Raw genomic sequence first — 144,179 nt, forward strand, 5'->3', positions numbered from 1 at the left:
CAAAACAGATTTGCAGTGAAGTGAGGAGCTAAACTTTTGTAGGATGCAAGAACTATTCAGATTTTCCATTTTTGCAAGGTTTATTGTATAGATTTGCCTTTATAATAGAAGACATTTCTTAGTACTCATATAGTTTAAGTCAGGTTCATACAATCTTGCCTTAAGTGCTCACTCTTCAGTATTGTAAGTGTTTTTTTAGATTTAGCTGCAGTTTATCTGACATCAGGGAGTCTTGCTGTACAACTCACAATATACAAATATCCTTATAAGCCAACACTGCTACTGCTAAATATATATTCATTTTCATCATCAAATACCAAATAGCAAAAAATTAATAATATGTGATTATCAAAAGCAAAGTACTTTTTAATCTATAAATACACATATAAATTATAAAATCATCAATTGACTTCAACGGCTGCTTACTCTGGTCTAAAGCCTAAGGTCAAGGTAACAAAACATTAACCAGCAGTGCCAATGACTACTCTATGAAGTCTTATTGACCAGCAGTGCCAATAACTACTCTATGAAGTTGTATCAACCAGCAGTATTCAACCGCTGCTACAAACTCTGGTCTGAAGGCTAAGGTCAAGGTAACAAAACATTGCATGGACAGCGGCAAGATGCAGCATAAGGACAACTGCTTAATTATATAACTGTATTTTAAATTACAACCTCTATCTTATTTAATTTGTTATGTGAAAAGAATTGATAGTCACCTCCGACAGCACTTTACATAATTGTCAGTCGTGAACTTATGATTAACACTACGTCAGGTCATCAGCGCATGGCCACTGAGAACAGATTGTCTCTCTAAATCTTAATTCTTAGGATCTCTATCAAGGAACAGATACTTAGATGTGAGAATATGCAATAGTTGATACCAGATGAGGTCAACTATTATGATTCATATATATGACTCATCTCAGAACATATGAAACATTGAAGAACTCTACTTGCATCGAATTGTCAGATTTCTACTTTAAAGCCTCGCAAATAAAACTCTTTTATAAGTATAAGGTAGATATAAGTATAATAAAATATTGCTTTAATAACCATAACTGTTACATAATGTCAGCACATTAAATTGCTGCCTTCTGACATGTTTAATATTTAATTTATAAAGATGTTAAAAAACCAGGTTGAACATTCCAAACTTATTTATAATGCAAGTAATGATACTACGAAAGAGGTTAAATACACAAATTCAATTTCAAATAAGAATACTTAGAGCCAGATGTGAAAGACCTGCAAAAATATTCAGAACTGGATTAAGACCGGTTGTGTCATGGCTGGTCTGTAGATGGAAGAGATGCTGACATATATTTATAGAAACTCTCGTAACAACTTAAAAAAGTCTGAGTTTTACTGTGTATTCATACCGCAAGCAGTTTCTTTGACAATGGTTTTGTATATATTTTACCAACTAAAGATACATATGATGAACAGAGGCCAGCTTTCTTCTTAAGAGTTGTGTTGTCATATTATATGAGCAAGCAACTACATTATTTTAATTAGAACCTTTTAGCGATGTATGAATTGCATCTTATTCATTCTTGAAAATGTAAGTTGGTAATCTGAACTCAAGGTAATGGTATCAATTTGTAGTCATCGAAAATATAAAGAATCCTATAAAATAATTATATTATAAAATATAAAGCTGATACAGTATTGATAAAAACTTTGGAACCAATGTCGGGTACATAAACCACAATAGTGAAGATTTGGATGACAACAGAAAACTGATACTTGAAATAATTGTTATTTGTATGACAAATCATTATGTTTGTTATAGTGGCACTAGCAATACTTGTCAGCTATGGTGATTTGTTAATAAATGCAGTTGCTAACTTGTCAAGGTAAAGGCATCTTTGCATGCAACTCCTGATTTTATGGAGCACCAGCTGGAGGGTACCTGTATCATAACAAATTAGTTTTATTTTTCAGTTTATGCTAACACAATACAAATAGACAAATAAGCTTAGGCGTAGACTATATCCACATTCACAGTGTCATAAAATAAAGCAAATCAAAGGCAGATCATCTAAACCCTAAAATCTGAAAAAGTATTTTCAAATATGGAAGGTTGTCTTCTCAATAAAAATAATTCTAACCCCAGGAGTTAATCATAGCTTTTAGTAAACATCTTACGAGTTCAAACGCCTCTATTTGTATCCTGATGGTGACATCAGGCTTTAATGCACAAACAATATAGGGTGAATATGTTTTACATCACATATATTAAAAAGTATTGCAGCGCTGGTTTCTCAAAGCAAAACCTTCAACAGCTGTACTTGAAGCGTTAGTTAAGAGCGGACAACTCCTTTGTAACACTAATCATAATTAAAGTTAACACATATATCTAATCATCAGCTTGCTGCATCATGTCCGTACTGGGATTACTGATCACTCAGAATTTGACTTAGTACAAACACTGTACAGCTATGAAGCACATTCTGCAATGTTCCAAAATGTACACTGTATAGCTACAGACCATACACACATAAGTTATGGTATATACACTGTACAGCTACAGAGCAAATACTGTAATGTTACAGTACGTACAATGTACAGCTACAGAACACATGATGTACAACTACAAAAACATACACTGTAAAGCTACAGAACACACACTGTGAAGCTACAGAACACACACTATTAAGCTACAGGACACACACTGTGAAGCTACAGACCACACAGTATGAAGCTACAGAACACTCACTGTGAAGCTACAGAATACATGATGTACAGTTACAGAACACACAATGTGGAGCTACAGAACACACACTGTGGAGCTACAGAACACACACTGTGGAGCTACAGAAAATACACTGTGAAGCTACAGAACACACATGCCGTGCCGCTATAGCAAATACAGGAAAGCATCAATACAGTCACAACTAGTGTTTTCTCTTGAAGGTCTGTTAACGGTCTTAAAAATTAGCACTCGGCTTAACTTGGAAACCTATACTCACACGATATTGTTCGGAGGAGGATATTGGTTGGCACCTGCAGGTGGATAGCTTTGTGGGTTAACAGGTGTATATGCGGGTGGTGGAGCGCTAGCTTGGCTTCCTACATACAAATTTGATAATTCAGATAAGTCATAGCCCTGAGACTCTGGAGTAATATAAGGATAATAAACTTTGCTTTTCAAAACCAACCTTAGTTGCAATCTCATCACAGATCTACACATCTATATCAATAAACAACAGCAAAAGTTTTTATAAGTCTGACCATCAACTGGAAAAGCAATGACAGGGATGGAGTACTGACCATTAACTGGAACAGCAATGACAGGGAGGAAGAAGTGATCATCAAATGGAACAGCAATGACAGGGAGGGAGTACTGAATATTAACTGGAACAGCAATGACCGGGAGAAAGTACTGATTATCATATGGTACAGCAATGACAAGGAGGAAGTACTGACCATCAACTGGAACAGTAATGACAGGCTGGAAGTACTGACCATCAAATGGAACAGCAATGACAGGGAGGAAGTACTGACCATCAAATGAAACAGCAATGACAGAGAGGAAGTACTGATCATCGAGTGGAACAGCAATGACAGGGAGGATAGTACTGACCATCAACTGGAACAGCAATGACAGGTAGAAAATACTGACTATCAACGGGAACCGCAATGACAGGCAGAAAGTACTGACCGTCAACTAGAACAGCAATGACAGGCAGGAAGTACTGACCATCAAATGGAACAGCAATGACAGGGAAGAAGTACTGATTATCAAGTGGAACACCAATGACAGGGAGGATAGGACTGACCATCAAATGGAACAGCAATGACAGGGAGGAAGTACTGACCATCAACTGGAACAGCAATGACAGGGAGGAAGTACTGATCATCAAAGGGAACACCAATGACAGGGAGGATAGCACTGACCACCAACTGGAGCAGCAATGACAGGGAGGGAGTACTGATCATCAAATGGAGCAGCAATGAGAGAGAGGAAGTACTGACCATCAAGTGGAACAGCAATGACAGAGAGGAAGTACTGACCATCAACTGGAACAGCAATGACAGGGAGGAAGTACTGACCATCAAATGGAGCAGCAGGATAAAGAGAAGGCTGAGCAGATGTCACAGGTGGACCTTGTATCCTTGGCTGACCAAATCCTGCTGGTGGCTGTGGCATCTGGAAAGGCTGGTTGCTTTGAGGATAACCAAACTGTGGCTGTGGAGGACCGGCTTGGTACCCGACTGTTGTCTGAACTCCTGGCCTTACTTCCGGAACATTCTGCATTAAAAGTTGAGAAACTGTAACAGCCCAAACCCATTTTTAAAAGCTATGTTATCGCTAATAATAGTACTCTTTACGGATAATTTGAAATAGAATTGTGATGCATAATAAATAAATGCAATGATTTAATAAAGTGCATCAATAACACCAAATGTACTATATCTTAAGGTCTCCTTATTTTAAGATTTTAGATTTTTAACTTTATTAACTAATTTTACAAAAAAACTTTGAAATATCAGTTTTTACCTAAAATATCCAATCTCAGCAAGTTCTCACTCTCGTTCGATTTAAAAAGCAGTCATAGATAATGAACAACATTGTATTCTATAAGAGAGGTTGTAAACATTGTGTGGTTGTGAATAGAGATCTGCCATTAGGAGTTACATTTCTAATAACTTCTGACAGAAAGAGATTTAATTGAACTATTATAAAGTATTATTACTCTAGCAGTAACGTTCGTCGTGAGAGATCATCATGCATACCATGCGCACAATTAATTTGTGTTGCAGCAAGATGGTCGATTAAGGCAGATGGTAGCGTGCTTGACTAGGAAGCCGAATATCTGGGTTTCGTTCTTGTACGGGGAATATTTTTTCCTGATGCTTTCAGTGTGGCTTCGGAGACTTGGACGACACGGCTCTTATTATAGTAAACATTATAGTAACTAGTACACTGGCAGCCTCATGTGCTGTGAGAGAATGTCATCTGTAATAACTATGCACACAATTATTCCGCAATGCTTCAAGGTGGTCTAGTGGTGCAGTTGGTAGTGAACCTAGCTGCAAAGCCAGACATCCAAGTTAAGTTCCTGTGCATTGCATTTGTTAACCTCTTAGGGTAGCTTCGAGGGACGGACACCACTCTTATTATAGTCAAGATTAGAACATAATCCGTCTGCATAGCTGACAGTGTACATGTAGCTTAGATATAACTTTCCATTTGTAGTCGTTTTACGGTGACTATTATATTTACTGGTACAGGAGTCTACTAGTTCATCTTTTGCTTCACAAATACTGGTTTATAGCGATAACTTTATAGATGTTCAATAGACCACTAAAACCATACAAAGCGATATACGTAAAAGGTTTATGCGTAAAACTATCTTACTGCAGTAAGTATGCCTCCAAATAGAGCTGTGCCAGCATTCTGGGCAACATATGAGATGGGATCCTGATGGTAGTGACTTCCTGCTGGGTGTGTGACTATGGCATTTGGCGTTACTACGGTGGCTCCAGGTCCCATAGCAGAAGCAAGAGGAGGAGGCCCTTGGTATGGCCCTGCCTGAAAATGTGCAGGACAACAAACTTGTATATACTCATGCTGGGCATAATATTTTCCAAAATGTGTACATAGGGTAACTACAAAGGTTATGTAATGACAGCAGATCAAAAGCTTGACCATTTTATTGTTTGCTCCACCGAGGCTAGCTGATTTGGGACCACAGGCTTTACCAATTACTAGTTCTGTATTTAGTTAGATGTACTTGTACTTCTTCTACTGAACAGATGAAATTTGGTCTGTATTATACTTAACATGTTGCCGCACATGTATTTAAAAATTCGGATTTTGTTTGAAGTTGTTTTTCTTCAACTAGATAAAACCAAACCAAGAGTTCGCAATTGAGTTAGCGATTGTAAAAGCTTGACCTCAATAGGAGGGCTCAACTGGAATCAGAGAGTGACTCAAATGAATTAATGCCTACTAAGAAGTTACTAGTTGAAATATGCCAACTAGTAAATAAGACAAAGGTCAGTATATATGAGCAATAGTGGAATCACTCGCAAGCACCCTAACTTGTCTTAGCTCGTCATAAACAAATATGGCTATGGTTGCTGGAGCAAATGCCTGTGGTGTTTTACCACAAATGAAAAGTTGTACAGAATGCATAGGTATGATATCAAAGCAACTAATTGAACGATATGAATGTCTGGACTTCGGTTCTAACAGACCATCCAAACTGTGAAACTAGATTTCAAGAGGGTTGTAATGATTCACCAGGTATTCATGATCAGACTCGATCATAATGTTCTTAGATAAGAACCAAAAGATTTCACAGTACAGATGAACATGCTCCCATAGAGGTATATTGCATAGAAGTACGAGTAGCATAAAGATGACAAGTTGATACATATAAGAGAATGCAAGAGTACAGTCATACTTCTACATATGAGCTAATACGTTCCGGGACCTACTGTGTCAATTCTTTCATCCCAATTTAGTTTTTTCTATATAAAATGACTAAATATAAATTAATCCATTCCCATACTCTGAAAAACTACCTAAAACAGGATATTACAGCAAAATGAGCTTTTAATTGTTGTAATTCACTACCTACAGTTACTAAGTAACAAACACCGCAAAACCGTTAATTAAACACCACCTTTATTTGAACGCCATCTCCATTTGGCCACCCCTACATGTAAAAGGTTGAAAAATAAAGCACCACCCTTTAATTGAACGCCACCTCCATTTGACCATCACTTTGACATTTTTTGATCTTTACAAACCCATAATAATAAGTGATCAGTAGAAAGTGTTCCAAAAAGCATACTAATGATGACTCAGCTGTATCAATAACAATTAATTCTTCCATTGTTTCTGTTCGTATCGAAGTTCGTTTTTCACACCAAAGGTTTCCATTTTTGATTGCTTTTTGTTATAACTTTGAAAGCAATACCATAGAGATAATTAATAACTGTATCAGGCTAATAGTAGTTCCTTGTTTATGTGCAGGCTTCATACTTCGACGTATGTGAAAAATGGTTTACATAAACGATGGTATATGAACGACTAGTTTTAGACTAAAAATTATGCTTAGCGATGTGGCTAAAAATTCAGCATTTGCACGAAATGCAACCCAAATTTCTAATGAGCTTTATGAAAAATAAATTGCTAACCTCCATTTGAACGCCAACTCTATTTGACAGCCACTTTAGGGGCAGAGCAGAAAAATGGAGTGCCATGGGGTTCAAATAGAGGTTTTACGGTACTTATCTAGTGGTTATGATCTACAATGAAATTTAACATGGACTGTATAAAGTTCTTACCTTTAACAAATTGTAAAGCGTGGCACAGGCTACAATGTCATTGTAGGTTACTTGCAAGCAATAGATATCAACTGGTAGAGATATAACTCGGCTTCTCGACGCATATTTATTTAGAGATCTACGACAAGTTGATGGTAAGTTAGCAGATTTATTGCATTTAAAAAGGTTAATGTCGCTCTGCTCGAAGGAGAGTGCAAAATATAGGCAACATTCGCTTCGCTCGTAAAGGGCTTAAATTTATCTTCCCAAAATTCTAATGATTTTGAACGCCAACTCTATTTGACAGCCACTTTAGGGGCAGAGCAGAAAAATGGAGTGCCATGGAGTTCAAATAGAGGTTTTATGGTACCCATTTAGTGGTTATGATCTACAATGAAATTTAATATGGACTGTATAAAGTTCTTACCTTTAAGACAGATGCTAGCGGCGGTGTGAGAAAGACTTGACAGCAACATGTTCGATACGCTAGAGTTTTGCGCTGCTACATGACATAAACTTTACATTTAACCTAAAAACTTGACATACTATTAATAAAAGTGTGTACAATACGCAGACTTAAAAGTAGGTTTTAATCTTACATTGCAGTAAACTTAATTCCGATTTCAATTTTTTCCTTTTTCCTACCGGCTCGGCTCTTTTCGCCTCGCTTTCACCTTCACTTTTAGCTGGAATTTTTAAAACCTTTTCAAACTGATCGACAAGAAAGACTGAGCGATGCCCTTCCCGTAAATCGTCTCTCGCATGGTCAGCCGCATCGAGAATCGTCTCATAGGCTCGTATCTAAAATTTGTTTCACATTTCCAAAAAACATTTGCTCAGAATTTTCCTCGTATCTCAAATTTCTCATATGCTGAGGTATGACTGTATTATACATGTATATAAAAGAGTAGAACTGTACCTCGTCTAGAATACCAAATACCCGAGTCTGGTCTGCTCGTCCGAATGATTTCACCAGCAGCTCTCGAGACTGAGGATTTTGTCTATCGGCAATATGTCTGGATATAAAGATATACATGCATTTTTAACAGATCTGAGGCAAAACCTTCAATCTAAGCGAGATACGATGGTTCTCTGCACTAACATGTCTTCAAAAATATATTTAGTTTATGAAGTTGTCACAATTGTATTGATTTAACGTTCATAAAACATATTTTATATTAGACAGAGTTTCTGGAATAAATCTGTTTTATGGGTTGAAGAGCTTGTAACTCTCCTCCATGGTTACGTAATCTGAACACATTTGGGTCGTTGTTTCTGAAAACAGCCACAACTAAGACAAGGTAGGCCTATGCTTGGGAAATTTTACAACGATAGGCAAGCGCGTAAGAATTTGTGTCTTTATGGTTTTTCTGTGCGTGTTCAACATATATGTACAGATTTATGATTATCACCTCCTTAAAAAAGTTATGCACCGTTTACGAGTTGCAATAACTTGGAGTTGTCTACCCATTATTGTTTACAGTATTGAGTACTTTTATATGGCACTTCCTTCAAGGCTGACTAGCAAACTAACACTGGTTTAATCAATTGAAATCTTTATCCCAAGACATGGCATTACATGTGCAACACGTGAAAATATTTGTCAACGAGTTTTGTTCTAGATATTTCTTTCTTTTGAGCGATTCTGTACTTAAAAGAAGCATTACTACTTACACAGCTAACAGTTTGACCAAGTCTTTCTTTTGTTGTGTGTAGATTCCCATTTTGATGATTGGTTCAGCATCTTTTGCAATCATGGGTAGAATTCTCTAGCAAAACAAATACACATGCACAACACAGAATTACGAGGTCAGTAAAAATATGAACTGGTTTACTCTGTGTGAATAGTACTAATGACTAGTTGTTAATAGCTGCAACCTAGTACTATGGTATATCTGAGTTACAAGCTGCACGACTTACGTCCACTAGTACTTATGCCTACATTCAGCAGGTTCAGAGTCTTACTCGCTAAGCACCAAGTCATCACCACGAGAAGGTCAGTATTGTTTATATTATTATTTATTCTACGCCCTTATCATGGCCTCAGAAAAGAAAGACAGTTTAGTCAGCAATCAAATTGGAGCAAAAAGATGCTGCCGCTAGAGACAAAGCCTAACATGATAAAACATGTTTCATCAGACCTATTGCCTGATCTTTTTCTTGGTCATACAAAGAAGAAAGTGTAGGTTATGTGCAACCAACCAGTGGATTTCAATTTTTACACATATTTTCTATTTTTTAATATTTTGTATCTTTGTGTTAATTTTAATTTTCGGGCTCAAAAAGAATCCTGTGTAATATTTTTTCTTTTTTTCTTTCATACCATCAAGTTATTATTATTAATTTATTATTTAATATAACAATCAAAGTATAGTGGATACTTTTTCTATACTGGGAATGTTTTACAATGAGGTCACAAATGAAACATTTGAATTGGATTTTCTTTCTGCATCATATGTCCTCATTATACACCTCGAACAGATACAGTCTGAGCTATGACCATGTTGACTGATGACCTGTCAGTCAGAACCGATCTAGGTCATAATTTGGATAGGTAGTGAGCACAGTCGTTAGTTACTAGCAACTGGTACTATTATTCGTCAGACGGTGGTATTGACTAATAGTAGTTATTAGTAGTATTAGTCAAAAGGTGATATAGTGGCTATTAGTTCAGAGTTTTACTAGTTGCTTAGTTACTCAAAAGAACTGAAATACAGGGAAACCACGGTTCTCAATCGCTTCGGTTCTCAACCAATTTGGTTTTTGACAAAAAAATATGTGAATTGGTCGTCTTGGATCTCAAACATAAACTCGGTTCTCGACCAAACCGGAGCATGCGCATTGGAAGTAAACGTTCGGAAAAGCTCAGGAAACAACATGGAAACATTTTTCAACAAAGGGATAAGCAAGTTACGCTTCATAAATCCTTTACAAAAAAGAAGGAACCATCTGGGATGACGTCCCTCTACCAAAGAGATTTGCTAGGGAGATAACTCCTCCAGTTGAGTTACCCTAAATTGTTTTCGAGGAAGATTCTCCTTCAAATATGTGAAGTAAACATGCCATTGCTGTTTATATTTTCTTTTTCATACGATTTTTGATGTAACTGATCTGTTCCATTCTTTGCTGTTTCATTATCAGTTTCTGTAATTTTTGATATTGTATTTTAACCTAGAATGTTTTCAATGTTTTAAGAGAAAGCATACGAAATGTTTACATTTTGTTTTCTGTTTTCATCATCATAGTTACAAAATATTTTATTAAAATTAAGCATGATCTATATCTCCCGGTTTTTATTTATAGTATGTAGTATACTGTACAGTTTATGGTGTAAATGTTTAAAAAATACTTTATCGAAGTTGTTTTCTCGGCTTGGAATGGATTAAAATTTACATAAATTAATTCTACTGGGAATAATTGTTTCGGATCTTGAACAACTTGGTTTTCAGACAACCTTCTGGAACGGATTATGTTAGAGAACCGAGGTTTCACTGTATTTGTTATAATGGCCCACTATCAGATCAGCTGCACTACTGGTACAGTCAAACCTTCACTAACATTTATAATCACCCTTTCACAAGTAAAATTTGGAAAAAGTTTTGCGTTGAAAAAAGTAATTTTAACATATGATATACACAAATTCTCAAACATTTCACTTGTCAACTAAAAGTAAAAATATAGCAACACTAATAATAAAATACAAAATTAATAAAATATAGAAGTGAAATTAATTTAAGCTACCGTAATTTAAAGTAGAGATAGTTATGCTGAGATGTACAGTATAACACCAAATATACAGCCTCCACTTTGAGTACATGTACAGTATAACACAAAATATACAGATTGCAGAGCCTCCACTCTGAGTACATGTACAGTATAACACCAAATATACAGATTGCAGAGCCTCCACTCTGAGTACATGTACAGTATAACACCAAATATACAGATTGCAGAGCCTCCACTTTGAGTACATGTACAGTATAACACCAAATATACAGATTGCAGAGCCTCCACTCTGAGTACATGTACAGTATAACACCAAATATACAGATTGCCAAGCCTCCACTCTGAGTACATGTACAGTATAACACCAAATATACAGATTGCAGAGCCTCCACTCTGAGTACATGTACAGTATAACATCAAATATACAGATTGCCGAGCCTCCTGTGTGAGTACATGTACAGTATAACACCAAATATACAGATTGCAGAGCCTCCACTCTGAGTACATGTACAGTATAACATCAAATATACAGATTGCCGAGCCTCCTGTGTGAGTACATGTACAGTATAACACCAAATATACAGATTGCCGAGCCTCCACTCGTGTTCAGGGGTCTCTAAGGTAACATCATTGTCTTAACACTTTAGATTTTGCATGAAATTTAGACTTGTACATTTAGATTTTTCCTATTTTTGTATAATACATTATTTTTACACCATATGTAACTTTTTCAAGTATTTATCATAGTTTTTAGACTCTGGAACAAATGAAACCAAAGAAAATATATGTTTATAAAAATATTTGCTCCAACATGCAAACATTTCGATATAGGAAGGAAACACAGGAATGGAGTAACTTCAGATGTCGAGGTTTGACTGTAACTAGACTGATGTACCTCGGTATAATGCGTTGATAGTTTCCAGCACAAACTTCAACTTACGGGAATTCATGACAAAGTTTTTAGTTTATTCTCTAGGCCAACAAAGTTAGAAGGACTAATAAATTAACTCTGTAGCTCCTCGTAATCTCACATCTAATGCTGTCTATTATTCAAAGGATGACCTTGACACAAGGTTTTAAAGCTTCGCAGGCATCTGAAATTACAGCAGCAAAAAGTTGAGGCATTTTATTTAGATATTTTGCGAAAAAAAGTAGGTCAAACAAATTTTTAACAAAGCCTGTAGTTGATGACCTAACATGGAATAGTTGGCAGTTATCAGTTAACCTGACTTATGATATTCCATAGAATATGCTCACCCTGGCAGCGCTCAAGTCAGAGATGACTTTCACCCTATCACTTCCTCCCATGAATTGTCCCTGTAGTCTATAGAGCTGTAAATATACACATATCCTTATCTACACGTTTATTGATTACTATTTCTTGGATTATAAGAAACATAGCCAACTAACAAAATGCTTGGTCACATGACCACACAAACTCATTCAGTTGTCTAGCTAATATCTGATGAGGAAATTCTGGCACAGAACAATGTTTTGGTTTTTGGCAAATGTGTTTCTAGATATGTACGCTTTAGTTTCATTTCTTTAGGCATTACTTTAGTTTTGGCAAATGTGTTTCTAGATATGTACGCTTTAGTTTCATTTCTTTAGGCATTACTTTAGTCCCTGCAACGCCTATGCCATGTTTATGTTAGGCCTATGTTTATGCTGCCTTATGCCATGTTTATGTTAGGCCTAGCTTATGCTGCGCTTATGCCGTGTTTATGTTAGGCCTAGCTTATGCTGCGCTTATGCCATGTTTATGTTAGGCCTATGCTTATGCTGCGCTTATGCCATGTTTATGTTAGGCATAGGCTTATGCTGCCTTATGCCATGTTTATGTTAGGTCTATGCTTGTGCTGTGATTATGCCATTTTTATGTTAGGTTTACGCTGTGCTTATGCCATAGTTATGTTAGGCGTATGCTTATGCTGTACTTATGCCATGTTTATGTTAGGTCTATGCTTATGCTGAGCTTATGCCATGTTTATGTTAGGCGTATGCTTATGCTCTGCTTATGCCATGTTTATGTTAGGCCTATGCTATGTTACACTACGCTTACATTATGCGTTTGCCGCTTATGCTATGCTACAGCTCCGTTTATGCAAACCTTATGCTGAGCTGATGTTATGACACTAGTTACAGATACTTCTGTCTATTATCTTCTCAATGATCTGATATCTTCAACATAAACACACATTACAAGTTCACTAGTCAGCTGTACCAAGTTTACTAATTTCAACCAAGACATGCATAGAATAGAATATACATGTAGAATATTCTAAAACATAGAATATGTGGGGCCACTAGGGAGATGCTAATAAACTCCATTCCTACTGCCCTCATTCGTGCAATTTAAAAAAAGTTTACATCATTGTTATAGATTTATTTGAATAGCCTGAATTATATAATGAGTTCTTCACATCGGTACCGGTTTTCCTGCATGTCAACCAAAGAATAAATATGAATAGTTGTTTTAATTATAGAGCTCCACGTCATAGAAAACCAGTAATTCATTGGCCTAAGAGTTTAAAACAGTCATTCTTAACCTCATGCCAGGTAGTTAGTCCTGCGCGAGTCATATGTAAACGGATCGAACCCTTCAAGGTTGGAAATGTGCATACACGTATACCTATATATATTTCTCAAAGTTTGTCATCTGTTTTCTGTTGCTCTTCGGTATGTCCACCTATAGCTATTCAAATCTTGGAACTAAAATTTCACATTCTGCTTGACTTGAACTCACAATGATATTTGACAACTTATTTGTAACAAACCGCAGTATTACAATCCAGGTCTTTAACCACGAGCCCACATAAGCTTTCGCACTTTTTTGCTCTTACTACATAATGTATACATCCTTTGCCGTTTTTACACCCAAATGATATATTATTTCAAACTTTATTAACTCTATGTAACGTGATGCTTTTTCGCATTTTCGTGAACTTTTATTTCTGGTTTTTCGTAAGATTCAATTACGTAATCGCGGTGAAGGTCAATACTTTTCATGCGGATAACTGTATTATCTCGAGTAGGAATGGCCTCTATATTCTCTCATTGTTCGGTCAAAGAAAAACAGTCTGATATCCCATTTTTACATTTGTACCAGAATCGAGAGGTACCAGTATAGTCGTATTCAAATTTTCGTTTTATTTCTTTGAAATTTATTTGACCTGCACAAAGCATTTTTCTCACGATATTAAGTTTGAAAGTTACAGTTGTTTGAAAAAGTTTGAAAACCTCCACAGTTGTTTTTATTTCCTCTCTTGATTTATTTCAATTACACAAAACAATTTTCTCATGATATGTAGTTTGAAAGTTAAAATGGCAAACATTGTTATATGTTATATACAAATAAATTTTCTGTGGTAAGACTTGTTTATTACCCAGGCAACGCCGGGTAGTACAGCTAGTATAAGTATAAGTATATAAATGCAAATATATATACATGTGTATGTGTATAAAAGTACACAATGCAATTATACTACATCACTGTAAAATGCTTACTACTGTTATTGCACTGCTAATGCAACTACAGCGACATGTGGGCTAAAATCTACTGCCATTGCAATGCATTTCACATCTGGGCAGTGAGTACTTATCAATGCGAAATTATGATTTTTTCATAATGATCCCAACCCTAACTAAACACCATTGTGATGCATTCTATCTCTTAAGCCTGATTCTCATATCGATTGCGAGACTCGACGGTAATCTTGCACAGCAAAACGCTTGCGACGATAGGCTCGGTGGCTTCTGTTCACATAAAGCTGCATAAAATATGTTCGCTCGCTCTGCCGTGCTCTGCCGTTTCGATAATGCTGACTTTCACCTGTACAGTGCATTTTGGGAAGGTTTTGCCTGCGGCTATTCGCGAAATTTGAACAGCACTAAACTCTTGCGTTGACCGCCGGCAGCTACTGGCAGTACTCGGCAGTACCCGGCGCGTAGGTTCACATTTCACCGCTGATAACCTGCAGTGCTGTCGCCGGTGCTTTGCGGCGTATATGGGAACCAGGCTTTACATAAGTCTCTAGCGAGACATTTGATAATGCGGAGAGAAAAAGCCTTACTTCCTCGTGACCTAAATTTATGCATGTCTGTTTGAGAGTGACATACGCAACTGTATTACATCAAATGTTTCAATGAATCTAAAATCTGACAACTGGTCTGTCATAATCAACCACAGGTCTCTGATTTCAACACATTACTAATAGCTTTTACAACTTTTCAATAGAGGATACAAAAATGCAAAAATGCAATCGTTTTCATAGAAATTATGAATCTCTTATTGTTGTTATGTGAAACTTTCTTGAGCATGACAACTAGTAGATCTGTGGAAGCCTGCACATAGAGCTAACCATTATGACATTTAAGTGAGCCACAAAAATGATGTAGAGCTATTTCTATAGAATAGTGCTATAACAGGTTGATACATTTTAGCTTGGATTGAGAAACAATTTCTGTTTTGCAATTTCTTTCTAAAGATAAATTTCCACTCTTTCTATCATGGTTGAACCTGGTTCCCGTATGGGATGCAAGACCCCGGCGTTTGTTTGCTTTTTTGACCCCATTTGTTTGCTTCCAAAAACCATAGACATCTACATATATGCTAGGAGTTTAGGTAGTGCTTACTGTGGTCTTTCAGTGTATACATGTAAAGGTTACCTGCTGAGCTGTGAAAGGGCCAGTAGATTTATTGATGACATCATGCTTGGAGCCAGTGAAGACACTCTAAAAGAAAAGGTGCAGATAAGTTTTCTGAGACATGTGCTAAGGAGAATACAAGGGGCTAAGGAAAATAGGGGCGGGGCTAACAATGTTCTAAGGAGATAGAGGTGGGGCTAAGGAGAATAGGCGCTGGACGAAGGAGAATAAGGGCGGGCTAACAATGTTCTAAGGAGAATAGAGGCGGGGCTAAGGAGAATAGGGACGGGGATAACAAACCCAACAAAGGAGAGACACCAATACTACTACCATGCACCATACAAGTAGTACCATATACTCATATCTCTAAATATAACAAGGTTACTACAATATGCATTACAGTAGTATTATATACTCATATCTCTAAATATGACAAGGTTACTACCAAATACAATGCAGTAGTACCATATACTGATATCTCTACATATGAATATGGCAATATATTTCAATTATTTCTCACACTTTTCACTTTGGCAGCGAGTTGTTCAAAAGCCTGATACTCCATATCGGAAACCAGTAGACCTGCTTCTTGTTGTCAGTGTTCAGCTTGAAAACTGATTAGGAATGAGAGCTTTTGAGTGGGATCATTACTCACTATATTTACACATCCATATCATGCGTGCATCAGCCCTTTGACTAGCCTCAGCGGCCAGTCTTATTGGTTAATCATGGTTTACGCCTCGGTGGTTATGGTGATGTATAGAGGCTGATGTCACGAGCTAGACTTGCCACTACAGGTTCCCATAAAAAAACTAAAGCTATACAGAGCGTTAATACACCCCTTAAGGCTGAGAAGCTTAATGAGGTTTTAGACATTTGCTCAAATCGGGTCTTCAATCTGCCTGACCATCCATTACATTCTTACTTCTCTATAAAACCCTTACCCTTTATACCAGACACCAACACATTGTCAATTTACATTATAAAACAGAGTTATGCAAAAAGAGCTTTTTCTCACATTCACGTAATTTACATGTGCGTTACTACTTCTGTTTTTGTTTTATGGTGTAATTTGCTCTAAAAGCAGTGATTGGTGTAAATAACATAAATATCTATTCATCTATGTTTATATATTCTCATTCATTTAATGGTGATTCAATTTATTATTATATGCCTAAATACCTTGTAGCTATTATGATTTATAAGTCTTCCCTTATTTATAAAGACTGCAGGGTGAAAGGAGCTATATTGTCACATGGCCCACTCGAGGTTGAGTCAAGTTCCAGGACACTGTATGGCCCATGAACTGCGAAACAAAACTTTATGAAACACTTTCAGAACAGTTAGTGAATCTTGGAAAAAGAAGTGGTGAATACCACTTTTTTAGTTTATAATACAGATGTGGTGAGGCTAAGAGGTCAACTGCGGGTTCATTCTTGTGATGAAATGTGGTATTTTTATTCAAATCCTTGAGACCGCCATTTTGGCATCCATAGGGTGCAATTGAACGGAGAATTAGAACCGGACAGGCAGATGATACTATGAGTTACTGAAAGGCAGCTTCTTAGCAAAGGGAGTCTTGAAGATGACAGACTCTTTTTTGTGATAGCAAAGACTGAAACCATCACTTTAGGTTATGGTGAAAAAGACCTGAAGTTGTGTCAACCAGAACTGCCAATAAAACTCTATGAAGTTGTGTCAACCAGCACTGCATATAACTACTGTATGAAGTCATGTCAACCAGCAGTGCTAATAACTACTCTATGAAGTCATGTCAACCAGCAATGCCAATAGCTACTCTATGAAGTCATGTCGACCAGCAGTACCAATAGCTACTCTATGATGTTGTGTCAAACAGCAGTACCAATAACTACTCTATGAAGTCGTGTTGACCAGCACTGCCAATAACTACTCTATAAAGTCATGTGGACCAGCAATGCCAATAACTACTCTATGAAGTCGTGTTGACCAGCAGTGCCAATAACTACTTAATGAAAGCGTGTTAACCAGCAGTACCAAAAACTACTATATGAAGTCATGTTGACCAGCAGTACCAATAACTACTCTATGAAGTCGTGTTGACCAGCAGTGCCAATAACTACTCTATGAAGTCATGTCAACCAGCAGTGCCAATAACTATTCTATGAAGTCATGTTGACCAGCAGTGCTAATAACTCCTTTATGAAGTCGTGTTGACCAGCAGTGCCAATAACTACTCTATTAAGTCATGTCGACCAACAGGGCCAATAACTACTCTATGAAGTCGTGTTGACCCGCAGTGCCAATAACTACTCTATAAAGTCATGTCGACCAACAGTGCCAATAACTACTCTATGAAGTCATGTTAACCAGCAGTGCTAATAACTATTCTATGAAGTCAGGTTGACCAGCAGTACCATTAACTACTCTATGAAGTCATATCAACCAGCAGTGCTAATAACTACTCTATGAAGTTGTGTTGACCAGCAGTGCTAATAACTATTCTATGAAGTCATGTCAACCAGCAGTGCTAATAACTATTCTATGAAGTCAGGTTGACCAGCAGTACCATTAACTACTCTATGAAGTCATGTCGACCAGCAGTGCTAATAACTGCTCTATGAAGTCATGTCGACCAACAGTGCCAATAACTACTCTATGATGTCATGTCAACCAGCAGTGCTAATAACTATTCTATGAAGTCATGTTGACCAGCAGTACCAATAACTACTCTATGAAATCATGTTGACCAGCAGTACCAATAACTACTCTATGAAGTCATGTTGACCAGCAGTGCCAATAACTACTCTATGAAGTCATGTCAACCAGCAGTGTTAATAACTACTCTATGAAGTCGTATCAACCAGCAGTGCTAATAACTACTCTATGAAGTCGTGTTGACCAGCAGTGCCAATAACTACTCTATGAAGTCATATCAACCAGCAGTGCTAATAACTACTCGACATGTATGAAGTAGTGTTGACCAGCAGTGCTAATAACTACTCTATAAAGTCATGTCGACCAGCAGTGCTAATAACTGCTCTATGAAGTCATGTCAACCAGCAGTGCCAATAACTGCTCTATGAAGTCATGTCAACCAGCAGTGCCAATAACTACTCTATGAAGTCATGTTGACCAGCAGTGCCAATAACTACTCTATGAAGTTGTATCAACCAGCAGTATTCACCCGCTGCTACAAACTCTGGTCTGAAGACTAAGGTCAAGGTAACAAAACATTGCATGGACAGGGGCATGATAAGAACACCTGCTTTATTATATAACTGTATTTAAAATTACAACCTTCCTCTTTTTTATTTGTTATGTGAAAAGAATTGATAATCACCTCCCAAAGCACTTTACATAATTGTCAGTTGTGAACTTATGACTAACTGAACTTCAGGTCATCAGCGTATGGCCATTGAGAACAGATTGTCTCTATACATCTTAGTTCTTAGGATCTCTATAAAGGATCAGATACTTAGATGTGAGAATATGGAATGGTTAATACCAGACGAGGCCAACTATTATTAATTAAGAGCTAAGAACATCTGAAACATTGACGAACTATTCTTGCATCAAGTTGTCAGATTTCTACTTTGAAGCCTGTAAACAAAACTTTTCAATAAGTATAAGGTAGATATAAGTATAATAAAATATTGCTTTAATAGCCATAACTGTTACACAACGCCAGCACTCTAAATTGCTTCCTTATGACATATTTAGTATTTCATTTATAAAGATGTTAAAGGTTGACTTGCAACAAAATTCACATTACAGTTATTTGGTATCAAAAGATTCACCCTGTCTCACTCTGTTGTGTTGTAGGTGCCAAATATGTGGAAATGTGATTACAAGCTCAAAAACGAAAAGCCGCTGTAGATTGGAATCTGTTTATTTCTCTGACGTAGTCATTACAGTTTGGTATTGTCTTATCACGTGATGTTCTCACGTGAATTAAAAAGCCAATAAAAAGCTCAATATAAAGCTTCGGAAAGTTTATGACAAACACTTTGGGTTTTACCGAAGACCCTGTATCAAATATAGATGTTCGCTACTTTACAGTTTTGTTTCGGCTTGATCTAATCGTCAAGTCGTAATCTGATCATGTGACCCAGTACTTCGCAAATAATTTTTGCAGCACTTTTCGATTATCACAGGTGACCAACAGGCTGGTCATGATTATCAGACAATGATATGTACTCCTTCGAGGTAAGGTTAAAAAATTAAATGAACTTTAACAGTAAGTTATAAGATATCACTGCTAAAAGTGACAGCATTACAATGACGGTAAAACAGATGCATAAAAACAATAGACATGGTTTTATTGAAGTTTATTTGTGAAAATATTTCGACGAATAAAGTTGCATGAAAGTGTAAACAGAAACCATCTACCACAACTACGTCACATTTGAGCCGTTTTGGAAAGAGAATCCAAACTACGGCGGTCTTTGTGGGTGCAATTAGCTGTTCGTTTTTTAGCTTTTAAGAGCTTGTAATCACATTCCCACATATTTAGCACCTACAACACAACAGAGTAAGACATGGGGAATCTTTTGATACCAAATAACTGTATTGTGAATTTTGTTGCAAGTCAACCTTTAAAGAAACCAGGTTAAACATTCCAAGCTTATTTATATTGCAAGTAATGATACTAAGAAAGGGGTTAAATACACAAATTCAATTTCAAATAAGTATCCTTAGAAACAGATGTGAAGGACCTATAAAAAATTTGAAATATATTCAGAACTGGATTAAGACTAGACAAGACTCGACTAGATGCTGACATATATTTATAGAAACTCTCGTAACAACTCAGAAAAGACTTAGTTTCACTGTGTATTCATACTATAGGTAGTTTCTTTCATGATGGTTTTGTATATATTTTACCAACTAAAAATGCATATGATGAAGAGGCCAGCTTTCTTCTTAAGAGTTGTGTTGCCATGTTACATGAGCAAGCAAGTCCATTGTTTTAATTAGAACATTCTAGTGATGTATGAATTGCATCTTATTCATTCTTGAAAATGTAAGTTGGTAATCTGGACTCAAGGTAATAATATTAATTTGTATAATAGCTATCGAAAATATAAGGAATTTTATATAAAATAATTATATTATAAAAGATAAAGTTGATACAGTATTCATAAAACTCTGGAACCAATGTCGGGTATATAAACCACAATAGTGAAGATTTGGAAGACAACAGAAAATTGGTACTTAAAGTGATTGTTGCTTGTATGACGAATCGTTATGTTTGTTATAGTGGCAGTAGCAATACTTGTCAGCTATGGCAATTTGTTGATAATTGCAGTTGCCAACTTGTCAGGCTAAAGGCGTCTTTGCATGCAACTCTTGATTTTGTGGAGCACCAGCTGGAGGGTACCTGTATCATAACAAATTAGTTTTATTTCTCAGTTTATGCTAACACAATACACATAGACAAATAAGCCTAGGCGTAGACTATATTCACATTCACAGTGTCAAAAATAAAGTAAATCAAAGGCAGATCAAATAAACCCTAAAATCTGAAAACGTCTTATCAAATATAGAAGGTTGTATTTTCAACAAAAATAATTCTAGCCCCAGGAGTTAATCATAGCTTTTAGTAAACATCTTACGAGTTCAAACGCCTCTATTTGTATTCTGATGGTGACATCGAGCTTCAATACACAAACAATATAGGGTGAATATGTTTTACATAACATATATTAAAAAGTATTGCAGCGCTGGTTTCTCAAAGCAAAAATTTCAAAAGCTGTACTTGAAGCCTTGGTTAAGAGCGGACAACTCCTTTGTAACACTAATCATAATTAAAGTTAACACATATATCTAATCATCAGCTTGCTGCAACATGTCTTTACTGTGATTAATGATCACTCAGAGTTTGACTTAGTACAAACACTGTACAGCTATGAAGCATATTCTGCAATGTTCTAAAGTGTGCACTGTACAGCTACAGACCATACACACGCGCGCGCATGCACGCTCGCACGCACACACAAGTTACAGTACATGCACTGTACAGCTGCAGAACAAATGCTGTAATGTTACAGAACATACAACGTACAGCTACAGAACACATGATGTACAGCTACAGAACATACACTGTGAAGCTACAGAACAGTCATGCCGTGCAGCTACAGCAAATACAGGAAGGCATCAATACAGTTACAACTGATGTTTTCTCTTGAAGGTCTGTTAACCGGTCTCCACAATTACTACTCTGCTTAACATCAAAATCTATACTCACACGATATTATTCTGAGGAGGGTATTGGTTGGCACCTGCAGGTGGATAGCTTTGTGGGTCAACAAGCGAATATGCGGGTGGTGGTGCGCTAGCATGGTTTCCTACATACAAATTTGATAATTCAGGTAAATCATAACCCTGCGACACTGCACTAAGATAAGGATAATAAACTTCTGCTTTTCAAAACTTTCAAGCTTTCAAAAGTTTTCAATCTTGGTTGCAGTCTCATCACAGATCTACATACCTATATCAATAAACAACAGCAAAAGTTATTAGAAGTCTGACATTCAACTGGAACAGCAATGACTGGGAGGGAGTACTGGCTATCAAATGGAACAGCAATGACGATTAGGAAGTACTGACCATAGAGTTATCTCCCCCTAGAGTGATAACTGTGCATTCAACAACACGAGCGTTTCCGGTGCCAACAAGGAGCGTTTAGGCCACGCCCCTTTTTTGTGCTAGTCAATCGTAGTGATCGACAGAACAATAACGTCAGCCATGAGAATGATCATGAATTTCCAGTTAAGAGAGTAATTATTGCTCATATTAAAGAAATGATGATTATAGTTTATTACTCTAATATATGCTTATTATTTAAAGCAATTCAATACCTACATGCATTGAAAAGGCACTGAATAGATGGTGTTAAGTAAGTGAGTTAATGCAATCAGTTACTCCAATGATATAAAGCCCCCAAACATGAGGGGCTGTATATCATTGGTTATTCATAGATAAGATAGATAGTCATACTGGGGTTGTATTACATTGGTGTGATGGGAAGCTAATCGACTGCCATCAACTGAAAGTATTGACATTGTATGGTGATAGAGTGATTCATTATCACCTCAGTTCACAAACAGCCCTTGGATGTAATCTTAGATTTCAATACATATCAATCAAATACATAGACTAGCTTGAAGCAAAGATGTCCACTAGTTAGTGGACATCTTTGCTTGATGTAAGCAAGCAAAAAGTTTGAAAGTTAGAGTGGCAAATGTTGTTATATGTTAGATAAAAATAAATTATACTTAATTATACTAAATTATAATTATTTAAAAATAAAATAGACTTTTTATTACTTTATTTATTAAATAAAGTAATAAAAATTAGCTATGATTACAATAATTTTTTATTGTAATCATAGCTAAACAGATTATAATTAGCATTACTTGCTAATTATTTTACATTTAAACACATTTAGTTTTATTTTTTTTCCTAATTTATTTCAACAAAACACTTCTTTCATGATATGAAATTTAAAAGTTGTAGTTGTTTGAAAAAGCTTGCAAACCTTTAGAGTTGTTTTCTTTTTCCTCTTAATTCATTTAAATTGCTTAAAAATATTTTCTTATGATATGAAGTTTAAAAGTTAGAATAGTAAATGTTATATAAAATTAAATTTTCTGTCCAAATACTTTTTTATTACTCGGGCAACACCGGGTAGTACAGCTCATAGTTGATGGCAGTTGATTAGCTTCCCATCACACCAATGTAATACAACCCCAGTATGACTATGTATGTTATCTATGAGTAACTGCTTGCATTACCTTCACTTTCACTCACTATCTATTCAGTGCCTTGGCAAGTCATGCAGGTATCAGGGATTATAATTCATTTCCATATTATTTCCATTTCCATTTCCATATTATTTCCATTTCCATAATTCATTTTCATATTAATTCCATTTCCATATTATTTCCATTTCCATATTATTTCCATTTCCATATTATTTCCATTTCCACAATTCATTTCCATATTAATTCCATTTCCATAATTCATTTCCATATTATTTCCATTTCCATATTATTTCCATTTCCATAATTCATTTTCATATTAATTCCATTTCCCTACTTCATTTCCATAGTATTTCCATTTCCATATTATTTCCATTTCCATAATTCATTTCCATATTAATTCCATTTCCCTACTTCATTTCCATAGTATTTCCATTTCCATATTATTTCCATTTCCATAATTCATTTCCATATTAATTCCATTTCCATAATTCATTTCCATATTATTTCCATTTCCATAGCATTTCCATAATTCATTTCCATATTATTTCCATTTTCATACCATTTCCATACTTGTAAAATAAAATTTCCATATCCATTTCCCTAAAATTATGGAAATATTTATGTTTATGGAAATGAAAAAGTAAACATTTCCATAATATGTTTAACAATCTCTGGTAGGTATTGAATTGCTTTAAATAATAAGCATATATTAGAGTAATAAACTATAATCATCATTTCTTTAATATGAGCATTAATTACTATCTCAAATGGAATTCATGATCCTCGTTTAACCCTTCTCATGGCTGATGTTATTGATCTAGTCAATCACTACGACTGACTAGCACAAAAAAGAGGCGTGGCCTAAACGCTCCTTGTTGGCACCGGAAACGCTCGTATAGTTATCACTCTAGGGGGAGATAACTCTATGGTACTGACCATCAACTGTAACAGCAATGACTGGGAGAGAGTAGTGACCAACAGCTAGAACAGCAATGAGAGAGAGAGAGGAAGTACTGACCATCAACTGGAACAGCATTGACAGGGAGGGAGTACTGACCCTCAAATGGAACAGCAATGACAGAGAGGAAGTGCTGACCATCAAATAGAACAGCAGCGACAGGGAGGAAGTATGGTGAAGTTTATAAACAATCTATTCCAGCATAAATGACGCTTGGATCGCCCATTGTTAAAGATGTGGTTGCGTCAAGAAATTCGATTTAATGAAATTAAGACCCACAAAAGGCTAAAACATCAGCTCCAATTTGATGTCATTTTTGTCTTTGTAGACCAACCCTGTCCAGAGATATATGCGTTTGAATGGAGCCCTCTTTTAAAAAGCTCACGTTCCAGCGGGTGCTTCTTTCGTGACGTCACAAGCAATACATCTGAAAAGAAACCACGAGCGATAAATATGAGGTCGCTTCCTTAGCCAATCATCAGCGCGAAATTTTTATATAGGCCGTAATAAATGTTATCACTCGTAAAACGTGTTGTCTGTGATCTCAAATTTAGGGATTTTACTCTATTATTAAATCGCATGGACATCAATATTTACTAAATTAATTAACAACGTTACTTTAATGAATTACTCGATCGACACGTTTTATTGGCGGACAACATAATTGTAAAAATTGCTGTAAAGTTACTGCGAAGGTGACTCCGAGTTTTCTTGGCATCAGGTAGTTAAAGTTCTACGGAAGAAGATCGGCGAATGGAGGTAAATTTATCTTTTACTTTGAGTCTCCTTTGGAGTTTCCTGTTGAGTTTACATTCAGATTATATTTCCCTGTTTGAGGCTAAAATGTAATTTCCTGTGCGTGCGAGATACATATGTACAGTGAGTTGTTGACGGCTTCTTTTTAATCTTTAGCATCTAGCAATACAATGGCTTAGATTGATGAATATACTAAAGGTAATATTTTAGTACTCATTAATACATGTACTAATTAATAAAATTATAACTTTTTGCTATCACTAATCATCGTTTTATATTTTTTTATCGGTTCACCTAGCTACATTTGCTTCAAATTTTTTGTGGCAGTTTTTTCTAGTAAATTAGATTTATGATTTGACTTTAGATGTTCACTTTTCACTTGTAGAAAGTGAAGAAAATCGATTGATCAATACAAATCTTTAACTTCCAGAACCAAAGCTTCGAATCATTGGCTTGGCGTATTGTGCCTTTGTTAAACATTTATTCGTTTTTAAAATTACACTCACATTCTATCTAAACCCCAATTTGAAAGCTTTCAGTAAGCTTTGAAAGCTTTTAGAATGACATATCTATGAATGACATATATTTATTGCATTTGTTTTACTGATTTCAGGATGTTTATGTCGTCCCACCAGCCGAAGCAGCTTTGTCAGTGTAGAAACTGCCATAAAGGGGAAAGAGAGACTTGAATGTGTGCTGCATATACCATGATGTTTTGTTTGAGTTTGTTGCAGTAGATGAATTTGTCTTATTGTATCAGCTAAAACTACGTGAGCGACCACGACTTGATGAATATTTTCAATAAAAGCTTTATGCCGAGATGAAAATCTTTTTGCTTGTAAAAATTATATAATAAAATTATATTGTTGAAGATAATGCAAAACATGATTTGCAGAATATTGTAGTAAATTGGATACGGTATATGGATGTGCGCAGAACTGGAGAATGTGAGTTCAAATCCAGTTTGCAGCAGACTTCTCATCCTTAAAACTCTATCCTTATGTATATTCTTTTCAAAGACGCAGCTTGCTTATTTTACTTACGGTAGTAAGAAACTAGTTTTCAGTGTGGGCAATGATATACAGCCCCGCCCCAAGGATAGGCGACGGACATGATGTGGGTGGGGCTTTTGGGAGGCTGTATATCGTTAGTGTGGGTAGCGGCGGAACTGTGCTGATACAAAGACCTTATTCTACATAGTTTGCTTGACAGAATTACCGTAGACCGGTAGAGTTGGTAGTCGGTACTCAAATGTTTACACAGCATTTGGAGAAAGTGACTAAGACAAATTTTCAATTTTCGTTATTTGAGGCCTTTGAAACATTCATAATAATGTATCTGTAGCAGGGTTTAAAATTTTATTCCAACCAACATTAGCAAATACAAAATAAAATATATGCCAATAGAGCCGCGTAAGACTAGACTTTTATCGCAAATAGCCGATGTGAATATGAGATATATTGACAGATAAATCACGCGTGACATCATTTTGGGCAAGTCTGGGCATGTTTTTTTGGCCTGAGCGTTTTTATCGCGATCAGATCCTTTCGATTTTAATCTTCAAATATCTTGGCAATGAGATTGCCTAACACAACAAACAACATATCAATTGATAGAGAAAAAAAATGCTTTCTTTTAAGATCAACTCAAATTTGACGCAACCACATCTTTAAACTGAAAACAGTCATGTTTTGAACTTGTTACTGATGGGAAGGGGTCTCAATATGATTTTCTGATTTAATTACTTTTCATTCCTCGGGTGTTGTAAAATAGAAAAGTTATAGAAAGGATAATACAATTGAAATAATGAAAAGCGGTGTTGATTTTTGTATCAAGTAATGCTAAAATGCAATATCATAAATTAAATGTTTGATCATGTTCACTGATTAATCCCACATACTATTATCATATATTATGTTACCATATTATTGATTATCAGTTGTAACAGTGATGTCAGACTTTTGGCTCTACAGCCCATGGGATTGGGTCGTTTGTTGTTAAAGGATGACAAATGACATTGACTTGATTAAGCTGCGGTAATCTGAAATTGGCTGCGAAATTGACAACGCCCTGTGAATGGCTGCTGAAATAGATTGTTTATAAACTTCACCAGAAAGTACTGACCATCAAATGGAGCAGCAATGACAGGGAGGAAGTACTGACCATCAAATGGAACAGCAATGACAGGGAGGAAGTACTGACCATCAAATGGAACAGCAATGACAGGCAGGAAGTATTGACCATCAAATGGAACAGCAGGATAAAGAGAAGGTTGAGCAGATGTCACAGGTGGACCTTGTATCCCTGGCTGACCAAATCTTGCTGGTGGCTGTGGCATCTGGAAAGGCTGGTTGCTTTGAGGATAACCAAACTGTGGTTGTGGAGGACCGGCTTGATACGCAACTGTTGTCTGAACTCCTGGCCTTACTTCTGGAACATTCTGCAATAAAAGTTGAAAAACCGTAACAGCAAAAACCCATTTTTAAACGCTATGTTATTGCTAATGATAGCACCCTTTACGGATTACTTGAAATACGTAGAATAGTGTTGCATAATAAGTAAATGCAAGGATTCAATAAAGTGCATCGATAACACCAAATGAACTTTATCTTAAGGTCTCTTTATTTTAAGATTTTAGATTTTTAACTTGATTAATTAATTTTACAAAAAATCTTTGAAATATCATTTTTTCCTAAAATATCCAATCTCAGCAAGTTCTCACTCTCGTTCGATTTAAAAAGCTGTCATAAATAATGAAAAACATTGTATTCTATAAGAGAGGTTGTAAAAACTGTGTGGTTGTGAATAGAGATCTGCCATTAGGAGTTACATTTCTAATAACTTCTGACAGAAAGAGATTTAATTGAACTATTATAAAGTATTATTACTCTAGCAGTAACGTTCGTCGTGAGAGATCATCATGCATACCATGCGCACAATTAATTTGTGTTGCAGCAAGATGGTCGATTAAGGCAGATGGTAGCGTACTTGACTAGGAAGCTGAATATCCGGGTTTCGTTCCTGTGCAGGGGAATATTTTTTCCTGATGCTTTTAGTGTGGCTTCGGAGACTTAGACGACACGGCTCTTATTATAGTAAATACTATAGCAACTAGTATGCTGGCAGGTTCGTATGCTGTGAAAGATCATCATGTGTAATAATTATGTGCACAATTATTCCTTGATGCTACAAGATGGTTTAGTGGCGCAGTTGGTAGTGAGCCTAGCTGCAAAGCCAGACATCCGAGTTAAGTTCCTCTTTGCTTTGACCTTTTAGTTTTAACCTTTAACCTTTAATTCTTTTAACCTCTTAGGGTAGCTTCGAGCGACTGACACCACTCTTATTATAGTCAAGATTAGGACATAATCCGTCTGCATTGCGGACAGTGTACATGTAGGTTAAATATAACCTACTTATAGTCGTTTTACTGTGACTATTATATTTACTATTACAGGAGTCTACTAGTTCATCTTTTGCTTCACAAATACTGGTTTATAGCGATCACTTTATAGATGTTCAATAGACCACTAAAACCATACAAAGCGATATACGTAAAAGGTTTATGCATAAAACCATCTTACTGCAGTAATTATGCCTCCAAATAGAGCTGTGCCAGCATTCTGGGCAACATATGAGATGGGATCCTGATGGTAGTGACTTCCTGCTGGGTGTGTGACCATGACATTTGGCGTTACTACGGTGGCTCCAGGTCCCATAGCAGAAGTAATAGGAGGGGGCCCTTGGAATGGCCCCGCCTGAAAATGTGGATGACAACAAACTTGTATATACTCATGCTAGGCATAATATTTTCCAAAATGTGTACATAGGGTAACTACAAAGGTTATGTTAACGACGGCAGACCAAAAGTTTCACCATTTTATTGGTTGCTTTTCCGAGGCTAGCTGATTTGGGACCACAGGCTTCACCAATTACTAGTTCTGTATTTAGTTAAATGTATATGTACTTCTTTTACTGAACAGGTGAAATTTGGTGTGTATTATACTTAACATGTTGCCGCACATGTATTTAAAAAATTAAGATTTTGTTTGGAGTTGTTTTTTCTCAACTAGATAAAACCAAACCAATAGATTGCAATTGAAATTGTGATTGTAAAGCGTGGCCTCACTAGAGTGATTACAAAATGATAAAAGCATTAGGGTGATAATGACAGACCTATTGCAACAGCAAAACTGAAATACATGTACAATGATAAGAGTAGTTATCAGAGAGTGATTCATATGAATTAATGTCTAGTAGGAAGTTGCTAGCTAAAAGATGCCAACTAGTGAATTAGACAAAGGTCAGTATATATGGACAATATGGAATCACTCTCAAGCACCCTAACTTGTCTTAGCTGGTCATAAACAAATATGGCTATGGTTGCTGGAGAAAATGCCTGTGGTGTTTTACCACAAATGAAAAGCCATACAGAATGCATAGGTATGATATCAAAGCAACTCATTAAACAATATGAATTTCTGGACTTCGGTTCTACAGACCATCCAAACTGTGGAACTAGATTTCAAGAGGGTTGTAATGATTCACCAGGTATTCATGATCAGACTCCATCGTAATGTTCTTAGATAAGAACCAAAAGATTTCACAGTACAGATGAACATGCTCTCATAGAGGTATATTTCATAGAGGTACGAGTAGTACTGAATATAAATTAATCCGTTCCCATAATCTGAAAAAACTACCTAAATCAGGACACTACAATGGAAAATGAGCTTTTAATTGTTGTAATTGACTACCTACGCCAACTAAGTAATAAACACCGTAAAACCTCTAATTGAACACCACCTTTATTTGAATGCCATCTCTATTTGGCCACCATTCTATGTAAAGGGTTGAAAAATAAAGCACCACCCTTTAATTGAACGCCACCTCCATTTGACCACCACTTTGACATTTTTTGGTCTTCACAAACCCATAATAATAAGTGATCAGTAGAAAAGTGTACAGAAAATCAGACTAATGATGACTCGGTTGTATCAATAACAATTAATTGTTTCGTTGTTTCTGTTCGTATCGAAGTCTGCTTTCCACTTTAAAGGTTTTTGTTTTTGTTGTTGTTATAACTTTGAAAGCAACACCATAGAATTATTAATAACTGTATCAGGCTAATAGTAGTTCCTTGTTCCTTGTAACCCTCCCACATAAATCACAGTGTGATTAGGCTAACGTTACTTCAATTTCAGGGCTAAAATTTGCAGTTTTCCAAAGCGTGGTCTTGGTATTGGTTTTGTTAAAATGTCAGCTAGCATTACTTCACTTGGACAGTACTTTGTAGCAACACTGCCTGCCTCTATTGCCACACCGCTTCCTTTGTAGCCCCAAATAGAGCTATGCATTCCGATTCAGCAGTAGAGAGTGCAATTGTACTCTGTCGTTTGCTGAACCAGGTGATAAGATTGCCTGCGTACAGAAAAGCAACTCCGGTAGTTGAATGTCGACCATTACAGTCATCAGCCCAACTAGCATATGAATATCCTACAAGGGTGTCATTGTTTTTACTGTAGTAAAGTCCATGATCAGAAGTTCCCTTTAGGTAGCGTAATACATGTTTCGCTGCAGTAAGATGAGTGACTGTAGGACATGAGTTGAATTTTGACAGAACTCCCACTGAATATGTAATATCTGGGCGAGTAGCTACTGCTAGATATAAAAGGCTACCGACTAGAGATTGATAGAGCTTTGAGTCCACTGATTTACTTCTATCTGACTTCACGAGTTTTACATCAGTAGCTGCTGGGGTAGACGCTAGGTTGCAGTTCTGCATGCCAAATCTGTGAAGGATCTGTTCTATGAATGCTGGTTGACTAACTTTCAAGCAATGGTTGTCTTTTTCCTGCTTCATAGACATGCCGAGAATAAAGTGCAGTTCACCCTGGTCTTTCATTTCAAACCTGTTGGCTAGTTTCTCTTTTGCCTTGTAGTACAGCAGATTCAGTGCTAGCCATTATGATCAGGTCATCGACATACGTACACAGCAATGATTGTTTTGGTCTGATCACTGTTTTGTACATGTATGCACGGGTCAGAGGTTGACTGCTTGAAACCTTGCAGTTTCAAGAACTCATCAAGAACAGAGTTCCACCACCTAGGCACTTGCTTGAGACCATATATTGACTTTTTTAGTCGACACACCAGGTTTTCGGTTCCGGGTTTAGTAAAGTCTTCAGGCTACATCATATAAAGCTCTTCATTTATGTGACCATTGAGAAATGCAGTCACTACATCCATTTGATGCATATGCATATTGTTACTGACACCGTAAGCCAGCAAGGCTCTAAGGCAGAGGTCAGGAACCTTTTTGACTGAGAGAGCCAAAAAGCCACATATTTCAAAATTTAGTTCTAGGAGAGCCATATGTATAATTTGAATCTCGAAAACATAATATGGAAAAAGAAGATCAACAAATTTAGTATGTTTGAGCAATTTTAGAGTATAAGAAAATTGGATTTATTTCGAACAACAATGTTCACATAATCAATAAGTTCACATATCAAATTTTTTAGCCATCTTTTGATTTGAAGGGTTTACCTTGTGATCTAAAAATGACTTGTGCGGTCTCTGTGCAGCCAGCGCAGAGCCGAGTAAAGAAAGCCCTAGAAACTCTTTGCTGCGTGGGCCCCATCAAAAAGTTGCAAATGAAAATATATTTCTATTAACTGGATGATATTTTTTATTTTGGTTATTGTTACTGTAATTTCAGCGTTATTTGTATTATTATGATAATTAAATTAACAGCAAAATTATGGATTATTTTTTCTACTGATTTGTCAAAGAGCCAGATGCAATCATTGAAAGAGCCACATATGGCTCGAGAGCCATAGGTACCCTACCCCTGCTCTAAGGGATGGGTACTTGATTACTGGAGCGTATGTTTCGTCATAGTCTATTCTAGCATGCTGTGAAAACCCTCGAGCTACATAAGGTCCTTTAAATCGATCTACATTTTCTTCATGGTCAAATTTCGCCTTGAATACCCACTTACAACCAATGGCACGACGCTTGGGAGGTAAACTGACAAGCTCTTAAGTATCATTTGCAACTAGAGACTGATACACTCTTTTAGCAGTAGCTAACCATTTTTTTGACTGCGGACTACTAGCGGCTTCAGACAACGTTTGTGGTTCAATAATGCTGTGAGCCATGCATGCTCTCTAGTTAGTTTCAATACTCGAGTTGCTGTACTCATCCATGCCAATTCTGACTGGTGGCTGATGTGAGCGGCTAGAGCGACAAAGCTCACCATTATCGTCGCTATTACAAAGATCGAGTAAAGTTAGGTTGTCAGAGCCGATTGGCGTAGATACCTCTACAGATATTTTCGGAGTTGTCTTCTCAACTGAACCTGTTATTATTAAGCCTACTTTTGTTCCGTCAAAGACTTTTGTCTCATCTTGTCACGACATTGTGTGATTTTGAGTCATATAGCCTTTTGATCTAGATGAATAGCCAACAAAAACCATGTTTTCAGCTTTCACATCAAACTTCTGTCTAAGCTGATCTGGAATATGACTGTAAACTACGCACCCAAATACTCGCAGACGACAAATGTTTGGCTTTCGTCCAAACCAACATTCATGTGGAGTTATTGAAGTGGATTTGTTAAGTAAATGATTTCTAGTATATACAGGTGTAGCTACAGCTTCGGCCCAAAAAGACTTGGGCAGTTTTGACTGAAAAATTATAGCTCTAGCCGACTCGCATACAGTACGATTATATCGTTCAGCCACCCCGTTCTGCTCTGGCGAATATCTTACAGTAAGTTGATGATGTTTACCTTTTGACACTAAATATTGTTCAAATTCATTTGATGTGTACTCACCACCACGATCACTATGTAGTGTGAAAATTTTCAGCCCTGTTTGATTTGTAACATACGCCTCAAACTCCCTAAACTTATCAAAAACTTCAGCCTTCTCTTTTATAAAATAGACAAAAGAGTATCTAGTCTAATCATCAATGAACGAAACAAAATACACACTACCACCAATAGACTTGATTTGCATAGGCCCACATACATCTGTATGCACTAACTCAAGAGGTTTAGTAGTTTTAACAGCAGTTTGACCATGAAATGGCTTTCTAGTCATTTTAATTTTCTTTTTAGTCATTAAAATATGCCTAAATTTAAATTTCCATGTAGTATAATTGTTTCCTGTCAGTTTGTCTAGCGATTGCTTTTCTTCAGATAACTCTGCCATTCTCAGTTTAAACGTATGTCAATCAGCCTGTAATGTCTGGGCCCATAACCTGTTAGGATTATGGTGTTTAGAAATTATTGAATAGCACACTCAGAGAGTACACATTAGCTGTTTTAAAACAAGGATATATATAGGTCTAGACTAGACTATAACGAGTATAACGTCATCCATAGATATGTAGAAAGAATGTTTATCATAACAAGGTGTCATCATAGAAACATTAGTGACTCAGTGAAATATAAACGACACGACTAGTACATTGTATATGAACGACTAGTATATGAACGACTAGTATATGAACGACTAGCATATGAACGACTAGCATATGAACGACTAGCATATGAACGACTAGTATATGAACGACTAGTATATGAACGACTAGCATATGAACGACTAGTATATGAACGACTAGCATATGAACGACTAGCATATAAACGACTAGCATATGAACGACTAGCATATGAACGACTAGCATATGAACGACTAGCATATGAACGACTAGCATATGAACGACTAGCATATGAACGACTAGCATATGAACGACTAGCATATGAACGACTAGCATATGAACGACTAGCATATGAACGACTAGCATATGAACGACTAGCATATGAACGACTAGCATATGAACGACTAGCATATGAACGACTAGCATATGAACGACTAGCATATGAACGACTAGCATATGAACGACTAGCATATGAACGACTAGCATATGAACGACTAGCATATGAACGACTAGCATATGAACGACTAGCATATGAACGACTAGTATATGAACGACTAGCATATGAACGACTAGCATATGAACGACTAGCATATGAACGACTAGCATATGAACGGCTAGCATATGAACGACTAGCATATGAACGACTAGCATATGAACGACTAGTTTTAGACTAAAAATTCCTCTTAGCGATGCAGCTAAAAACTTATCATTTGCACAAAATGCAATGCGTCAAGGTTTTCTTCTTCTGCTCAAAAAATTGTATGCAGGCTAATATCGACTAGTTCAACATTGCAGGAGAAGATTATTAGGTCAAAAAACGTTGTGGAAGTTATTAAACAGCCAAAAGATCAAAAACAACGATCAGAATGCGACTTTCTAAGCAAAATATACAAATATTTTTGTTTAAAAAATGTTTCAATTTTTCATGCTTAAGGATGCGGCTAAAAATTTATCATTTGTACGAATGATAAATTCTTAGCACGCTTGTTCTGATAGATTCTAATGAGCTTTATGAAAAATAAATTGCTAACCTCTATTTGAACGCCAACCCTATTTGACCGCCACTTTAGGGGCAGAGCAGAAAAATGGAGTGCCATGGGGTTCAAATAGAAGTTTTACGGTACTCATCTAATGGTTATGATCTACAATAAAATTTAACATGAACTGTATAAAGTTCTTACCTTCAAGACAGTAGCTAGCGGCGGTGTGAGAAAGACTTGACAGCAACACGTTCGATACGCTAGAGTTTTGTGCTACATGACATAAACTTTACATTTAACCTAAAAACTTGACATACTATTAATAAAAGTGTGTACAATACGCAGACTTAAAAATAGGTTTTAATCTTACATTACAGTAAACTTAATTCCGATTTCAACTTTTTCCTTTTTCCTGCCGGGTTGGCTCTTTTTGCCTCGCCTTCACCTTAACTGTTAGCTAAGATTTTTAAAACCGTTTCAAACTACGAACTTTCAAACAAGAAAGACTGAGCGATACTGTTCTCGTAAGTTGTCTCTCGCACGGTCGGCCGCATCGAGAACTGTCTCGGCTCGTATCTAAAATTTGTTTTACATTTCCAAAAAACATTTGCTCAGAATTTTCCTTGTATCTCAAATTTCTCATATGTTGAGGTATGACTGTATTATACATGTATATAAAAGAGTAGAACTGTACCTCGTCTAGAATACCAAATACCCGAGTCTGGTCTGCTCGTCCAAATGATTTCACCAGCAGCTCTCGAGACTGAGGATTTTGTCTATCGGCAATATGTCTGGATATAAAGATATACATGCATTTTTAACAGATCTGAAGCAAAACCTTTAAAGGTTGACTTGCAATAAAATTCACATTACAGTTATTTGGTATCAAAAGATTCACCATGTCTTTCTGTGTTGTAGGTGCCGAATATGTGAAAATGTGATTACAAGCTCTTAAAAGCTCAAAAACGAAAAGCCGCCGTAGATTGGAATCTCTTTATTTCGATGACGTCACCATGAAATTTGATTGTTGTCTTGTCACGTGATGTTCTCACGTGAATTGAAAGGCTAATAAAAAGCTCAATATAAAACTTATCGTAGCATTAGTTTATGACAAACACTTCGGGTTTTACCTAAGACCCCGTATCAAATATAGATGCTCGCTACTTTACAGTTTTGTTTCGGTTTGGTCTAATCGGCAAGTCGTAATCTGATCATGTGACCCAATACTTCGCAAATAATTTCTGCAGCACTTCTTGATTATCACAAGTGACCAACAGGCTCGTCATGATTATCAGACAATGATATGTACTTTTTCAAGCTAAGGCTAAAAAATTAAACAAATTTTTACGGTAAGTTATAGGATATCACTGCGAAAAGTGACAGCATTACGATGAGGATAAAACAGACGCGTAAGAAATAGACATGGTTTTATTGAATGCGTGAAATATATTTGTGAAAATATTTCGACGAATGAGGTTGCATGAAAGTGTAAACAGAAACCACCTCTCACCACTACATCACATTTGAGCCGTTTTGGAAAGAGAATCCACACAACGGCGGTCTCGTGTGGCTGCGATTTTCTGTTCGTTTTTGAGCTTTTAAGAGCTTGTAATGACCTTTCCACATATTTTGCACCTACCACACAACAAAGTAAGACGTGGTGAATCTTTTCATATCAAATAACTGTAATGTGAATTTTGTTGCAAGTCAACCTTTAATCTAAGCGAGATACAATGGTTCTCCACACTAACATGTCTTCAAAAATATCTTTGTTTATGAAGTTGTCGTTATTGTATTAATATAACATTTATAAAACATATTTTATATTAGACAGAGTTTCTGGAATAAATCTGTTTTATGGGTTGAAGAGCTTGTAACTCTCCTCCATGGTTACGTAATCAGAACACATTCCCTTTGCTGATTCAGAGAACTTTCTGGACACATTTGGCGTTGTTACTTCTTAAAACAGCAACCACAACCAAGGCAAGGAGTGCTTAGGAAATGAAACAATGATAGGCAAGCGCGCAAGAATTTGTGTCTTTATATTTTTCGTGTGCATGTTCAACATACATGTACAGATTTACGGGTATCACCTCCTTAAAAAAGTTATGCACCATTTTCGAATTGCAATAACTTGGAGTTGTCTACCCATTATTGTTTACAGTATTGAGTACTTTTGTATGGCACTTCCTTCAAGGCTGATTAGCAAACTGAAACTGGTTTAATCAATTGAAATCTTCATCTCAAGACATCGCATTACATGTGCAACACGTGAAAATATTTGTCAACGAGTTTTGTTCTAGATAATTCTTTCTTTTTGAGTGATTTTGTACTTAAAAGAAGCACTACTACTTACACAGCTAACAGTTTGACCAAGTCTCTCTTTTGTCCTGTGTAGATTCCCATTTTGATGATTGGTTCAGCATCTTTTGCTACCATAGGTAGAATTCTCTAGCAAAACAAATACACATGCACAACACAGAATTACGAGGTCAGTGAGAGTATGAATTGGCTTACTCTGTATGACTATTACTAACGACAGCTGTTAATAACTGCAACCTAGTACTATAGCAACTATCTGAGTTACAAGTTGCACGACTAAGTTCACTCGTACTTATGCCTACATTCAGCAGGTTCAGAGTGTTACTCACTAAGCACCTAGTCATTACCACTGGAAGGTCAGTATTGTTTATATTATTATTTATGCTACGCCTTTATCATGGCCTCAGAGAGTAAAGACAATTTAGTCAGCAATCACATTGAAGCAAAGAAATGCTGTCGCTAGAAACAAAGCCTAACATGATGAAACGTGTCTCGTCAGACCTATTGTTTGATCTTTTTTTATTTATACAAAAGAAGAAAGTGTAGGTTACGTGCAACCTAAAAGTGGATTTTAATTTTTTACACACATATTTTTTATTTTTAATATTCTGTACCTTTGTGGTAATTTTTATTTTCGGGTTTAATAAGAATCCTGTGTAATATATCTTCTTTTTTTCTTCTACACCATTAAGTTATTATTATTAATTTATTATTCAGTAAAACAATCAAAGAATAGCATTTGGATGTTTTTTCTATACTGAGAACATTTTACGACGAGGTCACAAATGAAACATTTGAATTGGATTTCCTCTTTGCATCGTATGTCCTTATTATACACCTCAAACAGGTATGGTCTGAGCTACGACTATGTTGACCTCCGGTTGGTCAGAACCAATCTAGGTCATAACTTGGATAGCGAGCGCAGTTGTTAGTTTCTAGCAACTGGTACTATTATTAGCCAGAAGGTGGTAAAGCTAGTAGTAGTTATTAGTAGCATTAGTCAAAAGGTGATAGTGGTTATTGCTTCCAAGTTTTACTGGAGTGTCTGGTTACTCAAGAGAACTGAAGTATAGTGCAATCTCGGTTCTCGAATGCTTCAGTTCTCGACCAATTCGGTTTTCAACCAAAAAATTGAGAATTGTTCGTCTCAAATCTGAAACATAAATTCGGTTCTTGACCAAACCGGAGCATGCGCATTAGAAGTCAACGTTCGGAACAGCTCCGGAAACAGCATGGGAACATTTGTTGTCAAAGGGAGAAGCAAGTTACGTTTCATAAATCCTTTACAAAAAAATGGAACCATCTGGGACGACATCCTTCTACCAAAGAAATTTGCTAGGGAGACAACTCCTCCAGTCGAGCTACCCTAAATTGTATTTGGAAGAGAATTCTTCTTCAAATATGTGAAGTAACCGTGCCATTGCTGTTTATATTTTTTTTTCTCACGATTTTTCATGTAACTGATCTGTTGCATTATTTGCTGTTTCATTATTAATTTCTGCAATTTTTGGTATTTTATCATAACCTAAAATGTTTTCGATGTTTTAAGAGAAGAGCATACGAAATGTTTACTTTTTGTTTTCTGTTTTCATCATCAAAGAAAGAAAATGATTTATTAAAAATACACAAGGTTTATATCTACCCATTTTTATTTATGGTATGTAGTATACTGTACAGTTTATCCCACTACCAAACACGAGCGAAGCGATTGTTTGGGAGATTTATGATAAATGCATATGTGCACACAACTCACGAAAATTATTCATCAACGGCCGTCGCAAATCCTTGTACCGAAATCTCATCAACAGATTTAACCATTTTTCAATAGAGTCGTTTAAGTATAATGACAATACAAAACACATATAAACCTATTTAAATATGTTACCAAGTCTTTATTATTTGTAGAAAATTTCCTAAATCTTACCCATCTGATCGGATTATACATAAATAGACAGATTAATTCGGCCTGAAATTGTTTTTAAAACTTGGCAAGCCTTATTTTTATCAAAATTAAGATCAGCGAATGAAACGCCGAGCGACAGAGAATAGAACCATTAAGTCGTGTGCATTTCACACAAAAAAACGTGCACATTTGACCGGTCTATAGCATGGTCTAATTGCCGAAGGTTTCTGTAATTAGCGTAGAAGTACTGAAAAGTTTGTTTCTTTATTGCCGATTTTAAAGTACTTGACATTTTGGACACTTATAAGTACTTTGGTATTCCAGCTGATGTCCAAAGCAGTGAAAGTAAAGGAAATGACGATGATATTTTTTTAAGGACTTTTATGAGATTACTACAATATTTAATTACAAGAATAATTATTCGATTTTATAAGATTTAATTATAAGAATAAGCACTCGAATTTACAAGATTGAAGTATTTAGTGACCGATGTTGGGTAATATGTTACTGTTATTATTTCTTCTAAATAGTTTTGTTAAATAGATTTTTTAAAAATCTATATAAATATCACAACTTCTTGATATTGTTAGCTATGATGTTTTGAAATGTAAACAAAATTGTGCATTGGTTTTCTATTATTACTGTATTACTATATTAATAATATTGGTTATTCTAATAATATCAGTGCATTTACTTCTAATATTGCATTTCTCCTATTGCGGGGGAAAGATATAAACATATAATCTTTTCCTTCCATTATTGCTGTTTGTTGTATATAATAACACCCAGTACATTACAGCTACCATTGCAGTTATCCTATTGCACTGCAGTGCCATTTGACTGCTAATATTGCATTTCTCAACCATCAGTACCCTTTCTTTTTTCCAATATCACTTTGGTCGTGGGCTGTATGGCAGGGGAATTTCTAGCGGTGTAAAATGTTTAAAAAATACTTTACTAAAGTTGTTTTCTCGGCTTGGACAGATTAAAATTTACACATATTAATTCTAATGGGAATAATTGTTTCAGATCTAGAACAACTCGGCTTTTGAACAACCACCTGGAACGGATTATGTTTAAGAACCGAGGCTCCACTGTATTTGTTATAATGGGACACTATCAGATCAGCTGCAATACTGGTAGAGTCAAACCTCCACTAGCATTTATAATCACTTTTACACACGTAAAATTTGGAAAAAGTTTTGCATGGTACAAAGTAATTTTAACATATGATATACAAAACTTCTCAAACATTGCACTGGTTAACTAACAGTAAAAAAGATAGCAACACTAATAATAGAATACAAAAATAATGAAATATATAGCCTAAGGGAAATTAATTTAAGCTACTGTAATTTCAAGTAGAGATAGTATTGTAAAGGTCTGGCCCCGGTAGCTGAGCCAGCTTTACTTTCCTAACAAGGTGGTGCAGTCTGAACACTGGGCCTTCCCCTCGTCGGCCTGCCTGGCACACCTAGTGGTCTGGTCAGGCCGCGGCTGGTTGCCCTCAGTTCAGGCTCACTTGGAATGCTAACACGGCCTGCTCTCTGAGACCCTATCTTGGCTAGTCTAGGTCCCGGCTAGCTTACTGGAGGGCCTGATCTCCAATGCTATCGCATTTCTGATCAGGTCCGGTCGTAACGCAGCCAACCCCTAGCCTTCCTTAGGTGTCTCCCAAAGCAGTTCGTACTTGAAGCCAGATCAGTTCCGGCAGAAGGATCCTTACTAAGCCAACCAGGCAGGCATCAAACGTAGTCAGTTCGTAAGAATAAATGTAGTCTATTTAATATATATATAAGCACATGTGCAATACAGTGTTAACCGCATCGAATTCACAAGAAAAATCCCAATGAGTTGGCCTGTGCCTTCTCCTTATATACGGTTTTACTCCGCCCACTTACATAATAATTATGTAACACCAAATGTGTTGTGGCAGGCCTGTGAGGCAGGCCTAGATAATAATATATAGGAGTATGCTGGCAGGCCTGTGAAGCAGGCCCAGAAACACAGTATTACATAACAGGGTCTGAAGAAGTACACACAAGAGTATTACATAACTAGATAAAGGAAGCACACCTAAAGCCATCACAAGGAATATCGTTGTCTAAAACCAAGAATATGGCTAGTGTTTGTCCAGTCCTCCACACTATAACACCAAATATACAGAATGCCGAGCCTCCTCTGGTGTTCAGGGGTCTCCAAGGTAACATCATTGTCTTAACACTTTAGATTTTGCATGAAATTTAGACTTCTACATTTAGTTTTTTCATATTTTCATATAATACACTAGAAATTCCCTGTCATACAGCCCACGACCAAAGTGATATTGGAAAAAAGAAAGGGTACTGCTGGTTGAGAAATGCAATATTAGCAGTCAAATGGCACTGCAGTGCAATAGGATAACTGCAATGGTAGCTGTAATGTACTGGGTGTAGGTGTTATTATATACAACAAACAGCAATAATGAAAAGAAAAGATTATATGTTTATATCTCTCCCCCAGCAATAAGAGAAATGCAATATTGGCCAATATTAGAAGTAAAATGCACTGATATTATTAGAATAACCAATATTATTAGTATAGTAATTAGAGATGCCCCGATTCTAACTTCACCAGCCGATTCAGATACCGATCCGATATACCGATTCTTATTGAAAAATAATCCGATTCAGATACCGATTCAGATCTTTTGTGTTGCATAGATAATTGTTAATTTTATTACACAAATATAATGCAAAGAAAATATAAATATTGATGCATTTATTTGTTTGTATTTATGGAAAAAGATATACATGTATATTAAATTCACATACTGACATACCGTGCATCTAGTAACAAAACAGTCCATGTTTCTTGTAATCTGCTATTAATAATGGTAGTTACTGTTAGTGGTACATCTTTCTCTGTGATAATGAAGTCTGTCTTCTACTGCTGAACGAACTGATGCACCGGTACAAGTTTAGAGCAAATAAACGTTTATCTAAATTACCGTTAGTGATTCAATTATCTCAGTGTTACGTCCTTATCTTCCATCACTAGCGATATAGCCAGTCGTACTGAAGAAGGATTCACTTGCAACAGATGATGGAGGACAGGCTAAATACCGATAAGCCACTCAGGTTATTTTATGCGATGCAAACGATACATCATATCATCAGGATCAAGAGAGATACGTAAATAACTTTATGCATGGACTGCTCAAATTACTTTCGTAATGCTAGTACATAGAAATGTTACACCGCACGCACGCATTCTTGTTTCCATCATTGGTCTCTTGTTCGTGATTGGCTGCAATAAATCATATCGCTGTAATTGGGAAATACCGCACTTGTTGATTACGTCCTGTCTAAAGCCAAAAGATTCCTCAGCTGTGTTGACGTTTATCAGGCTATAGACATGAAATAGATTGTGTGACAGGCTTGGAATTCATTAGGTGAAAGTAAGGAACTTTGCAGCTGATGATTTTTGATTAGTGCAGCAGGCTAAAATACGGTTTTCTGCTAAATAGTTGAACTGCAAAAAGTATCTGAAGTTTCCGATTTTTTAAGAAAAGATCGGCTGATACCGATTCAGATACTTAACACCCATATCGGCACCGATACCGATTCCGATATTGAAATCGGGGCAACTCTAATAGTAATAGTATAAAACCAATGCACAATTTTGTTTACATTTCAAAACGTCATTATATAAACGTCTGTATATCATTGGAATACCAAAGTACTCGATTGTTTCTAAAAAGTCAGATACTTTGAAATCGGCAAAGATGAAACGATTTCAGTACTCCTACGTTAGTGACAGAAACCGTCGACAATGCCATAGACTGGTGAAATGTGCACGTTATTTTTTCGCGAAATGCGCACGACTTAATGGTTCTATTCTCTGTCGCCCGCCGTTTCAATTTCCGGTCTTAACTTTTATTAAACCAAGCTTTTCAAGTGTTTTGTGACGCTTTTCATCCTAATAAATCTGTCTATTTGTGTATAATCCGATCAGATGGGTAAGTTTTTAGAGAATTTTGATAATTTACAAAAACTTGGTAGCATATTTAAATAGGCCTAAATGTACTTTGTATCGTTATTATACTTTAACTAATCTACAAAACGATGGTTAAATTTGTTGATGAAATTTTAATACAAGGGTTCGTCTCATTGTTGATGAATAATTTTCGTAAGTTGTGTGCACACGCATTTATTATAAAAACTCCCAAACTTCGCATCCGCTCATTTGGTTGTGGGATTATTTTTACACCATATGTAACTTATTTAAGTGTTTATTATAGTTTTTAGACTCTGGAACAAATGAAACAAAAGAAAATATACGTTTATAAGAATATTTACTCCAACATGCAAACATTTCGATATAGGAAGCAAACACCGGAATGGAGTAACTTCAAACGTCGAGGTTTGACTATAACGAGACTGATGTACCTCGGTATGATGATTTGCTAGTTTCCAGCACAAACTTCAACTTACGAGAAATCATGACAAAGTTTTTAGTTTATTCTCTAGGCCAGCAAAGTTAGAAGGACTAATACATTAACTCTGTAGCTCCTCGTAATCTCACATCTAATGCTGTCTATTATTCAAAGGATGACCTTGACACAAGATTTTAAAGCTTCGCATGCATCTTTAATTACAGCAGCAAAAAGTTGAGGCATTTTATTTAGTTGTTTTGCAAAAAAAGTAGGTCAAACAAATTTTTAACAAAGCCGGTAGTTGATGACCTAACATGGAACAGTTGGCAGTTATCAGTTAACCTGACTTATGATATTCCATAGAACATGCTCACCCTGGCAGCGCTCAAGTCAGAGATGACTTTTACCCTATCACTTCCTCCTGTGAACTGCCCTTGTAGTCTATAGAGCTGTAAATATACACATATCCTCATCTACACGTACTTATCCTTAGCTACATGTGTATTGATTACTATTTCTTTGATTATAAGAAACATGGCCAGCTAACAAAATGCTTGGTCACATGCCCCACAAACTCATTCAGTTGTCTAGCTAATATCTGATGAGGAAATTCTGGCACAGAACAATATTTTGGTTTGTTTGGCAAACATGTTTCTAGATATGTATGCTTTAATTCCATTTCTTTAGGCGCTACTTTAGTCCCTGCAACGCCTATGCCATGTTTATGTTAGGCGTATGCTTATGCTCTGCTTATGCCATGTTTATGTTAGGCGTATGCTATGCTTTTGCCGCGCTTATTACGCTTATGCCATGCTTCAGTAATGTTTATGCAAACCTTATGCTGAGCTAATATGACACTAGTCACAGACACTTCGGTCTATTATCTTCTCAATGATATGATATCATCAAAATAAACACACATCACAAGTGTACTCGTCAGCCGCGCCAAGTTCCATGGCCTAAAAGTTTAAAACAGTCATTTTTAACCTCATGGCAGGTAGTGAGCCCTGTGCGAGTCATATGTACACGGATCGAACTCTTCAAGGTTGGAAATGTACATATATCTATATATATATATATTTTTCAAAGTTTGTCGTCTGCTTTCTGTAGCTCTTCGGTATGTCCACCTATAGCTATTCAAATCTTGGAATTAAAATTTCACATTCTACTGGACTTAAACTCACAATGATATTTGACAACCAATTTGTAACAACTGCAGTATTACAATCCAGATCTTTAACCACGAGCCCACGTAAGTTTTTGCAATTCTTCTCTTTTACTACATAACGTTTACATCCTTTATCGTTTTTACACCCAAATGACGTATTATTTCAAACTCTATGTAACGCGATGCTTTTTCGCGTTTTCGTGAACTTTTATTTCTGGTTTTTCGTAAGGTTCAATTGCTAAATTGCGGTGAAGGTCAATACTTTTCACGCAGACAACTGTATTATCTTGAGTAGGAATGGCTTCTATATTCTCTCATTGTTTGGTCAGACAAAGACAGTCTGATACCCCATTTTTTCATTTGTGCTAGCGTCCAGAGGTACCAGTATAGTTGTATTCAAAGTTTTGATGGATAGCTTATATGCTGTAACAGTAACCTTTTTTATACACACACACTTCTATGCACGAATTGTTATTATTAATTCAACATATATTCAGAATTTTTATTTTGTTTTCTCAGTTCATATTAACTGTATCATTACCAAATCATCTTTTAGTGTAATCATTGCAAAACAGACTTAATTTAGCAATTACTTGCCAATTATTTCAAATTTATATTTAAACACTTTCATAGCTGTTTTATTTTTTAAAAATTTATTTAACCTGCACAAAACATTTTTTTCATGATATGAAGTTTGAAAGGTAGAGTTGTTTGACCATGTTTAAAAACCTTCACAGTTGTTTTTATTTTCTCTCTTAATTTATTTCAATTACGCAAACATTTTTCTCGGGATATGCAGTTTGAAAATTAGAATGGCAAATGTTGTTATATGTTAAATACAAATAAATTTTCTGTGCAAAGACCTTTTTATTACCCAGGCAACGCCGGGTAGTACAGCTAGTATAAGTATATAAATGCAAATGTATATATTTGTATAAAAGAACACAATGCGATTATACTACATGGCTGTAAAATGCTTACTAACGTTATTGCACTGCTAATGCAACTACACTGATATCCAGGCTAAAATTTGCTGCCATTGCAACGCATTTTACATCTGGGCAGTGAGTAATTATCAATGCGCAGTTATGATTTTTTCGTCATGGTTGCAACCCTAATACCATTGTGATGCATTCCATCTCTTAAGACTGGTTCCCATATCGATTGCGAGACCCCGCTGGTAATTTTGCGCAGCAAAACGCTTGCGAGGCTAGGCTCGGCGACTTATGTTCACATAAAGCTGCACCGCTAATAACCGCATAACAAGTTTTCGCTCGCCATGCCATTTCGATAATGCTGACCTTCACCTGTACAGTGCATTTCGGGAAGGATTTGCATGCGGCTTTTCGCGAAATTTGAACAGCACTAAACTTTTGAGTTGCCGCCGGCAACTACCGGCAGTACTCGGCAGTATCCGGCGCGTAGGTTCATATTTCACCGCTGATAGCCTGCGGTGCTGTCGCCGGTGCTTTGCGGCGTATATGGGAACCAGGCTTTACATAACTATCTAGTGAGACATTTGATAATGCGGGGAGACAAAGCCTTACTTCCTCGTGACCTAAATATATGCATATCTGTTTGAGGGTGACATACGCAAAGTTCTGTATTACATCAAATGTTTCAATGAATCTAAAATCTGACAACTTGTTTGTCATAATCAACCATAGGTCACTGATTTCAACACATTACTAATAGCTTTTACAACTTTTCAATAGAAAATGCAAAAGTGCAATCGTTTTCATAGAAATTATGCATCTATTATTGTTGTTACATTGAACTTTCTAGAGTATGATAACTAGTAGATCTGTGGAAGCCTGTACATAGAGCTAACCATTATGACATTTAAATGAGCCCCAAAAATGACGTAGAGCTATTTTTATAGAATAGTGCTATAACAGGTTGATACATTTTAGCTTGGGTTGAGAAACATTTTCTGTTTTGCAATTTCTTTCTAAAGATAAATTTCCACTCTTTCTATCATGGTTGAACCTGGTTCCCGTATGGAATGCAAGACCCGGCGGCAATCTCGCGTAGTAAAACACTTGCGGCACTAGGCTTGGCAGCCAATGTTCACATAAAGCTGCGTCCCTGATGATCGCCATAAAAATGGCTGCTAGTCATGCCGTCTCGAAAGTGCTGACCTTCACCTGTAAAGTGCATTTTGGGGAGGTTTTGCCTGCAGCTCTTCGCAAAAGTTTAACAGCCCTGCTGAACTCTTGCGTCGACCGTCGGCAACTACCGGCGGTACCTACTCGGCGCGTAGGTTCACATTTTACTGCTGACAACACCGCCCTGCGGTGTTGTCGCCGGTGCTTGCGGCTTAAATGAGAACCATGTTTTAATGGTAAATGGACATCAGTAAAACTGCCATTTAAGCTAAAGAGTATAGACATACCTCAGTTTTCTTCACACGTGATAAGCTTTTAGCAGTTCAATTGGTCTAATGGCCAAATGAGTCAATAGCAAGCCAGCAAATTTTTTCTCTCACAAGGTATGCCTAGTCGTAGATAAAGGAAATAAAATGTCGTATTTTTATCAAAATCCTTGAAGCAGCCCTTTGAAATCTATGGAATGCAATTGAACAGAGAGCAAGAACCTGACAAGCAGGTGATACTACGATTTACTGACAGGCAGCTTCTTAACAAAGAAAGTCTTAAATATGACCATTTGTTTGCTTCCAAAAACCATAGACATCTACATATATGCTAGGGAGTTTAGGTAGGGCTTGCTGTGGTCTTTCAGTGTATACATGTAAAGGCTACCTGCTGTGCTGTAAAAGGACCAGTAGATTTATTGATGACATCATGCTTGGAGACAGTCATGACTTTCTAAAAGAAAAGATGCAGATAAGTTTTCTGAGACATATTCTAAGGAGAATAGAGTAGGGGTAAGGAGAATAGTGGCGTGGGCTAACAAACCCAACAAAAGAGAGACACCAATACTACCATATACAATACTGTAGTACCATATACTCATATCTCTAAATATGACAAGGTTACTACCATATACAGTACAGTAGTACCATATACTCATATCTCTACATACGTATAACAAGGTTACTACAATATACAATACAGTAGTACCATATACTCATATCTCTAAATATAACAAAGTTACTACAATATACAATACAGTAGTATCATATACTCACATCTCTAAATATAACAAGGTTACTACCATATACAGTACAGTAGTACAATATACTCATATCTCTAAATATAACAAGGCTACCACCATATACAATCTACATGTAGTAGTACAATATCCTCATATCTCTAAATATAACAAGGCTACCACCATATACAATCTACATGTAGTAGTACAATATCCTCATATCTCTAAATATAACAAGGCTACCACCATATACAATCTACATGTAGTAGTACAATATCCTCATATCTCTAAATATAACAAGGCTACCACCATATACAATCTACATGTAGTAGTACAATATCCTCATATCTCTAAATATAACAAGGCTACCACCATATACAATCTACATGTAGTAGTACAATATCCTCATATCTCTAAATATAACAAGGCTACCACCATATACAATCTACATGTAGTAGTACAATATCCTCATATCTCTAAATATAACAAGGCTACCACCATATACAATCTACATGTAGTAGTACAATATCCTCATATCTCTAAATATAACAAGGCTACCACCATATACAATCTACATGTAGTAGTACAATATCCTCATATCTCTAAATATAACAAGGCTACCACCATATACAATCTACATGTAGTAGTACAATATACTCATATCTCTAAATATAACAAGGCTACCACCATATACAATCTACATGTAGTAGTACAATATCCTCATATCTGTAAATATGAATATGGCAAGTTGTTTTAATTATTTCTCACACTTTTCATTAAGGCAGTAAGTTGTTCAAAAGCCTGATACTCCATATCTGAAACTAGTAGGCGCTCTACCTGCTTCTTGTTGCCATTGTTCCGCTTGTGAACTGATTAGGAATGAGAGCTTCGAGCGTGATTATTACTCACTATATTTACACATGCATATCACGTGTGCATCAGCGCTTAGACTAGCTTCAGTTGCCAGCCTGATTGGTTAATCATCGTTCACGCCTCAGTAGTTACGGTGATGTAAAAGGGAAGAAGCTGATGTCACTAGCTAGACTTGCCACTACAGGTTCCCATAAAAAACTAAAGCTATACGCCCCTAAGGCTGAGAAGCTAAATGAGGTTTTAGATATTTGCTATTTGAAATATACTCAAATCGTATCTCCAACTTGCCTATTATATTATCTATTATATTCCTACTTTCCTACAAAACCACAACAACTTATACCAGACTCCAACACATTGCCAATTTACGTTATATACTAGTTATGCAAAAAGAGCTTTTTCTTTCAATTCACGTAATTTACATGTGCTTTACTACTTCTGTTTTTGTTTTATATATATATATATATATAAATTGGAAAGTCAAATAGTTTACTTATCTTTCAGCTACTGTCAGTTTCCTGCTGGCGCATTCTTCAGGCTGTAAGCTTACAGCCTGAAGAATGCGCCAGCAGGAAACTGTCAGTAGCTGAAAGATAAGTAAACTATTTGACTTTCCAATTTATACTGCTCCATCCTATGTTGAGCACTCTGATTTTAGTTTCAAGTAGGATACATTTGAATATATATATATATATGAGTATGAGTATGGCCTTAATAAACCACAACACCGGTGGGAAGCTCCTGGTAAGGTCAATGAAAATGACCGCGCTAAGATCCTCAGGGACTTCTACATCCAAACTGACAAGCATGTCCTAGCAAACCAACCAGATATAGTGGTGGTAGACAAGGAGAACAAGAGGGCTACTATAATAGATATAGCAGTACCCAATGACTACAATATAGCCAGCAAAGAGAAAGAAAAGTAGAGAAATATCTCCCTCTTGGAGAAGAAATTGAAAAATGCTGGAATGTAAGAACAACTGTAATCCCAGTAGTCATTGGGGCACTGGGCGCAATAACACCGGCGCATAAAATGTGGCTTGCCCAAATACCAACAGCAATCAACTCAGGTGAGTTGCAGAAAAGTGCGCTATTGGGAACAGCTAAGATCTTGAGGCGAGTGCTCAAACTCCCAGGTCTCTGGTAGGAGACCCGAGTTAGAGCAGAATTTACCACCCATACGGGGTATCCGGGGTGAGGAAACAATTTTATATATATATATATATATATATACATGTATATATTATAGTGTAATTTGCTCTAAATGGCATTGACAAGTGTAAATAATATAAATATCTATTCATCTATGTTTATATATTCTCATTCATATAATGGTGATTCAATTTATTATTATATGCCTAAATACCTTGTAGCTATTATGATTTATAAGTCTTCCCTTATTTATAAAGACTGCAGGGTGAAAGGAGCTATATTGTCACATGACCCACTCAAAGTTGAGTCAAGTTCCAGGGCACTACAGCTGAATTACGAAACAAAACTTTATGAAACAGTTTCAGAACGTTTAGTGAATCGTGAAAAAAAGAAGTGGTAGATACCACTTTTCTAGTTGGTAGGACAGATGTGTTGATAATTGCTGGTTCATTCTTGTGATGAAATGTGGTACTTTTATCCAAATCCTGGAGACTGCCTTTTCGGCATCCATGGGGTGTAATTGAACAGAGAATAAAAACCGGACAAGCAGGTGATTCTGATGATTTACTGACATACAGCTTCTTAGCAAAGGGAGTCTTAAAGGTTGACTTGCAACTAAATTCCCATTACAGTTATCTGGTATCAAAAGATTCACCATGTCTTACTCTGTTGTGTTGTAGGTGCAAAATATGTGGGAATGTGATTACAAGCTCTTAAAAGCTCAAAAATGAACAGTAAATCGAGCCACAAGAGACCGCCGTAGTTTGGATTCTCTTTCCAAAAGGGCTCAAGTGTGACGTAGTTGTGGTAGATGGTTTCTGTTTACACTTTCATGCAACCTTATTCGTAGAAATATTTTCACAAATATACTTCACGCATTCAATAAAACCACTCTATTGTTCTTACTCGTCTGTTTTATCGTCATTGTAATGCTGTCACCTTTAGCACTGATATCTCATAACTTACCATACAAATTCGTTTAATTTTTTAACCTTACCTCAAAAGAGTACATATCATTGTCTGATAATCATGACGAGCCTGTTGGTCACCTGTGATAATCGAAAAGTGCTGCAAAATTTATTTGCGAAGTATTGAGTCACACGGTCAGATTACGACTTGACAATTAGATAATGGCGAAACAAAACTGTAAAGTAGCGAGCATCTATATTTGATACGGGGTCTTCGGTAAAACCCGAAGTGTTTGTCATTAACTAGTGCTACGATAAGTTTTATATTGAGCTTTTTATTGGCTTTTCAATTCACGTGAGAACATCATGTGACAAGACAATAACCAAATTTCATGACTACGTCAGAGAAATAAAGAGATTCCAATCTACGACGGCTTTTCGTTTTTGAGCTTTTAAGAGCTTGTAATCACATTATCACATATTTGACACCCACAACACAACAGAGTAAGACATGGTGAATCTTTTGATACCAAATAACTGTAATGTGAATTTTGTTGCAAGTCAACCTTTAAAGAAAGCAGGTTGAACATTCCAAACTTATTTATAATGCAAGTTATGATACTACGAAAGAGGTTAAATACACAAATTCAACTTTAAATAAGAATCCTTAGAGCCAGATGTGAAGGACCTACAAACAAAATTGGAAAAATATTCAGAACTGGATTAAGACCGGTTGTGTCATGGCTGGTCTGTAGATGGAAGAGATGCTGACATATATTTATAGAAACTCTTGTAGCGAGACTCATAAAAAACTGAGTTTTACTGTGAATTCATACTGTAAGCAGTTGCTTTCTTGATAGTTTTGTATATATTTTACCAACTAAAAATACATATGATGAACAGAGGCCAGCTTTCTTCTTAAGAGTTGTGTTGCCATGTTACATGAGCAAGCAATTCCATTATTTTAATTAAAGCTTTTTAGCGATGTATGAATTGCATCTTATTCATTCTTGAAAATGTAAGTTGGTAATCTGGACTCAAGGTAATAATATCAATTTGTATAATAGTCATCAAAAATATAAAGAACCTATATAAAATAATTATATTATAAAAGATAAAGCTGTTACAGTATTCATAAAAACTCTGGAACCAATGTCGGGTATATAAACCACAATAGTGAAGATTTGGATGACAACAGAAAATTGGTACTTGAAATGATTGTTGCTTGTATGACGAATCATCATGTTTGTTATAGTGGCACTAGCAATACTTGTCAGCTATGGCAATTTGTTGATAATTGCTGTTGCCAACTTGTCAAGCTAGAGGCATCTTTGCAGGCAACTCTTGATTTTGTGGAGCACCAGCTGGAGGGTACCTGTATCATAACAAATGAGGGTTTTATTTTTTAGTTTATGCTAACACAATACAAATAGAAAAATAAATCTAGATGTAGATTATATCTACATTCACAGTGTCATAAAATAAAGCAAATCAAAGGCAGATCATATAGACCTTAAAATCTGAAAATATATTTTCAAATATGGAAGGTTGTCTTCTCAATCAAAATAAATCTAACAACAGGAGTTAATCACAGTTTTTAGTAAACATCTTATGAGTTCAAACGCCCCTATTTGTATTCTGATGGAGACATCGAGCTTCAATGCACAAACAATATAGGGGAATTCGTTTTACATAACATATATTAAAAAGTATTGCAGCGCTGGTTTTTCAAAGCAAAAATTTCAAAAGCTGTACTTGAAGCCTTGGTTAAGAGCAGACAACTCATTTGTTACACTAACCATAATTAAAGTTAGCACACATCTAATCATCAGCTTGCTGCATCATGTCTTTACTGTGATTATTGATCACTCAGAATTTGACTTAGTACAACACTGGACAGCTATGAAGCACATTCTGCAATGTTCCAAAATGTACACTGTATAGCTACAGACCATACACACGCGTGCACGCACACACGCACACACAAGTTACAGTACATGCACTGTACAGCTGCAGAGCAAATGCTGTAATGTTACAGTACATACAATGTACAGCTACAGAACACACACTGTGGAGCTACAGAACACACACACACCATGAAGCTACAGAACAGTCATGCCGTGCAGCTACAGCAAATACAGGAAGGCATCAATACAGTTACAACTAATGTTTTCTCTTGAAGGCCTATTAACGGTTTCCACAATTAGTACTCTGCTTAACTTTGAAACACATACTCACACGATATTGTTCTGAGGAGGGTATTGGTTGACACCTGCAGGTGGATAGCTTTGTGGGTCAACAGGCGAATAGGCGGGTGGTGGAGCGCTAGCATGGTTTCCTACATACAAATTTGATAACTCATAGCCATGAAACTCTAGACTAATATAAGGATAATAAACTTCTGCATTTAAAAACCAATTTTGGTTGCAGTCTCATCACAGATCTACACATCTATATCAATAAACAACAGCAAAAGTTTTCAGAATGCTATCCATCAACTGGAACAGCAATGACAGGGAAGGAGTACAATCATACTTTGACTTACAAGCTTAATGCGTTCCAAGACTGAGCTTGTATGTCAACTTACTCGCATGTTGGTGCAATTTATTTATATATAAAACAATTAAATATATATTGATTGGTTTCCATACTCTAAAAAAATGCAAATAAAACACTCAAAACAAGATATTGTAACAGAAAGAACATGTTGGTTATTGTCCTAACGTACCACATGCTTTCAAAAAGCAACAAATAAAAAGTAATGCAAGGAAATGTGATTAATTAAAATGTAAAATTAAATACGTACAATAGCAGTTAACGCTAGCATTTGCCAAGAAGGGAGATATAAGTTATCCTTCATTACAACAGTTGACTTTGATTTTATCAAAGTGTTAAAAGACAAACTTAGAAGCAAACCTAAAAGCAAACTTTATTTTTAACTTAACGTAATTAAAATTTCTTCGGCGTTCATAGTTTGAAGTTTCTCGCTGGTTAGCTAATTTTTCCTCTGTTTCGCTTTCACAAATAGCCGACCGTTGTAAGATAAACCTATCTAAGGACGTTTACCTTTGTTGCCTTTTCAACATGTTGTGATTAGGACGAACACATGTGTCGTCACAAAGGGTTCATGCACGACCACTAGCCAACTTGTCCGAATGTCTATTTCATAGTTTTGATAGATAGCAACGGCCTTTTCACACAGCATTGTTTCAGTTGCGCTGTCACCAACCAATTGTTTATCCAATGCCATCAGCGGTCGTGCAGATCGCTGCACCGTTTAGAAACTATGGTTAGTCCTTTTGCGAACTAAATGCCCTGAATATAATCCTTCTGTTTGATAATTGTGGATGTATTTCTGTCATATTGCTGAGCTAGCTCAATCACCATACACATTTGGCATATTTTTTAATAATTTTCTGTTTAATATCAATTATTATCATTTGCTTTTTCTTTGTATTATCATTCATTTTACTAGCCAACTTTCGGTCTACGCACAGTACGTTTAATTCACATAATTCTGCTCTGAAAATCGCGCACAAAAGACACGGTAGAAAAGTATAACCTGAGCAGTTGAAAAATACAGAGTGATGCTGTTCTCATAAAACACCTCTGGCATACTTGGCAACTGACTCAAGTGCTCGTATCTCAAACGTGGCTCGTATGTTAGTGCTAAAACTTGCTTGAAAGCTGGCTCGTATCTCAAGTTTCTCGTACGTTGGAGCACTCGTAAGTTGAAGTATTACTGTAGTGACTATCAACTAAAACAGCAATGAAAAGGAGGATGTACTGATCATCAAATAGAACAGCAATGACAAAGAGGGAGTACTGATTATTAACTGGAACAGCGATGACAGGGAGAAAGTACTGATCATCAAATGGAGCAGCGATGACAGGTAGGAAGTACTGACCATCAAATGGAACAGCAGGATAAAGAGGAGGCTGAGCAGATGTCACAGGTGGACCCTGTATCCCTGGCTGACCAAATGTTGCTGGTGGCTGTGGCATTTGGGAAGGCTGGTTGCTTTGAGGATAACCAAATTGTGGCTGCGGAGGACCAGCTTGGTACGCGACTGTTGTCTGAACTCCTGGCCTTACTTCCGGAACATTCTGCATTAAAAGTTGAGAAACCGTAACAGCCGAAACCCATTTTAAAAGCTATGTTATTGTAAATTATAGTACCCTTTATAGATAACTTGATATAGAATATAGTTGTATGATAAATAAATGCAATGATTTAAAAAAGTGCTCCAATAACACTTAATGTACTGTATCTTAAACGTTGACTTGCAACAAAATTCACATTACTGTTATTTAGTATCAAAAGATTCCCCATGTCTTACTCTGTTGTGTTGTAGGTGCCAAATATGTGATAATGGGATTACAAGCTCTTAAAACTTCAAAAACGAAAAGCCGCTGTAGATTGGAATCTCTTTATTTCGATGACGTAGCCATGAAATTTGGTTATCGTCTTGTCATGTGATGTTCTCACGTGAATTGAAACGCCAATAAAAAGCTCAATATAAAATTTATCGTAGCATTAGTTTATGACGAACACTTCGGGTTTTACCGAAAACCCCGTATTAAATATAGATGCTCGCTACTTTACAGTTTTCTTTCGGTTTGAACTAATCGTCAATTCATAATCTGATCATGTGACCCAATACTTCGCAAATAATTTCTGCAGCACTTTTCGATTATCACAAGTGACCAACAGGCTCGTCATGATTATCAGATAATGATATGTACTCCTTCAAGCTAAGGCTAAAAAATTAAACGAATTTTTATGGTGTTATAAGATATCACTGCTAAAAGTGACAGCATTACAATGACGATAACATAGACGCGTAAGAACAATAGACATAGTTTTATTGAATGCGTGAAGTATATTTGTGAAAATATTTCGACGAATAAGGTTGCTTGAAAGTGTAAACAGAAACCATCTTTCACAACTACATCACATTTGAGCCGTCTTGGAAAGAGAATCCAAACTACGGCGGTTTCGTGTGGCTGTGATTTTCTGTTCGTTTTTGAGCTTTTATGAGCGTGTAATCACTTTTCCACATATTTTGCACCTACAGCAGAACAGAGTAAGACATGGTGAATCTTTTCATATCAAATAACTGTAATGTGAATTTTGTTGCAAGTCAACCTTTAAGGTTTCTTTATTTTAAGGTTCTAAGTTTTAAATTAAACCAACTTGATTAAGTAAATTTACAAAAAAAACTTTGAAATATCAGTTTTTTCCTAAAATATCCAATCTCAGCAAGTTCTCACCCTCACTCGATTTAAAAAGCAGTCATAGATAATGAACAACATTGTATTCTATAAGAGAGGTTGTTAACATTGTGTGGTTGTGAATAGAGATCTGCCATTAGGAGTTACATTTCTAATAACTTCTGACAGAAAGAGATTTAATTGAACTATTATGAAGTATTATTATTCTAGCAGTAACGTTCGTCGTGAGAGATCATCATGCATACCATGCGCACAATTAATTTGTGTTGCAGCAAGATGGTCGATTAAGGCAGATGGTAGCGTACTTGACTAGGAAGCTGAATATCCGGGTTTCGTTCCTGTGCAGGGGAATATTTTTTCCTGATGCTTTCAGTGGGGCTTCGGAGACTTGGACGACACGGCTCTTATTATAGTAAACATTATAGTAACTAGTACACTGGCAGTTCCGGGTGCTGTGAGAGAATGTCATCTGTAATAACTATGCACACAATTATTCCGCAATGCTGCAAGGTGGTCTAGTGGTGCAGTTGGTAGTGAACCTAGCTGCAAAGCCAGACATCCAAGTTAAGTTCCTGTGCATTGCATTTGTTAACCTCTGAGGGTAGCTTCGAGGGACGGACACCGCTCTTATTATAGTCAAGATTAGAACATAATCCGTCTGCATAGCTGACAGTGTACATGTAGCTTAGATATAACTTTCCATTTGTAGTCGTTTTACGGTGACTATTATATTTACTGTTAGAGGAGTCTACTAGTTCATCTTTTGCTTCACAAATACTGGTTTATAGCGATAACTTTATAGATGTTCAATAGACCACTAAAACCATACAAAGCGATATACGTAAAAGGTTTATGCGTAAAACTATCTTACTGCAGTAAGTATGCCTCCAAATAGAGCTGTGCCAGCATTCTGGGCAACATATGAGATGGGATCCTGATGGTAGTGACTTCCTGCTGGGTGTGTGACTATGGCATTTGGCGTTACTACGGTGGCTCCAGGTCCCATAGCAGAAGCAAGAGGAGGAGGCCCTTGGTATGGCCCTGCCTGAAAATGTGCAGGACAACAAACTTGTATATACTCATGCTGGGCATAATATTTTCCAAAATGTGTACATAGGGTAACTACAAAGGTTATGTAATGACAGCAGATCAAAAGCTTGACCATTTTATTGTTTGCTCCACCGAGGCTAGCTGATTTGGGACCACAGGCTTTACCAATTACTAGTTCTGTATTTAGTTAGATGTACTTGTACTTCTTCTACTGAACAGATGAAATTTGGTCTGTATTATACTTAACATGTTGCCGCACATGTATTTAAAAATTCGGATTTTGTTTGAAGTTGTTTTTCTTCAACTAGATAAAACCAAACCAAGAGTTCGCAATTGAGTTAGCGATTGTAAAAGCTTGACCTCAATAGGAGGGCTCAACTGGAATCAGAGAGTGACTCAAATGAATTAATGCCTACTAAGAAGTTACTAGTTGAAATATGCCAACTAGTAAATAAGACAAAGGTCAGTATATATGAGCAATAGTGGAATCACTCGCAAGCACCCTAACTTGTCTTAGCTCGTCATAAACAAATATGGCTATGGTTGCTGGAGCAAATGCCTGTGGTGTTTTACCACAAATGAAAAGTTGTACAGAATGCATAGGTATGATATCAAAGCAACTAATAGAACGATATGAATGTCTGGACTTCGGTTCTAACAGACCATCCAAACTGTGAAACTAGATTTCAAGAGGGTTGTAATGATTCACCAGGTATTCATGATCAGACTCGATCATAATGTTCTTAGATAAGAACCAAAAGATTTCACAGTACAGATGAACATGCTCCCATAGAGGTATATTGCATAGAAGTACGAGTAGCATAAAGATGACAAGTTGATACATATAAGAGAATGCAAGAGTACAGTCATACTTCTACATATGAGCTAATACGTTCCGGGACCTACTGTGTCAATTCTTTCATCCCAATTTAGTTTTTTCTATATAAAATGACTAAATATAAATTAATCCATTCCCATACTCTGAAAAACTACCTAAAACAGGATATTACAGCAAAATGAGCTTTTAATTGTTGTAATTCACTACCTACAGTTACTAAGTAACAAACACCGCAAAACCGTTAATTAAACACCACCTTTATTTGAACGCCATCTCCATTTGGCCACCCCTACATGTAAAAGGTTGAAAAATAAAGCACCACCCTTTAATTGAACGCCACCTCCATTTGACCATCACTTTGACATTTTTTGATCTTTACAAACCCATAATAATAAGTGATCAGTAGAAAGTGTTCCAAAAAGCATACTAATGATGACTCAGCTGTATCAATAACAATTAATTCTTCCATTGTTTCTGTTCGTATCGAAGTTCGTTTTTCACACCAAAGGTTTCCATTTTTGATTGCTTTTTGTTATAACTTTGAAAGCAATACCATAGAGATAATTAATAACTGTATCAGGCTAATAGTAGTTCCTTGTTTATGTGCAGGCTTCATACTTCGACGTATGTGAAAAATGGTTTACATAAACGATGGTATATGAACGACTAGTTTTAGACTAAAAATTATGCTTAGCGATGTGGCTAAAAATTCAGCATTTGCACGAAATGCAACCCAAATTTCTAATGAGCTTTATGAAAAATAAATTGCTAACCTCCATTTGAACGCCAACTCTATTTGACAGCCACTTTAGGGGCAGAGCAGAAAAATGGAGTGCCATGGGGTTCAAATAGAGGTTTTACGGTACTTATCTAGTGGTTATGATCTACAATGAAATTTAACATGGACTGTATAAAGTTCTTACCTTTAACAAATTGTAAAGCGTGGCACAGGCTACAATGTCATTGTAGGTTACTTGCAAGCAATAGATATCAACTGGTAGAGATATAACTCGGCTTCTCGACGCATATTTATTTAGAGATCTACGACAAGTTGATGGTAAGTTAGCAGATTTATTGCATTTAAAAAGGTTAATGTCGCTCTGCTCGAAGGAGAGTGCAAAATATAGGCAACATTCGCTTCGCTCGTAAAGGGCTTAAATTTATCTTCCCAAAATTCTAATGATTTTGAACGCCAACTCTATTTGACAGCCACTTTAGGGGCAGAGCAGAAAAATGGAGTGCCATGGAGTTCAAATAGAGGTTTTATGGTACCCATTTAGTGGTTATGATCTACAATGAAATTTAATATGGACTGTATAAAGTTCTTACCTTTAAGACAGATGCTAGCGGCGGTGTGAGAAAGACTTGACAGCAACATGTTCGATACGCTAGAGTTTGGTGCTACATGACATAAACTTTACATTTAACCTAAAAACTTGACATACTATTAATAAAAGTGTGTATAATACGCAGACTTAAAAGTAGGTTTTAATCTTACATTGCAGTAAACTTAATTCCGATTTCAATTTTTTCCTTTTTCCTACCGGCTCGGCTCTTTTCGCCTCGCTTTCACCTTCACTTTTAGCTGGAATTTTTAAAACCTTTTCAAACTGATCGACAAGAAAGACTGAGCGATGCCCTTCCCGTAAATCGTCTCTCGCATGGTCAGCCGCATCGAGAATCGTCTCATAGGCTCGTATCTAAAATTTGTTTCACATTTCCAAAAAACATTTGCTCAGAATTTTCCTCGTATCTCAAATTTCTCATATGCTGAGGTATGACTGTATTATACATGTATATAAAAGAGTAGAACAGTACCTCGTCTAGAATACCAAATACCCGAGTCTGGTCTGCTCGTCCAAATGATTTCACCAGCAGCTCTCGAGACTGAGGATTTTGTCTATCGGCAATATGTCTGGATATAAAGATATACATGCATTTTTAACAGATCTGAGGCAAAACCTTCAATCTAAGCGAGATACGATGGTTCTCTGCACTAACATGTCTTCAAAAATATATTTAGTTTATGAAGTTGTCACAATTGTATTGATTTAACGTTCATAAAACATATTTTATATTAGACAGAGTTTCTGGAATAAATCTGTTTTATGGGTTGAAGAGCTTGTAACTCTCCTCCATGGTTACGTAATCTGAACACATTTGGGTCGTTGTTTCTGAAAACAGCCACAACTAAGACAAGGTAGGCCTATGCTTGGGAAATTTTACAACGATAGGCAAGCGCGTAAGAATTTGTGTCTTTATGGTTTTTCTGTGCGTGTTCAACATATATGTACAGATTTATGATTATCACCTCCTTAAAAAAGTTATGCACCGTTTACGAGTTGCAATAACTTGGAGTTGTCTACCCATTATTGTTTACAGTATTGAGTACTTTTATATGGCACTTCCTTCAAGGCTGACTAGCAAACTAACACTGGTTTAATCAATTGAAATCTTTATCCCAAGACATGGCATTACATGTGCAACACGTGAAAATATTTGTCAACGAGTTTTGTTCTAGATATTTCTTTCTTTTGAGCGATTCTGTACTTAAAAGAAGCATTACTACTTACACAGCTAACAGTTTGACCAAGTCTTTCTTTTGTTGTGTGTAGATTCCCATTTTGATGATTGGTTCAGCATCTTTTGCAATCATGGGTAGAATTCTCTAGCAAAACAAATACACATGCACAACACAGAATTACGAGGTCAGTAAAAATATGAACTGGTTTACTCTGTGTGAATAGTACTAATGACTAGTTGTTAATAGCTGCAACCTAGTACTATGGTATATCTGAGTTACAAGCTGCACGACTTACGTCCACTAGTACTTATGCCTACATTCAGCAGGTTCAGAGTCTTACTCGCTAAGCACCAAGTCATCACCACGAGAAGGTCAGTATTGTTTATATTATTATTTATTCTACGCCCTTATCATGGCCTCAGAAAAGAAAGACAGTTTAGTCAGCAATCAAATTGGAGCAAAAAGATGCTGCCGCTAGAGACAAAGCCTAACATGATAAAACATGTTTCATCAGACCTATTGCCTGATCTTTTTCTTGGTCATACAAAGAAGAAAGTGTAGGTTATGTGCAACCAACCAGTGGATTTCAATTTTTACACATATTTTCTATTTTTTAATATTTTGTATCTTTGTGTTAATTTTAATTTTCGGGCTCAAAAAGAATCCTGTGTAATATTTTTTCTTTTTTTCTTTCATACCATCAAGTTATTATTATTAATTTATTATTTAATATAACAATCAAAGTATAGTGGATACTTTTTCTATACTGGGAATGTTTTACAATGAGGTCACAAATGAAACATTTGAATTGGATTTTCTTTCTGCATCATATGTCCTCATTATACACCTCGAACAGATACAGTCTGAGCTATGACCATGTTGACTGATGACCTGTCAGTCAGAACCGATCTAGGTCATAATTTGGATAGGTAGTGAGCACAGTCGTTAGTTACTAGCAACTGGTACTATTATTCGTCAGACGGTGGTATTGACTAATAGTAGTTATTAGTAGTATTAGTCAAAAGGTGATATAGTGGCTATTAGTTCAGAGTTTTACTAGTTGCTTAGTTACTCAAAAGAACTGAAATACAGGGGAACCACGGTTCTCAATCGCTTCGGTTCTCAACCAATTTGGTTTTTGACAAAAAAATATGTGAATTGGTCGTCTTGGATCTCAAACATAAACTCGGTTCTCGACCAAACCGGAGCATGCGCATTGGAAGTAAACGTTCGGAAAAGCTCAGGAAACAACATGGAAACATTTTTCAACAAAGGGATAAGCAAGTTACGCTTCATAAATCCTTTACAAAAAAGAAGGAACCATCTGGGATGACGTCCCTCTACCAAAGAGATTTGCTAGGGAGATAACTCCTCCAGTTGAGTTACCCTAAATTGTTTTCGAGGAAGATTCTCCTTCAAATATGTGAAGTAAACATGCCATTGCTGTTTATATTTTCTTTTTCATACGATTTTTGATGTAACTGATCTGTTCCATTCTTTGCTGTTTCATTATCAGTTTCTGTAATTTTTGATATTGTATTTTAACCTAGAATGTTTTCAATGTTTTAAGAGAAAGCATACGAAATGTTTACATTTTGTTTTCTGTTTTCATCATCATAGTTACAAAATATTTTATTAAAAATAAGCATGATCTATATCTCCCGGTTTTTATTTATAGTATGTAGTATACTGTACAGTTTATGGTGTAAATGTTTAAAAAATACTTTATCGAAGTTGTTTTCTCGGCTTGGAATGGATTAAAATTTACATAAATTAATTCTACTGGGAATAATTGTTTCGGATCTTGAACAACTTGGTTTTCAGACAACCTTCTGGAACGGATTATGTTAGAGAACCGAGGTTTCACTGTATTTGTTATAATGGGACACTATCAGATCAGCTGCACTACTGGTACAGTCAAACCTTCACTAACATTTATAATCACCCTTTCACAAGTAAAATTTGAAAAAAGTTTTGCGTTGAAAAAAGTAATTTTAACATATGATATACACAAATTCTCAAACATTTCACTTGTCAACTAAAAGTAAAAATATAGCAACACTAATAATAAAATACAAAATTAATAAAATATAGAAGTGAAATTAATTTAAGCTACCGTAATTTAAAGTAGAGATAGTTATGCTGAGATGTACAGTATAACACCAAATATACAGCCTCCACTTTGAGTACATGTACAGTATAACACAAAATATACAGATTGCAGAGCCTCCACTCTGAGTACATGTACAGTATAACACCAAATATACAGATTGCAGAGCCTCCACTCTGAGTACATGTACAGTATAACACCAAATATACAGATTGCAGAGCCTCCACTTTGAGTACATGTACAGTATAACACCAAATATACAGATTGCAGAGCCTCCACTCTGAGTACATGTACAGTATAACACCAAATATACAGATTGCCAAGCCTCCACTCTGAGTACATGTACAGTATAACACCAAATATACAGATTGCAGAGCCTCCACTCTGAGTACATGTACAGTATAACATCAAATATACAGATTGCCGAGCCTCCTGTGTGAGTACATGTACAGTATAACACCAAATATACAGATTGCAGAGCCTCCACTCTGAGTACATGTACAGTATAACATCAAATATACAGATTGCCGAGCCTCCTGTGTGAGTACATGTACAGTATAACACCAAATATACAGATTGCCGAGCCTCCACTCGTGTTCAGGGGTCTCTAAGGTAACATCATTGTCTTAACACTTTAGATTTTGCATGAAATTTAGACTTGTACATTTAGATTTTTCCTATTTTTGTATAATACATTATTTTTACACCATATGTAACTTTTTCAAGTATTTATCATAGTTTTTAGACTCTGGAACAAATGAAACCAAAGAAAATATATGTTTATAAAAATATTTGCTCCAACATGCAAACATTTCGATATAGGAAGGAAACACAGGAATGGAGTAACTTCAGATGTCGAGGTTTGACTGTAACTAGACTGATGTACCTCGGTATAATGCGTTGATAGTTTCCAGCACAAACTTCAACTTACGGGAATTCATGACAAAGTTTTTAGTTTATTCTCTAGGCCAACAAAGTTAGAAGGACTAATAAATTAACTCTGTAGCTCCTCGTAATCTCACATCTAATGCTGTCTATTATTCAAAGGATGACCTTGACACAAGGTTTTAAAGCTTCGCAGGCATCTGAAATTACAGCAGCAAAAAGTTGAGGCATTTTATTTAGATATTTTGCGAAAAAAAGTAGGTCAAACAAATTTTTAACAAAGCCTGTAGTTGATGACCTAACATGGAATAGTTGGCAGTTATCAGTTAACCTGACTTATGATATTCCATAGAATATGCTCACCCTGGCAGCGCTCAAGTCAGAGATGACTTTCACCCTATCACTTCCTCCCATGAATTGTCCCTGTAGTCTATAGAGCTGTAAATATACACATATCCTTATCTACACGTTTATTGATTACTATTTCTTGGATTATAAGAAACATAGCCAACTAACAAAATGCTTGGTCACATGACCACACAAACTCATTCAGTTGTCTAGCTAATATCTGATGAGGAAATTCTGGCACAGAACAATGTTTTGGTTTTTGGCAAATGTGTTTCTAGATATGTACGCTTTAGTTTCATTTCTTTAGGCATTACTTTAGTTTTGGCAAATGTGTTTCTAGATATGTACGCTTTAGTTTCATTTCTTTAGGCATTACTTTAGTCCCTGCAACGCCTATGCCATGTTTATGTTAGGCCTATGTTTATGCTGCCTTATGCCATGTTTATGTTAGGCCTAGCTTATGCTGCGCTTATGCCGTGTTTATGTTAGGCCTAGCTTATGCTGCGCTTATGCCATGTTTATGTTAGGCCTATGCTTATGCTGCGCTTATGCCATGTTTATGTTAGGCATAGGCTTATGCTGCCTTATGCCATGTTTATGTTAGGTCTATGCTTGTGCTGTGATTATGCCATTTTTATGTTAGGTTTACGCTGTGCTTATGCCATAGTTATGTTAGGCGTATGCTTATGCTGTACTTATGCCATGTTTATGTTAGGTCTATGCTTATGCTGAGCTTATGCCATGTTTATGTTAGGCGTATGCTTATGCTCTGCTTATGCCATGTTTATGTTAGGCCTATGCTATGTTACACTACGCTTACATTATGCGTTTGCCGCTTATGCTATGCTACAGCTCCGTTTATGCAAACCTTATGCTGAGCTGATGTTATGACACTAGTTACAGATACTTCTGTCTATTATCTTCTCAATGATCTGATATCTTCAACATAAACACACATTACAAGTTCACTAGTCAGCTGTACCAAGTTTACTAATTTCAACCAAGACATGCATAGAATAGAATATACATGTAGAATATTCTAAAACATAGAATATGTGGGGCCACTAGGGAGATGCTAATAAACTCCATTCCTACTGCCCTCATTCGTGCAATTTAAAAAAAGTTTACATCATTGTTATAGATTTATTTGAATAGCCTGAATTATATAATGAGTTCTTCACATCGGTACCGGTTTTCCTGCATGTCAACCAAAGAATAAATATGAATAGTTGTTTTAATTATAGAGCTCCACGTCATAGAAAACCAGTAATTCATTGGCCTAAGAGTTTAAAACAGTCATTCTTAACCTCATGCCAGGTAGTTAGTCCTGCGCGAGTCATATGTAAACGGATCGAACCCTTCAAGGTTGGAAATGTGCATACACGTATACCTATATATATTTCTCAAAGTTTGTCATCTGTTTTCTGTTGCTCTTCGGTATGTCCACCTATAGCTATTCAAATCTTGGAACTAAAATTTCACATTCTGCTTGACTTGAACTCACAATGATATTTGACAACTTATTTGTAACAAACCGCAGTATTACAATCCAGGTCTTTAACCACGAGCCCACATAAGCTTTCGCACTTTTTTGCTCTTACTACATAATGTATACATCCTTTGCCGTTTTTACACCCAAATGATATATTATTTCAAACTTTATTAACTCTATGTAACGTGATGCTTTTTCGCATTTTCGTGAACTTTTATTTCTGGTTTTTCGTAAGATTCAATTACGTAATCGCGGTGAAGGTCAATACTTTTCATGCGGATAACTGTATTATCTCGAGTAGGAATGGCCTCTATATTCTCTCATTGTTCGGTCAAAGAAAAACAGTCTGATATCCCATTTTTACATTTGTACCAGAATCGAGAGGTACCAGTATAGTCGTATTCAAATTTTCGTTTTATTTCTTTGAAATTTATTTGACCTGCACAAAGCATTTTTCTCACGATATTAAGTTTGAAAGTTACAGATGTTTGAAAAAGTTTGAAAACCTCCACAGTTGTTTTTATTTCCTCTCTTGATTTATTTCAATTACACAAAACAATTTTCTCATGATATGTAGTTTGAAAGTTAAAATGGCAAACATTGTTATATGTTATATACAAATAAATTTTCTGTGGTAAGACTTGTTTATTACCCAGGCAACGCCGGGTAGTACAGCTAGTATAAGTATAAGTATATAAATGCAAATATATATACATGTGTATGTGTATAAAAGTACACAATGCAATTATACTACATCACTGTAAAATGCTTACTACTGTTATTGCACTGCTAATGCAACTACAGCGACATGTGGGCTAAAATCTACTGCCATTGCAATGCATTTCACATCTGGGCAGTGAGTACTTATCAATGCGAAATTATGATTTTTTCATAATGATCCCAACCCTAACTAAACACCATTGTGATGCATTCTATCTCTTAAGCCTGATTCTCATATCGATTGCGAGACTCGACGGTAATCTTGCACAGCAAAACGCTTGCGACGATAGGCTCGGTGGCTTCTGTTCACATAAAGCTGCATAAAATATGTTCGCTCGCTCTGCCGTGCTCTGCCGTTTCGATAATGCTGACTTTCACCTGTACAGTGCATTTTGGGAAGGTTTTGCCTGCGGCTATTCGCGAAATTTGAACAGCACTAAACTCTTGCGTTGACCGCCGGCAGCTACTGGCAGTACTCGGCAGTACCCGGCGCGTAGGTTCACATTTCACCGCTGATAACCTGCAGTGCTGTCGCCGGTGCTTTGCGGCGTATATGGGAACCAGGCTTTACATAAGTCTCTAGCGAGACATTTGATAATGCGGAGAGAAAAAGCCTTACTTCCTCGTGACCTAAATTTATGCATGTCTGTTTGAGAGTGACATACGCAACTGTATTACATCAAATGTTTCAATGAATCTAAAATCTGACAACTGGTCTGTCATAATCAACCACAGGTCTCTGATTTCAACACATTACTAATAGCTTTTACAACTTTTCAATAGAGGATACAAAAATGCAAAAATGCAATCGTTTTCATAGAAATTATGAATCTCTTATTGTTGTTATGTGAAACTTTCTTGAGCATGACAACTAGTAGATCTGTGGAAGCCTGCACATAGAGCTAACCATTATGACATTTAAGTGAGCCACAAAAATGATGTAGAGCTATTTCTATAGAATAGTGCTATAACAGGTTGATACATTTTAGCTTGGATTGAGAAACAATTTCTGTTTTGCAATTTCTTTCTAAAGATAAATTTCCACTCTTTCTATCATGGTTGAACCTGGTTCCCGTATGGGATGCAAGACCCCGGCGTTTGTTTGCTTTTTTGACCCCATTTGTTTGCTTCCAAAAACCATAGACATCTACATATATGCTAGGAGTTTAGGTAGTGCTTACTGTGGTCTTTCAGTGTATACATGTAAAGGTTACCTGCTGAGCTGTGAAAGGGCCAGTAGATTTATTGATGACATCATGCTTGGAGCCAGTGAAGACACTCTAAAAGAAAAGGTGCAGATAAGTTTTCTGAGACATGTGCTAAGGAGAATACAAGGGGCTAAGGAAAATAGGGGCGGGGCTAACAATGTTCTAAGGAGATAGAGGTGGGGCTAAGGAGAATAGGCGCTGGACGAAGGAGAATAAGGGCGGGCTAACAATGTTCTAAGGAGAATAGAGGCGGGGCTAAGGAGAATAGGGACGGGGATAACAAACCCAACAAAGGAGAGACACCAATACTACTACCATGCACCATACAAGTAGTACCATATACTCATATCTCTAAATATAACAAGGTTACTACAATATGCATTACAGTAGTATTATATACTCATATCTCTAAATATGACAAGGTTACTACCAAATACAATGCAGTAGTACCATATACTGATATCTCTACATATGAATATGGCAATATATTTCAATTATTTCTCACACTTTTCACTTTGGCAGCGAGTTGTTCAAAAGCCTGATACTCCATATCGGAAACCAGTAGACCTGCTTCTTGTTGTCAGTGTTCAGCTTGAAAACTGATTAGGAATGAGAGCTTTTGAGTGGGATCATTACTCACTATATTTACACATCCATATCATGCGTGCATCAGCCCTTTGACTAGCCTCAGCGGCCAGTCTTATTGGTTAATCATGGTTTACGCCTCGGTGGTTATGGTGATGTATAGAGGCTGATGTCACTAGCTAGACTTGCCACTAATGGTTCCCATAAAAAAACAAAAGCTATACAGAGCGTTAATACGCCCCTAAGGCTGAGAAGCTTAATGAGGTTTTAGACATTTGCTCAAATCGGGTCTTCAATCTGCCTGACCATCCATTACATTCTTACTTCTCTATAAAACCCCTACCCTTTATACCAGACACCAACACCTTGTCAATTTACATTATAGAACAGAGTTATGCAAAAGGAGCTTTTTCTCACATTCACGTAATTTACTGCGTTACTACTTCTGTTTTTGTTTTATGGTGTAATTTGCTCTAAAAGCAGTGATTGGTGTAAATAACATAAATATCTATTCATCTATGTTTATATATTCTCATTCATTTAATGGTGATTCAATTTATTATCATATGCCTAAATACCTTGTAGCTATTATGATTTATAAGTCGTTGCTTATTCATAGACATTACAGGGTGAAAAAAGCTATATTGTCACATGGCCCACTCGAGGTTTAGTCAAGTTCCAGGGCACTGTATGGCCCATGAACTGCGAAACAAAACTTTATGAAACACTTTCAGAACAGTTAGTGAATCTTGGAAAAAGAAGTGGTGAATACCACTTTTTTAGTTTATAATACAGATGTGGTGAGGCTAAGAGGTCAACTGCGGGTTCAATCTTGTGATGAAATGTGGTATTTTTATTCAAATCCTTGAGACCGCCATTTTGGCATCCATAGGGTGCAATTGAACGGAGAATAAGAACCGGACAGGCAGATGATACTATGAGTTACTGAAAGGCAGCTTCTTAGCAAAGGGAGTCTTGAAGATGACAGACTCTTTTTTGTGATAGCAAAGACTGAAACCATCACTTTAGGTTATGGTGAAAAAGACCTGAAGTTGTGTCAACCAGCAGTGCCAATAAAACTCTATGAAGTTGTGTCAACCAGCACTGCCAATAACTACTGTATGAAGTCATGTCAACCAGCAGTGCTAATAACTACTCTATGAAGTCATGTCAACCAGCAATGCCAATAGCTACTCTATGAAGTCATGTCAACCAGCAATGCTAATAACTACTCTATGAAGTCATGTCAACCAGCAGTGCTAATAACTACTCTATGATGTCATGTTAACCAGCAGTGCTAATAACTACTCTATGAAGTCGTGTTGACCAGCAGTGCCAATAACTACTCTATGAAGTAGTGTCAACCAGAACTGCCAATAACTACTCTATGAAGTCATATCAACCAGCACTGCCAATAACTACTCTATAAAGTCATGTCGACCAGCAGTACCAATAGCTACTCTATGATGTTGTGTCAAACAGCAGTACCAATAACTACTCTATGAAGTCGTGTTGACCAGCAGTGCCAATAACTACTCTATAAAGTCGTGTTGACCAGCACTGCCAATAACTACTCTATAAAGTCATGTCGACCAGCAATGCCAATAACTACTCTATGAAGTCGTGTTGACCAGCAGTGCCAATAACTACTCTATAAAGTCGTGTTGACCAGCACTGCCAATAACTACTCTATAAAGTCGTGTTAACCAGCACTGCCAATAACTACTCTATAAAGTCATGTCGACCAGCAATGCCAATAACTACTCTATGAAGTCGTGTTGACCAGCAGTGCCAATAACTACTCTATAAAGTCGTGTTGACCAGCACTGCCAATAACTACTCTATAAAGTCATGTCGACCAGCAATGCCAATAACTACTCTATGAAGTCGTGTTGACCAGCAGTGCCAATAACTACTTAATGAAAGCGTGTTAACCAGCACTGCCAATAACTACTCTATAAAGTCATGTCGACCAGCAGTACCAATAGCTACTCTATGATGTTGTGTCAAACAGCAGTACCAATAACTACTCTATGAAGTCGTGTTGACCAGCAGTGCCAATAACTACTCTATAAAGTCGTGTTGACCAGCACTGCCAATAACTACTCTATAAAGTCATGTCGACCAGCAATGCCAATAACTACTCTATGAAGTCATGTTGACCAGCAGTGCTAATAACTACTATATGAAGTCATGTTAACCAGCAGTACCAATAACTACTCTATGAAGTCGTGTTGACCAGCAGTGCCAATAACTACTCTATGAAGTCATGTCAACCAGCAGTGCCAATAACTACTCTATGAAGTCATGTTGACCAGCAGTGCCAATAACTACTCTATGAAGTCATGTTAACCAGCAGTGCTAATAACTCCTTTATGAAGTCGTGTTGACCAGCAGTGCCAATAACTACTCTATAAAGTCATGTCGACCAGCAGTGCCAATAACTACTCTATAAAGTCATGTCGACCAACAGTGCCAATAACTACTCTATGAAGTCGTGTCGACCAGTAATGCAAATAACTACTCTATGAAGTCATGTCGACCAACAGTGTCAATAACTACTCTATGAAGTCATGTTAACCAGCAGTGCTAATAACTACTTTATGAAGTCGTGTTGACCAGCAGTGCCAATAACTACTCTATGAAGTCATATCAACCAGCAGTGCTAATAACTACTCTATGAAGTTGTGTTGACCAGTAGTGCTAATAACTATTTTATGAAGTCATGTCAACCAGCAGTGCCAATAACTACTCTATAAAGTCATGTCGACCAACAGTGCCAATAACTACTCTATGAAGTCATGTCAACCAGCAGTGCTAATAACTATTCTATGAAGTCATGTTGACCAGCAGTACCAATAACTACTCTATGAAGTCATGTTGACCAGCAGTACCAATAACTACTCTATGAAGTCATGTTGACCAGCAGTGCCAATAACTACTCTATGAAGTCATGTCAACCAGCAGTGTTAATAACTGCTCTATGAAGTCGTATCAACCAGCAGTACCAATAACTACTCTATGAAGTCATGTTGACCAGCAGTGCCAATAACTACTCTATGAAGTCATGTCAACCAGCAGTGCTAATAACTATTCTATGAAGTCATGTTGACCAGCAGTACCAATAACTACTCTATGAAGTCATGTTGACCAGCAGTGCCAATAACTACTCTATGAAGTCATGTCAACCAGCAGTGCTAATAACTATTCTATGAAGTCATGTTGACCAGCAGTACCAATAACTACTCTATGAAGTCATGTTGACCAGCAGTACCAATAACTACTCTATGAAGTCATGTTGACCAGCAGTGCCAATAACTACTCTATGAAGTCATGTCAACCAGCAGTGTTAATAACTGCTCTATGAAGTCGTATCAACCAGCAGTGCTAATAACTATTCTATGAAGTCAGGTTGACCAGCAGTACCATTAACTACTCTATGAAGTCATATCAACCAGCAGTGCTAATAACTACTCTATGAAGTTGTGTTGACCAGCAGTGCTAATAACTATTCTATGAAGTCATGCCAACCAGCAGTGCTAATAACTATTCTATGAAGTCAGGTTGACCAGCAGTACCATTAACTACTCTATGAAGTCATGTTGACCAGCAGTAGCAATAACTACTCTATGAAGTCATGTTGACCAGCAGTGCCAATAACTACTCTATGAAGTCATGTCAACCAGCAGTGCTAATAACTATTCTATGAAGTCATGTTGACCAGCAGTACCAATAACTACTCTATGAAGTCATGTTGACCAGCAGTACCAATAACTACTCTATGAAGTCATGTTGACCAGCAGTGCCAATAACTACTCTATGAAGTCATGTCAACCAGCAGTGTTAATAACTGCTCTATGAAGTCGTATCAACCAGCAGTGCTAATAACTACTCTATGAAGTCATGTTAACCAGCAGTGCTAATAACTACTCTATGAAGTCATATCAACCAGCAGTGCTAATAACTACTCTACATGTATGAAGTAGTGTTGACCAGCAGTGCTAATAACTACTCTATAAAGTCATGTCGACCAGCAGTGCTAATAACTGCTCTATGAAGTCATGTCAACCAGCAGTGCCAATAACTGCTCTATGAAGTCATGTCAACCAGCAGTGCCAATAACTACTCTATGAAGTCATGTCAACCAGCAGTGCCAATGACTACTCTATGAAGTCATGTTGACCAGCAGTGCCAATAACTACTCTATGAAGTTGTATCAACCAGCAGTATTCACCCGCTGCTACAAACTCTGGTCTGAAGGCTAAGGTCAAGGTAACAAAACATTGCATGGACAGGGGCATGATGCAGCATAAGAACAACTGCTTTATTATATAACTGTATTTAAAATTACAACCTTCCTCTTTTTTATTTGTTATGTGAAAAGAATTGATAATCACCTCCCAAAGCACTTTACATAATTGTCAGTTGTGAACTTATGACTAACTGAACTTCAGGTCATCAGCGTATGGCCATTGAGAACAGATTGTCTCTATACATCTTAGTTCTTAGGATCTCTATCAAGGATCAGATACTTAGATGTGAGAATATGCAATGGTTAATACCAGACAGGGCCAACTATTATTAATTAAGAGCTAAGAACATCTGAAACATTGACGAACTATTCTTGCATCAAGTTGTCAGATTTCTACTTTGAAGCCTGTAAACAAAACTCTTCAATAAGTATAAGGTAGATATAAGTATAATAAAATATTGCTTTAATAGCCATAACTGTTACACAACGCCAGCACTCTAAATTGCTTCCTTATGACATATTTAGTATTTCATTTATAAAGATGTTAAAGGTTGACTTGCAACAAAATTCACATTACAGTTATTTGGTATCAAAAGATTCACCCTGTCTCACTCTGTTGTGTTGTAGGTGCCAAATATGTGGAAATGTGATTACAAGCTCAAAAACGAAAAGCCGCCGTAGATTGGAATCTGTTTATTTCTCTGACGTAGTCATTACAGTTTGGTATTGTCTTATCACGTGATGTTCTCACGTGAATTAAAAAGCCAATAAAAAGCTCAATATAAAGCTTCGGAAAGTTTATGACAAACACTTTGGGTTTTACCGAAGACCCTGTATCAAATATAGATGTTCGCTACTTTACAGTTTTGTTTCGGCTTGATCTAATCGTCAAGTCGTAATCTGATCATGTGACCCAGTACTTCGCAAATAATTTTTGCAGCCCTTTTCGATTATCACAGGTGACCAACAGGCTGGTTATGATTATCAGACAATGATATGTACTCCTTCGAGGTAAGGTTAAAAAATTAAATGAACTTTAACAGTAAGTTATAAGATATTACTGCTAAAAGTGACAGCATTACAATGACGGTAAAACAGACGCATAAAAACAATAGACATGGTTTTATTGCAGTGTATTTGTGAAAATATTTTGACGAATAAGGTTGCATGAAAGTGTAAACAGAAACCATCTACCACAACTACGTCACATTTGAGCCGTTTTGGAAAGAGAATCCAAACTACGGCGGTCTTTGTGGGTGCGATTAGCTGTTCGTTTTTTAGCTTTTAAGAGCTTGTAATCACATTCCCACATATTTTGCACCTACAACACAACAGAGTAAGACATGGTGAATCTTTTGATATTAAATAACTGTATTGTGAATTTTGTTGCAAGTCAACCTTTAAAGAAACCAGGTTAAACATTCCAAGCTTATTTATAATGCAAGTAATGATACTAAGAAAGGGGTTAAATACACAAATTCAATTTCAAATAAGTATCCTTAGAAACAGATGTGAAGGACCTATAAAAAATTTGAAATATATTCAGAACTGGATTAAGACTAGACAAGACTCGACTAGATGCTGACATATATTTATAGAAACTCTCGTAACAACTCAGAAAAGACTTAGTTTTACTGTGTATTCATACTATAGGTAGTTTCTTTCATGATGGTTTTGTATATATTTTACCAACTAAAAATGCATATGATGAAGAGGACAGCTTTCTTCTTAAGAGTTGTGTTGCCATGTTACATGAGCAAGCAAGTCCATTATTTTAATTAGAACATTCTAGTGATGTATGAATTGCATCTTATTCATTCTTGAAAATGTAAGTTGGTAATCTGGACTCAAGGTAATAATATCAATTTGTATAATAGCTATCGAAAATATAAAGAATTTTATATAAAATAATTATATTATAAAAGATAAAGTTGATACAGTATTCATAAAAACTCTGGAACCAATGTCGGGTATATAAACCACAATAGTGAAGATTTGGAAGACAACAGAAAATTGGTACTTAAAATGATTGTTGCTTGTATGACGAATCGTTATGTTTGTTATAGTGGCAGTAGCAATACTTGTCAGCTATGGCAATTTGTTGATAATTGCAGTTGCCAACTTGTCAGGCTAAAGGCGTCTTTGCATGCAACTCTTGATTTTGTGGAGCACCAGCTGGAGGGTACCTGTATCATAAAAAATTGGAGTTGTATTTTTCAGTTTATGCTAACACAATACAAATAGACAAATAAATCTAGGTGTAGATTATATCTACATTCACAGTGTCATAAAATAAAGCGAATCAAAGGCAGATCAAATAAACCCTAAAATCTTAAAACGTCTTATCAAATATAGAAGGTTGTATTTTCAACAAAAATAATTCTAACCCCAGGAGTTAATCATAGCTTTTAGTAAACATCTTACGAGTTCAAACGCCTCTATTTGTATTCTGATGGTGACATCGAGCTTCAATACACAAACAATATAGGGTGAATATGTTTTACATAACATATATTAAAAAGTATTGCAGCGCTGGTTTCTCAAAGCAAAAATTTCAAAAGCTGTACTTGAAGCCTTGGTTAAGAGCAGACAACTCCTTTGTAACACTAATCATAATTAAAGTTAACACATATATCTAATCATCAGCTTGCTGCATCATGTCTTTACTGTGATTAATGATCACTCAGAGTTTGACTTAGTACAAACACTGTACAGCTATGAAGCATATTCTGCAATGTTCTAAAGTGTGCACTGTACAGCTACAGACCATACACACGCGCGCGCATGCACGCTCGCACGCACACACAAGTTACAGTACATGCACTGTACAGCTGCAGAACAAATGCTGTAATGTTACAGAACATACAACGTACAGCTACAGAACACATGATGTACAGCTACAGAACATACACTGTGAAGCTACAGAACAGTCATGCCGTGCAGCTACAGCAAATACAGGAAGGCATCAATACAGTTACAACTGATGTTTTCTCTTGAAGGTCTGTTAACCGGTCTCCACAATTACTACTCTGCTTAACATCAAAATCTATACTCACACGATATTATTCTGAGGAGGGTATTGGTTGGCACCTGCAGGTGGATAGCTTTGTGGGTCAACAAGCGAATATGCGGGTGGTGGTGCGCTAGCATGGTTTCCTACATACAAATTTGATAATTCAGGTAAATCATAACCCTGCGACACTGCACTAAGATAAGGATAATAAACTTCTGCTTTTCAAAACTTTCAAGCTTTCAAAAGTTTTCAATCTTGGTTGCAGTCTCATCACAGATCTACATACCTATATCAATAAACAACAGCAAAAGTTATTAGAAGTCTGACATTCAACTGGAACAGCAATGACTGGGAGGGAGTACTGGCTATCAAATGGAACAGCAATGACGATTAGGAAGTACTGACCATAGAGTTATCTCCCCCTAGAGTGATAACTGTGCATTCAACAACACGAGCGTTTCCGGTGCCAACAAGGAGCGTTTAGGCCACGCCCCTTTTTTGTGCTAGTCAATCGTAGTGATCGACAGAACAATAACGTCAGCCATGAGAATGATCATGAATTTCCAGTTAAGAGAGTAATTATTGCTCATATTAAAGAAATGATGATTATAGTTTATTACTCTAATATATGCTTATTATTTAAAGCAATTCAATACCTACATGCATTGAAAAGGCACTGAATAGATGGTGTTAAGTAAGTGAGTTAATGCAATCAGTTACTCCAATGATATAAAGCCCCCAAACATGAGGGGCTGTATATCATTGGTTATTCATAGATAAGATAGATAGTCATACTGGGGTTGTATTACATTGGTGTGATGGGAAGCTAATCGACTGCCATCAACTGAAAGTATTGACATTGTATGGTGATAGAGTGATTCATTATCACCTCAGTTCACAAACAGCCCTTGGATGTAATCTTAGATTTCAATACATATCAATCAAATACACTATGTTTCCATGATGCGCAGTGCTTCGGAGTTGCGCTATCTCCGAATCATGGAAACGGCGTCTTCGCACTGAAATCACTGCGCACTGATCAGTGCGAAGCCAGTGCAAATTCGAAGCAAAGAAACAGCGACTGCGCAGTGGCTGCGCATAGCTCTCATGCCGTGGATACAGATTCTTCGAAGGCCATAAACTAGTACAAAGGTTGTCCCGCTAATCTTGTTTTTTTTATTCTTCCGATCTTCTTTCACTTAAGTTTAATTATGGTCTGCATTCACGAGGATGATGAGGTGATTAGTTTCCTGGACTTTGTTATCGATGCCAACACATTTCGAAAAATAGGTGGCAAGTCCTAAATTAACGTATAAATAATATTACTTAAAAATACTTATTAAAAATATATTACTTTGTAAAAAGTGTGTTAAGGTTTGTAAAACCTTGTGAATGTGTATTGTAAATAAAAGTATAATGACGACAGAATCATAAAAAGACCGTTTATGACGTTCGGTATCCGTGATCGATTCTATTTCTCCATCAGGCGATTCGATTTATACAATTTCTCTTCTCTGGCTAATTTGCTGAAATTCTGAAAACCACTGCGCAGCATAGAAACGTACAATCCCCTCGACTTCGGAGGGGGGCTGCTTCGCAGTACTGCGCACCATGGAAACATAGTGATACATAGACTAGCTTGAAGCAAAGATGTCCACTAGTTAGTGGACATCTTTGCTTGATGTAAGCAAGCAAAAAGTTTGAAAGTTAGAGTGGCAAATGTTGTTATATGTTAGATAAAAATAAATTATACTTAATTATACTAAATTATAATTATTTAAAAATAAAATAGACTTTTTATTACTTTATTTATTAAATAAAGTAATAAAAATTAGCTATGATTACAATAATTTTTTATTGTAATCATAGCTAAACAGATTATAATTAGCATTACTTGCTAATTATTTTACATTTAAACACATTTAGTTTTATTTTTTTTCCTAATTTATTTCAACAAAACACTTCTTTCATGATATGAAATTTAAAAGTTGTAGTTGTTTGAAAAAGCTTGCAAACCTTTAGAGTTGTTTTCTTTTTCCTCTTAATTCATTTAAATTGCTTAAAAATATTTTCTTATGATATGAAGTTTAAAAGTTAGAATAGTAAATGTTATATAAAATTAAATTTTCTGTCCAAATACTTTTTTATTACTCGGGCAACACCGGGTAGTACAGCTCATAGTTGATGGCAGTTGATTAGCTTCCCATCACACCAATGTAATACAACCCCAGTATGACTATGTATGTTATCTATGAGTAACTGCTTGCATTACCTTCACTTTCACTCACTATCTATTCAGTGCCTTGGCAAGTCATGCAGGTATCAGGGATTATAATTCATTTCCATATTATTTCCATTTCCATTTCCATATTATTTCCATTTCCATAATTCATTTCCATATTAATTCCATTTCCATATTATTTCCATTTCCATATTATTTCCATTTCCATATTATTTCCATTTCCACAATTCATTTCCATATTAATTCCATTTCCATAATTCATTTCCATATTATTTCCATTTCCATATTATTTCCATTTCCATAATTCATTTTCATATTAATTCCATTTCCCTACTTCATTTCCATAGTATTTCCATTTCCATATTATTTCCATTTCCATAATTCATTTCCATATTAATTCCATTTCCCTACTTCATTTCCATAGTATTTCCATTTCCATATTATTTCCATTTCCATAATTCATTTCCATATTAATTCCATTTCCATAATTCATTTCCATATTATTTCCATTTCCATAGCATTTCCATAATTCATTTCCATATTATTTCCATTTTCATACCATTTCCATACTTGTAAAATAAAATTTCCATATCCATTTCCCTAAAATTATGGAAATATTTATGTTTATGGAAATGAAAAAGTAAACATTTCCATAATATGTTTAACAATCTCTGGTAGGTATTGAATTGCTTTAAATAATAAGCATATATTAGAGTAATAAACTATAATCATCATTTCTTTAATATGAGCATTAATTACTATCTCAAATGGAATTCATGATCCTTGTTTAACCCTTCTCATGGCTGATGTTATTGATCTAGTCAATCACTACGACTGACTAGCACAAAAAAGAGGCGTGGCCTAAACGCTCCTTGTTGGCACCGGAAACGCTCGTATAGTTATCACTCTAGGGGGAGATAACTCTATGGTACTGACCATCAACTGTAACAGCAATGACTGGGAGAGAGTAGTGACCAACAGCTAGAACAGCAATGAGAGAGAGAGAGGAAGTACTGACCATCAACTGGAACAGCATTGACAGGGAGGGAGTACTGACCCTCAAATGGAACAGCAATGACAGAGAGGAAGTGCTGACCATCAAATAGAACAGCAGCGACAGGGAGGAAGTATGGTGAAGTTTATAAACAATCTATTCCAGCATAAATGACGCTTGGATCGCCCATTGTTAAAGATGTGGTTGCGTCAAGAAATTCGATTTAATGAAATTAAGACCCACAAAAGGCTAAAACATCAGCTCCAATTTGATGTCATTTTTGTCTTTGTAGACCAACCCTGTCCAGAGATATATGCGTTTGAATGGAGCCCTCTTTTAAAAAGCTCACGTTCCAGCGGGTGCTTCTTTCGTGACGTCACAAGCAATACATCTGAAAAGAAACCACGAGCGATAAATATGAGGTCGCTTCCTTAGCCAATCATCAGCGCGAAATTTTTATATAGGCCGTAATAAATGTTATCACTCGTAAAACGTGTTGTCTGTGATCTCAAATTTAGGGATTTTACTCTATTATTAAATCGCATGGACATCAATATTTACTAAATTAATTAACAACGTTACTTTAATGAATTACTCGATCGACACGTTTTATTGGCGGACAACATAATTGTAAAAATTGCTGTAAAGTTACTGCGAAGGTGACTCCGAGTTTTCTTGGCATCAGGTAGTTAAAGTTCTACGGAAGAAGATCGGCGAATGGAGGTAAATTTATCTTTTACTTTGAGTCTCCTTTGGAGTTTCCTGTTGAGTTTACATTCAGATTATATTTCCCTGTTTGAGGCTAAAATGTAATTTCCTGTGCGTGCGAGATACATATGTACAGTGAGTTGTTGACGGCTTCTTTTTAATCTTTAGCATCTAGCAATACAATGGCTTAGATTGATGAATATACTAAAGGTAATATTTTAGTACTCATTAATACATGTACTAATTAATAAAATTATAACTTTTTGCTATCACTAATCATCGTTTTATATTTTTTTATCGGTTCACCTAGCTACATTTGCTTCAAATTTTTTGTGGCAGTTTTTTCTAGTAAATTAGATTTATGATTTGACTTTAGATGTTCACTTTTCACTTGTAGAAAGTGAAGAAAATCGATTGATCAATACAAATCTTTAACTTCCAGAACCAAAGCTTCGAATCATTGGCTTGGCGTATTGTGCCTTTGTTAAACATTTATTCGTTTTTAAAATTACACTCACATTCTATCTAAACCCCAATTTGAAAGCTTTCAGTAAGCTTTGAAAGCTTTTAGAATGACATATCTATGAATGACATATATTTATTGCATTTGTTTTACTGATTTCAGGATGTTTATGTCGTCCCACCAGCCGAAGCAGCTTTGTCAGTGTAGAAACTGCCATAAAGGGGAAAGAGAGACTTGAATGTGTGCTGCATATACCATGATGTTTTGTTTGAGTTTGTTGCAGTAGATGAATTTGTCTTATTGTATCAGCTAAAACTACGTGAGCGACCACGACTTGATGAATATTTTCAATAAAAGCTTTATGCCGAGATGAAAATCTTTTTGCTTGTAAAAATTATATAATAAAATTATATTGTTGAAGATAATGCAAAACATGATTTGCAGAATATTGTAGTAAATTGGATACGGTATATGGATGTCCGCAGAACTGGAGAATGTGAGTTCAAATCCAGTTTGCAGCAGACTTCTCATCCTTAAAACTCTATCCTTATGTATATTCTTTTCAAAGACGCAGCTTGCTTATTTTACTTACGGTAGTAAGAAACTAGTTTTCAGTGTGGGCAATGATATACAGCCCCGCCCCAAGGATAGGCGACGGACATGATGTGGGCGGGGCTTTTGGGAGGCTGTATATCGTTAGTGTGGGTAGCGGCGGAACTGTGCTGATACAAAGACCTTATTCTACATAGTTTGCTTGACAGAATTACCGTAGACCGGTAGAGTTGGTAGTCGGTACTCAAATGTTTACACAGCATTTGGAGAAAGTGACTAAGACAAATTTTCAATTTTCGTTATTTGAGGCCTTTGAAACATTCATAATAATAATGTATCTGTAGTGGGGTTTAAAATTTTATTCCAACCAACATTAGCAAATACAAAATAAAATATATGCCAATAGAGCCGCGTAGGACTAGACTTTTATCGCAAATAGCCGATGTGAATATGAGATATATTGACAGATAAATCACGCGTGACATCATTTTGGGCAAGTCTGGGCATGGTTTTTTGGCCTGAGCGTTTTTACCGCGATCAGATCCTTTCGATTTTAATCTTCAAATATCTTGGCAATGAGATTGCCTAACACAACAAACAACATATCAATTGATAGAGAAAAAAATGCTTTCTTTTAAGATCAACTCAAATTTGACGCAACCACATCTTTAAACTGAAAACAGTTATGTTTTTAACTTATTACTGATGGGAAGGGGTCTCAATATGATTTTCTGATTTAATTACTTTTCATTCCTCGGGTGTTGTAAAATAGAAAAGCGACAGAAAGGATAATACAATTGAAATAATGAAAAGCGGTGTTGATTTTTGTATCAAGTAAAACTAAAATGCAATATCATAAATTAAATGTTTGATCATGTTCACTGATTGATCCACATATTATTATCATATATTATGTTATATTATTATATTATTATATACATTATCCCACATACTATTATCATATATTATGTTACCATATTATTGATTATCAGTTGTAACAGTGATGTCAGACTTTTGGCTCTACAGCCCATGGGATTGGGTCGTTTGTTGTTAAAGGATGACAAATGACATTGACTTGATTAAGCTGCGGTAATCTGAAATTGGCTGCGAAATTGACAACGCCCTGTGAATGGCTGCTGAAATAGATTGTTTATAAACTTCACCAGAAAGTACTGACCATCAAATGGAGCAGCAATGACAGGGAGGAAGTACTGACCATCAAATGGAACAGCAATGACAGGGAGGAAGTACTGACCATCAAATGGAACAGCAATGACAGGGAGGAAGTACTGACCATCAAATGGAACAGCAATGACAGGCAGGAAGTATTGACCATCAAATGGAACAGCAGGATAAAGAGAAGGTTGAGCAGATGTCACAGGTGGACCTTGTATCCCTGGCTGACCAAATCTTGCTGGTGGCTGTGGCATCTGGAAAGGCTGGTTGCTTTGAGGATAACCAAACTGTGGTTGTGGTGGACCGGCTTGATACGCAACTGTTGTCTGAACTCCTGGCCTTACTTCTGGAACATTCTGCATTAAAAGTTGAAAAACCGTAACAGCAAAAACCCATTTTTAAACGCTATGTTATTGCTAATGATAGCACCCTTTACGGATTACTTGAAATACGTAGAATAGTGTTGCATAATAAGTAAATGCAAGGATTCAATAAAGTGCATCGATAACACCAAATGAACTTTATCTTAAGGTCTCTTTATTTTAAGATTTTAGATTTTTAACTTGATTAATAAATTTTACAAAAAATCTTTGAAATATCATTTTTTCCTAAAATATCCAATCTCAGCAAGTTCTCACCCTCACTCGATTTAAAAAGCAGTCATAAATAATGAAAAACATTGTATTCTATAAGAGAGGTTGTAAACATTGTGTGGTTGTGAATAGAGATCTGCCATAAGGAGTTACATTTCTAATAACTTCTGACAGAAAGAGATTTAATTGAACTATTATAAAGTATTATTATTCTAGCAGTAACGTTCGTTGTGAGAGATCATCATGCATACCATGCGCACAATTAATTTGTGTTGCAGCAAGATGGTCGATTAAGGCAGATGGTAGCGTACTTGACTAGGAAGCTGAATATCCGGGTTTCGTTCCTGTGCAGGGGAATATTTTTTCCTGATGCTTTTAGTGTGGCTTCGGAGACTTAGACGACACGGCTCTTATTATAGTAAATACTATAGCAACTAGTATGCTGGCAAGTTCGTATGCTGTGAGAGATCATCATGTGTAATAATTATGTGCACAATTATTCTTTGATGCTACAAGATGGTTTAGTGGCGCAGTTGGTAGTGAGCCTAGCTGCAAAGCCAGACATCCGAGTTAAGTTCCTCTTTGCTTTGACCTTTTAGTTTTAACCTTTAACCTTTAATTCTTTTAACCTCTTAGGGTAGTTTCAGCGACGGACACCACTCTTATTATAGTCAAGATTAGGACATAATCCGTCTGCATTGCGGACAGTGTACATGTAGGTTAAATATAACCTACTTATAGTCGTTTTACTGTGACTATTATATTTGCTATTACAGGAGTCTACTAGTTCATCTTTTGCTTCACAAATACTGGTTTATAGCGATCACATTATAGATGTTCAATAGACAACTGGAACCACACAAAGCGATATACGTAAAAGGTTTATGCATAAAACCATCTTACTGCAGTAATTATGCCTCCAAATAGAGCTGTGCCAGCATTCTGGGCAACATATGAGATGGGATCCTGATGGTAGTGACTTCCTGCTGGGTGTGTGACCATGACATTTGGCGTTACTACGGTGGCTCCAGGTCCCATAGCAGAAGTAATAGGAGGGGGCCCTTGGAATGGCCCCGCCTGAAAATGTAGATGACAACAAACTTGTATATACTCATGCTGGGCATAATATTTTACAAAATGTGTACATAGGGTAACTACAAAGGTTATGTTAACGACGGCAGACCAAAAGTTTCACCATTTTATTGGTTGCTTTTCCGAGGCTAGCTGATTTGGGACCACAGGCTTCACCAATTACTAGTTCTGTATTTAGTTAAATGTATATGTACTTCTTTTACTGAACAGGTGAAATTTGGTGTGTATTATACTTAACATGTTGCTGCACATGTATTTAAAAAATTAAGATTTTGTTTGGAGTTGTTTTTTCTCAACTAGATAAAACCAAACCAATAGATTGCAATTGAAATTGTGATTGTAAAGCGTGACCTCACTAGAGTGATTACAAAATGATAAAAGCATTAGGGTGATAATGACAGACCTATTGCAACAGCAAAACTGAAATACATGTACAATGATAAGAGAAGTTATCAGAGAGTGATTCATATGAATTAATGTCTAGTAGGAAGTTGCTAGCTAAAAGATGCCAACTAGTGAATTAGACAAAGGTCAGTATATATGGACAATATGGAATCACTCTCAAGCACCCTAACTTGTCTTAGCTTGTCATAAACAAATATGGCTATGGTTGCTGGAGAAAATGCCTGTGGTGTTTTACCACAAATGAAAAGTCATACAGAATGCATAGGTATGATATCAAAGCAACTCATTAAACAATATGAATTTCTGGACTTCGGTTCTACAGACCATCCAAACTGTGGAACTAGATTTTAAGAGGGTTGTAATGATTCACCAGGTATTCATGATTAGACTCCATCGTAATGTTCTTAGAAAAGAATCAAAAGATTTCACAGTACAGATGAACATGCTCTCATAGAGGTATATTTCATAGCGGTACGAGTAGTACTGAATATAAATTAATCCGTTCCCATAATCTGAAAAACCTACCTAAATCAGGACACTACAATGGAAAATGAGCTTTTAATTGTTGTAATTGACTACCTACGCCAACTAAGTAATAAACACCGTAAAACCTCTAATTGAACACCACCTTTATTTGAATGCCATCTCTATTTGGCCACCATTCTATGTAAAGGGTTGAAAAATAAAGCACCACCCTTTAATTGAACGCCACCTCCATTTGACCACCACTTTGACATTTTTTGGTCTTCACAAACCTATAATAATAAGTGATCAGTAGAAAAGTGTACAGAAAATCAGACTAATGATGACTCGGTGGTATCAATAACAATTAATTGTTTCGTTGTTTCTGTTCGTATCGAAGTCTGCTTTCCACTCTAAAGGTTTTCGTTTTTTTGTTGTTATAACTTTGAAAGCAACACCATAGAATTATTAATAACTGTATCAGGCTAATAGTAGTTCCTTGTTCCTTGTAGCCCTCCCACATAAATCACAGTGTGATTAGGCTAACGTTACTTCAATTTCAGGGCTAAAATTTGCAGTTTTCCAAAGCGTGGTCTTGGTATTGGTTTTGTTAAAATGTCAGCTAGCATTACTTCACTTGGACAGTACTTTGTAGCAACACTGCCTGCCTCTATTGCCACACCGCTTCCTTTGTAGCCCCAAATAGAGCTATGTATTCCGATTCAGCAGTAGAGAGTGCAATTGTACTCTGTCGTTTGCTGAACCAGGTGATAAGATTGCCTGCGTACAGAAAAGCAACTCCGGTAGTTGAATGTCGACCATTACAGTCATCAGCCCAACTAGCATATGAATATCCTACAAGGGTGTCATTGTTTTTACTGTAGTAAAGTCCATGATCAGAAGTTCCCTTTAGGTAGCGTAATACATGTTTCGCTGCAGTAAGATGAGTGACTGTAGGACATGAGTTGAATTTTGACAGAACTCCCGCTGAATATGTAATATCTGGGCGAGTAGCTACTGCTAGATATAAAAGGCTACCGACTAGAGATTGATAGAGCTTTGAGTCCACTGATTTACTTCTATCTGACTTCACGAGTTTTACATCAGTAGCTGCTGGGGTAGACGCTAGGTTGCAGTTCTGCATGCCAAATCTGTGAAGGATCTGTTCTATGAATGCTGGTTGACTAACTTTCAAGCAATGGTTGTCTTTTTCCTGCTTCATAGACATGCCAAGAATAAAGTGCAGTTCACCCTGGTCTTTCATTTCAAACCTGTTGGCTAGTTTCTCTTTTGCCTTGTAGTACAGCAGATTCAGTGCTAGCCATTATGATCAGGTCATCGACATACGTACACAGCAATGATTGTTTTGGTCTGATCACTGTTTTGTACATGTATGCACGGATCAGAGGTTGACTGCTTGAAACCTTGCAGTTTCAAGAACTGATCAAGAACAGAGTTCCACCACCTAGGCACTTGCTTGAGACCATATATTGACTTTTTTAACGACACACCAGGTTTTCGGTTCCGGGTTTAGTAAAGTCTTCAGGCTACATCATATAAAGCTCTTCATTTATGTGACCATTGAGAAATGCAGTCACTACATCCATTTGATGCATATGCATATTGTTACTGACACCGTAAGCCAGCAAGGCTCTAAGGCAGAGGTCAGGAACCTTTTTGACTGAGAGAGCCAAAAAGCCACATATTTCAAAATTTAGTTCTAGGAGAGCCATATGTATAATTTGAATCTCGAAAACATAATATGGAAAAAGAAGATCAACAAATTTAGTATGTTTGAGCAATTTTAGAGTATAAGAAAATTGGATTTATTTCGAACAACAATGTTCACATAATCGATAAGTTCACATATCAAATTTTTTAGCCATCTTTTGATTTGAAGGGTTTACCTTGTGATCTAAAAGTGACTTGCGCGGTCTCTGTGCAGCCAGCGCAGAGCCGAGTAAAGAAAGCCCTAGAAACTCTTTGCTGCGTGGGCCCCATCAAAAAGTTGCAAATGAAAATATATTTCTATTAACTGGATGATATTTTTTATTTTGGTTATTGTTACTGCAATTTCAGCGTTATTTGTATTATTATGATAATTAAATTAACAGCAAAATTATGGATTATTTTTTCTACTGGTTTGTCAAAGAGCCAGATGCAATCATTGAAAGAGCCACATATGGCTCGAGAGCCATAGGTACCCTACCCCTGCTCTAAGGGATGGGTACTTGATTACTGGAGCGTATGTTTCGTCATAGTCTATTCTAGCATGCTGTGAAAACCCTCGAGCTACATAAGGTCCTTTAAATCGATCTACATTTTCTTCATGGTCAAATTTCGCCTTGAATACCCACTTACAACCAATGGCACGACGCTTGGGAGGTAAACTGACAAGCTCTTAAGTATCATTTGCAACTAGAGACTGATACACTCTTTTAGCAGTAGCTAACCATTCTTTTGACTGCAGACTACTAGCGGCTTCAGACAACGTTTGTGGTTCAATAATGCTGTGAGCCATGCATGCTCTGTAGTTAGTTTCAATACTCGAGTTGCTGTACTCATCGATGCCAATTCTGACTGGCGGCTGATGTGAGCGGCTAGAGCGACAAAGCTCACCATTATCGTCGCTATTACAAAGATCGAGTAAAGTTAGGTTGTCAGAGCCGATTGGCGTAGATACCTCTACAGATATTTTCGGAGTTGTCTTCTCAACTGAACCTGTTATTATTAAGCCTACTTTTGTTCCGTCAAAGACTTTTGTCTCATCTTGTCACGACATTGTGTGATTTTGAGTCATATAGCCTTTTGATCTAGATGAATAGCCAACAAAAACCATGTTTTCAGCTTTCACATCAAACTTCTGTCTAAGCTGATCTGGAATATGACTGTAAACTACGCACCCAAATACTCGCAGACGACAAATGTTTGGCTTTCGTCCAAACCAACATTCATGTGGAGTTATTGAAGTGGATTTGTTAGGTAAATGATTTCTAGTATATACAGGTGTAGCTACAGCTTCGGCCCAAAAAGACTTGGGCAGTTTTGACTGAAAAATTATAGCTCTAGCCGACTCGCATACAGTACGATTATATCGTTCAGCCACCCCGTTCTGCTCTGGCGAATATCTTACAGTAAGTTGATGATGTTTACCTTTTGACACTAAATATTGTTCAAATTCATTTGATGTGTACTCACCACCACGATCACTATGTAGTGTGAAAATTTTCAGCCCTGTTTGATCTGTAACATACGCCTCAAACTCCCTAAACTTATCAAAAACTTCAGCCTTCTCTTTTATAAAATAGACAAAAGAGTATCTAGTCTAATCATCAATGAACGAAACAAAATACACACTACCCGAAAATACACGACTTGATTTGCATAGGCCCACATACATCTGTATGCACTAACTCAAGAGGTTTAGTAGTTTTAACAGCAGTTTGACCATGAAATGGCTTTCTAGTCATTTTAATTTTCTTTTTAGTCATTAAAATATGCCTAAATTTAAATTTCCATGTAGTATAATTGTTTCCTGTCAGTTTGTCTAGCGATTGCTTTTCTTCAGATAACTCTGCCATTCTCAGTTTAAACGTATGTCAATCAGCCTGTAATGTCTGGGCCCATAACCTGTTAGGATTATGGTGTTTAGAAATTATTGAATAGCACACTCAGAGAGTACACACTAGCTGTTTTAAAACAAGGATATATATAGGTCTAGACTAGACTATAACGAGTATAACGTCATCCATAGATATGTAGAAAGAATGTTTATCATAACAAGGTGTCATCATAGAAACATTAGTGACTCAGTGAAATATAAACGACACGACTAGTACATTGTATATGAACGACTAGTATATGAACGACTAGTATATGAACGACTAGCATATGAACGACTAGCATATGAACGACTAGCATATGAACGACTAGTATATGAACGACTAGTATATGAACGACTAGCATATGAACGACTAGTATATGAACGACTAGCATATGAACGACTAGCATATAAACGACTAGCATATGAACGACTAGCATATGAACGACTAGCATATGAACGACTAGCATATGAACGACTAGCATATGAACGACTAGCATATGAACGACTAGCATATGAACGACTAGCATATGAACGACTAGCATATGAACGACTAGCATATGAACGACTAGCATATGAACGACTAGCATATGAACGACTAGCATATGAACGACTAGCATATGAACGACTAGCATATGAACGACTAGCATATGAACGACTAGCATATGAACGACTAGCATATGAACGACTAGCATATGAACGACTAGCATATGAACGACTAGCATATGAACGACTAGCATATGAACGACTAGCATATGAACGACTAGCATATGAACGACTAGCATATGAACGACTAGCATATGAACGGCTAGCATATGAACGACTAGCATATGAACGACTAGCATATGAACGACTAGTTTTAGACTAAAAATTCCTCTTAGCGATGCAGCTAAAAACTTATCATTTGCACAAAATGCAATGCGTCAAGGTTTTCTTCTTCTGCTCAAAAAATTGTATGCAGGCTAATATCGACTAGTTCAACATTGCAGGAGAAGATTATTAGGTCAAAAAACGTTGTGGAAGTTATTAAACAGCCAAAAGATCAAAAACAACGATCAGAATGCGACTTTCTAAGCAAAATATACAAATATTTTTGTTTAAAAAATGTTTCAATTTTTCATGCTTAAGGATGCGGCTAAAAATTTATCATTTGTACGAATGATAAATTCTTAGCACGCTTGTTCTGATAGATTCTAATGAGCTTTATGAAAAATAAATTGCTAACCTCTATTTGAACGCCAACCCTATTTGACCGCCACTTTAGGGGCAGAGCAGAAAAATGGAGTGCCATGGGGTTCAAATAGAAGTTTTACGGTACTCATCTAATGGTTATGATCTACAATAAAATTTAACATGAACTGTATAAAGTTCTTACCTTCAAGACAGTAGCTAGCGGCGGTGTGAGAAAGACTTGACAGCAACACGTTCGATACGCTAGAGTTTTGTGCTACATGACATAAACTTTACATTTAACCTAAAAACTTGACATACTATTAATAAAAGTGTGTACAATACGCAGACTTAAAAATAGGTTTTAATCTTACATTACAGTAAACTTAATTCCGATTTCAACTTTTTCCTTTTTCCTGCCGGGTTGGCTCTTTTTGCCTCGCCTTCACCTTAACTGTTAGCTAAGATTTTTAAAACCGTTTCAAACTACGAACTTTCAAACAAGAAAGACTGAGCGATACTGTTCTCGTAAGTTGTCTCTCGCACGGTCGGCCGCATCGAGAACTGTCTCGGCTCGTATCTAAAATTTGTTTTACATTTCCAAAAAACATTTGCTCAGAATTTTCCTTGTATCTCAAATTTCTCATATGTTGAGGTATGACTGTATTATACATGTATATAAAAGAGTAGAACTGTACCTGGTCTAGAATACCAAATACCCGAGTTTGGTCTGCTCTTCCGAATGATTTCACCAGCAGCTCTCGAGACTGAGGGTTTTGTCTATCGGCAATATGTCTGGATATAAAGATATACATGCATTTTTAACAGATCTGAAGCAAAACCTTTAAAGGTTGACTTGCAATAAAATTCACATTACAGTTATTTGGTATCAAAAGATTCACCATGTCTTACTGTGTTGTAGGTGCCGAATATGTGAAAATTTGATTACAAGCTCAAAAACGAAAAGCCGCCGTAGATTGGAATCTCTTTATTTCGATGACGTCACCATGAAATTTGATTGTTGTCTTGTCACGTGATGTTCTCACGTGAATTGAAAGGCTAATAAAAAGCTCAATATAAAACTTATCGTAGCATTAGTTTATGACAAACACTTCGGGTTTTACCTAAGACCCCGTATCAAATATAGATGCTCGCTACTTTACAGTTTTGTTTCGGTTTGGTCTAATCGGCAAGTCGTAATCTGATCATGTGACCCAATACTTCGCAAATAATTTCTGCAGCACTTCTCGATTATCACAAGTGACCAACAGGCTCGTCATGATTATCAGACAATGATATGTACTTTTTCAAGCTAAGGCTAAAAAATTAAACAAATTTTTACGGTAAGTTATAGGATATCACTGCGAAAAGTGACAGCATTACGATGAGGATAAAACAGACGCGTAAGAAATAGACATGGTTTTATTGAATGCGTGAAATATATTTGTGAAAATATTTCGACGAATGAGGTTGCATGAAAGTGTAAACAGAAACCACCTCTCACAACTACATCACATTTGAGCCGTTTTGGAAAGAGAATCCACACAACGGCGGTCTCGTGTGGCTGCGATTTTCTGTTCGTTTTTGAGCTTTTAAGAGCTTGTAATGACCTTTCCACATATTTTGCACCTACCACACAACAAAGTAAGACGTGGTGAATCTTTTCATATCAAATAACTGTAATGTGAATTTTGTTGCAAGTCAACCTTTAATCTAAGCGAGATACAATGGTTCTTCACACTAACATGTCTTCAAAAATATCTTTGTTTATGAAGTTGTCGTTATTGTATTAATATAACATTTATAAAACATATTTTATATTAGACAGAGTTTCTGGAATAAATCTGTTTTATGGGTTGAAGAGCTTGTAACTCTCCTCCATGGTTACGTAATCAGAACACATTCCCTTTGCTGATTCAGAGAACTTTCTGGACACATTTGGCGTTGTTACTTCTTAAAACAGCAACCACAACCAAGGCAAGGAGTGCTTAGGAAATGAAACAATGGTAGGCAAGCGCGCAAGAATTTGTGTCTTTATATTTTTCGTGTGCATGTTCAACATACATGTACAGATTTACGGGTATCACCTCCTTAAAAAAGTTATGCACCGTTTTCGAATCGCAATAACTTGGAGTTGTCTACCCATTATTGTTTACAGTATTGAGTACTTTTGTATGGCACTTCCTTCAAGGCTGATTAGCAAACTGAAACTGGTTTAATCAATTGAAATCTTCATCTCAAGACATCGCATTACATGTGCAACACGTGAAAATATTTGTCAACGAGTTTTGTTCTAGATAATTCTTTCTTTTTGAGTGATTTTGTACTTAAAAGAAGCACTACTACTTACACAGCTAACAGTTTGACCAAGTCTCTCTTTTGTCCTGTGTAGATTCCCATTTTGATGATTGGTTCAGCATCTTTTGCTACCATAGGTAGAATTCTCTAGCAAAACAAATACACATGCACAACACAGAATTACGAGGTCAGTGAGAGTATGAATTGGCTTACTCTGTATGACTATTACTAACGACAGCTGTTAATAACTGCAACCTAGTACTATAGCAACTATCTGAGTTACAAGTTGCACGACTAAGTTCACTCGTACTTATACCTACATTCAGCAGGTTCAGAGTGTTACTCACTAAGCACCTAGTCATTACCACTGGAAGGTCAGTATTGTTTATATTATTATTTATGCTACGCCCTTATCATGGCCTCAGAGAGTAAAGACAATTTAGTCAGCAATCGCATTGAAGCAAAGAAATGCTGTCGCTAGAAACAAAGCCTAACATGATGAAACGTGTCTCGTCAGACCTATTGCTTGATCTTTTTTTATTTATACAAAAGAAGAAAGTGTAGGTTACGTGCAACCTAAAAGTGGATTTTAATTTTTTACACACATATTTTTTATTTTTAATATTCTGTACCTTTGTGGTAATTTTTATTTTCGGGTTTAATAAGAATCCTGTGTAATATATCTTCTTTTTTTCTTCTACACCATTAAGTTATTATTATTAATTTATTATTCAGTAAAACAATCAAAGAATAGCATTTGGATGTTTTTTCTATACTGAGAACATTTTACGATGAGGTCACAAATGAAACATTTGAATTGGATTTCCTCTTTGCATCGTATGTCCTTATTATACACCTCAAACAGGTATGGTCTGAGCTACGACTATGTTGACCTCCGGTTGGTCAGAACCAATCTAGGTCATAACTTGGATAGCGAGCGCAGTTGTTAGTTTCTAGCAACTGGTACTATTATTAGCCAGAAGGTGGTAAAGCTAGTAGTAGTTATTAGTAGCATTAGTCAAAAGGTGATAGTGGTTATTGCTTCCAAGTTTTACTGGGGTGTCTGGTTACTCAAGAGAACTGAAGTATAGTGGAATCTCGGTTCTCGAATGCTTCAGTTCTCGACCAATTCAGTTTTCAACCAAAAAATTGAGAATTGTTCGTCTCAAATCTGAAACATAAATTCGGTTCTTGACCAAACCGGAGCATGCGCATTAGAAGTCAACGTTCGGAACAGCTCCGGAAACAGCATGGGAACATTTGTTGTCAAAGGGAGAAGCAAGTTACGTTTCATAAATCCTTTACAAAAAAATGGAACCATCTGGGACGACATCCTTCTACCAAAGAAATTTGCTAGGGAGACAACTCCTCCAGTCGAGCTACCCTAAATTGTATTTGGAAGAGAATTCTTCTTCAAATATGTGAAGAAACCGTGCCATTGCTGTTTATATTTTTTTTTCTCACGATTTTTCATGTAACTGATCTGTTGCATTATTTGCTGTTTCATTATTAATTTCTGCAATTTTTGGTATTTTATCATAACCTAAAATGTTTTCGATGTTTTAAGAGAAGAGCATACGAAATGTTTACTTTTTGTTTTCTGTTTTCATCATCAAAGAAAGAAAATGATTTATTAAAAATACACAAGGTTTATATCTACCCATTTTTATTTATGGTATGTAGTATACTGTACAGTTTATCCCACTACCAAACACGAGCGAAGCGATTGTTTGGGAGATTTATGATAAATGCATATGTGCACACAACTCACGAAAATTATTCATCAACGGCCGTCGCAAATCCTTGTACCGAAATCTCATCAACAGATTTAACCATTTTTCAATAGAGTCGTTTAAGTATAATGACAATACAAAACACATATAAACCTATTTAAATATGTTACCAAGTCTTTATTATTTGTAGAAAATTTCCTAAATCTTACCCATCTGATCGGATTATACATAAATAGACAGATTAATTCGGCCTGAAATTGTTTTTAAAACTTGGCAAGCCTTATTTTTATCAAAATTAAGATCAGCGAATGAAACGCCGAGCGACAGAGAATGGAACCATTAAGTCGTGTGCATTTCACAAAAAAAAAACGTGCACATTTGACCGGTCTATAGCATGGTCTAATTGCCGAAGGTTTCTGTAATTAGCGTAGAAGTACTGAAAAGTTTGTTTCTTTATTGCCGATTTTAAAGTACTTGACATTTTGGACACTTATAAGTACTTTGGTATTTCAGCTGATGTCCAAAGCAGTGAAAGTAAAGGAAATGACGATGATATTTTTTTAAGGACTTTTATGAGATTACTACAATATTTAATTACAAGAATAATTATTCGATTTTATAAGATTTAATTATAAGAATAAGCATTCGAATTTACAAGATTGAAGTATTTAGTGACCGATGTTGGGTAATATGTTACTGTTATTATTTCTTCTAAATAGTTTTGTTAAATAGATTTTTTTTAAATCTATATAAATATCACAACTTCTTGATATTGTTAGCTATGATGTTTTGAAATGTAAACAAAATTGTGCATTGGTTTTCTATTATTACTGTATTACTATATTAATAATATTGGTTATTCTAATAATATCAGTGCATTTTACTTCTAATATTGCATTTCTCCTATTGCGGGGGAAAGATATAAACATATAATCTTTTCCTTCCATTATTGCTGTTTGTTGTATATAATAACACCCAGTACATTACAGCTACCATTGCAGTTATCCTATTGCACTGCAGTGCCATTTGACTGCTAATATTGCATTTCTCAACCATCAGTACCCTTTCTTTTTTCCAATATCACTTTGGTCGTGGGCTGTATGGCAGGGGAATTTCTAGCGGTGTAAAATGTTTAAAAAATACTTTACTAAAGTTGTTTTCTCGGCTTGGACAGATTAAAATTTACACATATTAATTCTAATGGGAATAATTGTTTCAGATCTAGAACAACTCGGCTTTTGAACAACCACCTGGAACGGATTATGTTTAAGAACCGAGGCTCCACTGTATTTGTTATAATGGGACACTATCAGATCAGCTGCAATACTGGTAGAGTCAAACCTCCACTAGCATTTATAATCACCTTTACACACGTAAAATTTGGAAAAAGTTTTGCATGGTACAAAGTAATTTTAACATATGATATACAAAACTTCTCAAACATTGCACTGGTTAACTAACAGTAAAAAAGATAGCAACACTAATAATAGAATGCAAAAATAATGAAATATATAGCCTAAGGGAAATTAATTTAAGCTACTGTAATTTCAAGTAGAGATAGTATTGTAAAGGTCTGGCCCCGGTAGCTGAGCCAGCTTTACTTTCCTAACAAGGCGGTGCAGTCTGAACACTGGGCCTTCCCCTCGTCGGCCTGCCTGGCACACCTAGTGGTCTGGTCAGGCCGCGGCTGGTTGCCCTCAGTTCAGGCTCACTTGGAATGCTAACACGGCCTGCTCTCTGAGACCCTATCTTGGCTAGTCTAGGTCCCGGCTAGCTTACTGGAGGGCCTGATCTCCAATGCTATCGCATTTCTGATCAGGTCCGGTCGTAACGCAGCCAACCCCTAGCCTTCCTTAGGTGTCTCCCAAAGCAGTTCGTACTTGAAGCCAGATCAGTTCCGGCAGAAGGATCCTTACTAAGCCAACCAGGCAGGCATCAAACGTAGTCAGTTCGTAAGAATAAATGTAGTCTATTTAATATATATATAAGCACATGTGCAATACAGTGTTAACCGCATCGAATTCACAAGAAAAATCCCAATGAGTTGGCCTGTGCCTTCTCCTTATATACGGTTTTACTCCGCCCACTTACATAATAATTATGTAACACCAAATGTGTTGTGGCAGGCCTGTGAGGCAGGCCTAGATAATAATATATAAGAGTATGCTGGCAGGCCTGTGAAGCAGGCCCAGAAACACAGTATTACATAACAGGGTCTGAAGAAGTACACACAAGAGTATTACATAACTAGATAAAGGAAGCACACCTAAAGCCATCACAAGGAATATCGTTGTCTAAAACCAAGAATATGGCTAGTGTTTGTCCAGTCCTCCACACTATAACACCAAATATACAGAATGCCGAGCCTCCTCTGGTGTTCAGGGGTCTCCAAGGTAACATCATTGTCTTAACACTTTAGATTTTGCATGAAATTTAGACTTCTACATTTAGTTTTTTCATATTTTCATATAATACACTAGAAATTCCCTGTCATACAGCCCACGACCAAAGTGATATTGGAAAAAAGAAAGGGTACTGCTGGTTGAGAAATGCAATATTAGCAGTCAAATGGCACTGCAGTGCAATAGGATAACTGCAATGGTAGCTGTAATGTACTGGGTGTAAGTGTTATTATATACAACAAACAGCAATAATGAAAGGAAAAGATTATATGTTTATATCTCTCCCCCAGCAATAAGAGAAATGCAATATTGGCCAATATTAGAAGTAAAATGCACTGATATTATTAGAATAACCAATATTATTAGTATAGTAATTAGAGATGCCCCGATTCTAACTTCACCAGCCGATTCAGATACCGATCCGATATACCGATTCTTATTGAAAAATAATCCGATTCAGATACCGATTCAGATCTTTTGTGTTGCATAGATAATTTTTAATTTTATTACACAAATATAATGCAAAGAAAATATAAATATTGATGCATTTATTTGTTTGTATTTATGGAAAAAGATATACATGTATATTAAATTCACATACTGACATACCGTGCATCTAGTAACAAAACAGTCCATGTTTCTTGTAATCTGCTATTAATAATGGTAGTTACTGTTAGTGGTACATCTTTCTCTGTGATAATGAAGTCTGTCTTCTACTGCTGAACGAACTGATGCACCGGTACAAGTTTAGAGCAAATAAACGTTTATCTAAATTACCGTTAGTGGTTCAATTATCTCAGTGTGACGTCCTTATCTTCCATCACTAGCGATGTAGCCAGTCGTACTGAAGAAGGATTCACTTGCAACAGATGGTGGAGGACAGGCTAAATACCGATAAGCCACTCAGGTTATTTTATGCGATGCAAACGATACATCATATCATCAGGATCAAGAGAGATACGTAAATAACTTTATGCATGGACTGCTCAAATTACTTTCGTAATGCTAGTACATAGAAATGTTACACCGCAAGCACGCATTCTTGTTTCCATCATTGGTCTCTTGTTCGTGATTGGCTGCAATAAATCATATCGCTGTAATTGGGAAATACCGCACTTGTTGATTACGTCCTGTCTAAAGCCAAAAGATTCCTCAGCTGTGTTGACGTTTATCAGGCTATAGACATGAAATAGATTGTGTGACAGGCTTGGAATTCATTAGGTGAAAGTAAGGAACTTGCAGCTGATGATTTTTGATTAGTGCAGCAGGCTAAAATACGGTTTTCTGCTAAATAGTTGAACTGCAAAAAGTATCTGAAGTTTCCGATTTTTTAAGAAAAGATCGGCTGATACCGATTCAGATACTTAACACCCATATCGGCACCGATACCGATTCCGATATTGAAATCGGGGCAACTCTAATAGTAATAGTATAAAACCAATGCACAATTTTGTTTACATTTCAAAACGTCATTATATAAACGTCTGTATATCATTGGAATACCAAAGTACTCGATTGTTTCTAAAAAGTCAGATACTTTGAAATCGGCAAAGATGAAACGATTTCAGTACTCCTACGTTAGTGACAGAAACCGTCGACAATGCCATAGACTGGTGAAATGTGCACGTTATTTTTTCGCGAAATGCGCACGACTTAATGGTTCTATTCTCTGTCGCCCGCCGTTTCAATTTCCGGTCTTAACTTTTATTAAACCAAGCTTTTCAAGTGTTTTGTGACGCTTTTCATCCTAATAAATCTGTCTATTTGTGTATAATCCGATCAGATGGGTAAGTTTTTAGAGAATTTTGATAATTTACAAAAACTTGGTAGCATATTTAAATAGGCCTAAATGTACTTTGTATCGTTATTATACTTTAACTAATCTACAAAACGATGGTTAAATTTGTTGATGAAATTTTAATACAAGGGTTCGTCTCATTGTTGATGAATAATTTTCGTAAGTTGTGTGCACACGCATTTATTATAAAAACTCCCAAACTTCGCATCCGCTCATTTGGTTGTGGGATTATTTTTACACCATATGTAACTTATTTAAGTGTTTATTATAGTTTTTAGACTCTGGAACAAATGAAACAAAAGAAAATATACGTTTATAAGAATATTTACTCCAACATGCAAACATTTCGATATAGGAAGCAAACACCGGAATGGAGTAACTTCAAACGTCGAGGTTTGACTATAACGAGACTGATGTACCTCGGTATGATGATTTGCTAGTTTCCAGCAAACTTCAACTTACGAGAAATCATGACAAAGTTTTTAGTTTATTCTCTAGGCCAGCAAAGTTAGAAGGACTAATACATTAACTCTGTAGCTCCTCGTAATCTCACATCTAATGCTGTCTATTATTCAAAGGATGACCTTGACACAAGATTTTAAAGCTTCGCATGCATCTTTAATTACAGCAGCAAAAAGTTGAGGCATTTTATTTAGTTGTTTTGCAAAAAAAGTAGGTCAAACAAATTTTTAACAAAGCCGGTAGTTGATGACCTAACATGGAACAGTTGGCAGTTATCAGTTAACCTGACTTATGATATTCCATAGAACATGCTCACCCTGGCAGCGCTCAAGTCAGAGATGACTTTCACCCTATCACTTCCTCCTGTGAACTGCCCTTGTAGTCTATAGAGCTGTAAATATACACATATCCTCATCTACACGTACTTATCCTTAGCTACATGTGTATTGATTACTATTTCTTTGATTATAAGAAACATGGCCAGCTAACAAAATGCTTGGTCACATGCCCCACAAACTCATTCAGTTGTCTAGCTAATATCTGATGAGGAAATTCTGGCACAGAACAATATTTTGGTTTGTTTGGCAAACATGTTTCTAGATATGTATGCTTTAATTCCATTTCTTTAGGCGCTACTTTAGTCCCTGCAACGCCTATGCCATGTTTATGTTAGGCGTATGCTTATGCTCTGCTTATGCCATGTTTATGTTAGGCGTATGCTATGCTTTTGCCGCGCTTATTACGCTTATGCCATGCTTCAGTAATGTTTATGCAAACCTTATGCTGAGCTAATATGACACTAGTCACAGACACTTCGGTCTATTATCTTCTCAATGATATGATATCATCAAAATAAACACACATCACAAGTGTACTCGTCAGCCGCGCCAAGTTCCATGGCCTAAAAGTTTAAAACAGTCATTTTTAACCTCATGGCAGGTAGTGAGCCCTGTGCGAGTCATATGTACACGGATCGAACTCTTCAAGGTTGGAAATGTACATATATCTATATATATATATATTTTTCAAAGTTTGTCGTCTGCTTTCTGTAGCTCTTCGGTATGTCCACCTATAGCTATTCAAATCTTGGAATTAAAATTTCACATTCTACTGGACTTAAACTCACAATGATATTTGACAACCAATTTGTAACAACTGCAGTATTACAATCCAGATCTTTAACCACGAGCCCACGTAAGTTTTTGCAATTCTTCTCTTTTACTACATAACGTTTACATCCTTTATCGTTTTTACACCCAAATGACGTATTATTTCAAACTCTATGTAACGCGATGCTTTTTCGCGTTTTCGTGAACTTTTATTTCTGGTTTTTCGTAAGGTTCAATTGCTAAATTGCGGTGAAGGTCAATACTTTTCACGCAGACAACTGTATTATCTTGAGTAGGAATGGCTTCTATATTCTCTCATTGTTTGGTCAGACAAAGACAGTCTGATACCCCATTTTTTCATTTGTGCTAGCGTCCAGAGGTACCAGTATAGTTGTATTCAAAGTTTTGATGGATAGCTTATATGCTGTAACAGTAATCTTTTTTATACACACACACTTCTATGCACGAATTGTTATTATTAATTCAACATATATTCAGAATTTTTATTTTGTTTTCTCAGTTCATATTAACTGTATCATTACCAAATCATCTTTTAGTGTAATCATTGCAAAACAGACTTAATTTAGCAATTACTTGCCAATTATTTCAAATTTATATTTAAACACTTTCATAGCTGTTTTATTTTTTAAAAATTTATTTAACCTGCACAAAACATTTTTTTCATGATATGAAGTTTGAAAGGTAGAGTTGTTTGACCATGTTTAAAAACCTTCACAGTTGTTTTTATTTTCTCTCTTAATTTATTTCAATTACGCAAACATTTTTCTCGGGATATGCAGTTTGAAAATTAGAATGGCAAATGTTGTTATATGTTAAATACAAATAAATTTTCTGTGCAAAGACCTTTTTATTACCCAGGCAACGCCGGGTAGTACAGCTAGTATAAGTATATAAATGCAAATGTATATATTTGTATAAAAGAACACAATGCGATTATACTACATGGCTGTAAAATGCTTACTAACGTTATTGCACTGCTAATGCAACTACACTGATATCCAGGCTAAAATTTGCTGCCATTGCAACGCATTTTACATCTGGGCAGTGAGTAATTATCAATGCGCAGTTATGATTTTTTCGTCATGGTTGCAACCCTAATACCATTGTGATGCATTCCATCTCTTAAGACTGGTTCCCATATCGATTGCGAGACCCCGCTGGTAATTTTGCGCAGCAAAACGCTTGCGAGGCTAGGCTCGGCGACTTATGTTCACATAAAGCTGCACCGCTAATAACCGCATAACAAGTTTTCGCTCGCCATGCCATTTCGATAATGCTGACCTTCACCTGTACAGTGCATTTCGGGAAGGATTTGCATGCGGCTTTTCGCGAAATTTGAACAGCACTAAACTTTTGAGTTGCCGCCGGCAACTACCGGCAGTACTCGGCAGTATCCGGCGCGTAGGTTCATATTTCACCGCTGATAGCCTGCGGTGCTGTCGCCGGTGCTTTGCGGCGTATATGGGAACCAGGCTTTACATAACTATCTAGTGAGACATTTGATAATGCGGGGAGACAAAGCCTTACTTCCTCGTGACCTAAATATATGCATATCTGTTTGAGGGTGACATACGCAAAGTTCTGTATTACATCAAATGTTTCAATGAATCTAAAATCTGACAACTTGTTTGTCATAATCAACCATAGGTCACTGATTTCAACACATTACTAATAGCTTTTACAACTTTTCAATAGAAAATGCAAAAGTGCAATCGTTTTCATAGAAATTATGCATCTATTATTGTTGTTACATTGAACTTTCTAGAGTATGATAACTAGTAGATCTGTGGAAGCCTGTACATAGAGCTAACCATTATGACATTTAAATGAGCCCCAAAAATGACGTAGAGCTATTTTTATAGAATAGTGCTATAACAGGTTGATACATTTTAGCTTGGGTTGAGAAACATTTTCTGTTTTGCAATTTCTTTCTAAAGATAAATTTCCACTCTTTCTATCATGGTTGAACCTGGTTCCCGTATGGAATGCAAGACCCGGCGGCAATCTCGCGTAGTAAAACACTTGCGGCACTAGGCTTGGCAGCTAATGTTCACATAAAGCTGCGTCCCTGATGATCGCCATAAAAATGGCTGCTAGTCATGCCGTCTCGAAAGTGCTGACCTTCACCTGTAAAGTGCATTTTGGGGAGGTTTTGCCTGCAGCTCTTCGCAAAAGTTTAACAGCCCTGCTGAACTCTTGCGTCGACCGTCGGCAACTACCGGCGGTACCTACTCGGCGCGTAGGTTCACATTTTACTGCTGACAACACCGCCCTGCGGTGTTGTCGCCGGTGCTTGCGGCTTAAATGAGAACCATGTTTTAATGGTAAATGGACATCAGTAAAACTGCCATTTAAGCTAAAGAGTATAGACATACCTCAGTTTTCTTCACACGTGATAAGCTTTTAGCAGTTCAATTGGTCTAATGGCCAAATGAGTCAATAGCAAGCCAGCAAATTTTTTCTCTCACAAGGTATGCCTAGTCGTAGATAAAGGAAATAAAATGTCGTATTTTTATCAAAATCCTTGAAGCAGCCCTTTGAAATCTATGGAATGCAATTGAACAGAGAGCAAGAACCTGACAAGCAGGTGATACTACGATTTACTGACAGGCAGCTTCTTAACAAAGAAAGTCTTAAATATGACCATTTGTTTGCTTCCAAAAACCATAGACATCTACATATATGCTAGGGAGTTTAGGTAGGGCTTGCTGTGGTCTTTCAGTGTATAAATGTAAAGGCTACCTGCTGTGCTGTAAAAGGACCAGTAGATTTATTGATGACATCATGCTTGGAGACAGTCATGACTTTCTAAAAGAAAAGATGCAGATAAGTTTTCTGAGACATATTCTAAGGAGAATAGAGTAGGGGTAAGGAGAATAGTGGCGTGGGCTAACAAACCCAACAAAAGAGAGACACCAATACTACCATATACAATACTGTAGTACCATATACTCATATCTCTAAATATGACAAGGTTACTACCATATACAGTACAGTAGTACCATATACTCATATCTCTACATACGTATAACAAGGTTACTACAATATACAATACAGTAGTACCATATACTCATATCTCTAAATATAACAAAGTTACTACAATATACAATACAGTAGTATCATATACTCACATCTCTAAATATAACAAGGTTACTACCATATACAGTACAGTAGTACAATATACTCATATCTCTAAATATAACAAGGCTACCACCATATACAATCTACATGTAGTAGTACAATATCCTCATATCTCTAAATATAACAAGGCTACCACCATATACAATCTACATGTAGTAGTACAATATCCTCATATCTCTAAATATAACAAGGCTACCACCATATACAATCTACATGTAGTAGTACAATATCCTCATATCTCTAAATATAACAAGGCTACCACCATATACAATCTACATGTAGTAGTACAATATCCTCATATCTCTAAATATAACAAGGCTACCACCATATACAATCTACATGTAGTAGTACAATATCCTCATATCTCTAAATATAACAAGGCTACCACCATATACAATCTACATGTAGTAGTACAATATCCTCATATCTCTAAATATAACAAGGCTACCACCATATACAATCTACATGTAGTAGTACAATATCCTCATATCTCTAAATATAACAAGGCTACCACCATATACAATCTACATGTAGTAGTACAATATCCTCATATCTCTAAATATAACAAGGCTACCACCATATACAATCTACATGTAGTAGTACAATATACTCATATCTCTAAATATAACAAGGCTACCACCATATACAATCTACATGTAGTAGTACAATATCCTCATATCTGTAAATATGAATATGGCAAGTTGTTTTAATTATTTCTCACACTTTTCATTAAGGCAGTAAGTTGTTCAAAAGCCTGATACTCCATATCTGAAACTAGTAGGCGCTCTACCTGCTTCTTGTTGCCATTGTTCCGCTTGTGAACTGATTAGGAATGAGAGCTTCGAGCGTGATTATTACTCACTATATTTACACATGCATATCACGTGTGCATCAGCGCTTAGACTAGCTTCAGTTGCCAGCCTGATTGGTTAATCATCGTTCACGCCTCAGTAGTTACGGTGATGTAAAAGGGAAGAAGCTGATGTCACTAGCTAGACTTGCCACTACAGGTTCCCATAAAAAACTAAAGCTATACGCCCCTAAGGCTGAGAAGCTAAATGAGGTTTTAGATATTTGCTATTTGAAATATACTCAAATCGTATCTCCAACTTGCCTATTATATTATCTATTATATTCCTACTTTCCTACAAAACCACAACAACTTATACCAGACTCCAACACATTGCCAATTTACGTTATATACTAGTTATGCAAAAAGAGCTTTTTCTTTCAATTCACGTAATTTACATGTGCTTTACTACTTCTGTTTTTGTTTTATATATATATATATATATATATATATATATATATATATATATATATATATATATAAATTGGAAAGTCAAATAGTTTACTTATCTTTCAGCTACTGTCAGTTTCCTGCTGGCGCATTCTTCAGGCTGTAAGCTTACAGCCTGAAGAATGCGCCAGCAGGAAACTGTCAGTAGCTGAAAGATAAGTAAACTATTTGACTTTCCAATTTATACTGCTCCATCCTATGTTGAGCACTCTGATTTTAGTTTCAAGTAGGATACATTTGAATATATATATATATATGAGTATGAGTATGGCCTTAATAAACCACAACACCGGTGGGAAGCTCCTGGTAAGGTCAATGAAAATGACCGCGCTAAGATCCTCAGGGACTTCTACATCCAAACTGACAAGCATGTCCTAGCAAACCAACCAGATATAGTGGTGGTAGACAAGGAGAACAAGAGGGCTACTATAATAGATATAGCAGTACCCAATGACTACAATATAGCCAGCAAAGAGAAAGAAAAGTAGAGAAATATCTCCCTCTTGGAGAAGAAATTGAAAAATGCTGGAATGTAAGAACAACTGTAATCCCAGTAGTCATTGGGGCACTGGGCGCAATAACACCGGCGCATAAAATGTGGCTTGCCCAAATACCAACAGCAATCAACTCAGGTGAGTTGCAGAAAAGTGCGCTATTGGGAACAGCTAAGATCTTGAGGCGAGTGCTCAAACTCCCAGGTCTCTGGTAGGAGACCCGAGTTAGAGCAGAATTTACCACCCATACGGGGTAAGACATGGTGAATCTTTTGATACCAAATAACTGTAATGTGAATTTTGTTGCAAGTCAACCTTTAAAGAAAGCAGGTTGAACATTCCAAACTTATTTATAATGCAAGTTATGATACTACGAAAGAGGTTAAATACACAAATTCAACTTTAAATAAGAATCCTTAGAGCCAGATGTGAAGGACCTACAAACAAAATTGGAAAAATATTCAGAACTGGATTAAGACCGGTTGTGTCATGGCTGGTCTGTAGATGGAAGAGATGCTGACATATATTTATAGAAACTCTTGTAGCGAGACTCATAAAAAACTGAGTTTTACTGTGAATTCATACTGTAAGCAGTTGCTTTCTTGATAGTTTTGTATATATTTTACCAACTAAAAATACATATGATGAATAGAGGCCAGCTTTCTTCTTAAGAGTTGTGTTGCCATGTTACATGAGCAAGCAATTCCATTATTTTAATTAAAGCTTTTTAGCGATGTATGAATTGCATCTTATTCATTCTTGAAAATGTAAGTTGGTAATCTGGACTCAAGGTAATAATATCAATTTGTATAATAGTCATCAAAAATATAAAGAACCTATATAAAATAATTATATTATAAAAGATAAAGCTGTTACAGTATTCATAAAAACTCTGGAACCAATGTCGGGTATATAAACCACAATAGTGAAGATTTGGATGACAACAGAAAATTGGTACTTGAAATGATTGTTGCTTGTATGACGAATCATCATGTTTGTTATAGTGGCACTAGCAATACTTGTCAGCTATGGCAATTTGTTGATAATTGCTGTTGCCAACTTGTCAAGCTAGAGGCATCTTTGCAGGCAACTCTTGATTTTGTGGAGCACCAGCTGGAGGGTACCTGTATCATAACAAATGAGGGTTTTATTTTTTAGTTTATGCTAACACAATACAAATAGAAAAATAAATCTAGATGTAGATTATATCTACATTCACAGTGTCATAAAATAAAGCAAATCAAAGGCAGATCATATAGACCTTAAAATCTGAAAATATATTTTCAAATATGGAAGGTTGTCTTCTCAATCAAAATAAATCTAACAACAGGAGTTAATCACAGTTTTTAGTAAACATCTTATGAGTTCAAACGCCCCTATTTGTATTCTGATGGAGACATCGAGCTTCAATGCACAAACAATATAGGGGAATTCGTTTTACATAACATATATTAAAAAGTATTGCAGCGCTGGTTTTTCAAAGCAAAAATTTCAAAAGCTGTACTTGAAGCCTTGGTTAAGAGCAGACAACTCATTTGTTACACTAACCATAATTAAAGTTAGCACACATCTAATCATCAGCTTGCTGCATCATGTCTTTACTGTGATTATTGATCACTCAGAATTTGACTTAGTACAACACTGGACAGCTATGAAGCACATTCTGCAATGTTCCAAAATGTACACTGTATAGCTACAGACCATACACACGCGTGCACGCACACACGCACACACAAGTTACAGTACATGCACTGTACAGCTGCAGAGCAAATGCTGTAATGTTACAGTACATACAATGTACAGCTACAGAACACACACTGTGGAGCTACAGAACACACACACACCATGAAGCTACAGAACAGTCATGCCGTGCAGCTACAGCAAATACAGGAAGGCATCAATACAGTTACAACTAATGTTTTCTCTTGAAGGCCTATTAACGGTTTCCACAATTAGTACTCTGCTTAACTTTGAAACACATACTCACACGATATTGTTCTGAGGAGGGTATTGGTTGACACCTGCAGGTGGATAGCTTTGTGGGTCAACAGGCGAATAGGCGGGTGGTGGAGCGCTAGCATGGTTTCCTACATACAAATTTGATAACTCATAGCCATGAAACTCTAGACTAATATAAGGATAATAAACTTCTGCTTTTAAAAACCAATTTTGGTTGCAGTCTCATCACAGATCTACACATCTATATCAATAAACAACAGCAAAAGTTTTCAGAATGCTATCCATCAACTGGAACAGCAATGACAGGGAAGGAGTACAATCATACTTTGACTTACAAGCTTAATGCGTTCCAAGACTGAGCTTGTATGTCAACTTACTCGCATGTTGGTGCAATTTATTTATATATAAAACAATTAAATATATATTGATTGGTTTCCATACTCTAAAAAAATGCAAATAAAACACTCAAAACAAGATATTGTAACAGAAAGAACATGTTGGTTATTGTCCTAACGTACCACATGCTTTCAAAAAGCAACAAATAAAAAGTAATGCAAGGAAATGTGATTAATTAAAATGTAAAATTAAATACGTACAATAGCAGTTAACGCTAGCATTTGCCAAGAAGGGAGATATAAGTTATCCTTCATTACAACAGTTGACTTTGATTTTATCAAAGTGTTAAAAGACAAACTTAGAAGCAAACCTAAAAGCAAACTTTCATTTTTAACTTAACGTAATTAAAATTTCTTCGGCGTTCATAGTTTGAAGTTTCTCGCTGGTTAGCTAATTTTTCCTCTGTTTCGCTTTCACAAATAGCCGACCGTTGTAAGATAAACCTATCTAAGGACGTTTGCCTTTGTTGCCTTTTCAACATGTTGTGATTAGGACGAACACATGTGTCGTCACAAAGGGTTCATGCACGACCACTAGCCAACTTGTCCGAATGTCTATTTCATAGTTTTGATAGATAGCAACGGCCTTTTCACACAGCATTGTTTCAGTTGCGCTGTCACCAACCAATTGTTTATCCAATGCCATCAGCGGTCGTGCAGATCGCTGCACCGTTTAGAAACTATGGTTAGACCTTTTGCGAACTAAATGCCCTGAATATAATCCTTCTGTTTGATAATTGTGGATGTATTTCTGTCATATTGCTGAGCTAGCTCAATCACCATACACATTTGGCATATTTTTTAATAATTTTCTGTTTAATATCAATTATTATCATTTGCTTTTTCTTTGTATTATCATTCATTTTACTAGCCAACTTTCGGTCTACGCACAGTACGTTTAATTCACATAATTCTGCTCTGAAAATCGCGCACAAAAGACACGGTAGAAAAGTATAACCTGAGCAGTTGAAAAATACAGAGTGATGCTGTTCTCATAAAACACCTCTGGCATACTTGGCAACTGACTCAAGTGCTCGTATCTCAAACGTGGCTCGTATGTTAGTGCTAAAACTTGCTTGAAAGCTGGCTCGTATCTCAAGTTTCTCGTACGTTGGAGCACTCGTAAGTTGAAGTATTACTGTAGTGACTATCAACTAAAACAGCAATGAAAAGGAGGAAGTACTGATCATCAAATAGAACAGCATTGACAAAGAGGGAGTACTGATTATTAACTGGAACAGCGATGACAGGGAGAAAGTACTGATCATCAAATGGAGCAGCGATGACAGGTAGGAAGTACTGACCATCAAATGGAACAGCAGGATAAAGAGGAGGCTGAGCAGATGTCACAGGTGGACCCTGTATCCCTGGCTGACCAAATGTTGCTGGTGGCTGTGGCATTTGGGAAGGCTGGTTGCTTTGAGGATAACCAAATTGTGGCTGCGGAGGACCAGCTTGGTACGCGACTGTTGTCTGAACTCCTGGCCTTACTTCCGGAACATTCTGCATTAAAAGTTGAGAAACCGTAACAGCCGAAACCCATTTTAAAAGCTATGTTATTGTAAATTATAGTACCCTTTATAGATAACTTGATATAGAATATAGTTGTATGATAAATAAATGCAATGATTTAAAAAAGTGCTCCAATAACACTTAATGTACTGTATCTTAAACGTTGACTTGCAACAAAATTCACATTACTGTTATTTAGTATCAAAAGATTCCCCATGTCTTACTCTGTTGTGTTGTAGGTGCCAAATATGTGATAATGTGATTACAAGCTCTTAAAACTTCAAAAACGAAAAGCCGCTGTAGATTGGAATCTCTTTATTTCGATGACGTAGCCATGAAATTTGGTTATCGTCTTGTCATGTGATGTTCTCACGTGAATTGAAACGCCAATAAAAAGCTCAATATAAAATTTATCGTAGCATTAGTTTATGACAAACACTTCGGGTTTTACCGAAAACCCCGTATTAAATATAGATGCTCGCTACTTTACAGTTTTCTTTCGGTTTGAACTAATCGTCAATTCATAATCTGATCATGTGACCCAATACTTCGCAAATAATTTCTGCAGCACTTTTCGATTATCACAAGTGACCAACAGGCTCGTCATGATTATCAGATAATGATATGTACTCCTTCAAGCTAAGGCTAAAAAATTAAACGAATTTTTATGGTGTTATAAGATATCACTGCTAAAAGTGACAGCATTACAATGACGATAACATAGACGCGTAAGAACAATAGACATAGTTTTATTGAATGCGTGAAGTATATTTGTGAAAATATTTCGACGAATAAGGTTGCTTGAAAGTGTAAACAGAAACCATCTTTCACAACTACATCACATTTGAGCCGTCTTGGAAAGAGAATCCAAACTACGGCGGTTTCGTGTGGCTGTGATTTTCTGTTCGTTTTTGAGCTTTTATGAGCGTGTAATCACTTTTCCACATATTTTGCACCTACAGCAGAACAGAGTAAGACATGGTGAATCTTTTCATATCAAATAACTGTAATGTGAATTTTGTTGCAAGTCAACCTTTAAGGTTTCTTTATTTTAAGGTTCTAAGTTTTAAATTAAACTAACTTGATTAAGTAAATTTACAAAAAAACTTTGAAATATCAGTTTTTTCCTAAAATATCCAATCTCAGCAAGTTCTAACACTCATTCGATTTAAAAAGCAGTCATAGATAATGAAAAACATTGTATTCTATAAGAGAGGTTGTAAACATTGTGTGGTTGTGAATAGAGATCTGCCATAAGGAGTTACATTTCTAATAACTTTTGACAGAAAGAGATTTAATTGAACTATTATAAAGTATTATTACTCTAGCAGTAACGTTCGTCGTGAGAGATCATCATGCATACCATGCGCACAATTAATTTGTGTTGCAGCAAGATGGTCGATTAAGGCAGATGGTAGCGTGCTTGACTAGGAAGCTGAATATCTGGGTTTCGTTCTTGTACGGGGAATATTTTTTCCAGATGCTTTTACTGTGGCTTCGGAGACTTGGACGACACGGCTCTTATTATAGTAAACATTATAGTAACTAGTACACTGGCAGCCTCATGTGCTGTGAGAGAATGTCATCTGTAATAACTATGCACACAATTATTCCGCAATGCTTCAAGGTGGTCTAGTGGTGCAGTTGGTAGTGAACCTAGCTGCAAAGCCAGACATCCAAGTTAAGTTCCTGTGCATTGCATTTGTTAACCTCTGAGGGTAGCTTCGAGGGACGGACACCGCCCTTATTATAGTCAAGATTAGAACATAATCTGTCTGCATAGCTGACAGTGTACATGTAGCTTAGATATAACTTTCTATTTGTAGTCGTTTTACTGTGACTATTATATTTACTGTTAGAGGAGTCTACTAGTTCATCTTTTGCTTCACAAATACTGGTTTATAGCGATCACTTTATAGATGTTCAATAGACCACTGGAACCATACAAAGCGATATACGTAAAAGGTTTATGCGTAAAACCATCTTACTGCAGTAAGTATGCCTCCAAATAGAGCTGTGCCAGCATTCTGGGCAACATATGAGATGGGATCCTGATGGTAATGGCTTCCTGCTGGGTGTGTGAATATGACATTTGACGTTACTACGGTGGCTCCAGGTCCCATGGCAGTAGCAAAAGGAGGAGGCCCTTGGTATGGCCCCGCCTAAAAATGTGGATGACAACAAACTTGTATATATTCAAGCTGGGCATAATACTTTACAAATGTGTACATAGGGTAACTACAAAGGTTATGTAATGACAGCAGATCAAAAGCTTGACCATTTTCTTGGTTGCTCCTCCGAGGCTAGCTGATTTGGGACCGCAGGCTTCACCAATTACTAGTTCTGGATTTAGTTAATTGTATATGTACTTCTTCTACTGAACAGGCGAAATATGGTCTATATTCAGCTTAACATGTTACCGCACATGTATTTAAAAATTAAGATTTTGTTTGGAGTTGTTTTTCCTCAACTAGATAAAACCAAACCAAGAGATTGCAATTGAGTTAGTGATTGTAAAAGCGTGACCTCAATAGAGTGATTACAAAACGATAAAAGCATTAGGGTGATAAAGACAGACCTGTTGCACCAGCGAGACTGGAATACAATAATAAGAGTAGTTATCAGAGAGTGATTCAAATGAATTAATGCCTAGTAAGAAGTTACGAGTTGAAAGATGCCAACTAGTAAATAAGACAAAGGTCAGTATATATGAGCATTAATGGATTCACTCTCAAGCACCCTAACTTGTCTTAGCTTGTCATAAACAAATATGGCTATGGTCGCTGGAGCAAATGCCCGTGGTGTTTTACCACAAAAGAAAAGTCATACAGAATGCATAGGTATGATATCAAGGAAACACTCATTGAACGATATGAGTGTCTGGACTTAAGTTCTAACAAGCCACCCAAACTGTAAAACTAGATTTCAAGAGTGTTGTAATGAATCACCAGGTATTCATGATCAGAATCCATCATACTGTTCTTAGAAAAGAATCAAAATACTTCACAGTGCAGATGAACATGCTCCCATAGAGGTATATTGCATAGGGGTACGAGTAGCATAAAGATGACAAGTTAATAGATTTAAGAGAATGCAAGAGTACAGTCATACCTCGACATACGAGCTAATTCGTTCCGGGACCTACTGTGTCAATTCTTTCATCCCAATTCAGTTTTTTTTTATATAAAATACCTAAATATAAATTAATCCGTTCCCATATTCTGAAAAACTATCTAAAACAGGATATTACAATGCAAAATGAGCTTTTACTTGTTGTTATTCACTACCTACGCTTACTAAGTAACAAACACCGCAGAACCTCTAATTGAACACCACCTTTATTTGAACGCCATCTCCATTTGGCCACCCCTATATGTAAAGGGTTGAAAAATAAAGCGCCACCCTTTAATTGAACACCACCTCCATTTGACCACCACTTTGACATGTTTTGATCTTTACAAACCCATGATAATAAGTGATCAGTAGAAAGGTGTACAGAAAGTCATGCTAATGATGACTCGGTGGTATCAATAACAATGAATTATTTCGTTGTTTCTGTTCATATCGAAGTCCGCATTCCACTCTAAAGGTTTTCGTTTTTTCTTGTTATAACTTTGAAAGCAACACCATAGAAATAATTAATAACTGTATCAGGCTAATAGTAGTTCCTTGTTTACATGCGGTCTTCATACTTCGACGTATGTGAAAAATGGTTTACATAAACGATGGTATATGAACGACTGGTTTTAGACTAAAAGTTATGCTTAGCGATGTGGCTAAAAATTTAGCATTTGCACGAAATGCAACCCAAATTTCTAATGAGCTTTATGAAATGGACCGCGTAAAAGTTTTGCTCTGCTCAAAAAATTGTATGCACGCTAATATTGACTAGTTCAACAATGCAGAAAAAGAGTTGAGGTCAAAAAATATTGTGGAAGGTAATAAACAGCCAAAAGATGTTCGTTCCATCGAAAGCAACAATCAGAATGCAACCGGCTGAGCAAAATATGCAAACATTTTTGTTTCAAACATGTTCATTTTTGTTTCTGCATGTATTATAAGTATGGTTCGCTTATGTCACTAGTTCTTAATTATATATATTTGTAGCATTTGATAGATTATCATTGTATAACTTATAAGTTTGCAGATTTATAGCATATTATTTGAGAGCATCCTTGCGATTATCTTAATACGGCTCACAATGGATCGACGCTCATAACTCCTCTTCTATCGCATATAAAAAGCCAGTTTTGGCTGCAAACTGTAGCAAACATATCAATGAGTGCCTTTTTGTTAAATATTGATATAAAATAAAAATGCCTTCAAATTTAGAATGAAAAAAAAATAATTGAAAGCACCAACAAATTGCAAAGCAGGGCACAGGCTACAATGTCATTGTAGGTTAATTGCAAGCAATAGATATCAGCTGGTAGAGATATAACTCGGCTTCCCAGCGCATTTTTATTTAGAGATCTACGACAAGTTGGAGGTAAGTTAGCAGATTTATTGCATCTAAAAGGTTAATGTCGCTCTGCTCGAAAGATAGTGCACAATATAGGCGACATTCGCTTCACGCGTAAAGGGCTTAAATTTATCTCCTCAAAATTCTAACGAGCTTTTTGACAAATACAACGCTAGCCTCTATTTGAATGCCAACCCTATTTGACCGCCACTTTAGGGGCAAAGCAGAAAAATGGCGTGCCATGGGGTTCAAATAGAGGTTTTACGGTATTTATCTAGTGGTTATGATCTACAATAAAATGTAACATGGACTGTATAAAGTTGTTACCTTCAAGACAGACACCAGCGGCGGTGTGAGAAAGACTTGACAGCAACACGTTCGATACGCTAGAGTTTTGTGCTACATGACATAAACTTTACATTTAACCTAAAAACTTGACATACTATTAATAAAAGTAAAAGTGTGTACAATACGCAGACTTGAAAATAAGTTTTAATCTTACATTACACTAAACTTAATTCCGATTTCAACTTTTTTCTTTTTCCTGCCGGGTTGGCTCTTCTTGCTTCGCTTTCACCTTCACTTTTAGCTGGCATACTTAAAACCTTTTCAAGCTGATCGGCAAGAAAGACTGAGTGATGCTGTTCTCGTAAATTGTCGCTCGCACGGTCGGCCGCATCAAGAACCGCCTCATCAACTCGTAAAATTTGTTTCACATTTCAAGACAACAATTTGCTCAAAATTTTCCTCGTATCTCAAATTTCTCATATGTTGAGGTAAAATTGTACATATAAGAGAGTAGAACTGTACCTGGTCTAGAATACCAAATACCCAAGTCTGGTCTGCTCCTCCAAATGATCTCACTAGCAGCTGTCGAGACTGAGGATTTTGCCTATCGGCAATATGTCTGGATATAAAGATATACGTGCATTTTTAACAGATCTGAGGCAAAACCTTTAATCTAAGCAAGATACAATGGTTCTCCATACTAACATGTCTTTAAAAATATATTTAGTTTATGAAGTTGTCACTATTGTATTGATTTAACGTTCATAAAACATCTTTCATATTAGACCGAGTTTCTCGAATAAATCTGTTTTATGGGTTGAAAAGCTTGTAACTCTCCTCCGTGGTTGTGTAATCAGAACACATTTTCTTTACTGATTCAGAGAACTTTCTGGACATATTCGGGATTGTTACTTTTTAAAACAGCAACCACAACTAAGGCGAGGAGTGCTTAGGAAGTGAAATAACGATAGGCAAGCGAGCAAGAATTTGTGAATTTATAGTTTTCATAGTTAGAATGATATCGTGAAAAAATCGATATGACTTGTTTGTTGGTATGTCATAAATGATTGTGATGCAAATAAAAAATTTATGATAGGAACTATAATTTTCCACTATATTTTGAGTCGTTAAATGATGATGAATATGTGCTCAATAGATGTGATGCCAGTGTAAATGTTTTAACTAATTTTTTAAAATCGTACGAACTTCTATAGTTTTAGCCTGAATGATGGTGAAGTACTGTTTTTTTCCTGTTTGACAACGTTTGCTGTGGGTTGCCCGACCTTTTTACTAGTGCTTCACTAAATATCATTGTTTTATGAACACGCTCAGATATATACATTATAATGAAAGTTCAAAAACTTCGAAGTGTTGAACAGGTTGCCCAGAGTTACTGACACGCATTGACAAAAACGGCAAGGGTTCAAAGGGTTAAATGAGTTATGTACCGTTTTCCAGTTGAAATAACTTGGAGTTGTTATCAACACCAAGTTATTCACTCCATACACTCCATACCGTAAACACATTATTGTTTACGGTATGGGGTACTTTTGTATGGCACTTCCTTCAAGGCTGACTGGCAAAATAAAACTGGTTTAACAAATTGAAATCATTACCTGAAGACATCGTTTACATGTACAACCCTTGGAAATATTTGTCAATGATTTTTGTTCTAGATAATTCTTCATTTTTGAGCGATTTTGTACCCAAAGGGAAAACTACTACTTACACAGCTAACAGTTTGACCAAGTCTTGCTTTTGTCCTGCGTAGATTCCCATTTTGATGATTGGTTCAGCATCTTTTGCGATCATTGGTAGAATTCTCTAGCAAAACAAATACACACGCGCAATACAGAATTACGGGGTCAGTGAGAGTATGAATTGGCTTACTCTGTATGACTATTACTAACGACAGCTGTTAATAACTGCAACCTAGTACTATAGTATATCCAAGTTACAAGTTGCACGACTAAATTCACTCGTACTTATGCCTACATTCAGCAGGTTCAGAGTGTTACTCGCTAAGCACCAAGTTATTACCACGGGAAGGTCAGTATTGTTTATATTATTATTAATTCTACGCCCTTATCATGGCCTCAGAGAAGAAAGACAGTTTAGTCAGCAATTAAATTGGAGCAAAAAGATGCTGCCGCTGAAAAAAAAGCCTAACATGATAAAACATGTTTCATCAGCCCTATTGCCTGATCTTTTTCTTGGTCATACAAAAAAGAAAGTGTAGGTTATGTGCAACCAAAATTTGGATTTCAATTTTTACACATATTTTCTATTTTGTAATATTCTGTATCTTTGTGGTAATTTTTATTTTCGAGTTTAATAAGAATCCTGTGTAATATAGTTTTTTTCTATACCATCAAAGTTATTATCATTAATTTATTATTCAGTATAACAATCAAAGAATAGTGGATACTTTTTCTATACTGGGAATGTTTTACAATGAGGTCACAAATAAAACATTTGAATTGGATTACCTCTTTCAATCGTATGTCCTTATTATACACCTCGAACCGATACGGTCTGAGCTACGACCATGTCGACTGATGACCGATTGGTCATAACCGATCTAGGTCGTAACTTGGATAGATAGTGAGCGCAGTTGTTAGTTACTATTAACTAGTACTATTATTAGTCAGAAGGTGGTACTGGTTAGTAATAGTTATTAGTAGTATTAGTCATAAGGTGATAGTGGCTATTGCTTCAGAGTTTCACTGGAATGCCTAGTTACTCAAAAACTGACATATTTGCTACTGTTATAATGAGACACTATCAGATCAGCTGCAATACTGGTAGAGTCAAACCTCCATTAACATTTATAATCACCTTTACAAATACAGAAATTTGAAATTTTTTTGTAATATACAAAGTAATTTTAACATATGATATCCAAAATTTCTCAAAACACTATATTTATTAACTAACAAAAAGATAGCAGCACTAATAATAAAATGCAAAAATAATAAAATATGGAAGTGGAATTAATTTAAGCTACTGTAATTTAAAGTAGAGATAGTTATGCTGAGTACATGTACAGTATAACACCAAATATACAGCCTCTACTCTGAGTACATGTACATGTACAGTATAACACCAAATGTACAGATTGCCAAACCTCCACTCGTGTTCTGGGGTCTCTAAGGTAACATCATTGTCTTAACACTCTAGATTTTGCATGAAATTTAGACTTTTACATTTAGATTTTTCATATTTTTGTATAATACATTATTTTTACACCATATGTAACTTATTTAAGTATTTATCATAGGTTTTAAACTCTGGAACAAATGAAACCAAAGAAAATATACGTTTATAAGAATATTTACTCCAACATGCAAACATTTCGATATAGGAAGGAAACACCGGAATGGAGTAACTTCAAACGTCGAGGTTTGACTGTAACGAGACTGATGTACCTCGGTATGATGATTTGCTAGTTTCCAGCACAAACTTCAACTTATGGGAATTCATGACAAAATTTTTAGCTTATCATCTAGGCCAACAAAGTTAGAAGGACTAATACATCATCTCTGTAGCTCCATAAACGTAAGTAATCTCACATGCGGCGCACATAATCTCACATCTAATGCTGTCTAATATTTAGAGGATGACCTCGACACAAGGTTTTAATGCTTCACGGGCACCTGTAATATAGGTGCCTGTAATTTCAGCTGCGAAAGGTTAGGGCATTTTATTTAAATATTTTGCAAAAAAGTAGGTCAAACAATTTTTTTTAACAAAGCCTGTAGTTGATGACCCAATATGGAACAGTTAATAGTTATCATTTAACTTGAGATATTATATTCCATAGAACATGCTCACCCTGGCAGCGCTCAATTCAGAGATGACTTTTACCCTATCGCTTCCTCCTGTGAACTGCCCCTGTAGTCTATAGAGCTGTAAATATACACATATCCTTATCTACATGTACTTATCCTTATCTACATGTGTATTGATTACTATTTCTTTGATTATAAGAAAGATGGCCAGCTAACAAAATGCTTGGTCACATGCCCCACAAACTCATTCAGTTGTCTAGGCAGTCTAGTTAATCTCTGATGAGGAGATTCTGGCATAGAACAATGTTTTGGTTTGTTTGGCAAACATGTTTCTAGATATGTACGCTTTGATTTCATTTCTTTAGGCATTACTTTAGTCCCTGCAATGCCTATGCAATGTTTATGTTAGGCCTATGCTTATGCTGCCTTATGCCATGCTTATGTTAGGCCTATGCTTATGCTGCGATTATGCCATGCTTATGTTAGGTCTATGCTTACCGGTATGCTGCGATTATGCTATGTTTATGTTAGGCCTATGCTTATGCTGAGCTCATGTCATGTTTATGTTAGGCGTATGCTTATGCTGTGATTATGCCATGTTTGTATTAGGCATATGCTTATGCTGCGCTTATGCCATGTCTATGTTAGGCGTATGCTTATGCTGCGCTTATGCCATGTTTATGGCATAGGTGTATGCTTTTGCTGCGCTTATGTTACGCTTACGTTATGCTTCAGCCATGTTTATGTAAACCTTATGCTGAGCTAATGTTATGGCACTAGTTACAGGCACTTCTGTCTATTATCTTCTCAATGATCTGATATCTTCAACATAAACACACATCACAAGTTGTACTCGTCAGCTGCACCAAGTTCACTTATCTCAACTAAGACATGCATAGCATATGTGGGGCCACTAGGGAGATGCTAATAAACTCCATTCCTGCTGCCCTCATTCGTGCAATTCAAAAAGGTTTTCATCATTGTTATAGATTTATTTGAATAGCCTGAATTATATAATGAGTTCTTCACATTTGTACAGATTTTCCTGTGTGTCAACCAAAGAATAAATATGGATAGTTGTTTTAATTATAGAGCTCCACGTCATAGAAAACCAGTAATTCATTGGCCTAAGAGTTTAAAACAGTCATTCTTAACCTCATGCCAGGTAGTTAGTCCTGCGCGAGTCATATGTAAACGGATCGAACTCTTCAAGGTTGGAAATGTACATATATCATAGATATATGAAATAAAATGTGGTAGTATCATCAAAATCCTTGAGGCAGCTGTTTGGAATACATGTACATGGGATTCAATTGAACAGAGAATAAGAACCTGACAAGCAGGCGATACTATGATTTACTGACAGGCAGTTTCTTAACAAAGGAAGTCTTAAATATGACCATTTGTTTGCTTCCAAAAACCATAGACATCTAGATATATGCTAGGGAGTTTAAGCAGTGCTTACTGTGGCGCTTCAGTGATTATATGTAAAGGTTACCTGCTGTGCTGTGAAAGGGCCAGTAGATTTGTTGATGACATCATGCTTGGAGCCAGCGAAGTAGCACTAGAAGAAAAGATGCAGATAAGTTTTCTGAGAAGAAAACTGACAAGCGTTCTGAGGAGAATAGAGGCGCGGCTAAGGAGAATAAGGGCGAGGCTAACAATGGTCAAAGGCAGGGGTCAGCAACCTGCTGCTCCGGAGCCGAATGCGGCTCTTTCATCCCCTCACTGCGGCTCTCTCTGACTTTGGTTTTTTTTTCTTTTTCCTTTTTTCACCATATACCAAGTAATTCATAAAAATATAGAAGTTTTATTACTAGATTTTGTAATATAACTTAAAAATTTTAATTATGGTGATAAATCAAACATTGTCACTTGTTATGCGTCTTTATTTATGCTCCAATAAAATCACCAAAATTACACCAGCCGGCAGGACACTTCTTGGTTTTTTACCCCAGGTAGGCAAGCTATGGCAGATACTAAGAAAAGAAACGTGACAGAAGAAAATAGAAGATTTAATCTTACGTGGGCTGATTCGTTTGCTTTCACTGCTGATGAGACTGGTTTACCAGTTTACTTAATATCTAATGAGAAATTTGCAAACAACAAAAAGTCAAATGTCGCAAGAAACTTTCAGAATAAACACTCAGCCTTTGATAAAAATATCCAGACTGGGACGAAAGAATAAGGCCATTTTGGAACTGATGCGTAAGGCTAATTTGAGTAAAAATTATTTCAAGAACAGGGTGAACTCCGCAAGTTCAACTACATGTGCTAGTTTTGTGGCCGCTCAAAAAATAGTCAGGCACGGAAAGAATGACGGACCGACGGAGAATATATAAAAGAATCATTCGTTAAGATTTCTGAGCATCTGTTCACAGACTTTAAGTATATTCATTTTGCATATATTTTGCATATTTTGTCATTGTTTGAATAAATTGCCTTTTATCATTCAGGTTGACAGCTTACTCACCGTACGTGCCTAATGACAGCATACACAAGAAATGTAGCACATTTGCTGCAGTTAGAATTTAAGTTTGACGTTTTGTTAAAAGAAGGACTGAATTAAACATGAAGTTACAATTTTTTCTTAAGTAACTTTAAATACAGCGTAACATTTTCACGTTACGTTCAAGTTATTATTAGCTATTTTATTGTTCTTCGCGAAAGTGTAATTTTGTTTTCTCAGCAGTTAAATCATTATACATGCCACACTTGTTTTATGGTGTAAACATGGTATAAAAGTATTAAAAGCTAAACAACAACGTTACATATACTATTTATTTTTTTCAATTTAAAATATCAAAAGGGGTTTGTGGCTCCCACTGTGTTCTTTCCTGCGGAAAATTGGTCTAAATGGCTCTTTGAGTAGAAAAGGTTGCAGACACAAGGTTGCAGGACAAGGTTGCAGTCTAAATATAACAAGGTTACTACCATATACAATACAGTAGTACCATATACTCATATTTCTAAATATGACAAGGTTACTACCAAATACAATACTGTAGTACCATATACTCATATCTCTAAATATAACAAGGTTACTACAATATACAATACAGTAGTACCATATACTCATATCTCTAAATATTACAAGGTTATTACCGTATACAATACAGTAGTACCATATACTCATATCTCTAAATATTACAAGGTTATTACCGTATACAATACAGTAGTACCATATACTCATATTTCTAAATATGACAAGGTTACTACCAAATACAATACTGTAGTACCATATACTCATATCTCTAAATGTGACAAGGTTACTACCACATACAATACAGTAGTACCATATACTCATATCTCTAAATATGACAAGGTGACTATATTAAATTCTTTCCTACATTGGCTCGAGGAATGCACAATCTATGGCAATTGCTACAGAAACACAAGGAATGGGTCTGGGGAAGTGCTCAAGCCAATGTGTTTGATCAGTTGAGACAGATGATCTCCAAGGCACCCACGTTAACACCCTTCTGTTTGGAGGCACCAACAAGGCTGAGTACAAATGCTACTTCATATGGGCTTGGAGCCGCTGTTCTACAGCTAGTCAATGAGGAGTGGCGACCGGTGGCATATGCGTCCCGCAGTCTTACTGCAGCAGAGCAAAGATATGCTCAAATAGAGAAATAAGAACTTGCAATTTGTTGGGACGTGAGAATTTCCATTACTACTTGGCGGGTCGTGAGTTTGAGGTAGAAACAGATCACAAGCCTCTCATATCAATCCTCGGAAATAAGAAACTATTTAAGCTGCCATCACGTGCTCAGAGGTTTAGACTCCAAAAGATGGCTTACATCTACAGAATTACGTACACACCAGGGGCAAAGCTAGTTTTAGCGGTTGCACTGTCTAGGTCTCCATTGGATGTTGCTGGAGTTGAGAGGAACAGAGAGTTGGTTGAGTCTCCTGTTGTGTGTGAGTTGGTTGGCTATATCTGGCTATATCTTCTAACAGACTTGAAAGGATCAAGGCATCTCTTCTGGAAGATGCTGCGGAAATGAGATTGTTGAAATACATTGCAGAAGGTTGGCCACAATATAAGGATGTAGACCCAGCTGTGCGCAACTTTCAAGGATTTCCTCTCAGAAGTAGGAGGAGTTGTGTTCTACAACAGCAGAGTGTTCATTCTGGAACTGGACAGACAGTCAGTACTGGTCTCAGTGCACAAGGGCCATCAGGGGGAAATTAAGTGTATACGTCAAGCTGTGGAACTAGTCTGGTGGCCAGGAATGATTACTGATATCGGGGAACTGGTCTTAGGCGTGTTCTGAATGTACTGAGTTTTGTAGATGGTCCAGAGAACCGCTGATGTGCTCAGAACTGCCTGAGAGACAATGGTGGAGGTTGGCTGTGAACATAATGGAGGAGTCCCGGTCGTACTTGGTGGTAGTAGACTACTTCAGCAGATTTATCACAGTGCATGAGTTGGTTGACTCAACCTCGGTCAGAAGCAGTGGTTTAAGTTCTCCAGAAGTTGTTCTGTCTGATTGGAGTACCAAATTCTGTTATGAGTGACAATGGTCCACAGTCTAGCTCTAAAAGCTTCAAAAGGTTCATAAGAAAGTGAGACATCCAGCATGTCACAAAGTTTACTGAGGTACCCTCAGAGTAACGGTGAGGCTGAACTGGCAGTACAAACTGTAAAAGGTCTGATGAACAAGAATGTCAGTTTTGATGCGGTATTCTGTTCATATCGAGACACACCATTAGCTAATGGTTACTCCCAGGCACAACTGTTGTTCAAAAGAGGGCTAAATTCGATGGAATTTTTGAATGGCCGCAAGATCGACTATAGGAGGCTACAAGAGACAGAGCAGTTGCAACAAAACTACCAAATGTCCCAGTGTAATCGAAGGTACAGGACTGAGGCATAGGACTGAGGCACAGGAATCAGTCCCGATCGGACAAGAGGTAGCCATACAAGACCCAGGTGAAGATCCAGTAAGGGCAAGAGTTGTGGTGGCACAGGGGCGAGAGGTTGTAGCCATAGAACAATCACAAAGGCTGTTGAGGCAAAATCGGCATTTAACCAGACCGTGTAGAGATTCAGAAGCATCAGTTCCAGGTGTGGTAGCACCTCGTGGCGAAAACTCAAGTCCACAGTTAGAGTCAGGTGTGGTTGCACCGGCAGCTCAAGCTGAATTCAGCACAGGGGTGGATGCATGTGTAGAGGTACCAACGGTGCCTGAGCCCAGACATGTGCCGACAATTGCTGAACAGAAGCCAATGGCGAGCCATGACAAGGGTACCACAGAGAGGTGGTCAGAAGAGAGCCAACGAAGATCTAAAGTTCAAACCTGTGACAGTCATGTTTCACCAACAGTGACCTGGAGGGTGACAACCAGAAGTGGCCAGGTGAGTAGGGCACCTAAGAGACTAAATATATAACTTTTGTGTTTGTTTTTTACCATGAGAAATTTTCTAATCAGCAACTCAATCGTCAGGGATGTTGTCAGCTCACAGTGGGAGACTATTTCCTTGCCAGGGGTAGGTTGGCAGAAAGTAATTGACTATGTTCTTGATAGAAGGGAGCGTTTCCAGAGGTCTTTTATGTACATTCATGTAGGACCAGTCCGATTCTTTAGGTTTCATAGAACTCAGAATATAAGCGAGACTCAACTTATGACAACCTATCTGGGTACTGTGTGGAGCATTTTTGAAAAATTGGATCATAGGTTAGGTAGTCTTAAAATCTCCCCTATAGTGTGTACAATTCACCTAATGGACTTTAGGGTGTACAATGATCATCTGGCTGCCAGTGTGCCTGGAGGTCACAGTCGTCAGATTTTAACAGCTAGATACGTCGAAAATTCTCGCTTGATAAAGGGCATGGTTGTGGAGGAAAATAAAGGTATCACAGCATTTAATGATTCCAATGGATTGTGCACACCATTCCAGCACTGTACCGTTTTTAAGAGAAATAGGGGCTATTTTTGTTTTTGGCTTATGTTTCTGAAAGATGGCCTTTACCCAAACCGAGAAATTGTGAGGAAGTAAGTGAGGGAGGTCGTAATGCTGAATAATGCCAAATGGAGTGATCTCCATTAAACTTTAATTATATTGCTGATAGGACAGCGTAATTAGTTAAGTGTACCAGGTGAGACCTTGTTTTTTAAATCCCTTAGAGTAACATAAGTCATAAATAAATAATAAAAAAAATTAATACTAACAATGTAAGTCCATGCACTACTCGACTCGTGATACTTCTCCCATGCTTGGATTGTCTGTTTTAGGTGTGGTTGCACCCTTGCTAACACTGGACTGGAAGAGAGCTTACGGGGGAGATGTGGTAGTACCGGAAGGGTGACGCAGCAGGACAACACGGAAAGTCAAGATGCTCCAGTTCGCTCTCTCTGATCTGCTAGCGACCGAGAAAGATGTGCCTTGACCGACGCTCTTGTTCCATTCTGCTATACAGTTACTCACAACCCAGGTATAGCACACATATCTCTAAATATGACAAGATTACTACCAAATACAATACAGTAGTACCATATACTCATATCTCTAAATATAACAAGGTTACTACCAAATACAATACAGTAGTACCATATACTCATATCTCTAAATATAACAAGATTATTACCAAATACAATACAGTAGTACTATATAATCAAACAGTATCTGTAAATATGAATATGGCAAGATATTTCAATTATTTCTCACACTTTTCACTTTGGCAGTAAGTTGTTCAAAAGCCTGATACTCCATATTTGAAACTAGTAGGCGCTCTACCTGCTTCTTGTTGTCAGTGTTCAGCTTGAAAACTGATTAGGAATGAAAGCTTCGAGCGTGATTATTACTCACTATATTTACACATACATATCACGTGTGCATCAGCGCTTAGACTAGCTTCAGTTGCCAGCCTGATTGGTTAATCATCGTTCACGCCTCAGTAGTTATGGTGATGTATGAGGGAAGAGGCTGATGTCACTAGCTAGACTTGCAACTACAGGTTCCAATAGCAAAAAAGCTATACCCCTTAACATTAAGGCTGAGAAGCTAATTGTGATATTAGATTTTTGCTGTCTCAAATCCAATCTGCCTGACCATCCATCACATTCTTACTTTCCTACAAAACCACTACACCTTATACCAGACTCCAACCGCTTGCCAATCTATATATACATGTATATATATATATTTCTCAAAGTATGTATGTCGTATGTCTGCATTCCTGCTATAGATATAGCTATAGCGCACGCTGATTATTTTACCGATGCAGCCACGCATTACAACACCCCTCTTGAGAAATATTTTTTGTAAGGTTCAATTACTATATCTACAGTCAAGGCCAACTCTTCCCATGCGGACAATTACATTGTCTCCATGGGAAGAGTCCCCGTAAAGTAGGAGTGTCTTTGTATTCAAAGTTTTGATGGATAGCTTCTGGTGGAACAGTAACCTTTTACAGTGTATATACAGTGCTTTTGTATGTATGTACACCCACACATGCACACGCACGCACACGCATGCACACACACACACATGCACACACGCACACATGCGCGCACACACACGCGCACACTCACACATACTTCTATGCAAGAAATGTTGTTATTAATTCTACATATTCAGGATTTTTATTTTGTTTTCTCAGTTCGTATTAATTGTATCAGTACCGAATTACTGAATGAACTTTTATTGTAATCGTAGCAAAATCGACTTAATTTAGCTATTACTTGCTAATTATTTCACATTCACATCTAAACTTTTTATAATTGTTTTAATTTGTTTGACCTGCATGAAAAATTTTTTTCATGGTATGAGGAAATATTAGTTTAAAAGTTGTTTGACCAAGTTTGAAAACATTTACAGTTGTTTTTATTTTCTCTCTTAATTTATTTCAACTCTTTTCATTATATGTAGCTTGAAATTTAAAATGGCAAATGTTGTTATATGTTATATACAAATGAATTTTTTGACCAGACTTTTTTATTACCCGGGCAACGCCTGGTAGCACAGCTATTTACCTTATAGAACAAAGTTATGCAAAAAGAGCTTTTTCTTCCAGTACACATGATTTACATGCACTTTACCATTTCTGTTTGAATTTTTTGTTTTATGGTGTAATTTGCTCCAAACAACATTGACAGGTGTAAATAAAGTTAATACCATCTATACCTATCCATCTATGTTTATATATTCTCACTCATATAATGATGATTCAATTTACTATCACATGTATATGCCTAAACACCTTGTAGCTATTATGATTAACGTCTTCCTTAATTCAGAGAGACCTGGAGAGGTGTCAGCGAGGGTGAAAAAGCTATATTGTCCCGTGACCCAATAAAGGTTGAGTCAGGTTCCAGGGCACTACTGCGTGGACATGAACTGCGAAACAAAACTTGATGAAACAGGCTTAGAACGTTTAGTGAACGTTCCATGTGAAAAAAGGAACGTGGTGGACACTGCTTTGTATTTTATAATACAGATGTGTTAATAACTGTGCGTTCATTCTTGTGATAAAATGTGGTATTTTTATCCAAATCCTTTAAACTGACTTTTGGAATCTATGGGATTCAATGAACAGAGAGGATGAACCGTACAAGCAGGTGATACTATGATTTACTGACAGGCAGTCTCTTTACAAAGGGAGCCTTGAAGATGACAGACTCTTTTCTGTGATAGGAAAGAGTGATACCAAAACTTTATGTTATTGTGAAAAAATATATGAAGTTAACCAGCAGTGCTAATAACTACTCTATGAAGTCATGTCAACCAGCAGTGCTAATAACTACTCTATGAAGTCTTGTCAACCAGCAGTGCCAATAACTACTCTATGAAGTCATGTCAACCAGCAGTGCTAATAACTACTCTATGAAGTCTTGTCAACCAGCAGTGCCAATAACTACTCTATGAAGTCATGTCAACCAGCAGTGCTAATAACTACTCTATGAAGTCTTGTCAACCAGCAGTGCCAATAACTACTCTTTGAAGTCATGTCAACCAGCAGTGCTAATAACTACTCTATGAAGTCGTGTCAACCAGCAGTGCCAATAACTACTCTATGAAGTCGTGTCAACCAGCAGTGCTAATAACTACTATATGAAGTCGTGTTGACCAACAGTGCTAATAACTACTCTATGAAGTCATGTTGACCAGCACTGCCAATAACTACTCTAAGAAGTCATGTCAACCAGCAGTACCAATAACTAATCTATGAAGTCATGTCAACCAGCATTGCCATTAACTACTTTATGAAGTCATATCAACCAGCAGTGCCAATAACTACTCTATGAAGTCGTGTCAACCAGCAGTGCTAATAACTACTCTATGAAGTCATTTTGACCAGCACTGCCAATAACTACTCTAAGAAGTCATGTCAACCAGCAGTACCAATAACTATTTTAAGAAGTCATGTCAACCAGCCTGCCAATAACTACTCTATATAGTCATATCAACCAGCGGTGCCAATAACTACTCTATGAAGTTTTGCCGACCAGCAGTGCCAATGACTACGTTATGAAGTCATATCAACCAGCAGTGCCAATAACTACTCTATGAAGTCGTGTTAACCAGCACTGCCGATAACTACTCTAAGAAGTCATGTCAACCAGCAGTGCCAATAACTACTCTATGAGGTCGTGTCAACCAACAATGCCAATAACTACTCTATGAAGTCATGTCAGCCAGCAGTGCCAATAACTATTTTAAGAAGTCATGTCAACCAGCCTGCCAATAACTACTCTATATAGTCATATCAACCAGCGGTGCCAATAACTACTCTATGAAGTTTTGCCGACCAGCAGTGCCAATGACTACGTTATGAAGTCATATCAACCAGCAGTGCCAATAACTACTCTATGAAGTCGTGTTAACCAGCACTGCCAATAAGTACTCTATGAAGTCCTGTCAACCTGCTGTGCCAATAACTACTCTATGAAGTCATGTCAACCAGCAGTGCTAATAACTACTCTATGAAGTCATATCAACCAGTACTGCTAATAACTACTCTATGAAGTCATGTTAACCAGCAGTGCTAATAACTATTCTATGAAGTTTTGTCAACCAGCAGTGCCAATAACTACTCTATGAAGTCATGTTGACCAGCAGTGCTAATAACTACTCTATGAAGTCGTGTCAACCAACAAAGCCAATAACTACTCTATGAAGTCGTGTCAACTAGCAGTGCCAATGGCTACTATATGTATTTCACACGGTGAGACTGATTTAAAATTAACCAGATGCTCTTGCCTTGCAAGAGATGAGAATATATACAGGTGCAGTGTACTAGTATCCTGACCTAGACAGCCTTGTCATGAGCAAAATACCTCTGGTATAGAGGAATCGGCTTGTCATAGTGGCTGCCTTACATTCTTGAAATGGTTTTTACGATTCACTCATCTATCAGCAACTGTGTGCAAGATTACACTACACACTATGTTTAACAGAGCATCACGTTTATCAGTCTTTTGAAAGATATGGCTCTGGTCTTTGTATTTTAACTTCTAAATAACGGGTGTATATTTGTAGTTCGAGTAGTTACACTAAATACTAGTACTTACTGCAATACTGCACTACTAAAGCAATACTGCACTATTTCACTATAGTACTACTGCACTACTACTCCCCTGCACTACTGCACTATTGCACTATTGCACTACATCAACACTGCACTATTGCAATGCAACACTACTGCATTACATAAATACTACACTATTGCAATAGTGCACTACTACTCCACTGCACTTATGCACTCCAGCAATCTTGCACTACTGCACTACAACACTACTGCACTTCAGCATGACTGCCCCACATATTTTATTACATCGTTCAACATTTGGAAACTGCCCTATTCTGCCACATGGTGATGTACAGTTCAGTTCCTGTCTGATTTCCCAGTTTTCAAATAAATTTAATTTCCAAAAAAATTTGAGATTTTTCTGCTTCATATGCTCAACAATGTTTTGGGAGCTTGGCCCGATGACCTAGCTTAGTTGCTGACTGCTGTTCTTTCAGTATCTTCAACACAAGTTATATACAGTTCAACAGTTCAAAGTTCAACACAGTTATATACAGACGTGTTCATTGTGGCTTATGAAACACTCACTCAGTCTCACTGTATTTTGTACTTTGCATAGTGTATTACTCCCTAATCATGCATCTAAACAAGCAAGTAGGTAAGCTATATCTGCACTAGATTAAAATTAAATTATATATATATTTGATATATATATATTAATATACAATTATAATACATATATATTATATTTATTTATGTCACAATCTGTGTAAATCACCATACATTCACTAGCCTAGCCTACTCCATTAAGAGGGTTATTCAGTGTATGTTATATGTTACCATGCTTGCATTTTTAATACGTTGTTTACGGCATAAAATAATGTAACTTGATTTAAATTATTTGCACTATTTGTAAAGTCATTACGATCTTGAACACATCAGGGGAAGGAGGGGCAGGGTGAGCCACGGGGCAGGGCGAGCCAACCCAATTATTCCAAAAAGTATTTGTTTTCCGAGTTGTGTACTCTTGTCTAAGGTCAAGTGACCATTGTCAGCCATTTTCAGAAAAAGAAAAGAAAGAAGAAAGCAAGAGGTAAGCAAAAATTGATTAAAAACTGTTTTTGACAGCCAAAAGTTAAAATTGAGAAATAAATTTGATTGTAACTTGTTACTCAAAGAATAATGACCAGGTTGGTGCAAACTATCACTAAATTTTCTGACTATCTCCTAAAGAGATAGTCCAAATCTCAGCTTGCTAAATTAATTTTTTGAGCATGAATTACATCATCCAAGCACATGTGGGCCATTGGGGCAGGGTGAGCCACTTTCTGTTGGCCGTGGCTCATCCTGCCCCGTCAGTAAAAAAATAGTTAAATAAATATATTTTCTTGTAAAATGGTTCGTTTCTACAAAAGAAGGACTGATATACTATGCCAAGAAGCTCTTCAAAGAGCAGGAGATGCTGTAAAAACAGGCATCTCTGTCAGAGCCGCCGCCAAAGCAGCAGGAGTCGATCGAATGGCTCTGAGCCGTTTTATAACAAATAAAGGGAAAGATGGCAAGACAAAGTTGTCAGAGATGAAGTTGGTGTTCACGTCAGAACAAGAGAGTGCTTTAGCTGCTCATATTTGCCAGCTGGATGACTGGTTCTACGGTCTCAGCACAGACAAAGTCAGGGAGCTGGCTAGCCGCTATGCCGCTGCTAATAAAGTGGCAGTGCCCAGCAACTGGGAAAAGGACGGTTTAGCAGACGTCAGAACAAGAGAGTGCTTTAGCTGCTCATATTTGCCAGCTGGATGACTGGTTCTACGGTCTCAGCACAGACAAAGTCAGGGAGCTGGCTAGCCGCTATGCCGCTGCTAATAAAGTGGCAGTGCCCAGCAACTGGGAAAAGGACGGTTTAGCAGGTCAGCACTTTTAGACCTGAAAATAGAGGCCAAGGTGTTTGATATGCTGTTATGGTTAATGTGTTTTACCGAGATCTTACTATCAACCTATCAAAACAATCCCTAGTGTACTCGTATGAGGAGTAAGGCATAGTTAATACATGGAGATTTTATTGTAGGTAAAGACTGGCTGGGAGCCTTCATGAAGTGGAACAAATTGTCTGTGAGGACACCAGAGGCAACCTCATTGGCCCGTCAATCAGGATTCAATCGTGTAGCAGTGGAAAGCTTTTTCAAAAACCTCCAAACTGCTATAGACAAGTGAGTTTGATTTTCAACGAGAAAAATTCTTGGTAAAAATATGTAGGCCTAATCCATAGTTCGAACTTGATAACTTTTTCAGGCCAATTGTTCGGCTCGATATTTTTGAATATTGAATATATTGAATATATGAATATATTGAATATTGAATTGAATATTGAATTGAATATTGAATATATTGAATATTTTTGAATTTTTGAATGTGATTCTTGTAATTCTTGTGATTCTTGAATTGAATATTGAATATATTGAATATTTTTGAATTTTTGAATGTGATTCTTGTTTAGGCATCATTTCGGCGCAGAAAACATCTTTAATCTAGATGAGACTGGGATAACAACAGTGCAAAATCTGGGAAGGGTTGTGAGCAGTCGCGGAAAAAAGCAAGTTGGTGCCACGTCATCACAGGAGCGGAGAGAACTGAGCACAATGTGCTGCACCATAAACGCTGCAGGCACCTACATCGCACCATTTTTTATTTTTCCAAGAAAGAATATGAAGATGTGCTTCATGAATGGAACTCCGCCTGGATTAATAGGATGTGCTGTGCCGTCGGGGTACATGAACAGTGATTTGTTTGTCAACGAATATCTACCCTTCGTTAAGAACTCAACTCGATGCACACCTGAGAAACCTGTCCTATTAATTTTGGACAATCATAGTTCACATGTTTCCTTGGAGGCTGTCGATTTGGCCAATTGATTCGGATGTGTTTCAAGACCAGGAGTTCCTACCATCAGCCACAACTGACCGGCCGCTAGAGGGTGTGTTAGAAACTGAAATGCTTAGTCATGACGAGACGTCTGTCAGTGAAAACCCGCCATCCACAAGCTCTAGCAGACCTGCTGAGCAGAACCATCCATCCACAAGCTCTAGCAGACCCGCTGAGCAGAACCATCCATATACAAGCTCTAGCAGACCCGCTGAGCAGAACCATCCGTCTACAAGCTCTAGCAGACCCACTGAGCAGAACCAGCCATCTAAAACCTCTAGCACACCTGCCGAGAAAAGCCAAGCACCTACTAGCTCTGTCACACCTGAACAGTTGTTACCATTTCCTAAAGCCGGACCGCGAAAACCAGGAACGCAGCAAAGGAAAAAAGCTCGTTCAGCCATTCTCACTGACACTCCAGAGAAAAAAAAGGCTGAGGGAAGAGGTGCTACTAAGAGCAAGTAAGCGGAAAACAACTTCAAGGGTCACAGTGATGAAAAAGAAAGTTTCCAAAAAAACTAAACCTATCGTTGCAGTTGTTGACGAGTCGAGCGACGATGAGGAACTTGCAGAGGAGCTTTTAGAATCAGAAGAGGAAGCGAGTGACCTAGATGACCCCGCACAGAATGAAGAGAACATTGATGTCAATTGTCATGTGCTCGTTCAATACCGTACGGAGCAAGGCACGGAGGTTTTCTACGCTGGGAGAGTCATGAAGATGGTAGATCCGCGAACGGCAACCGTTAATTTCATGCGAAAAACAAATGACTTGTTCCCTTCGTTTACATATCCAGAAGTCCAAGACCAGCAAGACGTGAAGTTGTCCGATGTAGTAATGCAGCTCGGAGAACCCATTACAACTGGTGGAACCGCACGTGTTTGTAGTAGAACCACCTTCAGAGTGAACCTGGGAATGTTCAATTTAAGATAGACAAACAATGTTTAGCTAGCATGATTGTTTACTTTGTCATTGTTGTTTCAGTTACGGTTGACAATTAAATGGTGCACAATTACAAATTGGTATGTTTGAACTGTTTAAATTGATCGAGTTAGTTTTGTTTTACATTGTAACAGGATTGATATTTATTGACATAGAAATGGGGCAGGATGAGCCAGCCGGCTCACCCTGCCCCACGGGTTGGCTCACCCTGCCCCACGGGTTGGCTCACCCTGCCCCGCAGTCGGGGCAGGGTGAGCCGTCTGAATTTTTAGGCTAAAATTACACTGAAAAAAAAATTGTGCGGGTTTCAAAGCCAAAACCTGTATTACTATGAGAACAACATATTGGGTGAGTTCCTGAACAATTTTTAACAAATTTGGACCTCGGACAAGCAGTCTACATCAGAAAATGTAAAACGCGGCTCACCCTGCCCCGCCTTCCCCCACTTGTTGGGGTGCCTTCTCGAACAGCTTGTGTTTGAAAACTGAAGTCGAAATAAATGTTCTTCTACATGTTCATGCGCTATATGCTGATATACTTGTAGTGTTATATACTGATATACTTGTTGTGTTATATATTGATATACTTGTTGTGTTATATACTGATATACTTGTGTTATATACTGATGTACTTGTTGTGTTATATACTGATATACTTGTGTTATATACTGATGTACTTGTTGTGTTATATATTGATATACTTGTTGTGTTATATATTGATATACTTGTTGTGTTATATACTGATATACTTGTGTTATATACTGATGTACTTGTTGTGTTATATACTGATATACTTGTTGTGTTATATACTGATATACTTGTGTTATATACTGATGTACTTGTTGTGTTATATATTGATATACTTGTTGTGTTATATATTGATATACTTGTTGTGTTATATACTGATATACTTGTGTTATATACTGATGTACTTGTTGTGTTATATACTGATATACTTGTTGTGTTATATACTGATATACTAGTTGTATTATGTACTGATATACTTGTTGTGTTATATACTGACATACTTGTAGTGTTATATACTGATGTACTTGTGCTATATAGTAATATACTTGTTGTGTTATATACTGATATACTTGTTGTGTTATATACTGATATACTTGTTGTTTTATATACTGATATACTTGTTGTGTTATATACTGATGTACTTGTTGTAACAACATCAAATGAATATGTAAGTACACACAACCCCCAAATGCTGCTTCTTTCCTCTAAGTTCACTGTTATTCTTCATCTTTCCTGAGAGGGTTGTGAAGACTTTGATAGCTTCTGAACTATAATCCTATATTATATTCAACATCTACCCAATTTTCCACCAAATGGTGAGAGACTATAAGAAGATGACTTGCTCTAAAACGCAGATCTATAAACAGTTTCCTAGATGTATGATTAACATTTTAATCATACATCAAACTGATATTTTGGAACGAATATAATGAGATTAACTTGCAATCTTGCTTGACTATAAGCAATGTCATTCATATACATATATTTAGTTTAATTTCAAGAAGGTGCAAATTTTACCATACATACGGTAATGGCTGTAGTATCAATGCATCAACCTTTTTAGTCACAAAGCCAGTTTGTGAAGTCTCAATTGTGGTATATTGGGCAAAACATTCTATTGCCTAAGCAAGCCTTACTGTATATCCTCTATAAAGCACAACTTGGGCAGTAATCATAACGAAGCGGGAAAACTACTGGAAGTTTCCATATGTCATACTGTAGTTGAATGCAATACGGTTTTTCCATGATTCCAATTACGCTGGGAAAGCATTGCTAGTCCTGCAGTTAGTTAAACAAGAACTAGTGTAGGATTGGACAAACTATTGGCCAGATAAAAGTGATTCACGTGTAGAGCTCAATGATTATTTAGACCTGACAACCGCCTGCAAGTAAGTTTTAGCTCTAGTTGATTTCAAAACTGTTTTAAGACTGATATAAATGACTCAATTACACAATTATTGAATATGGTACGAGTGTGAATAAATCCGTTATAAGCTTTGGCATTCTCACAGGAGTATTATAATAGCTAGTTGTACTATAGGAAGTACTTGGCCGGCGTAATAATGAACATCAGGACAAGCTGCTAGTTCACTCCTACCAACTGCTGCGGATGGTCGCACATCCAACAACACCTTTATATGCCGGCTTATGATAAGATAGTTTTCCATTAAGACAATTTGAAAAGATGGAGAGGGCTGCATTCCTTCGGTTGTGTTACTCTTACAAAATAAACTTCCTCGCAAGATGGCTGGCTGTGAGACGATCAGACTTGCACTTGAACTTGTTTGCATCTAATACACCATGATGATGGAAATCCTAGCCTTTGACCCAATGTGTCAGTTGGAGATCTAGTAATGACTTTATCATTACCAAGATATGTATCATTCTGATCGAATATAAACTTGTTTAGGTATGTAAATGGACAAGAAAACAAGGAATTGGTAAAAGTAGGGCACTACTCACCACTCGTGTTACATGGTATAGTTCGTTTAGGTAGAAGGCAGCCGGTGTTCAAAATTCCAGTGTTCAAAACTATAAAAGCTGACAACAGCGGTAGATTGCTTAGGTGTTTAGGGTTTTGCACCAAGCCGATAATGAAACAAAATTATTCAAGTGAAGCCCAGTTTTTGTATGGCCAACAGAGGGTGGCTAGTACCACAAATACATCTAGGGGGACATCTAGTTGTAATGCTAAACTCCAATGTTCTGTTTTCTTTGAACAAGAAGTATGAGGAAGTTACTGATAACTTTTCCTGACTGACTCCATGTTTGAATTTGTGCGAAGATATATGGCTGGTAGAGTTGTATTGTATCGACCTTATAAGTGGAATAGAATTTGATAGACAGACCTGCCAACCCAAGAGTGGGGCAATGCGTGAGATTTGGTTTTGGGGCAGTTGATGTATCAATGATAGTATATATAAAGTTGTGGAAATTGGGGCAAAAATCTCACACATTTCTCACGCATTTTCATTTTTTCTTTTGGGGTGATTGCGTGAGTCTCACCCCAATGCGTGAGAGTTGGCAGGTATGTTGATAGAACACCCAACTAGCGCAGCGGTAGATACGAAAAGCCGAACGCACTGAATGACCGAACAGACTGAATATTTTGGGAGTTGCCCTCTCGTGTGAATATTTAAGGATAAGGGTGCGTAACTCAAACTTCTATAAATAAAGAGCTCAATGAATTCCGTAGAAACATTTTAAAGGCTGTTGTTTATTTTTGCGCCAGTGAAGCACGCTGTGAATAAAAATATTACATAATCAATTGAAGTATTTTTGCTGTCACTATAGTCCAATCAGTACTTGCCTCACTTTTGACAGATAAAAGGGAAATGTCTAGTAGAAGCAAAAGGTTTTACTTGTTCAGTAGTATCGTTAAACATTGTTAGTTAGTTAGTAATCTTTTATTTTGCTGATAACAAAATAACAAAAAGCCTCTATTTGCAGGCATATTATCCAATAAAACGGAAACTGTAGAAGAATCCTGAATGCAAGATAGTAGTGAACAATTCATATTTAGTTTGAGATTATTTGTGTGAAAGTTAAAAGAAAATTTACATGAGAGGATGACTTCAAATAAGTAATGCAGGATAACTTATACAAAGATAAATTGATTGATATGTACTATATACAAGGGTTCAGGTCTGAAGAATAGATCCTCTATGAGTATTGATTGTGGCAAGATTGATTGTTATTAATAATTGAATGACTATAATATGGTCTGTACCATCTGTCTGGGTAAGTATCATTGATGTTTACTTCTATGGTTTATCTGCAGTGGGTTAATTATGCTTTCAATTGAATCGGCCTCTTTCATATACAAATTCTAGCAGGTGTTGATAGTTGTGAGTGTTAGGGAATATTTTCTTTCTTAGGTTGGTGTAATTGCTGCATCTGTATAGGTAATGGTCTACTGTTTTGTCCTCATCCAGGCATGTGCATGTTGGTATATATGTTAAACTGAGTTTGTATAAGTGATATTGTAAGGTTGTGTGGCCTGTGAAGAGCCCAGTTAAAATTGATATTTGTCTCCTTGGTAATATAAGTGGAATAGGGTTTTTCTCCAGATGATCTGATTCTAGGTCCTTTAATAAACCAGTGGAACATTGTCCTGTTATGAGATGAGTTTTCCATCGGCGTTGTCGATCATTAATTAGTTGCTTTTGAATAGTGGATCTTCTAAAATGACTTGCTGACATGTCTGCTATAGTTGTGTTTCTACCATTTAAACTTACAATGTGGGAATGTATTTTTTTCTGAAGTTTGCTTTTTGTAGATAACAAAGTTTTTGCAAAATATCTTTGTCCTATTGCCATTCTACAGTATGTGTATATGTCTCTAGAGCTTAAAGACTCAGCTGTAGGTATGTTTGTGATATGGTGGAGTGCTTCCGTTGAGGGATTAGTCTTTGCTCCTAGTATGTCTTTTAAACAACTATGGAGAGAGATGTCAGCTTTTTGATCCCATATAAAACTATTGTAAAACACTTTCGGCATTATGGTTGATTCTAGTATCCTTTTAGAATAGTATGGCTTTAATCCTGCATTGATGAACGGAAGAAGTAGTCTCCATTTTTTGGCCAATATCGCTTTTGATTCTTCTCTTTGTGTGTTGAATGTTAAATTAGAGTCTAGAGTTAAACCTAAAACTTTAGTAGAATTGGTAATGCTAATGTTTTCTCCGCTGACTTGAAGCTGTTTTGGGTTGCAGTTGAACCAAATAGTATCTGTCTTAAAACAGTTTGTTTTCATGCGCCATTGTTCTAGCCAGTGTGTGAGCTTCATGCAGTTGCTTTCCATTGTTTCATATAGTAGTATTTCATTTGGTCTTGAGCAGATAACTGAACAATCATCTGCATACTGAAGCGGGGTTCCATTCCATGAGTTAGGCATGTCTCTTGTGTAAAGTATAAAAAGTATAGGGGATAAGATGCTTCCTTGTGGTAGTCCTATTTCACATTGTTCTGGCTGTGATATGTGGTTGTTAATTTTAATTCTGATTGTTCGTCGTGTGAGGAAATTAGATATTAATTGAAGGAAGGATCCATTTATTCCCAATTCAGTGAGTCTGAACAGCATTCCTTGATGCCATACACTGTCAAAAGCTTTTTGTAGGTCGATAAAAAGGCCTGCGACTTTTTGTTTAGATGCTTGATTGTGTTGATCTAGTAGTGAACATTGGTGAACTAGTAGTTAAATAACTAGCCAAAATTGTTGCTTTATTCAATTGGAAATGAATATATCTATTTCTATATATAGTCATATTTATTAAAATTATATAAAACATGCAATCAATATTATGTATAGATAATAATTGATTTATACATAATAGTTGAGGGAGGGCAACTCCTAAAAGATATTCGGTCTGTTCAGTCATTCAGTGCGTTCGGCTTTTCGTATCTACCGCTAGCGCAGTTTCTTATCAAAAATGTCAACTAAAACCTTTCCTCTGTCAAATTCCTGGCAATGAGTGCTACAGTGATACTTCAACTTACGAGTGCTCCAACGTACGAGAAACTTGAGATACGAGCCAGCTCTTAAGCAAGTTTTAGCACTAACATACGAGCCATGTTTGAGATATGAACACGTGAGTCAGTTGCCAAGTATGCCGGATGTGTTTTATGACAACAGCATCAATCTGTATTTTTCAACTGCTCAGGTTATACTTTTGTACCATGTTTTTGTGCGCGCTTTTCAGTGCAGAATTATGTGAATAAAAAATACTGCGCGTAGACCGAAAGTTTGCCAGTAAAATGAAAAATAATGCAAAGAAGCAAATGATAACAATTGATATTAAACGGCAAATTACTGAAAAATATGTGAAATGTGTATGCGTGATTGAGCTAGCTCAGCAATATGACTTAAATACATCCACAATTATCGAACAGAAGGATTATATTCAGGGCATTTAGCTCGCAAAAGGACTAACCATAGTTTCTAAACGACGCAGCGATCTTCACGACCGCTGATGGAGCGACCGCTCAGGCATTGAATAAAAGATAAACAATTGGCCGGTGACAGCGTAACTGAAACGACGCTATTTGAAAAGGCCGATGCTATCTATCAAAACTATAAAAATAGACATTCGGACAAGTTGGCTAGTGGTCGTGCATTAAACCTTTGTGACGACCCCTGTGTTCGTCCTAATCGAAACATGTTGAAAGGGCGACAAAAGCAAACGTCCTTAGATATGGTCATCTTAAAACGGCCGGCTAGTCGTGAAAGCGAAACAAAGGAAAAATTACCTAACCAGCGAGAAACTTCAAACGATGAACGCCGAATAAATTTTAATTACGTTAAGTTAAAAATGAAAGTTTGCTTTTAGATTTGCTTCTAAGTTTGTCTTTTAAGACTTTGATAAAATCCAAATTTATCAAAGTCAGCTGTTGTAATGAAGGATAGCTTATATCTCCCTCTCTGGAAAATGCTAGCGTTAGCTGCTATTGTATGTATTTAATTTTACATTTTAATTTTATCACATTTCTTTGTTTATTTTTTATTTGTTGCTTTTTGAAAGCATGTGGTAAGTTAGGACAATAACCAACGTGTTCTTTCTATTACAATATCTTGTTTTGAGTGTTTTATTTGCATTTTTTAGAGTATGGAAACCAATCAATATATATTTAATTGTTCTATATATAAATAAATTGCACTAACATGCGAGTAAATTGACATACGAGCTCAGTCTCGGAACGCATTAAGCTCGTAAGTCGAAGTATGACTGTATTAGAATCTTGATTTTATTACCTAGGTGGGTCTCTACTGTCACACTCACCAATTTCTATCTGATAGTCATTGGTATAACAATTCCTATCTTTTAACATAAATAAGCTAGCAACATCCTATAGACTATAAGTGATCCTATAGGCATTACTCTTTTCTCTACTTGACAAGAAAATAATGCGGGACAAACCATAGTGGTCAACTTACTCGAACTAGGTTTTTCTTCACTCGAGCTCAGTTCTGGTTGAAATATTATAATGTACTTATAACACTGCATCGAAGTACAAATTAAATGCTTGACTTGACCTTTGAGACAACTAAAATCTGTTTCCTCTTCCTTTCAACGCCAGACACCTTGTATGATGTATCTAGATCTATTCAGATGACATAGATTTTAACAGTGACACAACATACAACAGACAATGGCTGCTGTTCATTATATGGGTTCAAGCTAAAAACCTTGGGTCAAGTGCTGTTACAGGGCCTACTCTGGCACAGCCCCAGCAGCAAAAGACTCTGATGCTAAGGGCATCAGAGTTTACTTCCCTAGTGTTAGTAATATTGTATCGCTCCTTAATACAAACCTGACTAGCACAAGACAAACAGGTGGCTGAAGTGAGCCAACAACAAAATGGCCCCTCACAACTCATGTGCAAGCATGAAGACCACCCATTGAGCTGGCTAATGATGACTCACCACCAGCTACATCACACTCACTCACCGACTTCCTGTTGGCATTTAATAACACTAGATTTACAAATGCTAGTATATTAAGCCTTGTGTTTGTTAACGCTCGGGTTATATATACTTTATATACTTTTACAGGCAGTCACTTTTATTGAAAGAATGTTTTACATGTGGTGCCACTAGAGCAAAAAAATAATAAATAAAAAGGGATTACCTTGTGGTGTCATAAATGCAAAAACAAAAGTTTATACAAGGAAGACGTGAAACTACTAAGTTCAGGTATAGATCTCATCTCTTCTGATAAAAGATTAAAAAACTTTGTAATACATGTACAATAGTTGAGTGCAAAATAAAATCCTTATTTTGTGGGTATCTGGTACTTAGGAATTGAAACATATCAGTGATGAATGAAAGAGTTAAACTACTTAGTATTTTGAAACCAACAGCGTTAGTAAAATGAGTTAATATATCTGGCAGTGCGATAACACCCACTATTCTAAACACTAGAAATTCCCATGTCATACAGCCCACGACCAAAGTGATATTGGAAAAAAGAAAGGGTACTGATGGTTGAGAAATGCAATATTAGCAGTCAAATGGCACTGCAGTGCAATAGGATAACTGCAATGGTAGCTGTAATATACTGGGTGTGGGTGTTATTATATACAACAAACAGCAATAATGAAAGGAAAAAATTATATGTTTATATCTCTCCCTCTGCAATAGGAGAAATGCAATATTAGAAGTAAAATGCACTGATATTATTAGAATAACCAATATTATTAATATAGTAATACAGTAATAATAGAAAACCAATGCACAATTTTGTTTACATTTCAAAACGTCATAACTAACAATATCAAGAAGTTGTGATATTTATATAGTTTTTTAGAAAATCTATTTAACAAAACTATTTAGAAAAGATAGTAACAGTAACATATTGCCCAACGTCGATGTTGTTAGTGTGACTATAACACTTCAATAGTTATCCAAACTTATAATTAAATATTTTAATAATCTCATAAGAATCGTTAGAAAAAATATCATCGTCATTTTCTTTATTTTCACTGCTTTGGACATCAGTTAGATTACCAAAGTACTCAAAAGTTTCCAAAACGTCAGTTACTTTTGAAATCGGCAAAAAAGAAATGATTTCAGTACTTCTACGTTGATTACAGAAACCTTCGGCAATTCGCCAATGCTATAGACTGGTGAAATGTGCACGTTATTCTTTCGTGAAATGCTCACGACTTAATGGTTCTATTCTCTGTCGCTCAGCGGTTCGTTTGCCGATCCTAATTTTGATAAAAGCAAGGCTTGGCAAGTTTTAATAACGATTTTCGGCCAAATTAATCTGTCTATTTGTGTATAATCCGATCAGATGGGTAAGGTTTAGAAATATGTCGACACTTTTCAAAGACTTGGTAACATATTTAAATGTTTTTATGTGTTTTGTATCGTTATTATAGTTAAACAACTCAACACAAAATGGTTAAATTTGTTGATGAGATTTTGGTACAAGAGTTTGCGACGTTGTTGATGAATAATTTTCGTGATTTCGTGAGTTGTGTGCACATGCATTTATCATAAAACTCTCAAACATTCGCTCCGCTCGTTTGATCGTGGGATTAACATAGCTAGTACAAAACAAAGTAGTATTATTTGTAAATTACACACAAGTCGCAATGCAGTCTTCTGTAAAAGTTTACCAAAATAAGGAAATACGTAAGTCGGCTAGTCGAAGATTAATTCATCAACACGCTATAGCCATTTAACCAAGCTGCTTGTATGACTGCTGTTCCATGTGAACAGATTGGTATTGTTTTAGGTTTTCATGGTGGAGTGTCACCAAATGAATAGGCATCAATGACATTACAAGGCAAGTGTGGCATAGCTAGAGCTGTATACAGCACCTTTGACATTAAAACTGGTAGACATCTCTACCAACTTTAGTCTGTGAAGATTTGTTGCATTGGTTGATTGGTTGACTCAACATCATCTCAGACCAGTTTGTCGACACACCAACACCTCCAGACACCAAAATGAATAAACAAAGGCTACAGTCTGTGACAGGCAGAGCCAATGTTTGCACTCAGGATGTTAAATACAGCTTTTAATTACGCATGTATATGGAAGTCATTTGGCCATATGGTACAGTCATATGGTAGCTACATGAACAGAGATCCGTGTGCCTTTTCTATGAATATAGAACCTCCTCTCTTTCTAAAATACATCTACATTATGTTTTTCCCTAAATGTTACTTCGCTATAATTCTTTAACGAAAAAATTCAATGTGTCATTGATAACTGTTCAGCTCGTATACCTGTTTCTTAAAGCGAATAAAATGCTATAGTAATACAAAAAGAATACGTTTACGCTTCCATGACCCAATTTTACGTCATAAAAGAAAATTGTTGAGTGCCTAGTGTGGGAATTATTTTGTGGTATAGCAAGCATCTGAGTGTTTGTGTATATAGTATATACACATGTATATACTATATACACACATGTACTGTAACTGGTTGGTAGTTAAGAAAAACTGTGCAGCTTGAGCTTGGGTTCCTTGGAGCTTGGGATGCTCACTTAGGTATCGATGTCTGCTCTAGTTGTATTTCAATCTCAGCATGTTTCTAGTCTTTCTCTCGATGTCTACTGCCATGGTGTATTGGTGATTCCGCATTTCAAGTTCAAGTTCTATTTGAGCGGTTTTAGCGACTGAGGCTCCAGCAGCTCCCAGAGATAGATTACTTGTTCCTTTAGTATAAGGTTTTAGTATAAGTTTTATTTGCCTTTTATGTTTAATGAACAGCCTTCTTTTCATTCATTTTTATTTAATACACTTGATGGAGTGTATTAGACCTGGTTGATGGTGCATGAACTCACATCCTTCAGGAGCTGAGCTCTTTTCTCTTTGCTTTTGCGAACACATTCAGGGGCTCAAGCAGAATGAGGTTTCAATCTCATCAGCCACATCGACCGAACAATCTGCATGACTCGTAAAAGTACACCCACCTTCTAGATTCTTCCTTATAGCTTTCTTAAAAACGAACTTACACAAAATATTACTTGATTTTATCAGAAGTATCAGTATTTTTCAATCATTTGCAATTGTTTTTGATGCTTGAGGTGATCTGACTGCCAGGATGTTTCAAGATTAAAATTCTCAGAAAGAAACATGTGTAAAATTACATCACTAGTTGCTAACGTTGCTATGGTTGATATCGGCTGTTATGTTCAATTTGTAGCGTTACAAGTCTCTATTCTGTCAGTCTCTTTGCAACTATCAACGTCATAGGCGCACTTTCGCTTGATCTGAGCGTTTTAACCGTGATCAAATGTTATCAATTTTACTTGTTCAACCTCTTGGCAGTCAGATCACCTCAAACATCAAAAACAATCGCACACGATAAAAAATACCAATACCTTTTGATAAAGTCTACTAAAATTTTGTGTAATTTTGTGTCATCTTTAAACATTATGGCTCTGAAAACTCTGATTGTTGGTCACATTAGTGAACACCTGAGGGTAGCCATGCTTATCTGATCGTAGTCAGAGTATGACTTGAAAATTCTACTTCACTTAGGGCAGTGGTTCCTGACCTGAGTTCGATCAATCTCTCGGGGTTCAGTGGTCAGTCTCAGTGGTTCGGTGGAGATCTTGCATGCAACAGGCAACAACAAAAAGGCAACAACAAAAGTCACATTGATTTGTAAGGTCATGTCTTTATGAAATGATATGTAATTTGTTGTGATTTCACGCGCCACGCTAGTTTTGTTCTATGAACGCACTAATGTTAATGCACAGTTGATTTCGTGCCCTAGTAAAACATAGACATGTATCTGTATTTGATATGAAAACATAATTATATTTGATTTTTCGATAAAGACAGGTTCAGTAAAAACGCATATTATGAAACTGGTGAGGGCCAACAAAGTTAAGAGAGACTGGATTAGGGCAACAGCTCATTCTAAGTACAATGCTGATGTCCGAACATCAGTGCTTGCAATAGACTAGGTCAGGTAGAGCATTATTTAGGTTTTGTCACAGGTCCATGTTTCCCTTAGAGTAAACATAAAGCTTCCAGAACTCTAAAGTGTAAAAAGATATTTTCAGTCTTTGGCAATCAGGGTGACATCTTGCAGAGGTATCACATCACTTGATCTGAACTCGATCTGTTTGCTTTTATATTAGACCCCTCTTATGCTGAATTTAATATTTTTGTAAATATACATTGTATTTTGCTTGATTTATTCTCTCCCCTTCTCCTCCCTCTCTCCCCCTCCTCCCTCTCTCCCCCTCTCCTCCCTCTCTCCCCCTCCTCCCTCTCTCCCCCTCCCCCCTCTCTCCCCTCCCCCTCTCTCCCTTCCCCCCCTCTCTCCCTTCCCCCTCTCTCCCTTCCCCCTCTCTCCCTTCCCCCCTCTCTCCCTTCCCCCATCTCTCCCTTCCCCCCTCTCTCCCTTCCCCCTCTCTCCCTTCCCCCTCTCCTCCCTTCCCCCCTCTCTCCCTTCCCCCTCTCTCCCTTCCCCCTCTCTCCCTTCCCCCCTCTCTCCCTTCCCCCTCTCTCCCTTCCCCCCTCTCTCCCTTCCCCCTCTCTCCCTTCCCCCCTCTCTCCCTTCCCCCCTCTCTCCCTTCCCCCCTCTCTCCCTTCCCCCTCTCTCCCTTCCCCCTCTCTCCCTTCCCCCCCTCTCTCCCCCTCTCCCCTCCCTCCTTCTCCCCCCCTCTCCCCTCCCTCCCTCTCCCCCCTCTCCCCTCCCTCCTTCTCCCCCCTCTCCCCTCCCTCCTTCTCCCCCCTCTCCCCTCCCTCCTTCTCCCCCCTCTCCCCTCCCTCCTTCTCCCCCCTCTCCTTCTCCCCCTCTCCTTCTCCCCCCTCTCCTTCTCCCCCTCTCCTTCTCCCCCCTCTCCTTCTCCCCCCTCTCCTTCTCCCCCCTCTCCTTCTCCCCCCTCTCCTTCTCCCCCCTCTCCTTCTCCCCCCTCTCCTTCTCCCCCCTCTCCTTCTCCCCCCTCTCCTTCTCCCCCCCTCTCCTTCTCCCCCCTCTCCTTCTCCCCCCTCTCCTTCTCCCCCCTCTCCTTCTCCCCCCCTCTCCTTCTCCCCCCTCTCCTTCTCCCCCCTCTCCTTCTCCCCCTCTCCTTCTCCCCCCTCTCCTTCTCCCCCCTCTCCTTCTCCCCCCTCTCCTTCTCCCCCCTCTCCTTCTCCCCCCTCTCCTTCTCCCCCCTCTCCTTCTCCCCCCTCTCCTTCTCCCCCTCTCCTTCTCCCCCCTCTCCTTCTCCCCCCCTCTCCTTCTCCCCCCCTCTCCTTCTCCCCCCCTCTCCTTCTCCCCCCTCTCCTTCTCCCCCCTCTCCTTCTCCCCCCTCTCCTTCTCCCCCCTCTCCTTCTCCCCCTCTCCTTCTCCCCTCCTCTTCTCCCCCCTCTCCTTCTCCCCCCCTCTCCTTCTCCCCCTCCTTCTCCTCCTCTCCTTCTCCCCCCTCTCCTTCTCCCCCCTCTCCTTCTCCTTCTCCTCCTTCTCCCCCCTCTCCTTCTCCCCCCTCTCCTTCTCCCCCCTCTCCTTCTCCCCCTCTCCTTCTCCCCCTCTCCTTCTCCCCCCCTCTCCTTCTCCCCCCTCTCCTTCTCCCCCCTCTCCTTCTCCCCCCTCTCCTTCTCCCCCCTCTCCTTCTCCCCCCTCTCCTTCTCCCCCCTCTCCTTCTCCCCCCTCTCCTTCTCCCCCCTCTCCTTCTCCCCCCTCTCCTTCTCCCCCCCTCCTTCTCCCCCCTCCTTCTCCCCCCTCTCCCCTCCTCCTTCTCCCCCTCTCCCCTCCCTCCTCCCCCCTCTCCCCGCCCTCCTTCTCCCCGCCCTCCTTCTCCCCCCTCTCCTTCTCCCCCCTCTCCTTCTCCCCCATCTTCCCCCTCCTCTCCCCCCTCCTCTCCTTCTTTCTCTGCCCATCCTCTCCTCCTTTCTCTGCCCATCCTCTCCTCCTTTCTCCCCTCTCTATAACTATCTCTCCAAATATCTCTATAACTATCTCTCACTCTCGCTTCTGTGCATAGTCTAACTAAACAAGTACCCCTTGTGCCTTATGGCTGTATAGAAAGTTTGTTTTTGTAGCAAACTTAGACATTTGCTTATAAGTTGAAGTTAGTCTTTACTACTACACATTTTTCTTACAGGTATTAGCACTACATTATTCATATCAGGAGAGTATTTTAGCCTGACATTCACCTTGTGTAAGAAGGGAGACAGCAGCAACTTCTAAGGAGTCCGATGAGCATTAAACTGACAGTATACAAATGAAGGAAGTCTGAAGGAGAAGCTACTAACCTGAGCGATATGGCTAAAGCGTTAGATAAAAGTACTTTATGCTTAAATCTGCATGAAACTACCGGCGCTAAAGAAATAAGAATTTATTGAAAATTAGTGCAGGTCACATAAAGTTAGCTGCTGATGCAAGTAATCACTTGACTTACAATGAATGTTTCACGAAAAGTCAACGAGTCAATGATAGATATGCTTAAAAACTTTAGTAAAACCTCAAGTCCTAGATACCTCTTAGACAAGTACGAGTATTACTCTGTGAACCCGAATGGTGGTGAAGAAGACATGAAAAAGGCAAGTCTTCTTGGTAAAGGAGGATTTGGTGATGTCTATAGTGTCCGCGAAATCAAAGCCCGAGATCCATATGCAGTGAAAATTGTGAAAATGAATTATGAGGAAAACTACAGCAGCGGCCATGCAACAACAATATCTGAAATGGATCAAAACAGAATTTTCATGTTCGTAAAATACTGTCAAGAGGCGTGCTTGTTATCAGGCTTTTGCCATTCCAACATTGTGAAAGTTCGTGAGACGTGGATACAGATGGGTGAAGAGGGATCTGGAAACGAGGGAGAAGCTGAGAGGTTTGAAAGTGAAGCTTTAGCTAACATCCAAATAATCTTGAACTTTCTACTTGAGTCTGGAGAGTCAGGTAGAGCAGCATCAACACTATCTGGAAATGTAGCTGAAGCTCTGGAGAGAACACAAGGTTTGTAAATTATTTCTAACATTGAACTCCTTTTCATAGTAGGAAAATTTTTAATAGTAAAAGGAAAATGAAACTGTCATGTTCTTAAAGTGATGAAGAAGCGTCAGCTATGTGCAAAGGTT

The 144,179-nt window shown here is 36.9% G+C and overlaps 7 protein-coding genes across 9 annotated transcripts in view; 2 read left to right on the forward strand and 5 right to left on the reverse strand.

The window, feature by feature from the left end:
• Positions 1-1,627: 1,627 nt before the first annotated feature.
• LOC137389944 (actin-binding protein WASF2-like) lies at positions 1,628-16,321 on the reverse strand. Its single transcript, XM_068076141.1, has 9 exons — positions 16,181-16,321; positions 15,682-15,747; positions 12,271-12,345; positions 8,962-9,056; positions 8,207-8,303; positions 5,369-5,542; positions 4,060-4,258; positions 2,976-3,075; positions 1,628-1,915 (listed from the first exon to the last, which is right to left on the reverse strand). Exons 1-9 carry the CDS (start codon positions 16,223-16,225, stop codon positions 1,891-1,893), a joined length of 876 nt encoding a protein of 291 aa, XP_067932242.1. The 5' UTR covers positions 16,226-16,321; the 3' UTR covers positions 1,628-1,890.
• Positions 16,322-20,333: 4,012 nt separating this feature from the next.
• On the reverse strand, positions 20,334-48,372 carry LOC137389943 (trithorax group protein osa-like). Of its 3 annotated transcripts, none has more exons than XM_068076139.1 (9): positions 48,240-48,332; positions 47,120-47,185; positions 43,564-43,638; positions 36,904-36,998; positions 35,242-35,338; positions 28,704-28,877; positions 27,364-27,562; positions 21,890-21,989; positions 20,334-21,022 (listed from the first exon to the last, which is right to left on the reverse strand). In XM_068076139.1, the coding sequence occupies exons 1-9, from the start codon at positions 48,282-48,284 to the stop codon at positions 20,962-20,964; spliced, it is 912 nt and encodes a 303-aa protein (XP_067932240.1). In that variant the 5' UTR covers positions 48,285-48,332; the 3' UTR covers positions 20,334-20,961. The 3 variants fall into 3 exon arrangements, with proteins under 3 accessions (XP_067932240.1, XP_067932239.1, XP_067932241.1); XM_068076138.1 differs by having other exon boundaries at positions 20,338-21,022; positions 27,325-27,562; XM_068076140.1 differs by having other exon boundaries at positions 20,341-21,022; positions 27,325-27,562; positions 48,309-48,372.
• A 2,795-nt stretch (positions 48,373-51,167) lies between these two features.
• Positions 51,168-67,460, reverse strand: LOC137390143 (calcium-binding protein P-like). The gene is made up of 9 exons (XM_068076415.1): positions 67,320-67,460; positions 66,821-66,886; positions 63,410-63,484; positions 60,101-60,195; positions 59,346-59,442; positions 56,511-56,684; positions 54,313-54,511; positions 52,643-52,742; positions 51,168-51,779 (listed from the first exon to the last, which is right to left on the reverse strand). The coding sequence occupies exons 1-9, from the start codon at positions 67,362-67,364 to the stop codon at positions 51,719-51,721; spliced, it is 912 nt and encodes a 303-aa protein (XP_067932516.1). The 5' UTR covers positions 67,365-67,460; the 3' UTR covers positions 51,168-51,718.
• Positions 67,461-73,104: 5,644 nt separating this feature from the next.
• LOC137390142 (uncharacterized) lies at positions 73,105-101,884 on the reverse strand. Its single transcript, XM_068076414.1, has 9 exons — positions 101,808-101,884; positions 100,688-100,753; positions 97,132-97,206; positions 90,473-90,567; positions 88,821-88,917; positions 82,296-82,469; positions 80,918-81,155; positions 74,708-74,807; positions 73,105-73,837 (listed from the first exon to the last, which is right to left on the reverse strand). The coding sequence occupies exons 1-9, from the start codon at positions 101,850-101,852 to the stop codon at positions 73,777-73,779; spliced, it is 951 nt and encodes a 316-aa protein (XP_067932515.1). The 5' UTR covers positions 101,853-101,884; the 3' UTR covers positions 73,105-73,776.
• Positions 101,885-103,536: 1,652 nt separating this feature from the next.
• Positions 103,537-122,095, reverse strand: LOC137390145 (protein tfg-1-like). The gene is made up of 9 exons (XM_068076416.1): positions 121,963-122,095; positions 116,786-116,851; positions 115,331-115,405; positions 113,226-113,320; positions 112,019-112,115; positions 108,735-108,908; positions 106,539-106,737; positions 104,868-104,967; positions 103,537-104,004 (listed from the first exon to the last, which is right to left on the reverse strand). The coding sequence occupies exons 1-9, from the start codon at positions 122,005-122,007 to the stop codon at positions 103,944-103,946; spliced, it is 912 nt and encodes a 303-aa protein (XP_067932517.1). The 5' UTR covers positions 122,008-122,095; the 3' UTR covers positions 103,537-103,943.
• A 6,657-nt stretch (positions 122,096-128,752) lies between these two features.
• LOC137389677 (uncharacterized) lies at positions 128,753-129,148 on the forward strand. The gene has a single exon (XM_068075752.1). It carries the CDS (start codon positions 128,753-128,755, stop codon positions 129,146-129,148), a length of 396 nt encoding a protein of 131 aa, XP_067931853.1.
• A 14,072-nt stretch (positions 129,149-143,220) lies between these two features.
• The window catches only part of LOC137391545 (eukaryotic translation initiation factor 2-alpha kinase 1-like), a 2,063-nt gene continuing 1,104 nt past the window's right edge, over positions 143,221-144,179 (forward strand). Inside the window, exon 1 of the mRNA XM_068078053.1 lies at positions 143,221-144,057. Within this exon, the coding sequence (XP_067934154.1) occupies positions 143,502-144,057 (556 nt within the window). The 5' untranslated portion in view covers positions 143,221-143,501. The remainder of the gene's footprint in view (positions 144,058-144,179) is intronic.

The sequence above is a fragment of the Watersipora subatra genome, chromosome 3, assembly GCF_963576615.1.
Source record: "Watersipora subatra chromosome 3, tzWatSuba1.1, whole genome shotgun sequence".
NCBI classification, from domain to species: Eukaryota; Metazoa; Bryozoa; class Gymnolaemata; order Cheilostomatida; family Watersiporidae; genus Watersipora; species Watersipora subatra.

Bases quoted from the DNA above. Each gene is read 5' to 3' on its own strand.
- LOC137389944 (XM_068076141.1), bottom strand. From the start codon at position 16,225: ATGGAGTATCAGGCTTTTGAACAACTCGCTGCCAAAGTGAAAAGT. The intron at 5,543-8,206 runs GTACAGTTCTAC...GCACATTTTCAG, and splicing joins TATTTGGTATTCTAGACGAG to GCAGGGCCATACCAAGGGCC. The intron at 4,259-5,368 runs GTAAGATAGTTT...CTTTTAATGCAG, and splicing joins TTGGAGGCATACTTACTGCA to AATGTTCCGGAAGTAAGGCC.
- LOC137389943 (XM_068076138.1), bottom strand. From the start codon at position 48,284: ATGGAGTATCAGGCTTTTGAACAACTTACTGCCTTAATGAAAAGT. The intron at 43,639-47,119 runs GTAGCCTTTACA...GTATATTTACAG, and splicing joins GTCCTTTTACAGCACAGCAG to CTCTATAGACTACAAGGGCA. The intron at 35,339-36,903 runs GTAAGTAGTAGT...CTTTATATCCAG, and splicing joins TTGGTCAAACTGTTAGCTGT to ACATATTGCCGATAGACAAA.
- LOC137390143 (XM_068076415.1), bottom strand. From the start codon at position 67,364: ATGGAGTATCAGGCTTTTGAACAACTCGCTGCCAAAGTGAAAAGT. The intron at 63,485-66,820 runs GTAACCTTTACA...GTATATTTACAG, and splicing joins GCCCTTTCACAGCTCAGCAG to CTCTATAGACTACAGGGACA. The intron at 56,685-59,345 runs GTACTGTTCTAC...GCACATTTTCAG, and splicing joins TATTTGGTATTCTAGACGAG to GCAGGGCCATACCAAGGGCC.
- LOC137390142 (XM_068076414.1), bottom strand. From the start codon at position 101,852: ATGGAGTATCAGGCTTTTGAACAACTTACTGCCTTAATGAAAAGT. The intron at 97,207-100,687 runs GTAGCCTTTACA...GTATATTTACAG, and splicing joins GTCCTTTTACAGCACAGCAG to CTCTATAGACTACAAGGGCA. The intron at 81,156-82,295 runs GTAAGATGGTTT...CTTTTAATGCAG, and splicing joins TTGGAGGCATAATTACTGCA to AATGTTCCAGAAGTAAGGCC.
- LOC137390145 (XM_068076416.1), bottom strand. From the start codon at position 122,007: ATGGAGTATCAGGCTTTTGAACAACTTACTGCCAAAGTGAAAAGT. The intron at 113,321-115,330 runs GTGAGCATGTTC...TTGTTTTGCTAG, and splicing joins CTGAATTGAGCGCTGCCAGG to AGAATTCTACCAATGATCGC. The intron at 106,738-108,734 runs GTAAGATGGTTT...CTTTTAATGCAG, and splicing joins TTGGAGGCATACTTACTGCA to AATGTTCCGGAAGTAAGGCC.
- LOC137389677 (XM_068075752.1), top strand. From the start codon at position 128,753: ATGCTTAGTCATGACGAGACGTCTGTCAGTGAAAACCCGCCATCCACA.